The sequence below is a fragment of the Sciurus carolinensis genome, chromosome 10 (assembly GCF_902686445.1).
Source record: "Sciurus carolinensis chromosome 10, mSciCar1.2, whole genome shotgun sequence".
NCBI lineage: Eukaryota > Metazoa > Chordata > Mammalia > Rodentia > Sciuridae > Sciurus > Sciurus carolinensis.
In genome coordinates, this window is record NC_062222.1 from 46,630,253 (window position 1) to 46,774,431 (window position 144,179).

At 37.4% G+C, this 144,179-nt stretch overlaps 5 protein-coding genes, 1 non-coding gene and 2 pseudogenes across 8 annotated transcripts; 4 read left to right on the forward strand and 4 right to left on the reverse strand.

Moving 5' to 3' along the window:
* Positions 1-7,109: 7,109 nt before the first annotated feature.
* Lrit3 (leucine rich repeat, Ig-like and transmembrane domains 3) lies at positions 7,110-30,921 on the reverse strand. Its single transcript, XM_047565993.1, has 4 exons — positions 30,806-30,921; positions 26,329-26,801; positions 9,976-10,281; positions 7,110-8,266 (listed from the first exon to the last, which is right to left on the reverse strand). Exons 1-4 carry the CDS (start codon positions 30,919-30,921, stop codon positions 7,110-7,112), a joined length of 2,052 nt encoding a protein of 683 aa, XP_047421949.1.
* On the forward strand, positions 11,205-12,259 carry LOC124994742 (protein tyrosine phosphatase type IVA 1-like; annotated as a pseudogene).
* Positions 30,922-34,676: 3,755 nt separating the features above from the next.
* Positions 34,677-52,825, reverse strand: Rrh (retinal pigment epithelium-derived rhodopsin homolog). The gene is made up of 7 exons (XM_047566839.1): positions 50,488-52,825; positions 45,274-45,464; positions 43,499-43,598; positions 42,813-42,966; positions 41,609-41,777; positions 37,256-37,434; positions 34,677-35,491 (listed from the first exon to the last, which is right to left on the reverse strand). The coding sequence occupies exons 1-7, from the start codon at positions 50,588-50,590 to the stop codon at positions 35,377-35,379; spliced, it is 1,011 nt and encodes a 336-aa protein (XP_047422795.1). The 5' UTR covers positions 50,591-52,825; the 3' UTR covers positions 34,677-35,376.
* On the reverse strand, positions 36,974-37,049 carry Trnak-cuu (transfer RNA lysine (anticodon CUU)). The gene has a single exon. It is a non-coding gene; the product is annotated as a tRNA-Lys (tRNA).
* A 74-nt stretch (positions 52,826-52,899) lies between the features above and the next one.
* Positions 52,900-62,016, reverse strand: Gar1 (GAR1 ribonucleoprotein). Of its 2 annotated transcripts, none has more exons than XM_047566432.1 (7): positions 61,734-62,016; positions 61,205-61,417; positions 59,852-60,006; positions 59,122-59,181; positions 55,729-55,873; positions 53,926-53,991; positions 52,900-53,556 (listed from the first exon to the last, which is right to left on the reverse strand). In XM_047566432.1, the coding sequence occupies exons 2-7, from the start codon at positions 61,407-61,409 to the stop codon at positions 53,543-53,545; spliced, it is 645 nt and encodes a 214-aa protein (XP_047422388.1). In that variant the 5' UTR covers positions 61,410-61,417; positions 61,734-62,016; the 3' UTR covers positions 52,900-53,542. The 2 variants fall into 2 exon arrangements, with proteins under 2 accessions (XP_047422388.1, XP_047422387.1); XM_047566431.1 differs by having other exon boundaries at positions 52,902-53,556; positions 61,205-61,421; positions 61,734-62,014.
* Positions 62,017-62,194: 178 nt separating this feature from the next.
* Positions 62,195-114,551, forward strand: Cfi (complement factor I). 2 transcript variants are annotated; one of them, XM_047566429.1, is made up of 15 exons: positions 62,195-62,317; positions 72,189-72,326; positions 82,075-82,101; positions 83,081-83,360; positions 85,384-85,537; positions 87,915-88,096; positions 90,255-90,368; positions 90,710-90,820; positions 95,477-95,500; positions 98,164-98,199; positions 99,788-99,891; positions 100,056-100,159; positions 109,770-110,050; positions 112,864-112,968; positions 114,126-114,551. In XM_047566429.1, the coding sequence occupies exons 1-15, from the start codon at positions 62,210-62,212 to the stop codon at positions 114,341-114,343; spliced, it is 1,986 nt and encodes a 661-aa protein (XP_047422385.1). In that variant the 5' UTR covers positions 62,195-62,209; the 3' UTR covers positions 114,344-114,551. The 2 variants fall into 2 exon arrangements, with proteins under 2 accessions (XP_047422385.1, XP_047422386.1); XM_047566430.1 differs by lacking the exon at positions 82,075-82,101.
* Positions 114,552-114,878: 327 nt separating this feature from the next.
* LOC124994183 (COMM domain-containing protein 8-like) lies at positions 114,879-116,405 on the forward strand (annotated as a pseudogene).
* A 6,945-nt stretch (positions 116,406-123,350) lies between these two features.
* Pla2g12a (phospholipase A2 group XIIA) lies at positions 123,351-141,046 on the forward strand. Its single transcript, XM_047567509.1, has 4 exons — positions 123,351-123,737; positions 136,031-136,107; positions 137,054-137,219; positions 140,028-141,046. The coding sequence occupies exons 1-4, from the start codon at positions 123,533-123,535 to the stop codon at positions 140,144-140,146; spliced, it is 567 nt and encodes a 188-aa protein (XP_047423465.1). The 5' UTR covers positions 123,351-123,532; the 3' UTR covers positions 140,147-141,046.
* Positions 141,047-144,179: the final 3,133 nt, after the last annotated feature.

Sequence of the window (144,179 nt, forward strand, 5' to 3'; positions counted from 1 at the left end):
GGATTTCCTCTTTCACCATTTCTATTCAATCTAGTCCTTGAAACTCTAGCCAGAACAATTATTCAGAAAAAAAGAAATTAAAGGGATACAAATAGGAAAAGAAGAACTCAAACTATCCCTAGTTGCTAATGACATGTTCTATATTTAGAAGACCCAAAAAACTCCAGAAGAAAACTTCTGGAACTCATAATTGAATTCAGTAAAGTATCAGGATGTAAAATTAACACCCATAAATCAATTGTGTTCCTATACATCAGTGACAGATCAACTTAAAGAGAAATTAGGGATACTATCCTCTTTATAGTAGCCTCAAAAAAATAAAATATTTGGGAATCATTCTAACAAAAGAATTGAAAGTCCTCTACTATGAAAACTACAGAACACTAAAGAAAGAAATGGAAGAATACCTTAGAAGATGGAAAGATCTCCCATATTCTTGGATAGGCAGAATAAATATGGTCAAAATGGCCATACTTCCAAAAGCGCTATATGGATTAACTGCAATTTCTATTAAAATTCCAATGACATTCTTCATACAAATAGAAAAAGCAGTCATAATAAAATTCATTTGGAAAAATAAGAGGCCCAGAATATCCAAAGCAATCCTCAATGAGAAAAGTAAAGCAGGAAACATCACAACATCAGATCTTAAGTTATACTACAGAGCTATAGTAACAAAAACAGCATGGTATTGGCACCAAAATAGACATGTAGACCAATGGTACAGAATAGAAGACAAAGAGACCCACACAAATACATTTACCTCATACTAGACGAAAGTGCCAAAAACATACAATGGAGAAAAGACAGTCTCTTCAAAAATGGTGCTGGGAAAACTGGAAATTCATATGTAGCAAAATGAAATTAGATCCCTATTTTGCACCCTGCACAAAATTCAACTCAAAGTGGATCAAGAACCTAGGGCAGAGACCCTGCACCTACTAGAAGAAAAAGTAGGCTCAAGTCTCCATCATGTTGGCTTAGGAACCAAATTACTCAACAAGACTCCTACAGCACAAGAAGTAAAATCAAGAATCAATAAATGGGATGGTATCAAACTAAAAAGCTTCTTCTCAGCAAAGGAAGCAATTGAGAACATAAAGAGAGAGCCTACAGAATGGGAGAAAATCTTTGCCACCTGTACTTCAGGTAGAGCATTAATCTCCAGAATATATAAAGAACTCAAAAAATTTAACACCAAAAAAAAATAAATAACCAAATCAATTAATGGACAAAGGAATTGAATAGGCACTTCACAGAAGAACACATATGATTGGTCAACAAATATATGAAAAAATGTCCAAGGCTCTAGCAATTAGAGAAAAGCAAATTAAAACTACACTGAGAGTTCATCTCACTGCAGTCAGAATGGCAATGATCATGAATACAAGTAACAATAAATGTTGGCAAGGATTTGGCAGAAAAGGTATACTCATACATTGCTGGTGGGACTGCAAATTGGTGCAACCATTCTGGAAAGCAGTATGGAGATTCCTTAGAAAACTTGGAATGGAACCACCATTTGACCCATAAGTCCTCGGCATATACCCAAAAGACTTAAAAGTAGCACACTATAGTGACTTAGACAAATCAGTGTCTATAGCAGCTCTATTCACAACAGCTAAGCTATGAATCCAACCTACGTGTCCTTCAATAGATGAATGGACAAAGAAAATGTAGTATATATAAATAATGGAATATTACTCAGGTATAAAGAAGAATGGAATTATGGCATTTGCCAGTAAGTGGGTGGAACTAGAGAATATAATGCTAAATGAAATAAGCCAATCCCAAAAAACCAAAGGCTGAATGTTCTCTCTGATATGCAGATGCTAACATACAATGAGTGGGGGTGGGGGTAGACTTTTGTGGATTTAGACAAAAGGGAATGAAGGGAAGGGAAGGGCAGATGGGAATAGGCAAGGTAATAGAATGAATTGGACATAACTTTCCTATGTTCATATATGAATACACAAACAGTGTAACTCCGCGTCATGTACAACCACAAGAGTGGGAAGTTGTAATCCATGTATGTATGTATGATATTGAAAACACATTCTAATGTCACACATAACTAAAAAGAACAACAACCAAAAAAAAAGAATGAAAAAAAATTGGGGCACCCTTCCATGTTGAGGTTCAAAAGTGTGTAACATTCTCCCCAGTCACAGCAATATCCAATATGGTAGTATTTTAGCAGTTCATTTATATGAACCTTTTAAATACATGGTAATTAAACTGCATGAAATTAATAGCACAGTAAAGAATATAATTTCATTGCTTAATTTTAAATTGAGCTAACATAAGTTGAAGCAAAACACAAAATTATCTACAAAAAGTATTTTTTAAATCCTAACAATAAATATGGGACTAAGAACTGTGAGATCATTGGACAATGCACTCAGGGATGAAATCACCAACAACACAGAACATACAGGAAAGATAGCCAAGGAAATTATACTGAAGGGAAACTGGGGATCTGAGCAGGCCATCCATCCACACTGGTCTCCTGGTACTCAGGTTATGCCTAAACCAAAATTCTTCTTTTTCAATTAAGAGCCATTTCTAATGAACAATTGTTCATTCTCTAGCTGCTTATATTATAATTTCCAGAATGTTGTTCATTAAAGTCAACACATATCTTACACAAAATGTATTTTCTTAAAACTGGCTTCTCAGAATATTTAAGACTCCTGACACAGCTGTAGAATCTATTTTATACCCCCGAATCTTCCATGTGAAGGACTATATACTCTAGTACAATGGCTGCCCCAACTGTCCCCACTGTAGGGACAGAACATTGGCAGGATTTCCATCCATACCAGAATACAGGAAAGGAATCCAAGAAAAGGGTGGATGAGAATGCAGGATGGGGTAGAGTCCACCAGAACAGGACCCTCATGCCCCCTTGGAGGCAGTCAGGTGAGTAACCCAGCCAGTCAGTCTAGCCACCCTGATCATTATGAGTGTGTCCCATAGAAAGGCGTAGTATCATGGTGAGACAGGAATTGGTGGTATCCTCAGAACAATCTGCTGGAACTGAACTGCACTTGCAGAGAGGGTGAGGTCCCGTGTCCAGCAGAGTAATTAGGGGAGATAACGAGAGTGGGGCTCTGCTATGGATCTGGGGCAGTCTCCCCAATAACAATGGAAAACAGTTGACTTGACCGTAAGGACTAGACAAGTAGCCAAAGGTTGGTGAGGGCACAGCTAGCAAGGGTGAAGTGGGCTACTCAGGGTAGAGCTTGTCGGTGACCTCAGTGCCGAGTCATCAGTGAATAGTCTGGAGAAGTCACAACTGGATGTGTGATGTCAGGCCACCTAAAACAACGAAAGGCAGTGAGCATGCTGGGGCTAGGAAAATGGTCACCAGGGGACGTGAAAGGTGGTAGCAGGTGTGGTGTTGCTCGTTTGCAGAGCAATATCCAGCCAGAATGGGACAGGAGGGCCTGGAGAACTCAGAACAAGCAGTGAGGTCTGGGGATACTATGTGCACTGGAGATGATGTTGTAGACACGTGAGCCTGAGCTTGAAGTTGGTTCAAATAAGCTTAAGTTCCAAACCTCTTCCATTCCAGATGGCTGCCGAGAACGGCTGAGGCCTCCAGTGTTTCCAGGAGGTACAGACCATAGACATGGAGGTGGAAGTGGCTACTGGGTACACACACTAGTAAAAACCTTACCAGGTAGAGATGTAGTCAGTTGGTGGGAGTCCGTGAGGCCATCCCCGGCACAGGACAGCAACAGTGTTAACAGTGAAGGCATCTTCCAGAAGATGGAAAGGTCTGTTTTGAACCTGGAAGGATGTGAAGCGGTCGCCACACACATGATAGGGCAGCAGCCCTCATGACACTGATAAGAGGTGCACAGGAGGCAACTGGGCCCAAAGTGTGTCTGTAAGGTGAAGCCATACTGCCTCTTCTGCATGAAGCGGATCCTTGCAGACTGGAAAGACTTGAGCTGGGGTCAAGGGTTAAATGATTGTCCCAAAAGTCATACCTTTTTGGGGACCTCCCTGTGGTGCCCCTGTCCTGTGGGGGTTATAATTATATAAACCCACTACAGTTGCCTCAGTGTCTCAGTTGCCCTCTCCTTTCCTCAGGTGTACATAGCCATTTTCAGTCATTGATATAGGAGGCTCATGCTGGGGTGTGCTATTCCTCAGGCCATGAGCTGCCATTGCAGCAGTGTATAGGAACAGCTATGTCTACCAGCTCTGTGCCCAGAGCTCCATCTGATTGTGCTTCCTGGATAAGCTTCACAGGATCTCTAGGGAACCGATCAAACCATCTTTGGAGTTAGCTGCCAGCTATTGTCTTTCTTGGCCTGTGAGCTGTAGAAGACTTTATGCCAGGTATATACCATACAGTCAGGTAACACCTCTCTTCTTGGGCCTCTGTGGACTTTGACATTTCCATCTAGATCAAGAAGCCCAGGTCTTTGTGGGCTTCCAGGCTGTCTGAGGTGTGTTCTTTCTTATCCAAGCCCATTGTGCAGGTGGCAGCTGCATTCTTAACCGTGGACCAGGTGGTGACTGGCAAGGCCTGTGGCCTGGAAAGCAGTATCCCAGCAAACTCAGATTGTCATTCCACAGCCCTTGAACTTCTGGATCCACCAGGCAGAGTGGGCATGTGGCTCCAGCAGGCATCCTAGGGGTTGGTACACACCTTGAGAGGTCACACTGTCTCATCAAGAGAGTTTAGGGGGACTGGAGTGATGAATTTCTTATTTTACTTCACTAGCACTATTAGCCCAGGGGTGAATGGGGGATACTCCTCTAATTCTCCCACTGAAGGACAATAACAGACAAACTTTCTGCAGATGAGCTTTACCTTAGCCTTCTTGGTCTGAGGCATCATGGTGCCATGATCCATCTAAATGGGGAGCTGGAACAGGAGGCAAACCAGCTGGCCACCAGCTCTTCAAGTGGGATGTCTTCCTGTACCACCTTTCTCCTAGAAGTCTGTCCCCCTCCCTGGTGCAGGGGGACAGAACAGTCTCAATAATAATTTTTTGGTTTTATCTGGTGACAACTCGGGCACAGACCAAATGCATATAGGAGACAGCAACAGGCAAAAAGCAGAACAAAATCCCTCAGGCCCTCTGCAGAGCATTCCTCAGGATAGTACCCAGTTTCTTGACCAGAGCCAGTCCCCAGTCACTGTCTCCCAATTTTCCCAGAGAAGTGGCTGTCATTATTCAATCACCTCCTCGAACCCCATCCTCATTGCGTTTTCATGTTTGAGGGTCTTAGGTTATCCTAGTTAGTCAGCTTTCCAAGTGGTGGCTTTTTCCCTCAGATCAACCCACGTCAAAGATGAGTCTCAGGCACAGTCTGTTGCTCAAGCAATTTATTCCAGGAGGACTCCACAAGATGGACAGCAAGAGCAGGCTGGTAGCATGAACCTGATACAGTCACGGGGTCAGATGACAGACTGACTGTGAAGGTTTCTATTCAGAGACGATACTCAGGGTGTGGGGGATCCTTTCCACTTTCTTATACCTGTATTCACTTGGAACCAATTACCAGGGATTTCTTGCATAAAGGGAATTTCAGCTACTCTTTTAAGGGTCACCTATGTGCTAAGATTCATGAAAGTTGCAAGTGTGCTGAAATGGCCTTGTCTCCTGAACATCCCCAGAGCAGAGGACATCTTACTGCTAGGTGACACATAGTGTCATCCCTGTGAGGTGCCTGAGTGGGCTTTATGCTTTGTTATAAAAAAAACTTCTTAAAAGAAAAAAACTAAATAAGCAGCTACAGTGGAGCACATCCATGATCTCAGACATTTAGGAGGCTGAGGATTGTGACAAAACAAGGCGCTAAGCAACTCAGTGAGGCCCCGTCTCTAAATAAAATACAAAATAGGGCTGGGGATGTGACTCAGTGGTCAAGTGTCCCTGAGTTCAATATCCAATACCCATAAATAAATAAATAAATAAATAAATAGGGCTGAGAATGTGGCTCAGTGACAGAGCACCCCTGAGTTCAATCCCCTGTATAACAAAAAAAAAAAAAACTTTAAATCTTATTAATGAAGCCTCTTTCCTAAGTATTCATTGACCTACTCCAATTTCCCTGATATTTTTAAGCTAGAAAAATGTTTGAACAAATGAATCCACTGAAGCTTCTTTTTCAAAATCCCAAACTATCCTTTTGGTATCTAAAAACGAATTTCAAAAGATGGTTAATAATTTCAAAGGCCTTCCCTTTGTCCAGAGAATCAGAATAAAATGTTGCAAAAGATAAACAGCCTATGGTACTCAGCCCATCTGGACATCTTCTGACAAAGCAGAAGTTAAAAAAAAAAAAGGAAGGAAAGAAGAAAGAAAGGAAGGGGGAAAAGACAAAAAGCAAAGAAGAGCAAATGTTCAAATATTAAAGAGATTGTTTTAAACTTAGCACATTATTTTAGAACACCTATACGAACTATCAACAGATGTGTTAAAGTGAAACAGTTAACATTTTTTAGAAACAGCTTATTGGTCATGATCCTCTTTTCCATTTGTTTTTGCTGATACTAATATTTCTAAGGATAAGAGGGAAATTTTTTTCACATGAAATATGGACACACCTGTACAGTATTACAGTGCATAATGATACCAACAGAAAGAGCCCTCTCTCTCTATTAAGGTGAATTTAAACCTTAGTGAGCATGAAATTCTTTATGATTCCATGCTCACACACTGACTGGGCCGTGACATCAAATGCCCACAGCAAATGCCACAAAGCACTTTGAACATGAATAAGTATCAAGGCATAGGTGGTTATACTAATCATTTTTCATTGCTCAAAAATCTTTTTAAGATGTAGATTCACTTGTTATCACTATTTTCATGTGAATTTAAGAACTAAAACATTACCCTAAAATCATTATTAAGCACCACCCTAAATATGATTTCTGTGAACATTCTCTACACAACAGAAGTCAATATTATTTGTCTTTTCAGTTTAGAAGTCTCATAATATTTTTTAAAAACACACTGGAAAGCACTCCATTTGGGATTTTTATGTAGTATATAAAAGTCTGTCCAAAAGTCCCAAATAGAGGGTTAACTAAACCGTTGGATACTTATTTTGTAGCTCACACATACCTGAGCTGCAAAATCTTAATAATAATATTCTGGTTTAAAATCGTCACTTTTAGAAGTCATCTGAGATTCCACACTTGACCTAGAACAAAGCAGCAACTTTTCTGAATCGTCTCTGTGCCTTCGTGTCCAGAGCTCCCCTAAACTTTGAGACATGGGCGACAGGGTCTCAAATTGGATATAAGTCTCTTTTGCAAAATCATCTTCCCAGAAAGATTCTGACTGACATTGCAGTTTGCAAACTTTGTATAATAAAAAACAAATTAAGGGCAAGACGACAACACAGGCAGTACCTGTCATCACAATGAGGAAAGACCATTGTGAATCACCTTCCTGGACTCCATCAGTAGAAAAGGTGATGCACTGGTCTTTCTGGGGAGGCACTCCTTTTGGACAGACACATGCCACGTACTGCCTTCCAGGCTCCAAGCCATCTAGGGTTACTTGGTTCTTGCCGGGGTCTGTATTCAACAGCAGCAGATCCTTCTCACCATACTTGGAATATAGCACCGTCAGCCCAGAGTTATGTGTGGTGTTAACAGTGTTCCAGGTCAAAGTCACACTCTCTTTAGTCTCGCTGACCACCCTGAGGTCTTCTATTGTAGCATTTGTCTCCAGAGGCATTGCTTGATCCAACAATGCCAGCTCTTCTTTCTTACTGGCACTGGCAAGAGGAAGCTTATTCCCCCCCTTCTCCACTTTTACTCTTCTTTTTCCATCTGGTCGAATCTGGAGCGACTGCCGGCTGGTCCTGGTGGTACTTGCTGAAATGCCAGTTTTTAGAGGTGTGGTTGAAACAATGGAGAAGACGGGAGATAAAGAGGAGGAAGCACTGGAGGGAGGAGACAAAGTAGAAGTAGAGAAAGAAGAGGAAGAGGCAGGAAAGGAAGAGGAGGAAGAGAGAGACCAGGGAGATGACAGTGAAGAAGGTATGGATGTCAATCTTCCAAATTCCATCTGCATGTCCCCCTCAGGTTGATCTCCAGTTCTTCTTTCAAAAGTGTCCGATGCTATGGTGGTTGTGACAATGCCAACCACTGTCACGGTAACCACAGCTTCTGACATCCCAGCCAAATTTTTGGCCTTACATTTGTAATCCCCAGCATCCTTGTAAGAAATGCCAGTCAAGCTTATTATGGACCATCTGACTCCTTCCTCTGGAGACTCCTGAATTACTGGAAGAAAACAAACATACACTGTAAGAAAAAAAAAAGAAAAAGGAAAAACTTGAGCAGTCATGCCAGCTAAGAAGGAAACAACTACCTGTTTTATATCCATCCTCCTCCTACAAGCCAAGGGGTAAATGTCACCTTGCAAGCCTCTGATGATGGGTGATGGCTCTGCAGATTGTTTTTATGAACTCTAGGACCTGCCAGGTACTGCAAGACCTGTATGCAGAATGATATTTTTTTTATTTTTTTAAATCTAATTTAATTTTTTTTTTTTTTTTTTTTTTTTTTTTTTTTGGTACTGGAGATTGAACCCAAGGCTTTCAGCTGCCAAGGCAAGAACGCTACCACTGAGCTCTCTTTCCATTGTGAATGGTATTTTAAAAGGGCATGGGGATGGAAATCAGGAAATTCGAATTTTAGTAAACTTTTGTTCACTAAATAATATGGAATTTTAGACAAGTCAGTTAGCATCTTTAGACCTCTGTTTCTGCATTTGTGAAAAATGGGATAAGTCGGTGATCTTAAAGCTTCCTTCCCATTTTAAATGTGATTCTATAAAACGTTTATCAAAAGACCTCATTTAAATATTTCTCAAGATGTTTTTTCATTGTAATAAAATGCATTTATCCACATAACCAGAAGTTACAGTCTACCATTTACTGGCATGGAAGAGTTGTCATTTGTATTCTAAATTCTTCATTGTATTTCTAACTTAGGCAAACTAGTAAGCTACAGATTCTTTGACTTGCAGAATAATATATAGTTTTTACAAAATTAGAATTTTGCTTTCCTAAACATTAAAATCTAAACATATTTCTATTCTGTCTTGATTTTTGAAGTTTTATGAAATATGCCAATATCTGAAAAGTTAGGTCAGTAGTTTAAACTGTTGGTTGCTTACCAGTTAATTGAGGAATACTATGCCTTAACTTTTTTGGGTTCATTATTAAGACCTCAATTATAATTTATTTTGAAGAATTTCAAAAATACATCCCTTTAATCATTAGAATATCATTGACTAGCCAGGTGCAGTGGTATGCCTGTAATCCCTGTGGTTCAGGAGGCTGATGCAGGAGGATCACAAGTTCAAAGTCAGTCTCAGCAAACTTAGTGAGGCCCTAAGCAACTCAATAAGACCCTGTCTCTAAATAAAATACAAAATAGGGTTGGGGATGTGGCTCAGTGGTAGAGTGCCCCTGAGTTCAATCCATGGTACACACCCCTCCCCCCCCAAAAAAAGAATATCACTAAGTCACTAAACTTTGGGATTGGATGGATCTGAAAAGTCTATGTAATCGGCATTTCTAAAATTTATGCATTGCCTCATATTAAGGTTTCCACATAATTTATTATTTAAATAATCATGCAAAATGATATACTTGTTTTAAAAAATGTTTTGATTGTTTTACATTTTTATGTGAGCTATATTATAGGTGATAGAGCTATCTATATTATAGATGATAGGTCCTCATGCCCATTCACTGAATTGTGTTAATTTCTATCTAAGAAAAAAAGATTAGATTGTCTAACTTTATCTAGATAATCTGAGAAATATATTAATCAATAAAATGTACCTTTCAAATCTCTTGCATCCAACAATCCTGGTATGTGTTTTTAGAATTCATCAGCCAATTAAAAATCACACAGAAACATGAGATTAAATTCAGACTTTTGCAAACTCCTTGTTTCATAGGGCTAAATGAAGAAAATACCTGTATAATTAACTGGTGAGCTGTCAGATCTGGTCCACGAGAGCTGTGGGGTGGGGTAGCCAGTGGCATCACACCGCAGCAGAACATTACTTCCCAGAGCTGACATGATTTTGGTGGCCGAAGTCATCACTGATGGCTTCAGACACTGCTCCAGCTCAGCCTTCTGAAACAAAATCCCTGTGAGGTGCTCAGGTTCAAAACACACCATCAGTGGATCGAGAAGCACAAAGGTTGGGTCAGCCACCTTTGACAACTCAATCATTTTGGAAATGTGACAATCACAGAACCAAGGGTTGTCCTGCAGACCTAAAACACAAGGAGAGAAAGGAGAATAAAGGTAATTCCGACAAATTCAGATTATATCACAGCCTCTAGAGAAAGGAGGTGTCTACATATCTCTAATAACAGAAGTGCTTTGAGAGACCAAATACAGTCAACTGTATGTCAGTTTTGCCCTACAATCCAGCAACCTCAAAGAGCACATCTTGTCCATTAGTTCAGACCATTAATAAACAGCTAATATTTACTGAGCTTGTACTCTGTGCTAGGTTCTGCTCTAAATACTTACCTGCATCATCTCATTTAATCCCAATAATCCTGACCAAGATAGTATTTTAAAGATGAAGAAGCTGAGTCACAAAGCATCCATAACATGGTGGTTGAGATCATCCTACGTGAGCGGTGATGAAGTGAAGGAAGATGCAGGCCACAAACCTTGACCAAGATCACATAGCTAATTGGTGTTAGAGTCAAGATTTGAATCCAAGTATCAGAGAATGCTACTAATACAATGATAGAGATATTCCTAGGGTACTGTGGAAGCACTTATAGCATCATATCATAGGTTGCTGAGAGTCCCCTGTTTCAGCCTGGAATATGTCGTGGTTTGAAGTGATTTGAAGACATGTTGAGGTAATGCAAGCTTTGTGTAGCAAAACCTTAGTGTGAGGTGCAGCCAGTGGTAGGAGATGAGACTGGAAAGGCTGGTAAAGGCAAACCCGTGACATGGTATGAACGTCATACGGGGAGACCATGAGGTGTTTGCTTAAATCTCTCTCCAAGAATCACCTGCAAGGAGTGCAGCTCGCTGACCGTTTCCAGTTGCAAACACCGGGTCTGGTGCCCCCGCCGCCGCCTGCATAGCCGCGGCTGCCGCCCCGCGACGACCACCCCCTGCTCTGCAGCCGCCGCCACCGCCGCCGCCTGTATCGCCGCCGCCTGGGGACCGGCTGTATGATTAGGCCACAATCTTCAATGAGTAAACATATTCCTCAGTTTTGTGGTGTTCTTGGTTACACATTTATGGAGTTTCTGAAGGGCAGTGGAGATTACTGCCAGGCACAGCACGACCTCTATGCAGACTAGTGAACTGTAGAAATCATTACTACTCCACCAAGAAGCCCCCATAAGAGTGGTTAACCAGGACACAGAAGTATTGAATTGAAAATCCACGGAGCATTTTACAAGAGTTCTGACCAGGATGGGGTAAACCTCAGTGCACTTCCTTTCTGTTGCCTCAGTATTACTGGATTGAAGAATTGCTGCTTCTTGTTAGGAGGTTCATTTCATTTCCCATTACTCCCAACTTCATACTCAAAGCACTGAGAATATCAAGTGGAGTGTATTGAAGTAGACTTCAGTTACTTTGCATCATTTCTGTATTCAGTTTTTTAAATCCTTTCTTAACCCTATTGAGTGTTTTTTAACTAAATTAACATGGCTCGAATGAACCGCCCTGGTCCTGTGGAAGTCACATATAAGAACATGAGATTTCGATAAGAAATTGTGTGTAATAAACACACAATCCAACCAATGCAACCTTAAACAAATTTATAGAGGAACTTAAGAATATGGTGTTACCACAATAGTAAGAGTATGTGAGGCAACCTATGACACTACTCTTGTGGAAAAGGAAGGCATCCATGTTCTTGATTGGCCTTTTGATGATGGTGCACCACCGTCCAACCAAATTGTCGATGACTGGTTAAGTCTTGTAAAAATTAAGTTTCATGAAGAACCTGGTTGTTGTATTGCTGTTCATTGTGTTGCAGGCCTTGGGAGAGCTCCAGTGCTTGTTGCCCTGGCATTGATTGAAGGCGGAATGAAATACGAAGATGCAGTACAATTCATAAGACAAAAGCGGCATGGAGCTTTTAACAGCAAGCAACTTTTGTATTTGGAGAAGTATCGTCCTAAAATGCAGCTGCACTTCAAAGACTTCAATGGTCATAGAAACAACTGTTGCATTCAATAAAACTCGGGCACCTGATGCTATTGCCTTGGAAGTAGAACTTAAGACAGAACCTAATTTGTCGTACATATTAGCCAACATGTTGGCATGGTGAATAAGTCTGATGAAGCTTCCATAGGAGTATTGGAAAGCAGTTTTACCAGGCCACAAGCTTGACAGAATTTCCAGTTGCAAACACCTTCAGGATCTGCTTCAGCCTTCATAACTATTAGCAGAATTCTTTTGGCTTTCCACAGCTTGCCAGTGAGAGCTTAAAGGAAGTGAGGAAAAAGTTACTGGAAACTAGAGGAAAGTGGATCCTTGCTTTGGAGTGGCAGAACGTTCAGCAACACTTTCAGCACTGTGGTAAGCATGGAAAGCAGAGGACACGTTCATGAGATGAGTGGTGTACCAAAGGATGTGTCCACAAAAAGTGCTGAAACTGCTGCCTGGTAGCTTCTTGCTGGTAAAATGTCAAGGAAAAACAACAGCTGAACAACTGTTAATGTGCAGGAACGAAAACTGTTCTCCATCCAGCCTCTCCAAAGTCCTCAAGTTAAGAGACGACTTCAGAGCAAAAACCAAATCCAGGGTCAAAGTACAAAATTATTTACTGAAATCTCAGAAGGATCTAAGATGTGTTTCAGAGCATTATGGCAGACCAGTGTCTCTCTGAGGGTCTCAAGGGTGATATCCTGGAAGACCCTCACAGAAAGCCCAAAACAGAAAAGGCTGCATTGCAGAGATTAGTGGTTATGACTTTTTACTGATGGAGTGGAACATAAACAAGAAGGCAAAACAAACTATAATTTAAAAAAATTCTAATCATGGTGGAAATTTAACTGCTAATTTGTACAGTCTCTATTTCATCTTATGCCTTTTTGTACTATAATAGCAGTTCATGACTAGATTATTTTTCCACCAGGATTGGTAAAAGTTTACTTTTTTCAAACTTTTGTTTTAAAAGTTTGCTTTTCTCCTATGAGTGTATAACCTTGAACTTTTCCTTCTTACATTGAGTCCTGTGAATCTGTGACTAGTTCTCTAATTAATATTAATTTGAATTCTGTTCTCTTAAGTGTTGCTCTTTCACCCAATTTCATGCCACATGCAGACTTTCTAGTTTATTTTTATATTGAATGACTCAGTGTGGTTCTGAAACCTAATATCTAGACTGAAATCACAATTGTAGGAAGTTCCACAATAGTGGAAGGTATTTAAAAACCTCTCTCATTCTCATCTGTAACATATATATATATATATATATATATATATATATATATGTAGTAATTCTTTCTTAGAGATGCATGAAATTTTAATTAAATAATTCACATAGGTTATGTCAAACAATAGTTGATTCATGATAAAAATCTCTGTAAACTTTAACCAATTTTGCTAAACAATACTTAAAGCTTTGTGTTAATATAAAGTTTCAAGCTTTAGATAAGCAGCAAATTTCACACAGAGGAAAACATATTCCTTACATCTAGTCCACATTTTCTGGCTGATAACAAAGAGACCCAACTTATGCAACTCACACCTCTATTAAAAATAAATTGAATACCTCAGTCATGGTGGTGATGTGACCTGACAGATACTGAAGCACTAGAATAATGAAGTCAGTTAACAGATATTCAAAAACCCACTTCACATTATAAAACACTGAGAAAAAAATTGAAAAAGAACTTAGAAGATGGAAAAACCTCCCATGTTCTTGGATATGCAGAATTAATATTGTCAAAATGGTCATACTACCAAAAACAATATATAGATTCAAAACAATCTTCATCAAAATACCAATGACATTCTTCACAGAACTAAAAAAAAAAAAAAAATTTAAATTCATTTAGAAGAATAAGAGAACCAAAATAGCCAAAGCAATTCTGAGCAAGAAGAGTGATGTAGGAGGCATCACAATATGTGATCTTAAATTACACTACCGAGCAGTAATTACAAAAACAGCATGGTATGGAGGCAGGAAGCTAGACCACACATAGGCAGATAGGATAAGGGCCTCAGAGAAGGGAAAGAGGGAAGGAGACCATGCCATCCTGGAAGGAGACATTGGACCTAGAGAATATCTTGTTACTGCCCCTGACACCTTTAACCACCATGGCTCCTCCTTCTTAGCTAGAACATCTGTTACTGTTTCTTACAGCTTCAACCACAATGTCTCTTCTTTATCTACCCATACTTCTAGCCCTAGCAATGGCCAACCACAGAATCTATCCTTACCTTAAGTGCATCCTTTTTTCAACAGACGTGCCCAACCACAAGGTTGGACCCATCCTCTTAATTATGTAAGTGAGGGATTGAACTTATGCACTTCTGGTTGGCTTATTAAACTCAGATCTTGAAGAGCTTGACTGGCCCAACCTAACATCCCTCATTAACATGGTCCCTACCAATCACCTATGCTGGGCTAGAAGCCCCCAGGCAAAGAGCAGCCAGTGATACCCTTTCTTGGGATTCCTCTCCTATTGCAGGAACCTTTTACTGCTTTACATAAATCTTATTATTCTATCTTCTGCTTGTCTATGGATTTCATTCTTTGAATTCAAGAGACAAAGAACCCATCTGACATCTCCACGTAAGAGTATTGACATTAAAATAGATGTGAAGAACAATGAAAAGTAAGTAGTCAAACCTACTTACTTACAGCCATCTGATACTTTACAAAGGTATCTCAAAAACATATGTTGAAAAATGTTCATCATCTCTTGCAATTAGAGAAATGCAAATCAAAACTAAGATTTCATCTCACTCCAGTCAGAATGGTAATTATCAAGAACACAAACAATAATAAGTGTTGGCGAGGATGTGGGGATAAAGGTACGCTCATATATTGTTGGTGGGACTGCAGATTGGTGCAATCACTTTGGAAAGCAGTATAGAGATTCCTCAGAAAACTTCAAATGGAACCACCATTTGACCCAGCTATCCCACTCCTCAGTTTATACCTGAAGGACGTAAAATCAGTATACTACAGTAAAGCAGCCACATCAATGTTTATAGCAGCTCAATTCACAATAGGTAAGCTATGGAACCAACCTAGCTGCCCTTCAACAGATGAATGAATAAAGAAAAAGTGGCATATATACACAATGGAATATTACTCAGCCTTAAGGAAGAATGAAATTATGGCATTTGCAGGTAAATGAATGGAACTGGAGAATATCACGCTAAGTGAAATAAGTCAATACCAAAAACCTAAAGGTCAAATGCTTTCTCTGATAAGTAGATGCTGACCCATAGCAGGGGGTGGATAGGGAAAAATGAAGGAGCTTTAGATTATGCAGAGGGATGTGAGGGGAGGGGTGGGGAACTGGGAATGGGAAGATGGTAGAATGAGATAGACATTATTATGCTATATACATGTATGAAAAAAATTTTTAATAAAAAATAAATATAAAAAAGAATTTAAAATAGTATAGCCACTGTGGAAAACAGTTTGGTAGTTTTTTAAAAACAAAAATTTTATTTGATGTATCGAATATATCTCTGAGAATTTATGCAGAGCAATGAAAAAATCAATAATCAAACCTCTCAAAAATACCCTTATATTCAATCTTTTCTAGCTGTTTTATTTGTAAGAGCCAAAAACTGGAATCAACTCAAATGTACACCCAAACTACATTCATAACATGGAAAACTACTCAGCAATAAGGAGGAATGAAAACAGATACATGCAATGACCTGCATGAATATAAAGAAAATTATCCTGAATGAATAAAAGCAACAATCACAAAATAAAAAAATTTAAAAAAATAAAAAAAAAACATATGTTGGAGAAAAGACAGCCTTTTTAACAAATGGTGCTGGGAAAACTGGATATCAGTGTGTAAGAATGAAATTAGATCCCTATCTCTCACCCTGCACAAAAGTCAAATCAAAACTGATCAAAAACTTAGGAATTAGACCACAAATCTTGCAACTACTAGAAAAAAATATAGGGCCAACACTCCATCAAATAGGTGAAGGAATCAACTTTCTCAACAAGACCCCTAAAGCTCAAGAAATAAAACCAAGAATCAGTAAGTGGGATGCCATTAAATGTTAAAAAAAATTTTGCACAGCAAAGAATTGATTAGGAACATGAAGAGAGACCTGCAGAGTGGGAGAAATCTTTGCCAACTGCTCCTCTGGCAGGGGATAAATATCCAAAATATATATTTTTTAAAAAACTCAAAAAACTTAACCCCCCCCCCAAAAAAAAAAAAACCAAATAGCCCAACCAATAAATGGGCAAAAGAACTAAACAGAAATTTCTTGATAGAAGAAAAAAAATGGTCAATAAATATACGAAAAAAAATGTTAAATATGTCTAGCAATCAGGGAAATGCAAATTTTAAAAAACTACACTAAGGTTTTATCTCATTCCAGTCAGAATGGAATTATCAAGAATACAAGTAATTTTTGGGTGCTGTGGTGCATGCCTATGATCCCAGCAACTCAGGAGGCTGAGGCAGGAGGATTGCAAGTTCAAAGCCAGTCTCAGCAATGTAGTGAGGCCATAAACAACTTAGGGAGAAACTGCCTCAAAATAAAATTTTTTTTAATTTAAAAATGGGCCAGGGATGTGGTTCAGTGGTTAAGTGCCATGGGGTTCATGGGGTTCAATCCCTGGTACAAAAAAAAAAAAAAAAAAGAAGAATACAAATGATAATAAATCTTGGTGAGGATGTGGGGGAAAAGGTATACTCATACATTATTTTGTGGATTGCAGAGTAATACAACCACTATGGAAAGCAGTACAGAGAGTCCTCAAAAAACTAGGAATGGAACCACCATATGACGCAGCTATCCCACTCACTGGTATTTATCCAAAAGAACTAAAATCAGCATACTACAGCAATACAACCCCCTCAATGTTCATAACAGCACAATTTACAATAGCCAAATTATGGAATCAACCCAGATACCTTTCAATAGATGAATGGATTAAGAAAATGTGATCTGTATACACAATGGAGTTCTACTCAGCCATAAAGAAGAATAGAATTATGGCATTTGCTGGTAAATGGATGGATATGAAGAACATCATGCTAAGTGAAATAAGCCAGACTCAGAAAATAAGGGTTGAATGTTTTCTTTCAAATGTGGAAGTTAAAGCAAAATAAGGGAAAGAAGGACAAGGAGTTCAGATATCACAAAGATACAGGGATATAGGGAAGATCGGTGGAGTAGGAGGAGATGGAGAGGGAAGGAGGAACAGGAAAGGGAAGAAAATATGAATGAATTTAACAAAATCATGTTATATGCATGTATGACTGCACCACAGGGAATTTCACCTTTATGTATATGTACAAAGTACCAATCAAAAATAAGTAAATAAATGAATGAAAGGAAGATTAGTAGAATAGAGAAGAGAGAATAGTGGGAATGATAGGGCAGAATGGAGATTTAAATCAAATTCCATGCGTGTATGTTTTTGACAAAATGAACCCAACTACTATGCATAATTATAATGCTCTAATTAAAAAGAAAAAGGAAAAAAAGAAAAAATTTTCACCTCTAAACAACACATTAGACATTCATTTATTACTGTAAATATTAGTTGACCCAATATACTAAGGTCATATTTAAATACAGTAGGAAAGAGAAGTAAAATAGGAAAAAAACATCATCATAGAACCCAGTAACCTTGGTGCTGTGCTTTCTGAACCTCATCTCATTTACAGATGAGAGAGTGGTCTCTCATCTGTAAAATGACAGAGTTGACCAGATAAACTTAAGAGCTCTCTCCAGCCATAATGTTCCATCAGTCTACAAAATAAAAACAATGGACATTAGAAGAAACCAAAGGTGGAATAGCAAATGAACACTGAAATCCATTATCACTGAGTGAAGAGCAGAAGAATGTGTTGGAATGCCTAATTTGCAACATTATTAATCTATTGATTGATGTGTTAAAGGTAATCAGTGGATCTAGACTTTTGTAATAATGCCTGTTTTATTTTTCTTTCTTTGTAGTACTGGAGATTGAACCTAGGGGCACTTTACCACCAAACTCTATCCCCAGTCCCTCTTTCTTAAAGGGTCTCACTAAGTTTCCCAGGCTGGCCTTGAACATGAACTTCAACCTGCTTCAGCCTCTCATGTCACTGGATTATAGGCATGTGTTCCCAGCTAATAATGCCTCTTTTTTAAAGTAAAATCTTTCAAATTCGTGACTTTTCTATGTCTCTTCTACATTGATATACAGTTTAAATATGATTTCCATACAACATGAAACCAGTTGAGTGTGAGGGAGAAAGGCTATTGTTTTAACTCTTTGAAAGGCTGAAATCCTTTCCATAGTTTTCCTTTACCTTATATATTTTTTTATATTTACCAGTTTTACTTTATGTATGTTTTTAAAGTATTATTATAAACAATTTGATTTGGAATTTTTTTCAATCTGATTCAAATAAATTAATCAGGTCAGTTGGTATATAAAGTGCCAGGAACCTCTACAAAAGTTTCAAAAGGTTACAATGAGTTTGAGTTGAGTTTTCCATCAATTGGTATTATCAGAATTATGATGTAATTAGTAAGAAATCAATGAAATGATATATGGCTCCCCTCTCACAACTGACTAGCTCTCAAAGCAAAGATCCAGTCATGTAGGTATGCACTGATTCAGAAGAGATAACACTAGTGACAAGAAGAGCACAGGGTACAAAATGGCAAGTGCCTTAAAGCAAAGATATGTTATCCTTACACCTAAGAGGAGGAAAAGAAATATTTTAAGTTAGATAAAAACAAATCAAAGGGCTGGGATTGTGGCTTAGTGGTAGAGCACTTGTCTTGCATGTGTGAGGCGCTGAGTTCAATTCTCAGCCCCACATACAAATAAATAAATAAAGGTTCATCAACAACTAATAAAAATATTTAAAAAGAAAAACATCAAGATTTCAGAATAAAACATGTATACACCCTCCTTAATATAGTAAAAATTCAGAAGTACAAAAATAAAAGGTGAATTAAATTTTATATTTATAAATTTTTATCAATCTTCAATATATAAAATCTATGCTCATCATAGCTATTTCATTATTTGACTTTAGGATTAGTTTCTAAAGGTTGGGTATGGTGGCGCATGCCTGTAATCCCAGCGGCTTGGGAGGCTGAGGGAGGAGGATCCCAAGTTCAAAACTAGCCTCAGCAAAAGCAAGGTGCTAAGCAACTCAGTGAGACCCTGTCTCTAAATCAAATACAAAATAGGGCTGGGGATGTGGCTCAGTGGTCAAGTGCCCCTCAGTTCAATCCCTCGTCCCACCCGCCACTGCCCCAAAAAAGATAGTTTAGAAATCTGCCAATGAACACATCAAATTTATCCATTCAAATAATAATATATGTAGAATGCCTTATACTTTCAAGACACCTGGACTTATTAAGATAGAATTTTTTTCTTTGATAATACTAACAAGAAGTCAAAAATATGGAAATATGGAAATATGGAAAATATGGCGCTTGACAAGAACTGTAAAGGCTCTGGGAGATTACTCAGCTTTAGGGCACCCAAACCCATACCAGTTTGTCTAAGACTTTCCTGGATTAGCACAAGAGAATCACATTGTGGGAAGCCTCTCACAGAAGACAAAGGCTCTCAGCCAGAGTTCATAGATCATTACAGTACTGGAGGAAGCCATTATCTTTATCACACTGGGTAGTAAGCCTGCTCACCCTTTGCTCTGGTGGGAGACAGCTCTATTTTCCAAAGATGTTCTCTAACAAAAATCCTTGTAAAAATAGTGCAGAATAAAAGGCAGCGTTAGTGCCTACCTCTACTCACAACCGTCTAGAGAGACATGGAAAATTATCTCACAACAGCACTAAACATCTAAAGAAGGGTCTAACTCAGTCCTTCCAATAGCATGAGGTTAGTAATATTATCATCCTCATTGTAAAGATGAGAAAACCAGGGTTCAGGAAGGTTAAGTGATCTGTCCAAGGTCACACAATGGACAACCAGGATTTGAACTTAAGTATCTTGATTTTAAAGCACCTGCCACACTACCTTGCTATGTTTTATGCCACCGTGTGGTTTTGTAGCAACTCAGGGAGCCAGTGTTATTCTTTCAATTTTATGCCAGAGGAAACTGAAGAACAAAGAGATTACGACTTTGACTTTATAAATGGATTAAAGTCCTGAATAATTCCCAGATTCTTTTAGCCTCCTAATCTAATTCTTCTTTTGCCATAATTCATCTCTGTCACCTAAAAACATGGGTGGTAGCTCTGAGTGCTATGATCTTCAAATAAAAAATATCAAAGCAACAGCACCTGTAGTATAAATGTCTACACAGAAGAGGATTCAAGAGCTATAACATTAATAGCTTCATTCATACTTTGGAATGAATATGAAAATGCTTTAACAGGGCTTGTGATGTAGCTCAACGGTAGAGCACTTGCCTAGCATACATGAGGGCCTACATTCAATTCCTGAGCACAGCAAAAAATAAAAATAACAAGTATGTTAACTTTGAAATGAAGTTCTTTAAAAAAATGAATCCAACTGGTCACATCTTAAAGTATGTCAGCTGGGGATAAGTTTTTCTTAATATTTTCCAGTATATAATATGCATGTGACTATTTATTCCAGTTTAAAAACATCTAAAGATGTTTACAATTTTAAAAGCCTGAATAAAAAGTGACCTGGGAACTGAACACATTCATCAATGTTTTTTCTTCTGGGGCCAAAGATACAGGAACTCTCTAAGGTTAAATTGTTACTTGCACTGCATTCCTTCAAGGTAGTACACCAGCCACAATCACAATAATTTGAATTAATTAATTTATTTTATATAACTGTTCTTGGATAGGGCAAGTGAGCTTTGCTTTATTCTCTTTCTAAAAGAGTAATATAATATTTTCTTGGATCAGAGTAGTTGGATTAAATGTAGTGTGTGTGTGCATGTGTGTGTGTGTGTGTGTGTGTGTGTGAAAAGTCAGAAATAAATTCTTGTACAGATATAAGCCCTTGAAGGTGAAGATAATGCCTTATCAACTTTGTGGACACAGTTGTGTTTAGCAACTGAATGGGAAAGGAAAATCTTTTTAGCAGATGGTACTGGAACAACTGAATATCTGTTTGTAAAAAATAAATAAATAAACTTCACCCCAACCTCCCACTAGCCTCAAAATCTATTTTGAGATAGATATAGTTGTAAGTATGTTATAAAAACTGATTATTTATGTAAATGTACAGGTTAAAAACTGAATATAAAAACTAAAACTACAAAGAAAATAAGATATCTCTGTGATCTTGAGTTAAGCAAATATTTCTTAGATGGTACACAGAAAGCACTAACTGTAAAAGATAAAACTAATAAATCAGTTGTCACCAAAACTTAAAACTTTCTTACCAAATTCTTCATGAAAAAAAAATGAATAAACAAACCAAACTTGGAGAAAATAGTTATATTTCCTAAAACTGAGAAAAGACTTATTCAATAGTAAAGAAAGACAAATAACTCTAAAAAATTAGGCAAAATACATGAACAGGTATTTCATAAAAGAATATATACAAATAAGCTGGGCACAGTGGTGCACACCTGTAATCCCATCAACTCAGGAGACTGAGGCAGGAGGATTGCAAGTTAAAGGCCAGCCTCAGAAACTGTCACAAAATTAAAAATAAAAAAGGGCTGGGATTGTAGCTCAGTGGTAAAACACTCCTGGGTTCAATCCCTAGAACCCTAAACACACACATACACATTCAAATGATCAATAAGTAAATGAAAACCTGGTCAACACCAGTTTTCAGGGAAATGCAAACTAAAATCATAACACAATACTGCTTCCTGAGCAACTTGCTCAGGAATTAGTTGTTAGAATAACTAATATGAAAAAGATAACATGAAGTATTCAGGACAATATGGATCAACCAGGCTTTCCTAAGTACTAATGGGATTGTACAAAGTTATATAACCACTTTGGAAAACCGGCAGTTCCTTAAAAGCTTGTATCTATAACTGTTCTATAACCCAGAAATTTCAATCTTAGGAATTTATCCAAGAGAAATGAAAACATGCCACAAAAAGCTTTGCACAAGCATGTTAACAGAAGCCTAATTCATAATAACTCCAAACTAGAAACGGCTCATGTGTCCAACAGGGAGGAAGGCTGAACAATGGATTCATTCACACAACTGAATACAATTCTGCAGTAAGGAACAACTGATATGTGCAACAACGCAGATGAATCTCAGAAACCTGCTGCTGGGAGAAAAGAAACCTGGCTCTGGAGTACATGCTGTATGATTCCATTTCTATGGCATTCTAGAGCAGTCGAAATTAACCCGTGCTGATGGAAATCAAAATAGCAATTGGAGTGTGGGAGATTGACAGGGAAGGGGCACAGGGGAAATTTCTAAAGGGATAAAAATATTCTGGATCATAAGGGTGTGGGTTACATGGGGTAAACATTTACCAGAATTCACCAAATTGTACACTTTGGATCTTGCATTTCACTACATACAAAGTGTATTTCAACCTCTTAATTTAAAAAAATTAGTTTAGAAAATAAGAGCAATGTCTCTGGAGAGGGACTGTGAATTTAGAAGTTGATTCTATGTCCTTGCCAGCTGTAAAAAAGAGGGTGTTGATAATTACAGACCCACCTCTTGGAGCTCTTATGAGGGCTGAGTATGAGTAGAGAGCACCCAGGAAGGCAGAGGCTTAACTGTTTGGATTTGTCTTCTGAAGTTCTAGCAAAAATCCTAGCAAAGAACCGGCCATATGGACAGAGATGGATAAGTGCTGCCTGAAGTAAATTAGTGCCATCTTAAAAATTTCTGTGGGAATATTCAGGCTGCCACTACCCTTTAGGCAAATTCTATTTTGAGTAGAAGAACCCATATTTACTACAGACAATTTTGGGTACCAGTGAAAAACACCCAATAAAGTATTTATACCTTCTCTTAGTGTGGGCTTTTTCCTTCAAGATAAACGGTAGCAGACCTTACAGAATAGGCATATGTAAATATTGGTTTCATCTTAAGGAAGAGGCCATGGCAATTTACCTGTATTACAAATCAAAAATCAAGTGTCATGGTTAATTTAAATGTTTACTCGTGGGACACTAGTTTATGGTTTTGTGGAACCATTAAAGAACAATTTTACTAAGTTGGTATTTTTACTCACATAGAAGAGAGTAACTGAAAAGCATGTCCCTGAAGTTTTTTATTTGCTTTGTTTTTTAATTAAGTAAATACATGATTTAATGAGGTCCATTAAATGATGCATTTAAGAGGACCAAATTATTATTATTACATATCTTGCATTACAGAGGAATGGGGAAGGGGGTAGTCTCTGGGACAGGCTGTGTTCACACCCCAGCTTTCCCACCACGTGGTGAGTGAACTTGGCCAAGTGGCTTACCATGTACCTCCGGTCTTTATCTACAAAAGGAGGAAATGGTACATCCCACAGTGTTAACAAGGCCAGAAAAACCTACTTATAAAACTAGGCCTGCCCTGAGTAACTCCATCAAGACTAGCTATTACTACTATTATTACAAATAGAACTCCATCTACTAACAATAATAAGCACAGGGTAATAAAAAATAGAAGCAGAATGTATCCCACTGGAAATTCCACAGGGTACCTGCAAAGATGTAATTGATACATCAAACAATGAATTCTAGAAAATCTAGAACCAGTTCTTACCACTATATTTCAGCAATGCAACTGGAAGATTCAAATATTGTGGGAATGACAAAAAAGCTAAAAAAAATCTCTTTAAAAGACACTCCAACCTCAGTCTCTGCTGCATAAATGCTGATCTACAAGCATAAATAAGCTCAGAGGCTGGTGCACTCTATCTTCCAAAGAATTGTCACATAAAATATCTCATTTCTTTCTCATTACAGTCCTGTGAGCAAAATGGAGTAAGGGTGAAATCCCTATTTCCCATGTAAAAAAAGATTATTTTTTTTTGTGTAATTTCATACACATCAATTAGTCTTCTCTTGAGAGGTGGCACTTCTATTCCCTGTTGTAACAGCAAGCTTGGCTCAGCATGTTTCGCACTATCTTGCTATTTATTATCATGATTATTTATTATCATTATAAAAGTAATGCACAGTCATTGCCAGAAATATCATAAATTAGAAAAAAAAGTCATCTCCATGAATGAGGACATTAAGCCAATTAGTGTTTTTCATTTTTTCTTTGCACATTTTTAATAGTTAATGGTTGTAAATAGTTGTGTATGCTTTACAAACAATTATATATGCAGCTTTTTAAAATTTATTGTTATACCAAAAGTAGTTTCACATTACTGCTTTTATAACATCTGGACCCTAGATAAAGCTGCGTGGGTAATTCTCCATGGACACTGAAATTTCAAAGCCCTTCCTGTGTGATACCTGAGTTCTCATTCAGATTTAATTCATAAAAGAAAAACATTAACATTCTGAAATTGCTTCTTCACAGTTATATTGGTAACTATTAGAAAACTGTTAATAACAATTTATAATTGAATTTTATTTTTTACTATTTATCTCCACTGGATGGTTCTATTAGAACCAAGAATTGCTCTCTAAGAAACCTAAAATCTATGTAGGAAAACAGAATCTCAATGTTTGAATTAAAATAATTTGTAGCTATTAGCCTCACTCATGAGAATCAAATCAGTAGCTAAAATAAGAAAATACCACAGTATACCCCAGCAGGGTGCTTGTCCGTGTACACAATAGGGACTCTACAAATATCTATTAAATTAAACTAAGTATTTTTCTTTCCTCTCACCCATCCTACAATAATTCTCTAGCCAGAAATGCTTGAAGGACTAGAAGAGTATTGAGCAGTGCATGAAACGATCACAGAAGAAAAGCTTATGTGAATTTTCTTCTTTCTGTCTAGTTCTTCTTACACCTATTTTTAGTCTCATAATCACCAAACACATCAATCAAATGGGAGTGCCATAGTACTTTCTTTTCATATTAAAACCTTCAAATGTATCTTTTACTTCAACAAATACAGGAGCATGTGTTAACGGTTAGCAAGGCTGCATGGCACATATTTCACATCTTTGTTGACAAGACATTTCACTGGTCAATGACCCAAAAGTTCTTTCATCCTCCTGAAAAATACAACCTCTTCTGCTGTTATGAAGACATAAGCTTGGAATTGACAACCTATTGGGTGAAAAGTATAACAAAATTTTGGCAAATCAAATTGCTTGATCAAGGCCTCAGACTTATGTCTCAAACAAAAATATAGAAGACTTTACTGCCAAAAAATAGCCCTGAGAATGGTCTTTGTTCATTCCTTTCAATCAGGCATTCACCACTCCAATGAAACAATCTTTTTTGATTAAGGAAATTTGGAAACTGTTCTCCATAACTAATTTAAGTACGTGCTCTCTCACACTCCTGAGGAACTGGAGAAGGGTTGAAAAGTGAACAGAGCAGAAGGTTGATTGTGACCGGTTATGAAGATCAGTGCGCTCACAAGAGTCAGGGCAGGTTGTGGATTCTGCCTCTCAACTTGAAGACTTCTCTGTTTTTGAGGCTCATTCTCCCCACCACTCCACACCCACATACACACACACATGCACATACACCCCTAATACACCTTACAGAGGAGAAACAGCTAGATCTAGATTAGCTGATAGGGAATTGTTCTATTAAAAATGTGGAACAGGATGGGAATGAAACTGATTTAACTTTCCTATGAGCATATGTGAATATACCACAGTGAATCTCACCATCATGTACGTCCACAAGACATTAATTTTAATAATAAGTAAATAGCAGAAAGATCAGTAGAGTAGAGGGAAGGAAAAGGGATAGGAGGAAAGGAGGGAAAGGGGAAATACCAGGGACTGAATTAGAACAAATTATATTCCATGCTCTGAAAAGTTCTGCATACTTATGCCATAGTATATTCTATTGTCATGTGTAACTAAAAAGAACCAATTTTTTTAAAGTGCAACTAAGAGCTGGGATGTATCTCAGTGGTAGAACAAGTGTTTAGCATGTATGAGGCCCTAAGGTTCAATCCCCAGTACAACACACACAAATGCAAATACAGACAAAGAAACCAAATCCAGTGGCTTTTAAAAGACTGGACCACAAAAGGAATGCATACCAAGGTATCTATATATGAAAAGCCCAGAGGCTTATGAGCTCACCAAGAATGATTCTTCTTGGTGAAAGATCTGGGCTTCTAGAAGGTGTTGTGGCTAAGTGAGACCAGCTCTCCAGGAAATCTGGTGGCAGTGTGGTTAGTCTATTGCTTGATAAATCCAAGTAGGTGAGGTTCTTCAGATACCTGATCGCCTCATTTGGCACACTGGTGATTCTGTTATTGTGTAAATCCAGGGTCCTCAGATTGGGCATGTCCAGCAGAGATGCCCACGGGAAGTTGGCCAGAGAATTCCCGTCCAAGCGCAACTCATGCAGCTGCTTTAGGTTGTAAAAGCTGCTGGGGTCAATGCTGGTCACGGAATTGTAAGCCAGCCAGAGGTACTGGAGCTCCACCAGGTAGTAGAAGGCCTCAGCTGGAATTGTGCGGATGACAGTTTTCTCTATGCGAAGCTTTGAGGTGTCCACAGGGAAGTTCATAGGGACTTGGTTCATATCCAGGTCATTACATAGCACCAACCTAGTGTCAAAGAGCAATGCAAGATTAAATCAAAAATGTTGTCCATGTTGTTCCTGTTTTGTAATTTAGATATGGTTTGGGGCAATATGAGGTTGTTTATTATCATTATTCCATGGATAATAGAGATGAAAAGATACTTTGTCTTTTCAGTATGTGGTATTTGATTTACACTAATTAGATTTACTTAACTGAATCTGTTTTCTATATTACTGTATCAATTATATTATCTATGTCTGTGATGATCAGTTTTTCATAGTTCTGACCAAAATGCCTGACAAGATCAACTTAGAGGAGGCAAAGTTTATTTTGGTTCACACTTTCAGAGATTTAGTCCGTGGTGGGCCAACACCATGCTCTGGGCCCAAGGTGAGACAGAACATCATGGTGGAAGGATGTGGTGGAGGAGTGCTGCTCTTCTCATGACTGGCTAGGAAGCAGAGAGAGAAAAGGAAAGGGCCCCAAGGAAAGATGAACCACTTCCAGGGAACGCCCCAGTGACCCACCTTCTCCAGCCACACCCCACCTGCTTGCAATTACCACCCAGTCAGTCCACTCAAACTAGGATGGGACTGATTGGGTTACAGCTCTCATAATCTAATCATTTCAACTCTGAATATTTCTGCATCAACACAGGAGTTTTAGGGGGATACCTCATATCCAAACCATAACAATGTTTATTTTCAGATTATTTTCTTAAATTCAGTCTCAGTTTTTTCTACATCTTCCATCATATTTCTATTGTTTTTCTATTTTTCCTGTAGAGTCCCTGTATTTTGACTTTATGAATATTGATGCTATGATAATTGGTGCTTAATCATAAATATTAAATATTTGCTATTAACTTAAAAAAAAAAGAGTAACACAAAGAGACCACTTTTCAAGACCCATTTGAGAAAATAATCCCTACTTCAAACATATTGATTTTTCATTCCCTTCTTGGTTTCCACAAAATACATGCACCTTCTGGCTAACCCGTTCATTAATAATAACCCGTTATTATAATAATAATAATATTATGTTATAATATTATATTATAATAATAATAACCCGTTCTTCCTCTTCATCATTATGACAGCAGCAACTATTATGTTACACCCTATGAAATGGTTATTTTTGTAGTAAAAAAAAATCATCAAATATCAGCAATTTCATGTGGTCTGACCTAATTTTTAATGGAGTTATGTCCATGCCAGGCCTTGCAGCTCTATTTAATCATCACAACCACCTTATGACGTAGATATTGGGTAATAGGTAAAAGCACCAGCTCTGGGCTAATCTTGGTCAGTTCTGAGCTCTACCATCTCCTCTGTGGCCAAGGAAATCACTTCACCGAACCCACAGTCTCATTTCCTATATGGCACAGTTACAATGATTAATTTAAAGAGATGTAAAGGGGCTAAGGGTATAGTTCAGTGGTAGAGCACTTGCCTAGCATTTACAAAGCCTTGGGTTTCAGCCCCAGCACTGCAAAAATAAATAAATAAATAAATAAATAAATAAATAAAAGATAAAATAAAATTCTACATCTTCCTAGCATATAATAAACACTCAGTAGGTATTTCTTTTCTGTTCTTTTCTTGATAGGGTCTCACTTAGTTGCTGAGACTGGTCTTAAAATTGCTATCCTCCTGCCTCAACCTCCTGAGTTGCTGGGATAACAGGTGTGCACCACCGTGCCTGTGAAGTCTGTGCTCTTAACCACAGTCTCTACTACCTGTCAGCAGCATCTCCAGCCTTGAGGCACAGAGCCCCACTCAGCTCACACTTTCTTCCTTGTTCTTTGAGCTCCCTCAGTAGGTGTTTTCTGCTACTAACAATCCAGTTTTACATCTAAAATAACTGAGGCCCACCAATAGTAGTTGACTTCCCAAGGTCACCCAGCTAGTGGGTTAGAGTGTCACCTTTCATACCCACTCTGACCAACTCAAAGTGCACGTCTTTAGGAAATACTCCATGTTAAAAAAAAAAAAAAAAAACCCTGTTAAAAAAATAAATTGACCCTTCTTGAAAGGATTACTTTATAGAGGGAGCAAGTGTTCACACTAAATGTTTAACATTGAGCTATGTTTTAAGAACATAACCTGTGAGTGGCTGTCTACCTAAGGAAGAAACCAGAAACTGAATTCATTCCTTTTGGCACTCTCTAACCTAAGTGACCTTGAGGAAGTCACATTGTGGTCTTGTTTACTGGCACAAGTAAAACAGGCATAGAAAAACAAGCCTGTGTGAGTTTAAAGTATGAGGATTTTAAGAACCTAGATTCATTTAAGCCTGGAAAAAAAAAAAAAAAAAAAGGCCATTTTTCTTCTCTCATATACTCATCTGAATAGCTGAAAGTGAAAAATAAATAGCTTTGCAAAATGTCATCTAAATTTTGATATGCTTTATATTTAGTAAGTCAACAATTAAATGACCATTCAGTAAAACACATCACATTAAATCATTGGAATTCTCTGGGGATGCCTCTTACTCATCTCTAGTTTAATTTATCACAAATTCCAGTGCTGTTTTATTCCATGATAATAGCAATCCTACCCAATAAGTATTTCAGCATGCCCTAATAGAAAAAAGTCAAGACAGGAAACTACAAGACTTAGCATCTTAATCAACCTGTCACTATATCAACATAACCCTGTGACCTAGGACAGGTTGTTTCATCTCTATCAGTTTAATTTCTTCACTTATACAATGACAGGGCATCCTAATTAGAATAAGTTAGACTCCATATATATACAAAATGTCAAAATACACTCTGTGGTCATGTATATAGAAAAAGAACAAATAAAATAACAAAATGACAGGGATTGAACTACATTACTTGTAAAGATCTTGCCAAGCATTACATTCTGTGCTTTTGGTCAAAGTCATTAGTAATGGGGCCACCTTGGGGAAGGAAATATTCCTGTGAAAGTTTTCTAGACAGTACTCTGGCCTGATCATTAACTACTGCATATCCCTGGGCAAATAGGTCTTCAACTTGTGTTCAGTTCATTGTCTTTAACCACTAAGTGAATATCCCAAAAATATACCACAAATTAGTTAAGTAAGGCTAATACATTAATCACGCAAACTACTCACAAATATATATATATTTTTTTATTTTATTTTATTTTATTTTTTTGCAGTGCTGGGGATTGAACCCAGGGCCTTGTGCTTGCAAGGCAAGCACTTTACCAACTGAGCTATCTCCCCAGTCCTCACAAATATATTTTAATTATTATTATTCTTTGGTTAAAGTGGTGCTGTTTTTCTAACAGATTACTTTAAGAGGTTCACTGTTTACTCCAACCAATCAAATCACAACTTATCTGATTTTATTATTAAATACCATTTCAAAAAAAATCTACTTCATTTAGCTAATAAAAGTTCCGTTTTGCATTTAACTTATATCTGAAAGGGCTCCTTATCCATAAACTTCTCTTCTTACTATACAGGTAGATATTAAAGCAACCTAGAGATTAAATAACTTCATGAAGTCTATACTATCTGCAACAGACAGTATTTCTCAAATGTCATTACTTCGTAAATTCCATTAATTAAAATGAAAATTTCTAATTCTGAACCTCTCTGACTTCACATTTGTGATTATCATTTCTTTTATGCAGTTGTTGGCATAAAGAATCCTCAGAAATGGCAGCCATGACCCCTCCCAGTCTAGCCCTCTTAGACTTTCTAGAATCAAGACCTGAGCTCTCTGTACACACTTAAATGTCTCAACTTCCCAAAAGGAACATTTTATGAATATGAGTGTAACGAATATTTTTGTAACGCAGTGTGTCTGGGAATTCCAAATCATTTGTGAGGTTTTAGAGAGTTAGGCTGCTCAAAGTGGAAATAAGAAATCAGTGGGTGCTGAGTATTAACACAATTAAACTAAAGTGTATATAAATTAAACCTTCTCTGATTTCTGAAAATCAAACAATTTACTTTCAAAATAAAACTGACTTGTTTGGATGTTTCTCCTGGCATAATTAGAACTTTGAGTAGCAAGGAGAGGAGCATACCTTGAACCTGAGTCGTCATTTCTGCCATGAATATCACAGATGCACTGAGAAGGACACGAACAGCTCACTCCTTCCAAAAAGCTGAGTGCAATGCACAGATTTGCCAAGAGAAGCATGGCTTCTTCCATAGGTAATTTGAACAGAAGGTAAAAACCAAATCCTAAGCATTCAGAAACTGGTGTTCCAGTAATGCGAGCAGTCATCTAGTAACAGCAGATTACACAGGATTAGCTGAGATCTATAGTTACTTAACCTTCAAGTGTATCTTGCAGGGGATCAATCGACCCAGGCTTTGAATATGGTTCCAGCAAAGCTACACATTCTATAGAGAATGAAAATCAAACTTCCCAGGACAATTTCAATAGTTGCCCACATCTAAATTTGCAAGGAAACACACAGTAAGTACCTTTCCTATCGATTCAATTGTCAAAACAATTTAACACCATTAATGTTGAAAAGAATTCAGTGTTGGGTTGAGGGTATAGCTCAGTGGTACAGTGCTTGCCTAACACGTGCAATGCCCTGAGTTCCATCCCAGCACTATTAATAATAGTAAAATAATAATTCAATGTCTTAGCAAAAGCTAGAAAATTCTGTAGCTTATTTACATGTGCATTATAATATGTTTTTGCATTTGCTTTTTACCATCATGTATAACATTGTTTTGCAAAATTTAGTTTTCAAGACAGAAGCATGTGGCATAAAATTGATTTAGAATAGATTTATCAATGTTGCCACATACTTGTTACCTCTAAAAACAAAGTTTAAAATACAAAGTATACCAAATCTTGGCCACAGATTTTTTGGAGGGTAAAGCTCTTCAATCCACCGTGATGTGTCAGGACAGTGATTCCAGGGAAAGCGTGTCCTAAGATTCTTCCATATCATCTCAGTGAGCATAAGGTTTATCCCAGCATGTTTATTTTTAATGGAAGCAATGATCTCTGTTCAAAAATGTATTTTAATTCCAAGCTAGTTTCTGAAGTTTGGGGCATCAAAACCATATTTGAATATCACTTCTCACGTCTTTTAGCAATATTAAACTCTAGCAGAAACTAAAAATTTCATTTAATTTAAAAACTTCCTCCACACACACACAAAATGAATCTATGGGGGCAATCAAGGATTTAATCTTCATATCACATGATTCTGCCCATCATCTTTAAAGCAAAAACTTGGAAAAAAATCAGTTTCACAAAAAAAAATTATAGGAAACATTACTGAAAACTTAATTTTCCTATGTATATATATGAATATACCACAGTAACCTCACCATCAAGTACATCCACAAGAAATTTTTTAAAAATCATGGGAAAATGGCAAATACAGAGAAGGGAAGAGGGAGTGGGAGGAGAAAAGGGGAAGAAAAGAACTGAGGACTGAATTAGAACAAGATATATTCCATGCTTCTATAATTATGTCAAAATGGCTTCAACTCTCATGTGTAACTAAAAAGAACCAATTAAAAAAAAAAAGTATTCATATAGAAACAGTAGGGTCTGAAAAACTTTGCCAAATTAAAATAAAACACTGATTTTCAGATTCTGCATAATTCATTTGTTCATCAAAAATGACTGAGCACTTCTTTATACTAAACTAAACTAAATTCTAGGTGGCACGAAGAGTAAGCATGGTCACTATACATGAAGAACTCACATGATTGAGAGGCACAGTAACAAAGAAGCACAAGAGATCACCAAACCCAGCCTTGGCAGGTCAAGCAAGACTTCCTATGGTGGGTGGCACCTGAGCTGCCCTTAAAGGATGCACATTGAGGTATTATGAGAAAATCAGAAAAGAGGCATCACAAGCAGAGGTAACAGCAGGAACAAAATGGGGGGACAAGAAACAGTACGGTGTCCTCGGAAAACTGCAAGCACTTTCTGTGACTCAGGCCCATGATTCTGAGTTCAGAAGTTAAAAATGAGGGAGAAAGACAAAGCTGGAGAGATAAGGTGGGACCAGATTATAGAAGAAAGGCCTAAGATTCCCTTACACTCAACTTATACTCAGCCCGTAGGCAACAAAAGCAAAAGGTGAGGCTTGGTGTGGCACATCAGATCATCATTTTAGGTAGAATTGTATGGCCACTGAGTAGAGGAAAGGTGTTGACAGCAAATGAGAAGGGAGAAGGAGGCTTCAGGTGGACGACTGTGGTCATGTCCAGGTGAGCAACTAGGAGGCTGCGGCTTTGACTGCCTGGCCAGTAGTGGGATAAAGCAGCATCAGGAAACCTCAGGGAAGGGGAAATGATTAGATATGGGGATGAAGAAGAGGAAGGGGTTTAGTGAAACCCATGGTGTCCCAGTGCTGGAGACACAGTAATAAGGAGTGGCTCAAGTTGAGTTTCTGAGCATAAAGGAAGAAGAAATGGTGGTAGGTAGAGCACTAATCACCAAGTGACCAGGTGACTTGAGTCATTAATTTCAAGGATGTTATGACCTACATGGAAGCAAAACATGCCCAACTGAGAATAGAAAATCTGTTTAAATATAAAATATCAAATTAGTAAACTAAGAGCCTAGAGGAGCTGTGGAATCAAACCCAGATCTTCATCTTATATAAGAAAATTAATTGATTGATGTAGTAGTAAAGTATTAACACATTGTTGAAGTCCTTTATGCTTAAGGCACCATTGCCCTTTGCTTATTGCTGAAAATGGATCCAAGGTTTTTCAAATTGGAACTTGGAATCAATTTTCTAAACAATATAACAAATGCCGTCTCAGCCACTTAATGACTCTGTAACTGTGGACACAGAACCTCACTATTCTTTCTCTGTAAATGGCTCAGCTATAGGAAGCAAGATAAGGAAAGACCTACTGGCACAAAGCATTCTGATCTCTCTAGGAACATTGGACATTTTAATTTGACTGTTGGAGAAAGAAAGCTACAAAGTCCCTTTGGGGACATGTTGAAGAGGGTCTGGAAAATTTAGCTGAGGGATTTAGACTTACATGGCAGGCAATTGAAAATGTTTAAGCTGAAGATTTGAGGGATGGAAATTTTTCTTTTGAAAAGATTAGTAATGAAGTTACTCTACTGATTACAATAGGGAAGGGTAAGAAGTAGGGAGATAAACTAGGAGGTTGTTATGGTCTTTACTATGCTGGGGACTGAACGCAGGGCTTCACTTGCTAGGCTTCACTCTACCATTGAACTACATCCCCAGCCCTTTTCTAAAATTTTATTTTGAGCCAGAATCTCACTAAATTGTCCTGCCTCAGCCTCTCAAGTAGCTGAGATTATAGTGTGTGCTACCACACCTGGCTAATCTAGAAGATTATCAAAGAAGTTTACCATTCCATGTACATATAGAATTGTATATATAAAACTAATATTCAAATTTTCCTTAGTATGCAACCAAGGGTCTTAGACAATTTACCAAATGAAAAAATATCAAGACAAGAAAATACAATAGGCAAAGCTACGCAGCCTCGCTAGCACTTAAAGAAAGGTGAAATAAGATTAATTTAAGTTATAGTAGATAACCCATAGTTTAAAAATAAAACATTAGAGCACCATCAGCAGTTGGTGAAAAATGTAGTTACACACTGCCAAGGCAGTGTAAATTAATTCTCTTTCCAGACAGCAAGCTAGCCACAGTAATATTATTTATGTTTGCATCCAATAATTCTAGTTTAGAGAAACACTCAAATAAAATAATCTCTCTCAAAGAAAAAAAAGACATTTGTAATAAAATGTTCCCAATAATGCATCCATGAAAGTAAAAACTGGAAGCAATTTAGAAACCCATTATTTAAACAATGGCATATGGTGTTATTATTAATATTCATTTAAAATGACAAATTTATGAGTCTACAAATTCATTCAGGAGTCAACGATATTTATTGAGTGCCTACTATGTACCAAACAGAATGGGTCTACATGCTAAGGATACATCGAAGAACAAATATACAAAAATTCCCACTCAGATTGAATTTAATTCTAGCAGCAAACATGGAAATACATATGCAAGAAAATGATAATAAAAATTGCAAAATACATAACAAAATGAACAAATATCACATTGCTAGGTAAAGTATATATGTGCATTGACCAACATGATTTGAATACAAGAGCTTAATGTTTATTTGATTAGTTTTGTTAAACAATGTTGTCAATAATTGATTCTGTTTTTAAGTTTTGAAATGATAAAAAGTTTCTGTTCTAGATTTGAAAATCCAACCATTCATTTCAGTAATAATTTATTAAAGATTGTAAATTATTATTAACTTATAATATGAAAATAGTGGCTAATGGAGAACTCAGGCAAGATGCAAGTCATCAGTCTGGTGTAATGAATGCCATGATGAGAAGAAAGAAAAGCGACAGGACCTTAATCTCATGTGTCTAGATTCATCAAAGGAGCTGAGCAATGAGTTCATACACAAAGAAATAGAGACATATGCACAACAGCCACCAAGGCACAAACAGAAGGATGAGCCCGTCTAACAGGACAATTATCTATGCCTGCACTTGATCTAAATGGGCTCATATTTAAAATAAAATTAAAGTATTTTTAAAAACCCACAAATACAATGTTTTGCTGGTGTGTGATTTTCTCTTATTTCAGATTCTTCCAGAAGCCAGTTGTCTTTGAGATACATCCATTGGTAAAACACTTGTCACAGGCATTGCTTGGTGAGTCTGACATTTGAACATGGCAAACATTGCCCTCCGAAACCTACAATAAGAAGGGAAAAATCTGGCTTTATCCTATAAGGACATGGAACTATTGAAGTATTTTCAAATATGACTAAGGTGCCACTACTGTCACAATTGACAATAAATTCCAAATAAATTGCTGCCTCCAACTTTAGCAACTTTACTGTTGAGAACCTTTAAAAATGCGCAGGGTATATGGTACAATTAAAGATCATTTTTGCACCACTGATTATAAACATTGAAAACATTTAATAAAACCAATAATTATGTATGTTTAAAATGACACTTTCAAATGTCAAGTGCAAAGAGTTATTTATTTGAACTAAAGGTGTGTTTCATATTCTTGAGCAAAGGCCAGCTGACTTGAGGCAGGAGGTATTGAGTCAGGGGCTTGAGTTCCAAAAGAACTACCAGCAGCCTCTGAATTTAAATGCGCTCTTTATTCTTTTGATGTGTTCTGTTTGGTCTTAACTTTTGTATGTTCTTTCACATTCCTGCTGCTCTCCCTAGCATATGCATTAATACATGTGTTTAACAGAAGCAGCATTGTCATTCCAGGATCCAATTACCTGACCTCTACTGAGGTTTTCTGGCCAAATATTTAAGCATTGTAGATTGGTCCATCTTCCAGCAGTAATGGGAAATGAAATAATCAAAACTTCACTGAGGAGTCAGGAAAGGAACTCTTTGCTGAAAGTTCCAAAAAAGGGAGGAAGGAAGAGAATTCACTATTACCCTGAATGACTACCCACTCCTGAAGTCCTTTATGTTAGCACTGGATATTTCTCTTGCATTTGAAAATATTTTCTGTCTGGTAAATATCAAACTATGCGACCTACTTTTTAAAAGGCCAACACTGCCTGGTCTATTTTCTGTAGAACCATCTTTCCTTTGGAAGCCACTATTGCATATATTTGGGTAGGTTAACCACAGCAAACCAAGCTGACCAATGACCAACAAGGGACTTTTCTGCCAGAAAGCTCTCTGGGATGAAGCTTGACTTTGGGGATACCTAGCTGTAGAACTTGAGTCTTGCATTGGCAAGATCATCTCTGCCACCAAGTGAGAAGATTCTGTCACAAAATTGGAACTCTAGGCATTTAAGTTCACAGATGCTGCTCTGGTTGCATAAGTCAAATAAGCTTACACTAGGTTTTGTCAACTCTTGAAAAGTCTTACACTAGGGCTGGAGTTGTGGCTCAGTGGTAGAGCATTTGCCTAACATGTATGAGGCACTGGGTTCAATTCTCAGCATCACATTTAAGAAATAAGTAAATAAAGATATTGTGTCCATCTATAGCTAAAAATATATTTTTTAAAAGTCTTAGACTATTATGCACTGCCTTCCCCTGCCCCCCGCCCACCCCCCCCACTCCCCCACTCCCCACCACCACCCCACCACCCCACTTCCCACCACCACCCCACCCCGTACTAGAGATTGAATCTAGGGAAACAGTATCACTGAGTTACAACTTCTGCCTCTTTTTTTTTTTTTTTTTTTTCCCGGTGCTGGGGATTGAACCCAGGGCCTTGTGCTTAAGAGGCAAGCACTCTACCAACTGAGCTACATCCCCAGCCCTTTCTGCCTCTTTTTAAAATTTTATTTTGAGACAGGATCTCTCTAGGTTTCATAGGCTGGCCTTGAACTTGAATCTTCTAGCCTGAGCTTCCTGAGTATCTGGAATTACAGATGTGGCCACCATGCCTGGCTTCCCCACTACCTTTTTAACATTCTTTTTGTGTTAATTTTCTTTTGTTCAGAAGCAATTTAGACATAACTTACCTTTTATTAGCAACCACATAAATACAAGGGTTGTAGAATGTAGAAGATTTTGCAAACAGTGGAGCTATGATGGCCATTGGAGGAGGAATCTTCTTTGGGTCACCAAAAGAAGCCCATAAGCACACAATGGAGTAAGGGGACCATGCCACCAGAAACATCAATATCATTATCACAGACATCTGAAAAAGAAATAGATATTTGCTAAATCCAACACCTAAAATATTTAAATAGTTACTACATCTACAATAGCATAAAAATCTACCTGGATTGGAATTTTAAAAGTTTGTGTTGTTGATGACATAAAGGAAATAGCTGAGTATTTGTCTTCACTGTTCTTAACAAAGGTCTGAAGTCATCTATGATTACTAGAGCCTGGCAAATGGGTATGTTCATCAATATATGACACTGTTTTTAAGAATGGTACATACATGTAAAGAATACCTCTTTCTTCTGGTGTAATGGGAGAGTACAAAAGATGAAAGATGAAAACCCACTCCCCACTTCAGGTGATTGTGCTAACTCCTGACATTACTTTTTTTTCTTTTCTATCTCGGTCTTTTTTTTTTTTTTTTTTTTTCCTTTTTTCTCTCTCTCCTTACTTCCTTCCCTCACTGCTATTAGTTTGGATCTGGAATGTCCCTAAAGACTTATGTGTTGAAGGCTTGGTTACCAGCTGGTAGCACTACTGTGAGGTGGTAGAAACTTCAGGAGATAGGGCCTAGTGTGTCACTGGGGTGTGCCCTTGAAGGGTACACTTTGTCCCTGGACCCTTCCTTCTCTCTGATTTGCTTTCTGGCCACTGAGAGGTGAACAGTTCTACTCACCACATGTTCCCTTCCATGATGTTCTGCGTCACCACAAACCCACAGCAATGGGGCCAAGTGACTATGGACTGAAACCCTGGAAATTGTAAGCCAAAGCAAATCTTTCCTTCCTTTATGTTGATTTTTTTAGACATTTTGTCATAGCACCAGAAAACTAATGAACATACTTCCTCACTGTGCTTATCAAAAAAAAAAAAAAAAAAAAAAAGGAAGAAAAGGAAGAAAGAAAAAGAAAAAAGAAACTTTCTAAACTAAATCTGGAAATAAAGTCCTATCTTAACCTCAGTGAATTTTACCACAGACCATTTGAGTTGAATATATTTTATATACAGTGCAGATAATTTTGTAAAAAAGTTCCTTTGCATTTTGTTTCAATGAAAAAAAATATAATTTTTATGTTGCTCCCTCCTGATTGCTTGCTATAATGAAGAAATAGGTCTTAAAAGACATAAACCTGTAAGGACACAGAATCAGAGATTAGATAATTGTTTGTTTGTCTGTTTGTCTATTTGTTTTTGATGGAAACAATTACTGTTTGATAAATGGCAAATTACTTACCAGACATGAGAATGATTAAAAAATAAGCAAGAAAATGTTTTTCTAAAATAAAAGCAATGAAAGAAGCCCAAATACAGACTAATCCATTCTATGGAACTATATAAAGTCTAGTATTCTAAGGTACCAGATAACTCTGAACATGGGGGTGCACATGGAACTCAAAAACGGGAGAACTGGTTGAAATTTGCAAAAAGAAGCAGTCAGACTCCCAAATCTCCTCTGCAGGTCCACTCAGTAACTGTCTCTTCACCCTGCCAGAATTCCAGGGGCTCAGCATAAAAATGACTGAAGCAGGAAAGCTCAGGACTCAGGGATCCCAGGCTCAGCTGAGCACAGCAGTACTACACTAAGAAGAGGTTATTTGCATGCTGCCCTCTTCCAGCACTGGGCTTGAGAATACTGATAGACATGGACCTCCTACTCAGGGACACAAAAGAATCATCTCCTTGGAAACTGACCAGCCCAGGATGAAAAACCTGAAGGTACAGTCAGAAATCCTCTCTAATGAGCTCCTCTGAGCTTACCGTCAGATTTTTAGTGCACCACTCTTACATATGAGGGGATAGTACTGACCACCAGACAATGAGAAACTCTCACACAGGCAGAGATAAAAACAGTACAGGAATGCAATACACCACCAGAATATGTAGTGACTAGAAGAAAAATGTAAATATATACTGAATATACCACAGAATAAGACATATACAAGTGGAGGTTATTAAAATAGAGGATAGTATATAAAATAATTATTTTATCTAGAAAAAAGTTTTATGCTATCTATAAAAGTGAGGGTAGAAACTTAAAAAATGTCATAGAAAGGCTGAATGATATTACCAGGATAGGATTAGGGAGAGGTGGGAGAAGTGAGTTCTGTAAGTGTAGGGTCAGATATTTATTTAAAATGTTACATTTTGTTCAACATGGGTTTTTTTGTGTGTGGGGGGGGGCTTCATCTTTTCCAGTTCTAGAATTTTGTTTTTTCAATTTTTTTTTCATTTTGTTTTATTCTTTCCACATTATATTGGTGTGTTATAGTTGGCATAATGGTGGTATTTGTTGATACATATTCATATATGCATACAATATAACAATGTAATTGGGTCAATATTACTCCCACAACTCCCCCCTCCCTCTGTATCCCCCACTCCCAGGATCTTTTTCCTCTACTGTCTCCCTTTGATTTTCATGAGATTCTCCTCCAAGACTTTCTTTTCCTTTTTCCTCTCTAGCTTCCAAACATACAACCATTTTTGCCTTATTTCATTTAACATAATGGTCTTGGTCTCTAGTTCCATTAAAAACATAATTTTGTTTTTCTTTATGGCTGAATAAAACTCCATCGTGTATATATATACCACATTTTCTTTGTTCATTCATTTGTTGATGGACACCTAGGCTGATTCCATAGTTTGACTATTATGAATTATTTGATATAATTTTTATACTAACTTTGATTTTTCAATTATTGTATTATATTATTTTATTTATTTATTTATTTATTTATTTATTTATTTATTTATTTATTTATTTGATGGGTATTAAACCCAGGGAACTCTACCATTGAGCTACCTCCCTAGCCCTTTTTATTTTTTCTTTTGAGACAGGGTCTCACTAAGTTGCTGAGGCTGGTCTCAAACTTGTAATTTTCTTTCCTCAGCTTCTTGACTTGCTGTGATTATAGGCATGAGTCACCACACTCAGCACAAACTTTTATTATTATTGAGTTTTTGGTACACCTTTAAATTTTTCACTCAAACTTGGGCTTCATTATCCTCACCCTCATCAAAATATCTGGATATGGTTGAGGAAATCTAGAAACTAGAAATAGAAAAATACAAACAATAGCTATAAACCAAACAAAAACAGAGACAACCTAGCAGAAAAAATTTAAGAAAATCAGAAGATAATTCCAGAAAATTAAATATCTGAATAAACAGATTTCCAAGAAAGAGAATAGAGAAAAGAGGGAGGCAGGAATCAACTGGAAAAATAATAGAAGAAATCTCCCAGTAGAGGCAGACTCAGGTCTACACATAAAAGTACTCATTAGGTACTTAGTACTGCATGAGTAAAGATCACACCAAGGCACATCAGTATGAAATTTAGAAAATAAGATTCAAAGAGAAGATCCTATTTGCGTCCAGAGAGAACTCACAGATCACTACAAAGAATCAGTCACCAGTAAGCCAAGGGCCTTTGCAATGGCAACACAGAAAGCTAGGAGACTCCATAGAGCAATACCTTCGAAATTCTTTCAATGTTATTTTTGCACATACAATTCTAGACCAAGCAAACATAGTAAAATACAATAATAGAATTAAGACATTTTCAGTTGTGCAAAGTCTTTTAAAAAATTCACCTTGCTCTAAACCTCAGGAATCTACTGGAGAATGTGCTCCACCAAAATGAACATCACCACAAAGGCAAGCAATCCAGAAAATGGGTCAATGGCCCTGGAAAGGAGCAAAAGGCCATCACAGCTGGTGAAAAAGGGAGAGCTGAGGATGAAGGCTTTCTGAGCAGCAGTCTTGGAGAGCAACCACCCCAGAGAACATCGAGGGGCTCAGGGGAACCAAGAAGGATGCCTCTGGGAAAGGGAAGTGAATGTAGTCGTAATGTATTTGGACTGCTGAGAGGAGGGAGAAAGGCTTTTAACCTCACCAAGCATTGCTAACATACAGACAGATAAGGAAAGAGAAAGGTGTAGAGGAGGTGTGGGGCAGGTTGGTGGCATAAGAGAAATAAATCCTCTTCATCCATATAGGAAGTCCAGTAATGATAACAAACAGAAATATCCAAATAACCAATAAGCATATCATTTGGGAATATGGAAGAAAACACCACAAAAAAGATTGGGAAATGAAAATGGGGGTGGGTAAGGAGGCTGGAGCAGGTCATGGGACTCAATTTCAACTATGTATTTGTAAAAGTTTGATTACAAAACAACTTTTAAAGGATTTTAACTTCTTACCTTTGTTACGTCTATCTGGTCTGACCAGTCTCTGTTTAGGTACGCAGTGCAGTTACTAGCAGCATGGTGTTTAATGGATCGGGTGACATGGTAGTAGCAGTAAAACATCACTGTCAAGGGCACAATAAAATTTACTGCAATCACTGCCATTGTGTAAGACACAAAAGATCTGGAAATAGGAAAAGACAATGACAACTCATTTAATGTCCCAAATGAGAGAAGGGGAAAAGAGATAACTTAGAAATAATAGTGAGATTCATCTTATTGTTAAAAAGTTTAGGAAGTATATTTGGCTTTCAGTTCACTTAGACGAGGGGTTGGCAAGTTATGGTCTGTGGGTCATGCCAGCTGCTCAACTATGTTTGTACATAAAGTTTTACTGGATCACAGCCATGTAATTCATTTACATACTGTCTATGACTGCTTTCACAGTGTGATGACAGTTGAATGGTTATAACAGAAACCATCTGGCCTATGAAACTGAAATAATTGTTTTTTGACTCTTTTCAGAAAAAGTTTTAGAATGAGATTTAGAAATTTTCTATTTGTTTTTCAGAGTCATCTCTCATTTCCCTTAATGAGTTAAATTATCCTTGTTACCCTGGAAAATATGGAGGAACATCAGTGACTCTTAGGCAAACCCTTGTAGTGACTGTGCTTTTGCTGTAAAGCTCTCAGAATGTGCCTGAACATCAGATCAACTTGGAAAGACAGAAGAGGCAGTCGGGACTTTCGCCAGAGTTACCTGCTCCAGAGCTTCATTAACACTTTGCTCACAACCTGAACATTCGCTTACAAAGTTCACAATCTGAACATTGGCAGGGTGATTGGTGTCCCTGTGGCTGCCTTAGGAAAGGACAGAAGAAGGGAGAAAGGACAGATTGAGGGGGCAAAGGGAACTAGGTAAACTCTACTTGCAAAGGAACATAATTCACCCTTCTGTTTTGACTCCTGATTGGATCACATCATCATTACCAAAGAAGCACTTTGCCACACTCTGTGTGAGAAAAGTGATTTGACCTTAAATCTGGAATTTATTTATTTTTTTTTGCAGTGGTAGGGCTCAAACCCAACACCTCCTTCATGCTAGCCAAACACTTTCCCACTGAGCCACATTCGTAGCCCAGGATGAGCTTAAATTTGAAGGGTCAGAAAATGTGTACAGTCAAAGCATTTGGTTACAAAGTGTAGACACGTCTCTTACGTATCATTTTTCCTCCAATTTACGGTACAGGTAGCTCCAGTAGGATCTGGGGCATAACTAGCCCACCCTGTGATGGGCATCATAGCCCAGAACAGGCCATTGATCCAGGCCCCCAGAATCATGCTGACGTAAGTATTGGTGGTCATTCTTCTTCCTATCAACAAACACAAGAAATGTTAGTATAATGTACAATAATGGGACTCACTTTGTTTTCACTGAAGATTCAAAATTTATCAAGATTTTTTACAGAGCACTTTAGTTCACTCAAAGCCTGTTCACATGAATTCACATTCTGAAAAACATCACAGATCAGCCAAAACCTGAACAATAAAAAGGATCAGTCAGATGATAAGCAAGAAGAGCTTTTCAGGCCAAAGAAAACAGCAAATACAAAGACCTCAGAGAGGGCAAGGGCCTAGCCAGTACCCCAGAGTGAGAGTGGCCCTGGCCACAGCTGGAAAGGTCACTGGGCCAGACCCTGCAGGGCCTCACAGGCTGTCTTAGAAATTCGGCTTTTACTTTAAATTTAATAAGAAGACATTGAAACTTGAATAAGGATTGCCAGAGAGATAAGAATGATCCTGATTACAAACCACTATGTTTATATTTTAAAGGGAGCTTATGTTGAGTGGACATTAGGTAATAAATGACTTCGTTGAGATAGCTGAGAAAAGGCGGGGCCATACCTACGTCAGGGCGGCAGATGGTCAGGTATCTGTCCACGGCCACCACTGTGAGCAATCCAATGCTTGCCATTCCAAAAAAGATATTCAATCCAGCATAAATCTGAAAATCAAAATTTGGGAAAGAATCCACCATTCTAACACCCTCCCAAGAAACATTTAAATTTTTGTCGTGTTCTTAGAAAATATTTTAAATGTTAAAGCTTTTTCATTTACTCTTTTAAAGTACATCTTCTGTTGCCAAATTGTAACTGCTTTAAAGTGTTTGAGATTTCAATTAGTTCTTTTTCAATTAAGACTTAAAGTGAAATATTTATACAACATATTCTATAAACAAAGTGAAAAGCAAGCCATTAATTAGGGTAAAATGCATATAAATGCTTAGCAATCAAAACAGGTAGTTCAAAAGGGATGAAAGGTAAACTCAATGGAAAAATGGCCAAATCATGAAGTGGGCTACTCTTACAAGTTCATTTACATTTGAATGTTGATGATATAAGACATAGAACTACAGTTAAATATGCAAAGAAATACAAATTATGAGTTCACATTCACAAAAATGATGGAAATTTAAAAGTCTAACAATCCCAAGTATTGAGGAGAATGTGGAGTAAGAGAACTTCTCATGATTGGAATGACCATTTTTCAGAGCAATCTGGCCACATCTGATAAAATTGAAGATTTTCAACCCAACTCTTCTTCCCCTGGGCAGGGTGTCGAGAGGCCCTCTCACATGTGGCAGATGGAAACATGTATAAGAATGTTTTTTGAAGTTCTGTTTGTGAAAGAAAAACATTGGGAACAAATGCTTATAGCAGAAAAATGAGAAAGCACATTGGGCTATGTTCACATGATGGAATACTATAGAGCAGGTAAAATAAGTGACCTACAGACACATCCATCAACATGGATAAATCTCAAAAACAAAAGCAATTAAAGAAAATTGCATAATGCCAGCAATATATCATTTATATAAAATTTAAACCATTTGGACAGTTTCTGGTTTATGTATACAAAAATATACAGTAATAAAAATGTTCATAGGAGGGAGAGGAATAAGATTGGGGATGGTATGCAGCAGCCTTCAACAGTATCTCTGAAGTTATATATTATCAAAAAGAATAACAACTGGAACCACAGATTGAAAAATATTAAGATTTGACAAAATTGGTTGGTACACTTGTAGTCATCAAGTATTCTCTATTATTCTCATTGTATTCTGTGTAATTTTTTGACTTGCAGTAGTAAAACTGCTTAAAAAAATGGAACATGTCATATTTTCCTACTATCCTAATGCAAATTAATGTTAGTTCATTTCCTTGTCAGTAAAAATAACAGTACATATATTCAATAACAATTCTCGTAGAGGACTTTCTATAGGAGAAATATCAACAACATGATACTGTAACTACTTCTTGGATTGTCACCAAATATTTTGTTTCAAATGAAAGTAGGATATTTCCTTTTGAATTTGCAATGTGTAAATTTTATTTGACTATGCAGAATATCACTCCTTATCCAGTTGAATGCTAATTGTTTTGTTAGCTTATTTTTCCTTTTGAGTTGGAAGAATTTTTAATACATAATGGTGATGAGTGATTTCATTTCTCAAAGAATATATGCTCAGTCATTTCTGAGACTGTTTTCCATAAAAGCACCATACCTATTATCCTGCAATTGCTTATTTGATTTAAATTCTTGGGATTTTCAAAAGACATTTAAATTTACATCTCTTTGATCTACTTTATTTTGCTTTTATTCCAAAGATCTCCAAATACCTGACAGCCTGCATATCCAAATTTCCAACTTCCATACAGATCTGAAGCAGCAGACATGGGGTAGCCAATGCTACTGACCCCTATATCAGTAAAAGCCAGGTTAATAATGATTGCATTTGTAGGTGTCCGAAGTTCCTTGTACTTAATGAAGATGCCCAGAACTATTATGTTGCTGAGAATACTTATCACACCTGAGAACACAAAAATGTCAGGCACTTTTTAATTTTAATGTTTAAAATAAAATCAATATTAAATATGTAAGCCTTTCCAAAAATAGAGTAAATCCATTTTAGTCATTGATTTGAGGAGTTCTTGCTATTCTTAAAACTGTCACATCTTCATAGCCCTCCTGAGAAATAGAAGAAAGTGAAAACACAGAATCTGCTGATTGCATAAGCCAGCACTAAAGGTTGGATTTGTTGTTGTTGTTGTCGTTTTGTTTTTTTCTTTTTGTATCAGGGATTGAACCCAAGGGCACTCAACCACTGAGCCACATTCCCAGCCTTTTTTTTTTTTTTTTTTTTTTGTATTTTATTTACAGACAGGTCCCAATGAGTTGCTTAGCGCCTCACTAAATTGCAGAGGCTGGCTTTGGACTCGAGATACTGTGCCTCAGCTTCCTGAGTGGCTGAGATTACAGGCATGCACCACTGGGCCTGGCGGAAGTTTGGGTTAATGTCACCACTATTGATCACTGTCCTTGAAACTCCCCCTTGGCTTTCCCGATGCCACCCTCCTGCTTTTTAGGATGCAGATAGACTCACCCTCCCACCCTTGCTTTTAGCATCTTAACTTCCACCCCTTTCCTGAAGCCTGGAGTTCTTCTTTCAGAAGCCTCAACTATCATTCTATCCTAACAGCACTTTTGTCACTATTTTCAGCCCTGACACATGCTCCTGTTTCACATTTTCTCTTTTTATTTAACTCACAGACATTAAACACTTACTAAGCAACTTCCATGTGTAAGTCAGGAGACTTTTCCAAATTTCTTGAAACTCAACATGTCCAAATCTGAATTCTTCATCTAACACACACAAGCACACACATATATACACCTATAGAACAATGCACACTGCAAGAGTTGACTATTTGGACAGCAAGTAGAGTCAACTTTCTGATCCATTGGGATCACAGGTGATATCACTTTAGCCAGATTTCCACAATCGATGATCTGAGTCTCAGCCTTGCAGTCTAGAACACAATGTTTTCAATGACCAGAATCAACTGAACTGAGGTAAATTGATGATCAAACTTATTGATCAGAGAGCTGATGCATTCTACAATGAGATATTGTTGGATAGACTGGATATACATGTTAACCTGATCAGCAAAACCCATATGCTGCAAGGGATGGTTGAGTTTTCCATAAGCCACAAGTAGACTCCACTGGGATTTAAGGATGGAGGTGGAGCAGGAGCAGATTTCAACGGAGAGAAGCTAGAACCATTACCCAATTCTTGGCAAGTAAAGGATTATGCAACCAACAGCAATAGAGTTGTTTCCCATGAAGGAAATTACTTGGTAAGCAATCCCCCAGCTATTGTTGAAGAGAGAGGGAAGGTTTCAAGCACCAACACACAAAAGGATCAGCTAAGTAGGAATTTCTAGTGATCCTGGCACTATGGTCAAAACTTCCATCTTCATCTTCAGTATTATATTCATATTCCAGATTCCTATTTTTTTTCCTGTCAGAATACACTTGCTACAATATAGAATCTTGGCTCTCCCCCTCCCCAAAACTTCCAATAATTCCCACTGCCTGTGAGATAAAAATTAACTCCCCAACCTGCTATGAGAGACTCTTTGCCAAGATGTTGTTATTATCTCTTAAATTCCACTCTTGTCAAACAAGCCCTCTGTTTTAATTATTCATCAAATACTTCATGTTTATTGTAAATTCTGACTCAGACCTTCCCCACGTGAAACATCCTGCTCCTTTCCTTCAGTATTGAGATGCTGTTATCCTTCAAGTTTCAGATCAAGTTCAATTCTGCCTCAGAGCTGCTTTCTACCCACAGTACTTTGTACGTGCTCCTGCCTAAATTCCCAAAGTATTTATTCTTAATCCCAATGTTACATTATCTCTTATGTATTCCTTGTCTTCTCAGGTAGATATCAGGCCCTTTATGAATTCTATATTCTTTGATTATATGACATAGAGCAAAGTTATTTAATAAATGACCACAACTAATTTAAGTTTAATTTCTATTATTCCTTTAATTAAGCTTAATTTCTATTATTCCTTCAAGCATAACTAACAGTGATAGTAAATTTGATGTCTGTGGCCTCATTTTTGGCATCTACTATTGTAGCATGCATACAAGAAATATTGAAAAAAAAACTTAATGGAGAATTTTTCAGAGCTAGCTACAAATCCAACGATTTTAAAAGTCAAATAAAAACTAGTGTAGTAAATGCTGCCTAACAAGTATACAATCAAAATAAAGTACCTATATTTTGGGTGGAGTCTTAGATCTAATGGGACTATTACATAAACAATCTGGCCCTTCTATCAGTTCTCTCTGTAGCTGTCTTAAGCACTACTTTTTATTTGTGGATGTTTTCTAGTGAGTAGGCAGCAGATCACTTCAGTTAAGTCTTAGGGCCCATTGCTCAGTCTACACTGTAAGCAGCACTTTTACATTCTTACATTCTTGATCATTCTTCCCTCTGGAAACATCCCCCTTGGTTTCTGTGGCTTCCCTCCAGTCTCACTGGTAGAGCCTTCTTAATCTACTCCCTCTTTCTTCAACTCTACTTTATTAAATATGTGTGTATTGTCCAACTTTCTGTCCTAAACCCCTTTCTTTTCTCATTCAACACATTCTGAGTGATTTCTTTCTATCCAATATCAGTCTCATGAAATTCAAACTTTGAACTGGATATCTCTCTAACTGAACTCAGATGTTTCCTTGTGCCCCAAACCTGATCTTCCCCAGGCATAGTCCCATCTGCTGAATAGTGCCACCATCTACTCAGTAGTCCCCTGAAACCTAGAAGTCATCTCGGATGCTCCTGCTCCTTCTCTCCCAACCCCCACATCCAATCAATTCCATCTTGAATAAGTCTACTTCCTTCTATTTCCAATGCCATTACTCCTTCCTCAGAATCATGACAGTGATCTCCTACATCTCTTAGCTACCATTGTGGCACAATCCTGAAACAGAAATCAGATCACATAATTCCTAGTTCAAACCCTTTAGTGGCACCTTGTGTCCTTACAGTTTACATCGTTCTTCATTGCTCAGTACTCAGTCATTTTCTTCAGCCTCTCACCTTTCATTTTACAAATCACCCATGAGTAATTTCAGATCCTTAAATTCACTACAACCTTAATTGCAAGTGAGCGTTCAAGTAAATTAACAGAACATCAGTAGCAATGGAAGTTGGTAAATTTGTAGGACCTAAAATCTACATGAAAGATTAAAGTTAAATCTTAATTTTAAACAAAACCTTGGCTCTTGGTTAAAATAACAAACGCTTTGCACCATTTTCCTCATAGTTTTGATTTTGATCTGGGAGTTTAAGTGAGCTTTGTTAAAGGAAGAAAACCAAGGGATCTAAAGAACAAAAAATGCTTGATATAGGGGCAGAACAAAAATCTATTCATAGACATTAAATGTGCTCCCTTCAATTCATCTACCAAAAACTTAAAAAATACATACTCAAGGTAGTCCTTAATAAAAATGACCCTTGTAGTTATATAAAGGAGGGCTCAGGAACCAAAACACCAAGTGTAGCTACTTCGTAGATGTCCGTTTTGGGCAAGTTTCTTAAATTCTTCATCTGTATAATCAGCAGAAATGAAACTAAAAAATGACTTACTGAATTACTATAAGGATTAATTATTCTGCTCATAGAAAACGAGAACAACACTAGGTAAATAATAAGTATTCAAACAATAACACTAGTAGTAGAAAGATTACTATTATATGTTATAGGGATAAGAACCAGATAGAGCATTTTAGGAAATTTCTTTTGCATGCTACTCCTGTAAACAGATCAATTTTGTATAGTTTTTCTTGGTCATCTACAAAAAAATTAAACCAAAAGCTTGTACACCAAGTATTTCATGTAATTCCAATAATGAGATTGTCTTGTTTTTGCAACAATGAAAACAATTTAAAAGAAAATAGAATTTTTCGAAGACTTAACATACTAAAATATCCAAATTAATGAGTTAATATCCCTGAAATTACTAAAAGCAACTAAAGAACTCACAATTTCTAGCACAAGAAGTTGTAACTTTAATTGTGAATTATGAAGGAAGAACTAAACAATTATAAAGAATAAACCAGATGGGCTGATTTGTGATGTTTTTCATTCTACTTTGGAACATGTTTGAAAATTTTCATAAGTCAATTCGAAAAATCATGAACTCAATATAAGTTACTTCTAAAACTTGCCATTATGAAGTTGGAAATTGGTCGATACGTGACACCACAAGGAAGCCAATATATAAAAGATTATCAAAGAATTTCCACTGTTATTTTCCCCAACCCTGTCTGCAAACGAGCCATTATATTTATTCAGTATTTGTATCAATGAGTGTGTTCGTGGAAATTATCCTGAGAATATGTGTCATTTAGGTACATTTATGTTTCATTTAATTTTACTCTTCATAATCACGATAGGTAGTTTATTCTTATCTTCACTTTACAGATAAGAAAATGGGAGAGCAAAAGGTGAAGGAACACACTCTCGGTTTCAAAAATACTAAAAGATAAATCCAAAGCTTAAGTTTTCCAGTACAGCATTCAGGAAGGAGCTGAATATACTCAATGACAATATTACTCTCTATTCTCTTTTCAGGACTTTTTCTTCCAGAACCTTTATATCGTTAGCTAGATTACACTCCCAAGAAAACCATAAAAATTATAGTAAATAATATAAAAATACATTTTTGTCACAGCCCACACTCTCCCCGCAAAAGCTTAATTTGACAATGCAATAAAAAAATTAAACGCTTGACTTTCATTTCAAAACTATTTTACAGAAAATTTTTCATAGCTGCACTTCACTGTCTCACATTATCATAATATCTTGGGGCATTCACTTATATCCTTTTCTTTGATCCTTACAACCCAGAAATAGAGGATAATCCTCCTCATCTACCTCATAAGCAAGCCAGTTCTATCGCTTCCTTTTGAAATTTCTGCTTTGCTTCTACCCATTGAAAGCAAGGTATCTTTTAAAGGAGAAAAACATCCATACCTGCCAGAATCAAGTAACTTGCAACAATGTTGTGTTCAGTCTGTGAAAAGACAGAGCCATCTTCATTTTTTGAGTCTGAACTGTTATCTATATTCCTTAGCATTTTTGGAGGGAAAATATTGAGATAGCCTTCATAATAAGCCTTCAATAATTATGAACTGTTTCAAAGGCCCACAAGGAAAGATTTTTCAGGACAAATCATTTCCACTGAGAGACCTCAAAGAAGGACCTTTTCATAGAGGTCTTCCCTTAACAAGTATAATTGGGCTAAAGAGGAAAGGGTTTTAATTCCCAGAGGGGAAAAGCTTATTAGCAAAACAAAGAAATACCAAGTACAACAGATTTTAACCAAACTGGGCATCAGACTTATATTTAAGCAGATTAGCAAGCACACACATCCTATTTAAATAATAAACTTAGAAAATCAGTGTAGCAGCTGACTTAACTGATTTTTGTCTAAAATCTAGAAGCCAGCTTTAGTCCTCTGTAACTGCTCAGATTAAGGACCATTTTCTTGTTGACCTTTTTGAGTTTTTCCATTTCAGTTCCCCTTCTTTTCTTAACAATTTAAATAATTAGGGATAAAGAATAATCTCCATACTTCCAAATCTCACTCCCTAAATTTAGGTAACAATATTGTTTGGTGTACATTCTTTCTTAAGCTTTTCTTTGCTTATACAAACATGTTTACACAAGAGTCTGAGGTTTCTCCCACTTTTTTCTCCTTTTAAACAAAAATGAGATGTGTATACAAATAAACATTGTGTGTGCACACGTATACAAACACCATATATATAAGCATTATGTTAACTTGTTTTCTCATAAGTGCCATATCATAAATTCTAGACCAATAAACCTAACTTATTAATAGATAGAAATTTCATAGCAAGGATCTAAACCACCATCTACCTCTGTTAATTTACCCATTTTATTACGCACATTGAGTAATTAATAGTATCTGCTGACAGTAATAACATCAGCAAAGTTTCTGGATTCAATCATTCATCTTGTAAAGGTCAATTCTAATATTCTGGATTATCATGTTATAATCTGAAAAATGAGCTGTAAGCTAATATGAACATAGTAAGAAAGACAAGGTATCATTACTTTTTTTCATGTTCCTTATGCCACTGCAACATTAAAATCTGATTCTTCTCAATAATGAACTTGAATCAATAAAACTTCAGAGAAAAACTTAGATGCACCAAAATTAGTAGTGTAAGCATGTAACAGAACCACTAGAGGGCTATATTTGCCCATTTTCTTAAATTCTACGAAAGGCATAGGAGGGACCCAAGATAATCTTACCTCAGTTCTCTGACATGAATATAAACTGAAGAACAGGTTTATTGATCTGTTCCTAAACTTTTGGCTACTAGAACTTAAATTTTTATAAATGTAAAGTAATACTCTGAAGAGTACCTATACTAGGAAGACAAATTATCATCAGTATTCCAAAATACTGATATTTATTTTCAAGTAACTAAAACAGTAAATAATACCTATGAAGAACTCTCTTAAAAGCCTATGGGTGGTCAGATTTTAAGGGTTGTTTCCTTGCTTAGGAAAAGTACTAAAAATAAAAGTTTAAAAATGGTCACAAGATGTACCTAAGGTAAAAGATGAAATCTCTTTAAGTGGTTTGTCTACTGCTAAATAAATTACTACCATGTTACATACATTTACTTCCATTATTGCCATTTTAGGTTTCAATACTAAAAGCAAAAAAAGAAAAACAACTCTTGGTACTGTAACACTATTACTTGTCCTCTGGACAATCCCATTGTCCCTCTAGTGCTAACACCATTTACACATCAAGAGTAAAAATTGTCCTTAATACTCATAATCTCATCCCAAGGATTTTCAAAGAGCCATCTTTCCTGAGCTGTTATGCACCACCTCTTCCCATGAAAGAGAAATTTTCAACATATTTATTCATCATATACATTTATGGCCTATATGTTTATTAATCCTGTGGTAATTCCATTAAAAAGGATAAAACCCAAAAGACATAAGCAATATTACATGCTACTCAAATGAGCATTAATCACTCATGCTAGAAAATTTAACAATATAAATATTTCTTTGAGAAAAAGCAAGTGAGGGGGAAAAAAAACCTCAATTGATAGTTGGTAAATGGTTCCACATCATGGTACTCTAACTTACTTATCATGGTTATCTCTTGATACTATTACACTAACAATGGTGACTAAAACCAGTTTCATTTGTAACATCCTTACCCAAGAATATGAACATGTGGTAGGCAATTAAATAATTTATGGTGAATAAATCTTAAACCTTTACAGTCCTTTAAAAAAAGGAAAACTAAGAACATTTACAACTTTCAATAACATATCTAAGTTCAATGAGAAAAGTTCAATGAGAAATTTCTTTAGAGATTTGACTAGTTCTCACTTGAACAGAGCTACTCATATTTTAAGATTCATAAGATTTTAAAATTATTGGCTGCAATTAGAGAAACTGCTTTACTCTAAGTACTAACACACAAAAAAAGGGAAATAAAATATGCTAATGTTCTCATATACAAAAGGCAAACATTGTGAAAGAGGTATTCATTTATAAATAATCTTAAAGTACTATTCCAATAGCCTCTTTCTTTAGAGTATCAGTAATTTATATAAACAAATCCTCTTTTGTTTTGGTTTTTTCTATCTGTAATTGACTGGGTTTAAGCTCTAGTTGTTCCTTCAAATTTCAAAAACTAGGTTTGGTTCAATAAACACACTAATTTAAAGGAATAAAACATTTTATTAAAAAATTCATATATGCTTCAAATGAAAACTCCTGTCCATTTATTAAGCACCCACAGAGTACCAGGCACTATACAAAATAGTAAGATTTGTTTATGCTCTTTCAGAGCAAAATTGATCGTTCTGCCACACTCATTTTTGCATGACACTGACACACCGCTTCCACTGTCATAAGATGAACACATCTTCCAGACTTGCTCAAGACACCAGTTTCCAAACCAGAGTAGAAGCAGATGGTGCAGTTAAAGCAGAAGTCAACTGATGAAGTCTGTCAGATGCTCCATCTAATGTCCTCGCCCTGATAAAGAGAAAAATAAAGTGTTAACTGAAAAGGGATTTTTAGTAATAGTATTAATCAAACCTCAAAATTTAAAATCAGCCTTAGTCTTACAATGTTTAGTAAATATACCTTACCAAATATAACTGTCATTCATACTATACCTATCTTTGATTTTTCAAATTAAAAATACAGCAAGTTAGAAACACATGAAAAAATTTAAAAAGAGAAAAGAGAAGATATACAATGAAGCAAAAAATTAGTCTAAAGCAAAGAACATCACAATGTTCTATTTACTTGTTAGCAGAGAGATATAAAGTTAAAGAAGAAAATCGCAGACAATATCAATCCTAAAAATTCAGTCATTAAAGACATTTTTCTCATACTCACCTCGGAAACCACCACCCCCTCTTCCTCCTCTGAAGCCTCCACCTCCTCTTCCACCTCTAAATCCACCTACAAGGGAAGTATTTATTAAATAACTGTAGCTTCTCACTTTCTGATAAGGCATCAAAGATACAATTCCTATAATTAGAAAGAACAAATGCAGATGTACCTATTTTATCTTACATAAACTTTTTAAAGATAAAAATGAGAAATTATAGCAGTTTCCCAATCAGGCAGGAGGGCAAACCCCAGATTACCACCTTTAGATAAGGACTCCACTTTTATGAATCAAAAAACTTGTTAAAGTATGATTTAGCTCTATTGTTAAATGTATGATTATCTTAGCTCTTGCTTATAGTAAATACATGTAATTGAACTAACAGTTTGCTTAAAACTATTTATTCTAAAAACAAATGGTGGCAGATATGGGTTGTTTTGCTCTGGGGATATAATAGTAAATACCATATGGAAGGTTAACCAAGCTGTACTACAGCTGATTCTCATGTGCTAATAAACCATGAAATTTAACAGATACTCTAGAGTACTGTGTTGCTAAGCAATGATGTTTGGTAAGCTAGGTATACTAAGTGGGTTTTTAACTTAGGAAATCCTGATTTAGGCTGGGTTTATGGAGATATAACCCATCACAAGTCAAAGAGCACTTAAATTGCAAATAGTTCCTGGTATGACATAAAAAGTCATTTTTTTAAAATATGTTTTTAGATGTTGATAGACCTTTATTTTATTCATTTCTTATTTTTATGTGGTGCTGAGAATGGAACCCAGTGCCTCACACATGCTAGGCAAGCACTCTACCACTGAGCCACAACACCAGCCCTGCCATGGGTTTTAATTCTGGGTCTGCCAATTGATTACAGCAAACGAACTGAGACTCCATTTCCTCATACATAAAATCAGAACACACCTACCTCAAAAATCTTTGCTAAGTATTAAAAGACTATACGTGGATATTAAAAGAGTAAGACCAGCTCTCAGCATACAGTCAATATGCAATGACAGTTAACTAAGAAGCTAAAATTCAGTTAGGATAATCTTATACAATTATACAGTGCACAATGACATCTTGATCAACAAAGATCCACATATAGGACAGTGATCCCATAAAATTACAATGGAGCTAGAAAATTCCTATTGCTCAGTGACACTGTAAAGCGATGCATTCACGTATATGATGGTATAAACAAACCCACAGTGCTGCTAGTCATAGAACCTACAATTAAGTATATACTTGATAATGATTATGAACTGTCACTAGCTTATGTGTTTACTATACTTTTTATTGTAATCTTATAGTATACTCCTACTTATAAAAAAAGCTTACTGTGAAACAATGCCATCTGACACCAGCCCTAGCATCATACATCTCATGTTTACCATCTCTCAACAGCATCAAGAAGCCATGTTGACTGACTGACCTGTATTATCTAGATTTGCGTAAGCACACTCAAACATTCACACAACAATGAAACTGCCTAAGAAGGCACTTCTCAGAATGTATCTGCCATTAAGTAACAAATGACTGTACTGTATGAAACTCCCTAAGAAAACCAAGAGATAAAATAATCTCAGAGTTAAAAATCACTCAAAAGTGTACTGTTAAGATTTTTTTCTTTTTAAGTTGCTGAAATAAAGCATTATTACTAGGGGCAATCTGCCAATACTTGAAGGCAATTTTACTGCAATAGATACAAGGGAAGTTTACCTACATACAAAATTAAATCGTATTACATGAATCACCTGTAGCTATGAAATCTCATTAGAAATTTTCCCCCATAAGTAACTTACCACCTCTACCACCACCTCTGCCACCTCCTCCTCCTCTTCCTCCTCCTCGGCCTCCCCGGCCACCACCTCTTGGAGGTCCTTTCTCACCCGGAGGTCGAGGTAAAAACCTCTGCAGTGGCAGCAGCTTAAATGGGTCTATATAAAACTGGAAATTTAATACAAACAATTCGTGAGATATCTTGGGGAACAGTACAATATAATCAAAACTGCTCAGGTTCAAATCCTAATCCTACCACTCATTACTGTGCAGCTCTAAGTAGGGACTTACTTTTCTAGTACCTTGGTTTTCAATTAATGTAGAAAATAAGGTATCTATAGACATAATTGTGAGGATCAAGAAGTAATGTACATAAAGCACATAATAAGCATTACACACATAAAATGTAGCATAAAATTTAAAGCATTGGCATACCAGCTATTTCAAGACTTTAATAAGGAATCAAATCAATATTTCTTGAACATATTAAGTAGTGAATGACATACAGAAACTAAATCCATCCTGTATTTGGAGTTAAGAAGGACATTTTGTAGCTTATGAAATGTTAAGGAGTGGGGCTGGGGTTGTGGTTCAGTGGTAGAGCATTTGCCTGACATGTGTGAGGCACTGGGTTCAATCCTCAGCACCATATAATAATTTTAAAAAGTTATTATGTTCACCTTCAACTAAAAATAATAATTAAAGAAAAAACAAGAAAAGAAATGTTAAGGAGGCATGTTCTCTCCCAGGTCTTCTATCTTCTACAGAGGCTTCAAAATCGCTATATATTAGTTATAATAATCTCTGTAGCCCTCTCTACACGTCCCCTTTGTTACTCTTCTCTTTGTGGCCCGTCATCTCAAACACATTGTCTAGACCCTGTGGATAAAATATTGTCCAGTCTGACAGCCACGTATGGTTATTTAAGGATTAACTGTAAGACTAAAAATTATGTTCATGAGTCATGTGAGTCACACTTCAGGTGCTCAATGGCTATGTTGTAGCCAATGGCTACTGTACTGAGCAGGAACTTCCATCATCACAGAAAGCTTAACTTGGTGGCACTGGTTTTCAGACTTTATCCCAAGTTGGATAAAGAAGTCCTGAACTTAAAACATACACAGCACTGGATCTGGAAAGCAAAACAAATAAAATGTGCCCAACTTCGTATCTGTGATTAAGGGGGAAAAAAAAAAAAAAAAAAAACATGAACTGGTAAATCCTCAAATAAATAATACTGTAAGAAACAGCAGAGATCTGAATAAATTCAAGTGACCGTAACAGGTACTTTTTTCCCCCAGGTTGCTAGATAAGAAGCCCATCTTAGCAGTTTCTTTCTAGGCTCTTCAGCTCCAGGGACAGGGTTCTACAACCAGTAGACATAGGCTAGCAACAGGGCATCATTTCCATCTCATTTCCAATTCCCATCTGGTTTATGGGTTCCACTGGCTCCTTGACTTCCATGTTGCTAAATCCAAAGACTTGACAGTATTTTGCCAGAACTGAGCACTCCCTCTTGTAAAACTTAATTCTCCTGTGATATTACTTTTAAAAACACACTTGTGATTTGCCTCCCTTTCTGGAGGCAATTATAGTTCTTAATCTCCACTCAGTCATTCACATTTGCAAAGTACCCTAAAGCTCTTCATAGGTGCTTTTTCCTTCTCATTCTTCTTGTACTGTTTCATAAACTGCCTATACCCTGACAACTTCCAAGTTTTATCTCTAGTCCACACTCTTCCTTTGAATTCCTGATCATTTGATTATCTTACAAATACCTTAAACTCATTATGCCCAAAGCCAAATTCATTACCTCCCCTTAACTCTCCCTTTTTCAGAGTTGCCCATTTCAGTAAATGGTAGCACCATCTACAAACATGCTGAAATCAACATCTGAAAGATGGTGATTTTTTTTTTTAACTTTTTCAACCTCAATAGCTAGTCAGTTACCAAGTCCTGTTGATATTATGTCCTACAGTTCTCATAAATCCACCTACTCTTCTCCATTTCAACTATCTTTACCCTAGCCAAAAATATCATCTAAGACTATTACAACAGTCTACCAGGCCCCTTCACACAAAGTACTAACCCTTTTCCAGTATGCTTTTCTACTTTTCCATGGTGCCTTTTTTAAGCACAAATTTAAGTGTTATTGTCCCATAATTTAAAAGAAAAAAAAAATTTAAATTAACTTTGTTATTATCCTATAATTTAAAAGGAAAAAAAAAAAGAATCTGAACTCTTTGATGACTTAAAGCCTTAAGTAATCAAGCTCCTTCCCATCTCATCAATTTTAATTCACATCATTCCCCAACCCTCCTACAGGTTCTATGCCCATGCCATACCTCTGCCTTTTTTTGAATGCTCACATTGGTTGCTGACATTTTACAGTTTACTCAAACTGCACTTCTTTCTCTTTGACTGCCCAGTGGTACCTAAGTGAATGCCTAATTACATCAAAATTATCCTGGAGTTTGGATCTGAGCCCTACTAAGAGCAACTGGGTCAAATTTCTAGGAATGGAACCTATAAGGCCATCTTAAAATCTCTTCCTTAGATACCTCTGAAGTGCCATCAGTACTGAGAATCATCCCCAGTCATGAAACTTTCAGATCTCAACTTTGAGACCAGTTCCTCAGGTAAGCCTGCAGACTAAATCTGGTCCCACTATAAAAATTCTCAAAGGAACCTACATATTTCCTTCACAACATGCTATGAAAATACTTGTGAAATCCTTTAATATCCATCTTTTCCCAGATGTTTTACAATGCAACATTTTACTTAGAATGTTTGCTCATGCAAGCTTTTTTATTGGGGGAGAGCTGGGGATCAACCCTGGGCCTCACCCATGACAGGCAAGTGTTCTACCACTGAGCTGCACCCCCAGTTCTCAAACTTTTTAATAAGTTAAAAAAAAAAAAAATCCACTGGAGTTACAGATTTTGCTAATATGAGCAAGGAATATAATCTGAAAGGATCAGTAAGCTCAACATTCATAATTTAGAATATTTCAGTTTAACCTGTTTTGTCCCATTGTCCCAGATGGGGAATAACTATAAAAACTTAAAAAACAGAAGCTGGGTTTGTAGCTCAGTAGTAGAGTGCTTGCCTAGCATGTGTGAAGCACTGGGTTTGATCCTCAGAATCACAAAAAAATAAATAAATAAAATAAAGGTATTATGCTCATCTATGACTAAAAAAAAATTAAAAACAACTTAAATACACCACTGATGGTAACTTCAAAGTAATATTCAAACATTTCTTATGTTTGCATAATTGAAAACTTTGGACTTAACAGGTTAAGAGCTTCACCAGTAATATAATGAGGAAAACTGAAGTACACCAAGAGAGACTATCCTAAGGTATGTCATTCACTTATAAAACCAAGAATCTTAAGTATTATAAGCTTGACTCACCTTCTGTAGTTTTTTAAAGGAAGCTGCCTTCATGTTTTCTGACAATTTAACTGAAAAATACTATTGATTTTATTAAGGAACAAATAAGAAATTAAGATGAAAGAAGATACTAAACCTTCTGAATTCATGTATCATTTTATAAACAAGGTTACCAGGTGCAAGCATATATAGAAAAGAGAAGAAATGGATTCCCAACAGGAAATGAAGTTTTCTTTAAAAAACAAAACATACATACCATTCCAGCAGCACCATTATACCCAATGTAACCAATTTAATCCTGTGGCACTTACCTAAATGGCCACAATTTCTATAATTTTCCAAAAAGAAAGTCATTTTTCTAGGGCTATATTTCAGTATATATGAATGCTTTCTCCCCTCTTCATTCTCCTTATGATTCAACCTGTAGTAATACTGATTTATTTACTTATTTATGTATGTATTTTATTTCGGGGATTGAACAAGGGGTGCTCTGCCACTGAGCTATATCCGTAGTCCCTTTTTAAAAAAAAATTTTTGAGATAGGTTCTCACTAAATTACCCAGGCTGACCTCGAACGTGGTATCCTCCTGCCTCAGTCTTCCAAGTAGCCAGGATCACAGGCATGTACCAACACACCTGGCAATGCTGTCTTAATTAACAAGTTAACTTTAATGACTTTAATTGTGGGGGGAGGATAAATAATAAATTCTAGGTTAGCAAAATTACCATGCCATCCAATTAAAAAGGATACAAAATCTCTAAGTTGTCCAAATATTTCATCCACTTTTCCAATTTGTTCTTTATTTTCTAAATAAACAGGAGCATTGAAATAAGGCACCTTATTTTCATCTGTGGTACATTTACAAACTATGTCATCTTCACAGGGATGCAGGAACTCTCCTAATACTGAAATAGGACAAGAAAATATTAATATATGAAACAATTTATATATTCAGAAACAATGTCTCTGGAAGCTTTCTTAACTGCCTGAAATTTCACTAAACCTGTTCTCTTCTAAGACAGAAGAGCACAGTCATTAACAGTGTGGACTTCCTGAGCTGACATGCCAGCTCCACAAGTCACTACCTATGTGACCTAAGGGAAGGTCTTCATCTTCCCTCTGTTTCAGTGTCTTCTTCAATAGCATATAAGCTATACCTTTTTCAACACATGATTAAGTGGAATAACAAATGTCAAGGGTTTAGAACAGTGCTTGGCACACTGAGACCATTCAACTGTAAGTTATCTTATTATAACTATTGCAATTTCATCAAACACCATGCTTCATTTCCCTGATTTCTCTTTTCCCCAACTCTTAAACATGAATCAGTCTCCATTCTTGTCTTTTCCTCCCTCCTTTCTTAGAACCCATTCCCACTACCACCTCTTTACCAATGATTCTTAATCATTTTCAGGGAAGTGTACAGCCCCAAAATAACTAATTCTATTTCTAACTATTACCCCAAACTAAAACACTCAGCACAAGCCTGCAAAATTAACTCTCCTTCCCTAAACAAGCTCCAAACCTAAAATCTTTCATTTCCAACATTAGTCAAGTTCTCCTTTTTTCCTTTGAAATCTCTCCTACCTAACCCTTCCATTTTTTTCTCCCTGTTGTCCTTCTAAATCAGGACCTCAATGCCTCATGTATGGATTGTTGTAACAGCCTGTGGGCTAGGACCTTTGACTTGAGCCACTGCCACCTTTAAACCATCCTGCACACTGATCCATCCATTCTTAATCAGTCCCTGTTTATTCATAACCCTAGCAAAGAAACTTAACTCTGAATTAACTTTCCCATCTGTAAAAATGGGGTAAGGACTCGCTACTGCCTAGTTAATCTCACCCTTTCAGCACAAGTTCTAGTTCCATAGTACATTCTCCATATCTTTCAACTTTATCTCCTTAAACACTACAGTACCATTGTAAGTCTGTTTTCAGCACCTTCCATAACAGATTCAATTCCCACACCAAGCCGCAAACTCCCTTTGCGAGTTGCTGGATCTACCCTTCAGCACCTAACTACCACTCAAACTTGCTGATAACATAAACCCACAACTAAACACCACTTCTCCAAACGGGCTAAACTTTGAAGACGACCTACAGACTACACGTTCTGGAGGTCCTTGGTCTTGGCCTTTGTTAAAGCCTCCGCGGCCACCCCCTCGTCCAAATCCTCCTCTGCCGCCGCCTCTGAAGTTGCCTCCTCCTCCACCTCGAAAGTGGTTGTTGCTATTGCCGCCACGGTTGAAGCCGCCACCGCCGCCACCTCGGTTAAAGCCTCCACGACCTCCGCCTCGAAAAGACATGATCTTTCCTACCTGGTGGAAAAAACAATAAGTACCTTCTGAACTTTGTGGTCTCTGAATACACACCTGTGCCTCGCTCAGAACACCACAAAAAGGGACATTAAAACAGCATCCCTGACACTTCGCTCACACCATCAGTGTTATCTTCCCATGGCCCTGTGATCGCCGCTGGACCACACACCAGCCTCGCCGCCCGGAATTAGTACCTGCTCCCCAAACAGGAGGCAAGGTCTTCACGCTGCACTCCCTTTCTTCCTCCCTCCCTCCCGCGGCTGCGTTGTGCTTCCCACATTCTCAGATCCTCCTGCTTCCGTGACCACTCACCGCCGCCACGTGCACCTTTGGCCCGGGCCTTTGCGTTCACACCCACCCGCAGGATTCTTCCGCCGCGCAGGAACCTCCTCGGCCACCGTACGGCATAGAGGTTTTTTGTTTTTTGTTTTAAATACAAACTCGAATAACTGGTTGCAAAAAAAGTCAGTCACGGAGAGATGCCGCGCCACTGGCGACTGTCTAAATCGGTCTTCAGAGCCGGAAAAGAAACAACGATATCTAATCCCAACCAGTCGTTTACGACAGTGAGATCAACCTGCGTAGCGAGAGACAGCGGAAGTGAAGTTGTAACGGCGTCCATTACGCCATGACGTTTCCGGAAGCATTGCTGTGGTGTTGCCTTGGAGATAGCCGGTATTCGGGAGCTGCTTCCTCTTCCCAGAGGCTGGGCGTTTAGGTGTTAGGCGCGCAAGGGCTCCTTCAGTCTGTGCCCTCTGGCGGGGTTCTCATCCCCCTCTTGCTGGAAAATGTTTCCTAACGCCAGTCATCCGTTTGTCGCCTGCTCTAGAAGAGTGGCCGCACTCTGCCCAGAGGTGGATCTGGCCATAACAGAACCTGTCACAGCTGGCGGAAAGGTTTGTGTTCTTTGGAGGCCCTTGTTTGTTGCAGATCTTTTGAAATATACGCCCTTGTGAGCTGAACTGTGCCTGTCCATCTGTCCTCTGGTTTCATTAAAGAAAGGAGAGTGTGTGTTTTTAAAGAAATTGTTAACTGAAAGGAAGCCAAATCCACCTTTTAATCTTTTGTACAGTGTAGTTTATTCATTCGTCTACTACGCTTTGAGCACGAATAAGCCGTCCACCCGTCTGTAATAGAAGATTCTCCTTTTTCCGTAAACGTTTGATTCTGACGTCATCCCTCCATTGTCTAAAACTTCTCTTACTAATAAAGTTAGTGACCTCTATTAAATTTGGTTAAGCTCTTTTGTATTTAAAACCTCTGAGACCTTTCCTTGATATTTGACAGTCTGCCACCCCTTCTTTGAAAGAAACTTTATTATGGAAATATTAGGAGTCCCAGTATGTCTAGAATAAAATATAATGGACACTTAGTAGCCCTGTATATAAAAGGAACTTGTTGAGTGTGTTTTAATTCAAATTCTGTACATTGTACAGTGTAGAATTATTCATAACTGCCCTGCTATATTTTGTATTGTGCCATTTAACTTTAAGTTCTGTGTTTCTATCTCCATTTGGTATCCCACTGTTATCTCCAACTCAGTAGGCTAAAAACCATTAAACTTGTGTAAGACCTTCAAGATCACCTGTTGCCTAACTACTTTCTAAGTACCTGGCATTCAGAGAAGTGAAATAACTTAACCAAACTAGAACTTTGGTTCTCACAATCCTCAGTCCTTTATTTTCTGTCCCTCCTACCTCCACCCTATCCTCCTCCCAGATTGTTCATTTTTCCCATTCCCCATCTGTCCTCATAGTAGCATGGTACTCTTGGTTTCTAATCTCTAAACTTAGACTTTGAGTACTCCTCCTTCCCTACCACCACTATCATCATCCCCACCCCAGCCTTGGTTGCAGTCTCTTTTATTCCAAAACTATCAATTTATTTTCATCTCTTTTAAGTAGTTTTGTATTTGTCACCAACTGATTATAGGTCTCTTGACACTGTCATTCTTCCTTGTCTTATTCCTGCCCAGAATCATCCAATATAATTCTACAAGAATTCAAATATTTGGAAATAATAACAGTGAGTTATGGCACCTTCTCACACCATGAGCATCTTTGTTATCTCAAATTAAATGCTATCAGGCTTAACTTCTTCCTCCCATCTGTACTGCTTTTGATAACATACTGAACTTACCAGTAGTTTCTTTATGCCAGTCCCATGGTAGTTCCCTTTTCCTTTAGCAACATGTCTTTCCATCAGTTAACCTTCTTTGTAATTAACTTTATTTCCCTCCTGTGCTGTACACCATCCTTCTGTTCCATCAGGCCAGCATTGCCACCTTGCTTCTCTTTCTCTGCCTTTGTCAGTCACTTCCTTTTGCTTGGATAAGCTCCATTTCCCATCCACTAGACCAGTCTCTTTCTATTTTTAACCCTGGAGGAACTCCTTAAGTAATTTTCCTGACTCCAGAGCCCCTTCAGAAAAACTAAACACACACACACACACACACACACACACACACAAATGCACATTCGCACAAAATAGCATGATGAGCAAGTCAGAAACAATGATCAGATAATAATTGTCAATGCTCTTGATTTAACTGTGACAAAATACACATAAAATTTACCATCCTTATCATTTTAAAATGCATAGTTCAGTAATATTAAGTACATTGACTTTCGTATATCTCTGCTCTTTTAAATATGGAATGATGTTTTTCTGTGAATCTGTTCATTTTGCCCATTTTATTTGCCTACTCTATAGGGCTAATAAGAATATTAACTCACAAAGAATGTTAACTAATACAAATTGAGAGAAGAAACTTTAGCTTTTTTCTTTTAGTGAAAGCTGCAATTTGATTTTAATGAATGTTAATTTGTTTTTATAGGCCTGGATATGCCTAAGTCATATTTTAAAATAAAAATAATGAAATATATTTATTCAGTGTGAAATCTTTTCTTGTCTTTTGCTGTATTTACACTCAATTATGAGTTGAACTTGAAATTGGCACATAGGTTTCATTTTCAACTGAAACGAGATAGCTTTTGTCTTTATTCATAATTCTCATTCGATAACAACAAAAAAGCTTTCTCATACAAATAAAAAGTTGAAAATGATCATGCCTTTCATAATGAACGACAGAATGCTTTTCTTTCACAGAAAACCAGAGCTTAGAGAAGGGCAAATCAGTACATTTTATCCATTTACAGTCATAAACTTATAAAGTTCTTCTCCTTCTGTCAAAGTCAGGTGCTCAGAATAATAAGACTCAAGGAAAGGGGCACTCATCCAGTCAGTATGTCAAAGGAAAAGGAATATACTGTTTAACCTGGTTAGTTTTGTTCTGCAATCCCTCCCAAGTGATCTTCAGTAAGACTTGAGACTCCCTCACTCTCAAGTCCAAGCAGCAGTGGTATTGTTTCAGGATTTCTTTTTGCAATGTGATTTTTCCAATGATTCGATTTCCATTTAAACCCAGGAATCCACATATTTTCTCTAGGTCTTTGAAAATACTTGTTTAACTAGTTCATGCAATGAAAACTGTGTGCTAAGTGGCTAGTTTCTGTACCCATTCTTCATCTTCCAAGCATTTGACCAAATCTGGCCTACTATTTTCTGAAAAGTACTTCTACTGTTCATTTTTCAGTTCAAGCATCCTGTTAAGAACCAAAATTTGTATTAGTACCTTTTCTGTATGATAAATTACCCCAACAATTAATGGCTTAAAACAACAAACATTACCTTGCACAATTTCTGTAGGTCAGAAATTCAGGCCAGGTGAGGTGGCTTACATCTGTATTTCCAGCATCGCTGGACACTAAGGCAGGAGGATCACAAGTTTGAGGCCAACTTGGGCAACTTAGCAGAACCCTGTCTCAGAATTAAAAAATAGCTCAGTGGTAGTGCTTGGGTAGCATGAGGATCTGAGTTCAATTGCCTGTACTGGGGAGGGTGGGGGGATTTCATATCCCTGGGGGTTTTATTGTTTTGTTTTAATGCGATGCTGGGGACTGAACTCAGGGCCTCTTGTGTGCTAAGCATCGGCTCTACTTCTGAGCTACATCTCCAGCAAAAAAGGAAAGAAATTCAGGAGTGTTTTAGTAGATGGGTAGTTTTAGCTCAGGGTCTCTCCTGAAATTGCAGTCAAGACAGTAACAAGGACTTCAGTCATCTAAAGGCTTGATTAGGGCTGGATGATCATTTTCAGAGGGGTTTACTTAAATGCCTAGCAACTTGATATTGCCTACTGGCAGGAAGCCTCAGTTGCTTTCTACATGGTTCTCTTTACTGGGTGCCTGAATGTTTACAAGATGGCAGGTGGCTTCCCCAGAACAAATGATCTGCTAAGCCATAAGATTTATGCTTACAGCAGATTTGTATGACTTTTGTCTAGATGTTTCTACAGTTTATTTTAAAAAAACATTCTTGAGTGAACTGGCTTGTGTTTGATGAGTTTAGCCATTTTTATAGCATCATTCAAAACTTTTTCATTTTAACTCCAAAAGCTGCTGACATCAGCAATTCTCTGGCAAGAGAGCAGTTTGTATTTACATTAGGATTTTTTTTTTTTTTTTTCCTTTTACAAGAAGTGAAAAAGTCATCTTTTACGAGAAGGAAATTAGTCAGTGCTGGGGCACCATTAGTATAGATACCAACATGGTTCCTCCAAGATGTACTCTATTTCCAATATGAAGACAGCATTAAATATATCTTCACCTTTGATTGGGGCAGCATTTTATAGCAGAAAATCTTTTTTTTAGTTTCTCCATAATTTATAAATCTTACAAAGGCTACAGGTGTTCAAGTCCGATGATTCATCACCCTGGACAAGAATTCATTAGGGTTTTGGGTACTATTCAGCATCATGTGTCATGTCATCAACCACATCAATATATCAAACTCTGAAAGTGAAGTCGTTTAAGTTTCTCATATTACATCACGTCCTAGTATTTTACTCTAATTTTGTATGCTAGAATGGCAAAGGTTTCAACCAACTGTGGGACTTTTTCCTTTTCTGGTCAAAAAAAATTCTGCTTCTAAATAACTTGTGTTCTGGCCTTTATACTGAAGGTTGAAGGCCATGCATTGACAGATTTCATCTCTCAGAACGAATGTTTTCCAGATGCTGATTGCAGGCAAAGAGGATGTTTAATCATCCTCAAAAGAAAACAGTCTCTAGGAGGCGTTATCTCCTCCAAAGCAAAATCCTTTCTGGCATTGTCCCCAGACCTTGACCGAAAGGCTCACATTCCTGACTAAGCAAAACCAACATATGTTCACTAAACCACCCCTAAAAATAACCTATATAAACCCAGTCCCTTTCTTTGTTCAGTGGCTCATTTTCTACCAAGAGAGTGGGTCCACAGGCACCATTTCATCCCCCTGAATAAAGAGCTGAGATGACCTGTGAGATTTGCATCCTGCCTGGTCTTTTCGTGCTAACAAAGGTGACTTTTAAAATTTTTTTCTTTCCTCTAGGTTTCCAAAGCCTTTTTTTTTTTTTTTTTTTTTTTTTTCCTGGTGCTTGGGACTAAACTCAGGGTCTTGTATGCTAAGCATGTACCCTACCTCTGAGCTACACCTTAAGCAAAAAAGGAAAGAAATTCAGGAATGATTATTAGCTGGATAGTATTTGTCTCTTCTTTACTATTATTTGTGCTCTTTCAGTTTCACTGGAGCTTTGCCGCATTTATAAATTGGGGGTTCTTCATTACAATTCTTTGTTCTTTATCAGAATTACTGAGGCTTAGAATTCTCTCCTGCTTCATCTCCAAAATTAACCACATTGGATTATAAGTTATGTTTGTAAAACACAGGGGATAATCAAGTATTGTGAGCCTATAAGGCAAGTCAAGGCATACTGAACATGAAAACAGTTTATTTAAGACAATATAAAGATGATCTCTGGTAGTAATGAATTATAACCACATAGAATTAGCATTTTCCCAAATAATGTCATGTGGGGGATATTGGTTTAAGTACAAAGAAGGAGGTTACTAATTTTTTCTTTAATTATTATTTTTTATTTTTTAGACTGCATTTTGATTCATTGTACACAAATGGGGTACATCATTTCATTTCTGTGGTTGTACACGATGTAGATTCACACCATTCATGTAATCATACATGCACATAGGGTAATGATGCCTGTCTCATTCCACCATTTTTCATACCCTCCCCCCCTCATTTTCTTCTACAGAATCTAAAGTTCCTCCATCTCTCACTCCCCATCCCCCTCAACCCCCATTATATATCATCATCCACTTATCAGGGAAAACATTTGGCCTTTGGTTTTTTGGGATTGGCTTATTTCGCTTAGCATATTCTCCAACTCCATCCGTTTACTTGAAAATGCCATAATATTATTATTCTTTATGGTTGAATAATATTCCATCGTGTATGTATACCACAGTTTCTTTATCCATTCATCTATTGAAGGGCATCTAAGTTGGTTCCACAATCTGGCTATTGTGAATTGAGCTGCTATAAACATTGATGTGGCTGCCTTACTGCAGTATGATGATTTTAAGTCCTTTGGGTATAAACCGAGGAGTGGGATAGCTGGGTCAAAAGGTGAGTCCATTCCAAGTTTTCTGAGGATTCTCCACACTGCTTTCCAGAGTGGCTGCACCAATTTGCAACTCCACCAGCAATGTGAAAGTGTGCCTTTTTCCCCACATAGAAAGAGGTTACTATCGGCATCAGACCTACCATTTTGCTGCAGCCATTATTCTCCCTCCCCCACACCATTTTACAACCTACATTGTTAGCCCCCTCTAACATCCTAGTCAAGTCATTGGTCCAGATTGTTCGCCTGCGAACCTCCTCATCAGTCATTGGTCGGCTGTTATTAGCCTGTGAAATTCCACTACTTAAGAACAGTTCTCTCACTCGCTCTCACTCTCTCTCTCCTCCTCACTCTCACTTGCTTTCTCTCTCACTCCCCCTCTCATCTTCTCTCTCTCTCTCTCTCTTACCCTTCAGGCAGACACTCTGCCTGTCTGCATAATAAAATCTCTTGCATGAGTTCCTGCCATCCAGAGTGATTTCTGGGTACTTTCAGTTACAGGTAACCAGTTATTAAGACTTCTTTTGTTGACCAGAATAGCTCAGGACTTTGGTTGTTGTTCTTGGTAAGAATTGCAATAAGAAGGAGAAGAGTTTTACTAAGGTTGTTTATTATCTGTATGAGGTCAGAAAGTTTGCAGAAACCTAGGATTAGAAATTCTGGAACAAGTCCATACCATCTGCAGCAGAGAATTATACTCCATTTGAGAAACAATTTGTGCACTTCTGGTCCCTGATAAATGCCCATGCCCCTCCTTCAGCTCACAGAAACTTAGCTTTAGGGAGAATCTAATATAACCAGCTGAGGGAGGAATAAAGGGACCATGGGACACTATGTCACCATGTGGCCAGAACTGCCTTCTGTCCACTGAATACTTGGGTCCTCACAGATTTACAAAGCATAAGGTCAAGCAGATGATGCAACAATGTATCTTTTATTTTGATGTTTTGCCTGCTGGGGCTGAAACCTGGGGGCCTGGTACATGCTAGATACATGCTGTATCAGTGAGCTACATATGCAGCTGCAAAAATGTATTGTTACATCCACAACCAAACACAAGACCGAGGCCACAAGCAAGGTACATTAGCAGGTATCGCAGACCTATTTGGGGTCATCCAAATGGACGGACCCATGCCCCTCTCTTAGAGCTCACACATATGACTTTAATGGGGAATGTGATATAATCAACTGAAGGAGGAGGGAAAAACTTTCACTTGGTTTACAGGTGGGTTTGCTCAGTATGTAGATACAAGTAAAAAATAAGCAGCATCTGTATACAGTCATGGGTGCTTTTGAAAGACAGTGGTGAGAAACCTGATCATCCACTCCACCTGCAAAGAAAAGTGAACTGGGGTCAGACTATGTATGGAAACTTAGGCATGTATAGTGATTGCCTGATGATCTTTGTTTTATAGAATGAAAAATATTTGAAGATCAAGAACAAAAAGCTCTGGGATTGGAATATGGATGTATCCATGGCAATTGGCATGAAGTATAAAAATCTTTGTATCACATGCTGACACATCTGCCAGAGAAAAATTAGTAAATAATTTTTAAGATACCAGTTTGATATTAACCAGTCTCAGTCTTCAGTCACCCCAGTGCTAGCATGATGGGCACAAGAATGAAGTGACCATGGAATCAGGGATGGAGGTGACCCATGAAACCTATACATGAACCTCCATGGATTATCTAGAACTGCCATCAACAAATGCTCCACCCAATAGCAAGAACCCAGTGCTGACAAAATGGCACACAATATTATCAAGGAGACCAACTAGCCACTTGGTGGCAAACTGACTACCTCTGATCCTTTCAATATTAGAATGGCCAGTGGTATGTTCTCACAAAAATAGACACATTTGAGATAGTGAGAGCAGGGGCTAGAAACATGAGAGGCAGACAGAGCAAGGACCTCCATTGCAACAATTCCGTGTACAAAGTATCTGATGGGCCAGGCTGCCAACAAGCTAGTGAACAACCTGATCCATGATTAACATCCTGATTGGACAGGGGGCACATGGTCACAGAGTGTCTTGGATGAAGAAACTCCCTGAAAGTCATCAGCCAATAGCTTTAAACGTCCCCTTGAGCAATACCATATAAACCCCTAGACAGCAGCAACTCAGAGGCCACCCCTTTGGGACCCTGCCTTTATGGGAGCTGCACATCCTCTCTGTTTAAAGAAATATCATTTCTGTCACTTTATCCTTCATTGTCCATGGGTCTCAGCCAAAGAACTTCTACCTCGTTGCTGTGCATCTCAATGTAGGGTTCTTCCTGCAAGGGTTCAGTTAGTACCATGAAGACAGAGTGCTTGATCTTCCAACAGGGGATACCAGATAACACCCTGCATAACAAGAGTGCACACTTGACAGCAAAGGAGATGCAAGAATTGGTGTGTGACCATCCAAACCACTAGTCATATCACATAACACACTACCCTAAGTTGGGATAGAATTTGGAGTAGCCTGCAGAATGCAGAGCTGAGGTACTACTTTAAGACAGTATCCTATAAGAGCAGGGTGCTGTCCTATGGGGCATTATGTATATTTAATCAGACTTATATATAGCATTGTATTCCCAATAGGAAGGATACGTGGGTCTAGGAACACCTGAGGGATAGAGGTGGAAATGACCATCCTTACCATCACGCCCAAAGACCAACTGGGGGCTTTGTGCTTCCTGTCCTCAACACTGTAGATGCTGCAGGGTTAGAAGTCTTTATCCCCAAAGACCCCTACTTTCACCAGGACCACAGTAAGAATCCTGTTGAACAAATACAACCTAAAGCTGCTGCCTGGTGCACATTGGGGTCCTTGTGTCTAGAGACTAGCAGGAAAGAAAAGGAGTCACTATATTGACAGGGGTAATTGACCCTGATCATTCAGAGGAAGCACGGCTACTGTAATTACAATTGGGACAAAGAAGAATATGTGTGAAATCTACCTGATCTGCCAGGCTGCCTCTTGTCACAGTAAAGGAATAGAAACAGCAACTTCGGCCTGAGAAAAGAATGCTAACCAGGACCTCAGATGAATCCTAGAAGAGGTTGTGGATTATGCCATCAGGTAAGCCACTGAGACCAGCAAAAGTGGAAACTCAGGGTGAAGGGACTCTGGAATGGATAGGGAGGAGACAGAGGATGAGTATCATCTGTAACCCCAAGATCAACTGCAAGGGCAGTTCCTTTCAGGAAGAGAGGGCCACAGGAATTTTGAAAGAGCCTATCTTGGAATATATATGAAAAGTAGATTGAAAAGGTACAAGAAGGCTGGGGAGATAGCTCAGTTGGTAGAGTGCTTGCCTTGCAAGCACAATGCCCTGGGTTCGATCCCCAGCACCAAAAAAAAAAAAAAAAAAAAAAAAAAAGTACAAGATTCTCAAAGACACAGGAATGAGTTTCCAGATCTCTCTTCAAGGAAAATCTTGCTACCTAGCTGTGAAGAGTGTGGTGGGAATACACCTCCTCCTACGGATGGGGGTATGACTTAGTGGTCAAGCACCTACTTGGCAAGCTGAAGGCCCTAATTTCAATCCTGACAGTAAACAATGATCACATCTCTCAGGGTCTGCCTCAGCTACAGAGAACTGCCTCATCTCAGAGTAGGCCCTTCTTGTTCCCATATCAGGTTACCATTATACTCCAAGCAAATCAAGGTACAATTCTACAAGAAATTTGCTCTACCCGCAGGCCAAAGCTCTTCTGAACCTGCACACACATTCTTCCTCTGCTCTCTCTTGCTTCCTACCCCACCATTCCTTCCACAGATGTTGATCCCTAATAATATTCTTGTACCCCAAGCTCTGTCTTAAAAGGTTTTGTGTGCTCAGAGAATATAATTTGGTCACACCACAATGAACACATAATAAAGGAGCTGTGTTTTTGAGAATTTTGCTTATATGTTGCTTAATTTTCAATGTGATATACTTTTATTCTTACCATATCTGTCCTCAACCTTAAGGAAAAGGAATTACAACTTTATTTTACCAAAAACCAAGAAATTTTCTTCCAGTGTAATCTCTGCCTCCCCAGAAAACAGAATTAAGGCATTGTTCTTTACCAAGGTGGGACAATCAATCCCTTCTGGAGGAGGAAGTTTCTATTGGTCACCTCCCTCAACTATTTACCAGGAAGGCCATTTTTGGTATCAGTTACGGTAAAACTCTTTGGATTTTAGCCAAATTCTTTAAGAGTTCAAAAGTACAAATCTCTTTAGGAGGATTGCTCTTTTTAAATATTTTTTCAGGGGTTAAAAATTAAATTTCAAAAGACTTTCTGGGATGGACAAGAGTCTTCAGCAGAGACACAGACCCTGGACATCTCCAACATGAAGTTTATTCATGTTGTCTTATTACTTTTGTGCTTCCACTTAAGTTTTTTCAAGGTAAGTAATTTGATATTTAACAAACTATTTTAAAGATTATAAAGACATAGGGAAAATCTTAAAATATCTGATATGGACTTAACTATTACGTAGTTTGGTTACTAAGAATGCTAGTATATAGTAAGTAACAAGTATTTTATGCTAATACTTGATAAAAGTTTTAAGAAAATAATCCTTTTATATGCTTGTATAAGCACAGAGCCAGTGAATTGAGCACTGGCTCAATTTTACTAATGCAAGGCTATAGTTTACTGTAATTATATTAAATCAATAAATATATATCACACTCCTATATATAAGGCATAGTGCTAAAAAAATAGTAAGACTAATCTCTCTTCAATAGCCTTTTAGCGAAGTTATAGAAAGATGTAAATATGTCAACATGAGAATAATAAGCAACATTAAATTATATTTGAAAATTCAAAAGAAGGAAATATCACAAGATGGAATATCCTAAATAAAATACTCTTTACTTATAATGAAGTTAAATCCTGATAAACCCATCATAAATTGAAAATATAAGTAAAAAATGCATTTAATACAACTGAACACTATAGTGTAACCCAACATACCTTATATGTGCTGGAAACACTTTAGCTTGTAGTTGGGCAAAACCATCTAATAAAAAGCCAATTTTATAGTAAAGCATTGAATATTTCATGTAATTTACTGAGTACTGTGCTGAAATGATGGACATTTTGTAGACATGATGAGAAGCCAAAGCACAATACCCAAAAAACACTGGCAATACAGTACACTATAGAGCATTGTGTGCCTTGTGGTTGCATGGCTGGTTGGGAGCTGCAGCTCACTGTCCATACCCAGAACTGCACTTATCCAGAACTTATCCCAGAACTTATCCAAGGAAAAGGACTGATTTCTCCTGAATGTATATGACTTTTACACCATCATAAAGCCAAAAATTCATAAATTGAACCATTTGTATATGTTTTATTGCCAAAAATGACATAAATCTCACATGACAAAGGACTTTAATGAGAAGACAAATCACAAATGCTAAAGGTGAGGAAGAGATTATGGATCAAGTGGGATTTGAGTTGAACCTATAATTCTAGATTAGATTTGATTTTTGATGAGAAAAAGTAATGCTTTCCAGCCCTTACAACAGGAAAAAGCAGCAGATACAACTGTAGGAAAGTAACAAAGTACCCATCTGATCAGAGGGAAGGCTTTGTGGTCTGCGCATTGTGTCAAGGTTGGAGAGTTGTCTGTTAAGGTTAAAAATGTTGACAATATTTTAAATATCAATTGGTGATTGCCAACTTTTGTGATCAAGGCACTTTGAGATAATATTCCAAAAATATTTTTTCTTAATACCAGCATGTAGAAGCAACTATTTAAAGAAAACTAGTTAAGAAATCAGAATTATATACTTCACATTTGTTGTAACTTCCAAAATGTGTTATTATCATTACAGTGTTTCACAGAATGAAGAGAAATACTTTTTGATAGAAATTGATTAAATAATTGTACATCCATGAATGAATTATTATGTGGCCATTGAAATGATACAGTTACATATTTATTAAAATAAAAAACCCCACTACAGTCTTTCTTATTAAAGAAAAATGCATATACATACATATGCATAGATATGTAGAAATACATGCATGAGCACATACTTATAACTGCTTATATATATGACAATTAAAAAGTTATTGTGATGTATTATAAAATAGTTAACTGTATCTCTGGTAACAGAACTGTTGGTGATTTTATCTTCTATTCTTTATATTTCTAAATTTCAGAATTCAGAAATTTTTATTCATCTTTTTAAAATAAATGTATTTATAATTAGAAAATTTATTTTTGAAAATAAGAACTATTTCAGGTTCCTTTTTGATTCCTGGAACAAAAACAAGTTAAAAAATAAAAAATAAATGTAATGATATTCCACTTAAAGAAAAAGTCTTCCAAAAATGAATCCTTTAAGAAGTAACAGTTCAAGAAAGATTAATATAAAATTTGTGAAATTTTCAGAAGTTCTTAAAATATTAATTTATGAAAGGAAGTAAAATTTTTTAGCCACCTCTGGTAAGTAAACATTTTTAAAAGGAGTTTGTTTAGAGACAACCTAAATGTGTTCAAATAGTTTAAAGATATACCTATGTTTTCAAAATGAAATAAAATATATACATTGGGGAGAAATTTTTATTATTCTAAGAGTTAAAGGCAAGTTTCTTACTTGAGGATTAAAAACACACCCCTCCCCTTTTTAAAAATCAAAACACCCTGTTAGAGATGGATTACATCAATGAGTGGGGTGAACTGGCAGTGAGATAGAATTAAATTGCTTTCAATATTGAAGTAAGAATGTTAGCTCACCAGATCCATTTTGCCCATTGTGCAGTTTGACTCCCAATCAAATCCCCAGCCATTGTTTCTTTATAAATCCTTAGGGAAATACTGCAGATGATATTTGGTCAAATCCACACCAACAATCAGGGACATTATTCAGAACCCAGGCCTGGCCACTAGCTCCATAGCCCAATTTGCACAATTATTTACTTGAATTGCTAGTCTGGTTTCTAATGTCATGGACAAAGGATAAGATAATTCTTTTCACTTCAGCATAGTTTCCAAATAAATCAGTCTTTTTTCGCATGTTCACTTTCTTTTCTCCTGTGGTTAGCAGTTCTCTGACTTTCCAAAGGCTCTGTGGAGCTGAGGGTGTAGTTGAAAGGTGGAGCATGTGCTTAGCATTCTGGTAGTCCTGGGTTCAATCCCCAGAACCACATCACCAGCAACAATAACAAAAAAAATGGCTTTGAGGGTATTGGCCACTGAAAACACATATTTGGTACTTTTTTGTCCTTACATAAGTGGTAACTTGTACATGTTTAATACACATAAATTTGATGAGTTTGAAAATTAAGTATATATCACGATAACACTAGAACAATATACACCATAAGCATAGCCATCATCTCCAAAATTTTCTCTCACTCTTTCTATTTATTAGTGTGTGTGTGTGTGTGTGTGTGCGGGTGAGAGAGAGGGTGGAGAGAGGCAGAGGCAGAGAAACTCTTGACAAAAGATCTCCCTCGTAGCAAGTTTTCAAGTGAACAATACAGTATTATTAAGGTACCATGCTGTACAACCGATGTCTAAGAATTATTCATCATGCATAACTAAAACTATCTACTCTTTGACTAGTACTACCTGTTTCCTCTCCCAACCTTTGGAAACCACAATGCTCTGCTTCCATGTGTTTGACTATTTTAGATTCCTAATGTAAGTGGTATCAGACCTTCTTTGGCTGGCTTATAAATTCCTCCAGATTCATCTATGTTGTCGCAAATGGCAAGATTTCCTTCTTTTTCAAGGTCAACTAATTTCCCATTGTATGTATCATATTTTCTTGATTCCTTTAATGATGGACATTGAGGATGCTTCCATGTCTTGGCTATCAGGAATAAAGCCACAGTAGACATGGCTGTGCATTTTTAAGAACCTGCTTTCGATTCCTTTGGATATGCCCAGAAGCAGAATCATGAAATCTTATGGTAGTTCTATTTTTAATTTTTTGAGGAACTTCCATGCTGTTTTTTTAATGGCTGTACAATGTACATTCCTACAAGTGTACAAGAGTTATGAGTCTCCATGTCTTCATCACTATTTGTGATGTTTGATTGTTTTGATAATAGCCATCCTACCCGGTATGCGGTTTTGATTTTCATGTACTTGATAATAATGACTGGAGAGCACTTATATCTGTTGAGTACATCTTTTTTGTCTATTTTGGAGAAATGTCTGTTTAGCTCATTATCTATTTTTAAAATTAGTTATTTGCTTTTTTTTCTATTGAGCTATATAAATTTCCTATATATTTTGGGTATTAATCCCTTATCAGATGTATGGTTTACAAATATTTTCTCTCACTCAAAGGAGGTAGTTTTGTTGTTGTTTATGTTTTGTTTCTATTGTTTAGATCTGTTCTTACTGTACTGGGGATTGAACCCAGGGGTGTCCTACCACTGAGCTACATACACCCAGCCCTTTTTAGTTTTTATTTTGAGACAGGGGCTCTCTAAATTGCTGAGGCTGGTATCAAACTTGGACTCCTCCAGCCTCAACATCCTGACCACTGCACCCAGCTTCTCATCTTGTATGCTGTCTTCATTTTGTTGATTGTATCATTTGCCGTGCAGTAGATTTTTAGTTCTATGCAGTCCCACTTCTCTATTTTGTCTTTCATTGACTTTGCTTTTTGTTGTCATATTCAAGAAATCGATGCCAAGACCACAGTATTTCTGTATTTTTTTCTGGATAGTTTGTATTGATATGGCTTTAAATCGTCTGATCTTGTATTCTGCAATGTTGAATCTGTTGTTAGGTCCCTCCTGTGTATCATTTTAATCTCAGATATTGTAGTTTTCATCCCTAGAAATTCAATTTGGATCTTTCATATCTCCCATGTCTCTATTTAAATTTTTGAACATATAGAACACAGTCATAATAATATCATTGCCAGGTAAATGTAAAATCTGTGTTAGAATCCTGGGTACATTTTAATTTATTGATTTTTCTCATTCATAGGCCATATTTTACAGTTTCTTTGCATTTTCAGTACTTTTAATTAGATGTAAGATAGAAATTTTACTTTTTTGGGTACTGCATTTGTTTTTTTCCTATAAATACACTAAGCTTCATTCTGGGATGCAGTTTAGTTACTTGGAAACAGATTGATCCCTTCCCAATCTTGCTTTTCAGCATTTGTAGGTAGCATCAAAACGGTGCTTAGTCTAGAGCTAATTATTTCATACTCCTAAGATAAGACCCCTCTGTGTACTCCTCCTGCCAGTCCACGAGGCACAAGTTTTCTGTTCAATAGTGAGAACAAGAACAGCTCCCAGTCCTGTTTGAGCATGAACAGAGTTACCTCAGATTCTTTTCCCCTCAACTTCTAGTAATAACTTCATAAAGGTGCTGACGAATACTCAGCCAAATACTCTCAGGGGCTCCCTCGATAGAGAGGCAGAGTTCCCTTTCTGTACAGCTGGCTTCTTTCCAGGGCTTTATTCTGTGAGCTCTAGCTGCTTAAATCTTGTTGGGCTCTTAGCTCTGTCCCCCCAACTCAGGGAGTCCCTTGGGCTCAGCCTACACTACCCCCTGCACCTCAGCTTAAACTCTCAAGGTAATAAAATGAAACAATTGCCAGACTTGCCTCTTTAGTTTCTCAGTGTCAGGGATTCATTGCTGATATCCTGTACCATTTAAATCAATTTTTCTTTATTTTGTTAATTTTTTGTTTGTTTTAGGCTGAAGGTGATTGTGGTCTCTATTACTCTGTTTTGACTGGAAACAGAATTCCTATTTAATTTACTTTTAATTAATTTGAATTTAACTTCCCACATTTTGTTAATAACTATTATATATTGCATAGGGCAGTTAACAGTTGCTGGGGTTAGTGCTGAGTTTTGAATATACAAATGTAATCTTCAAATGAGCACTTTTAAAAATTTACTTATCCTTTCATAAACACTGTATTATAAATGGAAGTTAATTCAGTTAACTATCAGTTCAACTTGACTTAAGTGTATTCATACATTTTGTATTGGAATTGTTCAAGCTTGCTTTAGGTACAGTTCCTGTCTTTGAATTCATGTTATTACATTTTTCTCAGTTTAAGTACAGATTCAAAATTTTAAATGTTACAATGATTATAAAGATGAAGAAACAAAAGTTGAGTTACTCAATTTTGTCATTCCAATGACCATCTGGAGTTTGCTTTTTAAAACATAAAATACTAAAACAGTACAGAGTGAGATGTGCAATACTTTGGTTTACTGAGTGCAAACTTGTTCACACAGAAAATATTTTTCCAAATTCTTATAAGATCTTCAAACTAAATTTTCTTCTTTTTAATTATTTTTATTGATGCTTTAATTGTTGTTAAACTGCAAAAACGTTATTCTTAGCTGCAACAAACCTATATATAGGTATAATTTTTCCATTTTTCATTAAATATATTAATATAATTTTAACTATTAATCTTTTTTCTTGTAATATGTATTTTACATTTAAAATGTTTATAGCATGATTATATATATGTGAATGTCAATAAAAGAAAAAGGTGTACTATTTGCCTTTTCTGCATAGCTCATTAATTCTTTCATTTTATTTTTACTAAAAAGAATTTTGCTGTATGAAGAAGTATTTAAAAAGTAACTGCTCTGAACTGGGTGTTGGAGCACATGCCTGTAATCCCAGCAACTTGGGAGACTGAGGCAGGAAGATCCCAAATTCAAGGTCAGCCTCAACAACTTAGTGAGACCCTGTTTCAAAAAATATAAAAGTCTGGGAATGTAGCTCAGTAGTAGAGTACCCCTGGGTTCACAGTACATACAAACAGAAAGCATCCGTTGTATGTGACAAATATACTAGGCTTACTGTTTGTCAATAGACAATTTGAACAACTCACATTCCAGACAAAGTGATGGTTTCCTTAATATATAAAGAGGTTCTACCAACCCCCCCCAGAAATCCAATTTATATCAACACATATAACTAATATGTGGAGAAATAAATAAAAATCTCTTTTTGAGCATTTTCATAGGGAAAAATGTAAATAGAAGTATACTCTAATTATATTTTTACATATCAAATTGGCAAAGATAAAAAAGTATAATAAGGTATACTCTCTGTAGTTAATAGCATGGGGAGTAAGCTCTCTTATATATATTGATGCTGGGAATGTAGATTAAAACAATCTCTGTAGCCAGAGATTACATGCCTGTAATCCCAGCTGCTTGGGAGGCTGAGGCAAGAGGATCCTGAGGCAGGAGGATTACAAGTTCCAGACCAGCCTGGGCAACTTAGCAAGACTTTGTCTTAAAATAAAATGTTTTAAAAGGACTGTGGATGTAGCTCAGTACAGTACTTCCTAGCGTATGCAAGGCCTTGGGTTTAATCTCCAATACCACAAAAACAAACATAAAACACCTCTGTAGAGAGAAATTAGGGAATACCTTTCAGTATTAAAATTGTTCATTCCTTTGCTTCAGTAATTTTACTCCCAGTTGAGTATCTGACAGATATACTTAACATATGTGGGAAATGATATGTTTCTATAAGGAAATTCATTACAGCATCATTTATAATTGCAAAACATTGAAGACAATCTAAATGCCCTTTAGTAGGCTGGTTGCACATTGCATCGGTATTAGTGGATGGGATTGGAGAGTAAAATAAGAACTCACCTATACATTGATGATTTCTGGACAGACATGAGGAACTGGTAAGTGGTTGCCTCTGGTGGGACCTGATGGATCAGAGGATAAGGGAAGAAAGAAAATACAACTTTTCCAGGAAACTTTTTAAACCTGTCAGAACATTCTCTACATTTATTATTTTTAAAAATCAATTAAATATTACTACAAATAAATAAAATTTCAGACATCTCATAGTTATTATGAAAAAAAAGGCCAAGAACTAGGTCAATGATTTCCCAAAACAATATTTCCAATTTTTACAGAGACTAGAGATCAGTGTGCAAAAGCCCATCCTACCTGCCAGCATGTGTGTCTGTTCTCCCACAATTTCCAACACCATTTGGTTCCTGGGAAAAGAGGGATATTTATTTCATCATTCTAACTTAATAGTTTTCAAAAGGGACTCTCCTTTTCACATGTGTGCCTTTCTGAATCTACATTTCTATATTTTGCACTATCATTTCTCTTATAATTTCCATAGTGTTTATCTTACCACTCATTGTTTTACCTTGTGTCTCATCTGTGTTCAGTCATTGGCTGTATGTTAAGAACATATATTAAATGCATAGCTGAGAAATAATGTTGGTGGATTAAATATAATGTATTTTTTATTCCCTAAAAAAACTCACTGAGATAAAAATAAAAGGATTTTTTTTAATGTGGAAACATATACCAACAAATATAATGGAGCATAGAGACAACCACAAGTATATTTTAGAGGATGGAAAACATACAGATAGATAGAATCTTATTTAACAATCTGGAAAATTGAATCCCTAATCTGTGACAGAAAGGCCAAGAAACAATCTAATTAATACTGAAGAATATCCCTTAAAAATTAAAAATTTGTAGTGCCAGTCTTCTGTTGGAAGTAAAAGCAAGGTAGACTAAAAGAGGATAATTAGTTGAAAACTTTGAGTAACAGTTACACACTACTTAGCAGGTATAAAATAAAATATTGATAACTTGTTGACAAGGGTATATACATTGTATATAAAATGATATGCACACTTTGAAAAAAACCGATGGGTTCTTAGGAGTGCAAGCATATACCTAGGCAAGAGAAATGGATGTACCTGTCCATACACAAATTTATACATGAATATTCATGACTTAACTGACAATATCCAGAAACTAGAAAGAGCTTAAGTGTCCATCAATAGTAAAATTGATAAAATAAAGGTGGTACATTTGAATAATGGAATACTACTCAGGAATAAAAGTAAAAAATTGCTATAAATACAACAACTTGGATGAATTTCAAAATCATCAAGGTGTAAGAAGCAAAGGACAAAAGATTACAAACTGCATCCTATTTAGATGCATTGCAAAATTACCTGTGGTCACTGTCTGGGGTAAGGACTGAAGGAAGAAGTGACTGAAAGGGACCTCTGGAATTTGGTGGGTGGCAGATGTATTGTTTATCTGTGGAGATTTGGTCATAGGTGACTGCAACTGTCAAAATTCACTAGATCTTGTCCTTTAAATGTGGTTATTGTATATGAAAAAGAACAATAAAAATAATTTAAAAACTTTTCAAATTTCTTATGTGAATTGGAATAATGTATTATTAGGATTGAAAGAGAAGCATTGTCAAATTTTCCATTTGAATGGTTAAGAAGTTGTGGCAGGGCTGGGATTGTGGCTCAGTGGTAGATTGCTTGCCTGGTATGTGTGAGACCCTGGGTTAGATCTTCAGCACCACATATGAATACATAAATAGAAAATAAAGGTTCATTGACAACTAAAAAAATATTTTAAAAAAAGAAGTTCTGGGAGTGTCGGGGCATGGCTTTATATCAGAAGCAGGACTGCCACACCTGTAATCCCAGCAGATCGGAAGGCCAAGGCAGGAGGATTACAAGTCCAAAGCCAGGCTCAGCAATTTAGCAAGACCCTGTCTCAAAATAAAAAATAAAAATAAAAAGAGCTAAGGATACGTTTCAGTGACTGAGTACCTCTGGGTTCAATCACTGCTACAAAAAAAAAAAAAAAAAAAAAAAGGAGGATAGAGAAATGTTGGGGCTACATGCAATCTACCACAATCACCATCATATAGAATTTAAATAGAATCTTAAATGTCTGCTTTCTCATTTATTTTGACATTTGATCCTCACAGTAATTCTCTGAGAACATTATCTGTATTTTCCATGTTTTGTAAGAGAGAAAACAGGAATCCCATCAATGGGCCCACCCAGAGAGGCTGAGCCTGGAGGATTACAAATTTGAGACCAGCTTGGGCAACTTAGCAAGACCCTGTTTCAAAATAAAATTAAAAGGGCTGGGGATGTGGAGTTGTAGCTCAGGGGTAGAGCACTGCCTTGGATGTTCTGTTTCAATCTCTGATACCGAAAAAAAGAAAGTAAGAGGCTCAGAAAGGAAAAGTCAATTATCCAAAATCACAGCCAGCTAGCAGTATTTTTAATAATGTCCTCCCAAAAGGGAAAAAGTCCATCAGGACTTTTTCTCACTTTGGTCATCATAGTTGATCATCTTTTTTCCTTTGTTTGTAGGTTAAAGGTGAACAAAGAAAAAAAAAGGTGAGGAAGGAAACGGAGGTAAAGCTAAATAGCTGCACACTGGAGTTGATAAGATCTGGAACAGGAGATTGTTTTGTTTCTTGTTTGTTTTCTAATGACTATGTGAAATGATTTCATTGTACTTCTGCCTCGAGAGAAAAAAAAAGTTCACACCCAGAAAAAGCTACTTCATTGCAAATACCAAAAAAAGGATTTAAAAAAAAAAAGCCCACATATGTAAAGCAACAGCAGCTAAAGGAGATGGAACCAGATGACTAGGCTATAATACTAATTGCTAGAAATTTTTGATCATGTACGCCCAAAATATGTGAATATATTTATTTCTAAATAATAAATGCACTGTTGTACAAATAAATATGCCTGAAAGAACAAAATTTTAAACACATTAATATTTTAATAATTTGACTCTTCATCTTTCATGGGATAATATTTTTCATCACACTTTATTATTTTTGAAATTTTCCATTTGATTTTAATGGCATGGAAACAATACCACCACAAAGAACATCATGCAGATTTATGGGAAGATACTCATCATTAAGGATATCAGTTGTAAATCTAGATTTCTCATAGTCTTTTTAATACTGCTGATTGGAGGGCAAAGCTGACCTAGCCTCATGTATTCAGTCAGCATCACAACCCAGGCCCTACCTACAACCCCTACATGGAGCAGATTGTAGAATCCTATTGCTCAATGAATTTTCTGGACTACGGTACACATGTTATTTCTAATTCTTACAATAACCTTGCAAAATTGGAAATATTACCCTTATTTTACAAAGGAGGAAATTCATGTTTACAAGGGTAACTTGCCCGTAGCTACATAATTGTAAGCACTCTAAACTGGGGCTAGAAATTAGGTTGGTTCCATCCTCATCTGTACAGTGAGGTGATCTGTTTTGTTTTTTCTTCACTTCTTCATCTTCAAACAGAAGCCTTTAGTCAGTTGCTTAGTTAATGTTTATTCTGTGTTTTATAGCTCACTGCAACCTCAGATGCATCTCAAGAGGATCTGGTGGAGGAAAAGTGCTTACTGAAAAAGTACACCTATCGCTCCTGCAATAAAGTTTTCTGCCAACCATGGCAGAAGTGCATTGATGGGACCTGTGTTTGCAAACTCCCTTATCAATGCCCCAAGAATGGCACCTCAGTGTGTTCGACTAATGGGAAAAGCTACCCGACTTATTGTCATCAAAAGAGTTTTGAATGTCTTCATCCAAAGGCAAAGTTTTCAAATAAGGAAACATGCAGAGCTGAAGGTTGGAAAAACCTACTTGTCAAGCCATTCTGTGTTATGAAGGCAATTGTATACCCTCCTTTTTATTAGAAAACACTTTCCTATGAAATAGTATGATGACAACTCAAAATTCTCTAGACATTCCACAGTAATTAATTCAATAGTAGCTGAACTGTGCAGCCCTTTGAGACATCCCCGTTCTCGCTTCTGCTTGGTTAAAGGGATTACTCCCAGGGCCACCCAGTTGGTTCAGAACCCAGTGTAAAACTGACATGTAGGCTCGTCAGTCCTCATCTCCTCCTTTGGACCTTCAGTCTCAAGGCGGGTGGGGCAGCCTTCTAGTATCTACCCCACCCCCCGACCCCATCCAGAATCCAATTGGCCCTGATTTTCCAAGGGAAGCTTGAAACATGACTGACCTAGGGACATACTCCAACTTAGCAAACTTGACAGGTCAGACCAAGGAGCTTATCTACACTCCATCAGAGGCCTAGTGTAATGAGGAGCCTGGACCCTCCCCACCCCAATACACCTGGAAGAGTGTTTAAGATTAGGGATCTCAAAGCAGGTGCTAGCAGTTCATGCTGTGTCCCAGTTACGGGAGTCTGAGGCAAGAGGATCGTTAAATTTGAGACCAGCCTCAGCAACTTAACAAGACCCTGTTTCAAAATAAAAATGAAAAGGGCTGAGGATGCAGCTTAGTAGTAGAACATCCCTGGGTTAAATCCCCAGTACTAGAAGAAAAAAAAAAAGTTTTAAAAAAGAAAAAGGATTAGGGATCTCCCTGTCAATCAAACTGACTTTTGAATTCCTCTAAACCCCACTTTAGTTATTGACAAACTGTATAATCTCTTTGTACACCAGTTCCCTTGTCTATAATTGAATAATGAAACTTCCTAAGTCACAAGACTTGTGGAAATTAAATAAAATGATGCATGTAAAAAGCTCTTCACACAGTGCTTGGTACAGAAAGTGCTCATCAAATTTTAGCTATGACAACGAAACTCAGGCTCATTCCCTTCTGATATCAAGTTATCGCAGATACTTCTGAACTTACAAAGGAATGTTTAAAATGTTCTTTTTTTTTTTTTTTTTAAGAGACAGGGTTTTCTTTTTTAAACCGTTTTTTGTTTTTGTTTTTTTTTTTTTTCCACTATATTGCACGGGAACTCTGGGGCTCAAGCAATCCTCCAGCCTCAGTTCCCAAGTAGGTGATGACAGGTACATGCCACTGCTCTGGGCAAAACATTCTTTTCAAAGGTCCTAAGACATACAGCAGCTTACAGTGGCCTATATAATTTTGTGGTGCTGAGTTAAGATAGTGAGGTACTAAAATGCTCCCTGCTTGAGCCCATTTCTATTACCCATCAGAGAGGAAAATGGCGATAGTTGACCATATTTTGTCAGTGTCAGATTTTCTTCTCTTGAGGCATTAAATGCTTTAAATATTTGAGAATACATAAACCTTTTCTTTATTTTCATTAATTTGTCTTAACTTCTAAGAGTGTGGATTTTGGAGTAAGAAGAATAGAGCAATTTCTGTGGATCAGTCAGTAGCTTAATTACACTTAGATTTAGGTTTCTCACATAGAAAATGGGGGATAAATATGGGCTTAACTGTGTGTGTGTGTGTGTGTGTGTGTGTAGATACTAGGATACTAGGGATTGAACCCAGAGTCACTTACCACTAAGCTACATTCACAGCCCTTTTTTATTTTGTCACAGGGTCTTGCTAAGCTGTCCAACCTGGCTTCAAACTTATAATCCTCCCACCGCAGTCTCCAGAGTAGCAGGCTAGCTGGGCTAGCCTGGCTAGGCTTCATCTTTATAGGGCGATGATTTAATGAACTTCTATGTAACTGGGTAGTACAAATACTGACACATAATAAGCACTCATAAAATCATTGCTTATTATTTATTAAAATCTTCATGGTGTCTAAAGTTATCTTGAAATTAGGTATTTTAATATTGTAAAGGCATTTTCATTGAAAGGGAAAAAAGTAGATGCCTAAATATCGCTCATCTTTTTTGTTTATTTACTGTAGGAAAATTTAATGTTTCCTTAAATTATGGAAATTCAAATTCAGAGGGAATTGTTGAAGTAAAGCTTGTAGACCAAGATAAGAAAATGTTCCTATGTAAAAGCAGCTGGGGCATAACAGAAGCCAATGTGGCCTGCCTTGACCTTGGATTTCAACAGTGAGTATTAGTGGATTTTTCTCAGGGTTGATTTGATTGTTCCAACTATTTGCTTTTTGACCTAATCTTTCTGTGCCTTAATTTCCTTATGTGTAACCTGTCCACCTCATGGCATTGTGATGAGGATTAAATGTGTTCATGTTTGCCTAGCACTTGGCACCCTGCTGAGCACAGAGCACCTATAGACTTAAGTATCTGGATTGAATCCTGTGGTGACTTTCACATAGTCATTACTGTCTAATGTCTACTCATCTAGAATTATGTCCACTTTTTCCCACCCAATATTGTTTATTATGTCTTTTCTCTATCTTCTTTAATCAACTTTGCAGAGGTTTCTGTTTGATTGGTCCTTTTGTAAATGGTCTTTCATTTCCTTATTGCCAACTTCATTAATCTTTGCTGTTATCTTTGACATTTGTCCCCCCTTATACTTTTTCTAATTTCTTTTGAGCTGAATGCTTAACTCGATTATTGCTTAACTTGCTTTCCTAATATAAACAGTTAAGGTACAAATTTACCTCTTAGGTAATATTTTTATCTGTATTCCATAAATGTTCATAAGTGATATCTTATTTATTATTCAGTTCAAAATAAGTTCTAATTTTCAATATATTTTCCTTTTTGACCCATATTCCATTTAGAAGTTTCTCCTTTTTTTAACTTTCCAAATATTCATATTAATTTGCTTTTGGTTAACTTTTTGTTATTCATTTCCTATTAAATTGCATTGTGGTCAGAGAATGTCCCTGTATGATGATAAAATGATGACAAAGTTTTTTTTTTTTAATCTTCTGCCTTTCCTCCTGTATTTGGTTTGTAAATTACACATTCTATATCCGTTCTTTAGTGGTTAGCTTTGAATTTATACCTTGACTTAGGAATTCCTTACATTCTTGGGAATAATGGGAGAAATGTCATTACCCCATCAAGTTGCCAATATTAATTCCACCTTATTTTTATATGCATCTGAAGTTAATCACCATTATTATATACTGTTGTTTAGTCGATGCTCAGTCAGGTTTACTTCCTGTTTATACCAATTTCTTAGTTTATTCCTTCTTACATCTCACACTTCATTCTGGACTCAATTTTTTTTCCCCTAAACTACACTTGCTAGTTCATTGGTGAGAGTCTCTTATTATAAATTGAACCATGGGATATTGCAGATTTGCAGCAGTTTATATCTGTGGCTCAACCTAATGGTAAACTCTCTCTGCTTTGATTTCTCAGTATTTTGTTCTTATCCTATTTTGTATAAGTTTGTGGACAGATTTCTCTGATTATTAGCCAAGGGGGATTTCTCATACTTCCTTAAGAACTCACTGAGAGTCTTTATTATATTTTTGTAGTATTTTTAGACATTTTTAGGTTGTGAGATTTTTCAGGTTTTTCAGTTTATTTGCCTATCAAACTGCTCCAAATGGCTCTTGTCATGGAGCAATTTCATGACTACTATTATCATTAGGGATCTGAAATAATTAAAATTACCCTCCTTGTTCTCTATGCCTTTCACTCTAATTAGTCTGATGTTTAAAATTGCCATTTCTATTTTATTTTTTATTCCATTTGTCTGCTGTATCTTTGCTCAACTTGTAAATTTGAACCTACTTTCCTCGTTCATTTCTAAAGAGAAGCAAGGTACAATTGAATGTCCTGGAAGATTTCACTGTAAATCATCTCTAGGATGTTGGTTAACTGAGGAGGCTTCTTCTTTGCCTAAATTCTGAACAAATTGTGATGTCCAAGCACTTGTATATAGATGACAGAGTACCACCATAGTACTCTTGAGACTGAATTGAGGATGCAGCATAGTGTAAAAGCAAATAGATCTACTAGAATTAAACCAACTTAATTTCTAAATCTTGAGCAGTGATGGAAACAACCAGGTAAGCTTTGCACCATGCAGCAGGCAAAGAGACTCCCAAAAGGAAAAGGTGAAAAACTGAGCTAACCAGGCCTGATTGTATTTCTAAAATCCTTTGATCAAAGTAATCTGCTCTCTTTCCCACAGAGAAAAACAAAACAAAAGAGAGAGTCCAGGAACAGTGCATCACAGATTAAAAGAAATCACAGGAGTATTTTCTTCCTTAATAGAAACAGGGAAGTGGAGGCCAATCTTTGCTTGAGTGTTTGGCATGTTTTGAACCCTGGCTAGTCAGCTTACATTGATAGTTTGGTTAATCTTTATAAAACTCGCTGAGGTAGTCTTATTCCCTTTCACAGGTAGATATTGAGGCTCAGAGAATTTAAGTATCTTGCCCAATCTGTAACTCATATGTAAAAAATGAGAGGAAATTAGACCCTTACTTCCTAGTGTAAGACTATATATGAATGCTCTAATTGTTCTACCATCATGTTTTATTTATTCTCTTTGCAGGGGTGCTTTAAGTACTCAAGGAAGGTTTCGTATTCCTGAAAATTTCCACATAAACTCCACTGAATGTCTGCATGTCCATTGTCAGGGATTAGAGACCAGTTTGGCTGAATGCACTTTTACCAAAAGGAGGACTAAGAGTTCCCCAGGTCTAGCTGGCGTGGTGTGTTACAGACAGAATTCAGGTTGGTGGAGTACTTGCCTGATACTTTTCCTTCCTTCAAGATTGTTCAAACCATGCCTACATAAACAAACTAATGATGGATATACCCAGCTGTCAGTCATGGAGGCAAATGATATATGGGACCTATCATGTTTTGGGTTTTAAAGCCTAAATTGGTGCTTTCCCCCTATCATTCCTTATTGCCATTCAAACATTACTTGCATCCACTTTCCTATATGGGAAGAAAATTGCCCGACACCTCTTTTCTTCCTTGAACATGTAGATTAAAGTTACCATCACAACAAAGTTCAGTCAAGCATGAGAAAAATATTTTAGCATCTCCTTCAAGAATTCCATCCTAGGGCTGGGGTGTGGCTCAGTGGTAAACCACTTGCCTCGCACATATGAGGCACTGGGTTCAATTCTCAACACCACATAAAAATAAATAAATAAAGTAAAGGTATTGTGACTATCTACAACTAAAAACATCTTTAAAAAAGATTTCCAGCCCACTCACCATTATGTACAGCTAAATGTACCCAATAAAAAATATGGAAAGAGGGAAAAAAAGAATTCCAGCCTATACACATTCCTTTAAGATGTTTAAGTGACCACATCACTGCCTGGGTTTCCAGGCAGTCACTGATGCTTTGCTCCTCCATCCTGATTGGAATACTTTGGCCATGTGTATGGTATTAAAGACCAAAACTGTACACTTTCCCTTTTCAGTGCTAAGAAAAAAAAAAGTATCATCAAAATGCAAATGGCACTTCCTCAAGAGGACTCTTAAAGTTCAGGGAATAATATCAAGAATTAATATGGGATGGCATCAAATTAAAAAGCTTCTTCACAGCAAAGGAAACAATTAATAACATGGAGAGCCTACAGAATGGGAGAATACTACTACAGAATGTCAGCTAGCCCTCTGACAGGAGAATAGAATAGTTAGAATAGAATAGTTAGAATACATGAAGAACTCAAAAACTTACAACCAAGAAATTGATAAATGGGCAAATGAAGCAGACATTTCTCAAAAGGAGAAATACAAATGACCAATAAATATGTGAAAAAATGTTCTACATCTTTAGCAATTGGGGAAATTCAAATTAAAACTACACTAAGATTTCATGTCACTCCAGTTAAAATACAAGGGTGTGGGAGAAAATACTTTCACAATGTTAGTGGGGTTGTGAATTAGCATTACCACTATGGAAGTTAGTATGGAGATTCCTCAAAAGACTGGGAATGGAACCATCATATGTCCCAGATACAAAACTCCTCAGCATTTATCCAAAAGAATTAAAGTCATCATACTAGTCATTATACTACAGTGATACATGCATACCCATGTTTATAGCAGCTCATTTCACAATAGCCAAACTATGGAACCAGCCTGTGTGTCTGGCGGCAGATCAATGGATAAATAAAATGTGATGTATATACACAATGGAGTTTTATTCAGCCATTAGGAAGAATGAAATTATGTCATTTGCAGAAAATTGATGCAACTTGATAGCATCACGTTAAGTGAAGTAATCCAGAATCAAAAAACCAAAGATTGTACGTTTTCCCATATGTGAAAACTCAAGAGGAAAAAGAAAAGAAAGGTGGGGGTCCAGAATCTCAAGAAAATAGAAGAAAGGTCAGTAGAGTAGAAGAAGAGGACTGGGGAAGGAGGAGGGATGGGAAATGGGAGGTACTGAGGAATTAAATTGACCCCAAATTATGTTAGGTACATGTACAAATATGTAACAATGAAGTCCAAAATCATGTACAATCTTAAGGCACCAATAAAAAAATGATCTAAAAAACGTAAATGGCACTGCCCATGTGTCCTGGGAGTCGGGGTGGGGTTAGTGTAGCAGCGGGAGAAGAATGGGGAGCACCAGTGCTTGCCATTTCAGCTAGTGCTCCTGTTCCTGAACTCCCCCATCTCAAGACTACAGACTTCTACCAACAACACTGGTTTTCAGAAATAATGAAAGGGCCACCATAAGCCGGCTTTGGCATTTATTTTCTTTATCAGCCATATATTACTAAGTTGATACTACTAATATATTTTATATCTTTTTTTTTGAGATCTGATTTTATCTTAATGTCCCCATTATCCCAAAAAGGTCACAAGGATTTTACGCCACAACTCCATAACTAAATTTCACAAAAATGATTCCTCTTTACAGATTCTCCAACAAATGAGTTCTTCCAGTGTGTGAATGGGAAATACATCCTTCAGCAGAAAGCCTGCGATGGGATAAATGACTGTGGTGATCAAAGTGATGAGCTGTGCTGTAAAGGTAGACATAAATCTAGCTTTTATATCCTCCAATTCATTCTTCTGACTAAAAAGGTAAAAACAATTTTATTCTTGAATTGAAGAGTCTTCCTCATTCATTTTATTTTTTCGTTTTTCTTCATTTGTACTAGGGATTGAAACCAGGGGCGCTTTGCCACTGAGCTACACCCCCAGCCCTTTTTATTTTGTATTTTGAGACAGGTTATCACTGAGTTGCTGAGGCTGGCCTCCAACTTGCAATCCTCCTGCCTCAGCCTCCCAAGTTGCTGAGATTATACAAGCATGCACCACCTCATCCAATTTTAAGAAATGAAGGAACCTCTCCAACTTGTGTTTGTACAGGGTGCCGGGGTGACAGTTTCCTTTGTAAGTCAGGTGTTTGCATTCCAAGCAAGTATAAATGCAACGGTGAGTTGGACTGCATTACAGGAGAAGATGAAGTCGGTTGTGAAGGTAAATTAGTTTTGTGATAACTTTTTTTTCATTATTAAATCCACAGATTCTGAAACTTTTTTTTTTTTTAGTAACGTGTTACCTTAAATGACCACAGGTAAGTGGAGCAATAAGAACATTACTGAATGGGCATTTGAAGAACTACGGAATAGATACCTCATAGTTTCACCTAGTAAATATCTTGTTATTTCAGAACTTTCTGTTATTTAAAAAAACTCACATACACAATAAAGACAGACTTAAAATGGCTCCCTATGGTCCCATCTTTCAGCTGCAACACTTACTGATAGTTTGAAGTCTTTCTCATCTCTCTTCCAGCTTCTTTGTTTATTGGAGTATTTTAAACTAAATTTCAGATATCATGTCTCACCTGTTTGCATATCTAATAATGAAAACATTACATATATTAAACCATTCTCTCATTAGTGTACCTAGAAATAATGGTTCCCTATCATCATTAATAATCCCATGATTCCTTATCATTACTTAATAACCACCACATTCAAATTTTCCTACCTCAAAAAATGTCTTTTTCAAGTTAACATGTTCAAATTAGGATCCAAAAGAACATGAATGTTGCATTTGTTTTTCACCTTATTAAGGTATGTTTTATTATTTTTTTCAATATATATTTTTTAGTTGTCAATGGATCTTTTATTTTATTTATTTGTTTATTTACATGCAGTTCTGAGGATCAAACCCGGACCTTACATATGCCAGGAAAGTGCTCTACCACTGAACCACAACCCTAGCCCCAAGTCTGTTTTATTCTTTAAGCCACCTATCCTTTCTCCTCACCCGATTTTTTTATACCATTGATTATTTTTTTTTTTTTTAAGAAAAGCTGGGTCTTATGGAATGTTCCTTATTCTGAACTTACAGAGACTTGGTTAGATGCAAGATTTAATATTTCAGGCAAGAATTCTTGATGTTTTTTGTCTTCTGATCTGTCTCACTTCTAGTCATGTTAAGATCGATCCCTGGATAAGTTTGATGCCTCCATTAAAATGCTCCATCATAATCTTTCACCTAATGATTTTAGCAGCCTTTGTAATTGTTACCTACATCCACCTTATCAGTAAGGGCTATAGAAGGTCAATTTCTAATTCTATCATTCTTTCTATATTTATTAACTGAAATTATACTGGAAAAAATTTTCCTCCATCACTGATTTTATTTCCATAAAATGTAACTCATAGAAAAAAAGCAGGATAATTTTTTAAATTCTTTTTTCCCCACATTTTTTATTGGTCCATTAAAGTTGTACATAATGATGGGATCTGTTGTTACAGATTCATACATGTAACAAGATAACAATTTAATTTGGCCAATATCACGTCGCTCCCTCCCTCCCTCCACCCCTTGGTCCCTTTCCTCTACTGATCTCCCTTTGAGTTTGATGAGATCAGCCCCCACCTTTCTTTTCCTTGTTTCTCTTTAGCTTCTCCCTACATCTGAGAGAAAACATGCACCCTTGACCTTCTGAGTTTGACTTATTTTGCTTAACATAATGTTCTCTAGTTCCAACTATTTAAAAAAGCAGGATATTTTTTTTCATTTTTTATTTGTTCTAATTAGTTATATGTGACAGTAGAATGTATTTTGATACATCATATATAAATGGAGTATAGCTTCTCATTTTTCTGCTTGTACATGATGTAGAGTTACACTGGTTGTGTAATCATATATGCACGTAGGGTAACAATGTCAGATTTATTCTACTATCTTTCCTCCTCCCATGCCCCCTCCCCTCCCTTCACTCCTCTCTGTCTAATCCAAAGTACCTCTGTTCTTCCCTAACTAGTCTCCCTTATTGTGAATTAGCATCCCTCAGAAAAAATATTTGGCTTTGGTTCTTGGGCTTAATTTATTTCAAAAAGCAGGGTGATTCTTAATCCTCCCCCTTTCCTTACCAATGAGTTTGCACTGAGGACAACCTCCAATGGTAAAAATATCATATATTGTGGCTGGGGTTGTGGCTCGGGGGCAGAGCACTTGCCTAGCATGCGTGAGGCCCTGGGTTTGATCCTCAGCACCACATTAAAAAAAAAAAAAAAAAGGTCTCGTGTCCACTTACAACTAAAAAACATGTGTGTGTGTGTGTGTGTGTGTGTGTGTACACATATATATATATTATATACTTGTTCTGCATAACACAGAATGAATTCGACTGACTTTTGCTTTTTGGAGGAAAAAAATCACTTTAAGTGATTCTATTCATTCACTTACTCAATGATTATTAAGTTCCTACTATGTGTACCAGACCCTGTTCTGGGTTCTAGGGTTACAATAGTGAACGACATTTTGAAAATCCCTGCCCCTTTATGGATCTTACCTTCCAGTGCGTGAAGCAAGACCATACAAAAGAGAGTAAGTAAAATAAAAGGTACTAAGAAGAAAAATAAAGTAAGGAAGGAGGATAGAAAATACTGTGGGTAAGTTTTGAAATTTTAGGTAAGGTAGCCTGGGAAGCACTCACTGAGGTTACTGTTAGAAAACCACGTAGAGGAAATGCAGCCAGCCCCTCAGGTGTCTGCAGGAGGATGTTCCAGGCACAGCAACATGCATACAGTGTTTCCCCATGTGAACTTACCCCGTGTGCTTGAGGGACAAGCGGTAAGGTGGCGAGTGTGAGAGGTGGTACAGGTGATAGTATTGAGACAGCAAGAGAGAAGCTCCAGGAGAGGTAGAGTAGAAGGTGTTGGGCAATCAACTAAGGCCTGTTAGAGAGTAAAACAAGGACTTGGGGCAGAGTGAAATGATCTGACTGACATGTTAAATCAGGATTACTCTGGCTGCTGGCCATAGAAGGAAAGGGAAGAAATGAGGACCCAGTTAGGAAATCATTGCAGGGACGAGATGAAAGTGACCAGGACAAGAGGGTAGGAACAAAAATAATGAGAAGCAGTCAGATTCTGGATATATTTTGAAGGTTGAGCCTGTAAGATGTGCCAGTTGATTGGATGGGGGTTCAAGGTAAATGTGCAGTCGAGGGTGGTTGTACCCCATTTATGGAACTTATCCCATGCTGTGAATGTATAACGACTACTTTAGAGAGGAAGAGGGAAGCTTTTGTTTCCCATTCAGTGGTAGAGTGCCTCATTTAATATAGCTTTTGTCATTTTCTGTGGTATAATTATTCCACCAAGGGGGATCTCAAGCTGTTGATATACACGTCTTTGAACTTGAGCTGGGAAGCCCTGGATACAGGAGCTCTTCAGACTGGCCCAAAACAGAGCCAGTACACCACAGAATTGCTTTCCACTGTTTTTGTAGTTCTTGGTACTCCTCTTTCCTTTCCTTCTTAACAGTATACATCTTGAAAATAGAATCTGTTTTTATATTGCAAATATCCCAGAACAAGCGTCTTACCCATAAAAATTAAGTAAATGTTGAAGATATGTGCAAATAAATGAATTGATATTGATTATATTTCAGCATTACTTGTATGGCAATATGAGACTTACTGAGATTTTCTTCAGTTTTCCATTGAGATCAGCTTTTAAATGAAAGAATATCCACTGGACATGGTGGCACACACCTGTAATCCCAGCAACTGGGGAGGCTGAAGCAGGAGGATCACAAGTTTGAGACCAGTCTTGGCAATTTAGCGAGATCCCGTCTCAAAATAAAAAATAAGAAAAAAAAATATATATACAAATACATAAGGATTGGGGATGTAGCTCAGTGGTGGAGAGCCTAGGTTCAATCCCCAGTATTACAAGAAAAGAAATGTCCTTTTTAGAATTTCAAATCATTATATTTCCTTTCAAAGGGTATATAAGCATTTGGGCAAAAGTGCCTTCAGGTGTTTAATCCTTAGTAGAGAGAGGAAGAAAGAAAAGGTTTTCGGGTAGGACAGTGAACCATAAGGCTCTATAGCGTCATCTCCTTTCTTCAGTGTGAGAGTAGTTTGGGCTTCTTCCTTCTCCTCTTCTTTCCCCTCCCCCTCCTTCAATTTAAAACTCTAAAGTTTAAGATCAAGGGACAAAATTTGCTTATGGGGGGCGGGGAATTCTCCTGCAAGGAAGTCACTACAATATAAAATTTATTTTCATATAAATTTCTTAACTCAATATCAAAACTCCACTTAGTCAACTGTCGTTATTAGTCCTTCAGTTTCCCCTTTAGGATGAGCTGTGCCTTTTGTAGTTGGACAGGGGTTATACTATTCCCCTCTAAGAAAGAGAAGTGAGAGCAGAGATGCAAAATTAACATATTCATTGACTTCCACTTCAAGTGGCCAGGTCATAACCACTAAATCAAGGGAGGTTTGAATTTTGTCTCGGTTGCATTTGTCTTTTATAAGCCCTTCTTTTATTAATATGTTAAAATAGTTACAAATTTTATATCATTGAATGGTAAGTTTGCTGTTGAATGGGTGTTCAATGGATCTCAAATACTAATCTTTTTTTAAAATTCAAGTTAAAATGAATTTTTCCTGGATGAAATTGGTGTGTGTTTAAATGCAAGATGAAAAGTTTGTTATTTGGTATTAAAATTCAAAGTAAAATGGCATACTGACTTTTTTTCTTAACCTTTTCATAACTATGAATTTTCATTTGTTGTACTGTTCCTGAAATAATGATTTGGGTATATTTTATTCAAACGAAACTGATCTCTTTGCTATATTGAGTTTTTTTATTTTGCTTATAGGAGCGGAACATCCTTCAATTCAAGGTAAATCTATTTTTATAATAGAATAATTATATTACAGGTGAAAAATAAGTTTTTCCTTATATATGTTATAATATATAGAGAGATAGTTATACAATAATATGGTGTGGGGTTTTTTCTCAATTAAAAATTATCCTTCACTGTGATAAATATTATTTTGATTTTGCTTTTTGTTTTTCTTCAAGCCTTGCACCCAGGGCTCAAGTTAAAACTTTATTAAAATTTTGGGATACCAAAACATTGAAATAAAACTAAGAATCTATTGTTTTCTTGTATTTTAATATAACTATTAACTGAGCATAATGTGACCACGTGTCATTAGTAATCCAGCTTTAACATTAGGCTAGCACAGAGGTTTTGTTCATTTAGTGGGGTAAACTTTCTGTCTCATGGCCTGCTCACCAGAAAACCATTCACAGTGGACCTTCCCTGCACATTTTTCCTTTGACAAACATCTTTCTCCTCTTACTTTAATTTTTTCTCAAAACCAAGGCAGGTCCTGAAGAAACTGACACTAGAGAAAATATAATATGTTTACTTCCATAAGTAGATATCCCCAAGCCCGCCAGCTCTTTGGGGCCACCCTTTGCTTAGTTATTCAGATTAAATGACTCAAGGCCCCAGCCAAAAGTTCATGTTCCTCCTCAGGATTTCTTAGGATTCCTTGGAGACAAAGTAGCTCAAGATCACCCCTTTCCCTGAATGTCTATTCTCAATTAGTTCCTTCTGTTACTTCTCACTTGTCATTTACCCGCTGTTCTTTATTTTCTCCCCGATTCATTCCTTTCCTTCTTCCTTCCTGCCCTCCTTTCTTTCCCACTTCCCTCTCTAGTTTTGAACCTTAGTGGCAAAGGAATGAGTTGATGACACTCCTCAGTTCATTGAACATGATCATCATTCATGACAGCCAGGCCCCTTTCTGGCTTTATCCCTGCACCCTACTTCCATTCTCCTCCCCATATAGTTGAACATTTTAATGCGACTTAAAGTCTATGTCATTTCGTTTGTATGCATTCTTCTCTAATGTGCATTCTTATTTCATGAGCATACATTTTTTTCTTTTTCTTTTTTTCCCCACTTTTTTTTTTTAAATTGGTTCGTTATAGTTGCAGGTAATAATGGAATTTGCTGTTGCATATTTATATGTGCACACAATATAACAATATAATTTGGTGTGAGCATACATTTTTTAACTCACATAGTATTGTATTGTGGATCTCTTGTCTTCTTTCTTCCTTTCTTTCTCTTTCTTTCTTCCTTTCTTTTTTCTTGAAAGAATTACATTTTAGAGATCTTTCCATGTTGTTATTTGTTAATCTAATCTCTTGCTCCTAAATCACCACATAGAATACTCTGCCATGACATCAGTTTGCAAATTCATTTCTCATTTGTAAAATGTATATAATGTTAGTAGGTGTTTTCTGCAAGGAACAATTGAGTTACCTCCTGTAAAATACTTCTCATGGTATATGGAATATGAATTTTTTAATTTGTTCAATTTGGGGCAAGAACATACTTAGATATGTAATAAGAATTGTCAAAATAAAGTAACTGAAAAAAATACTCTGACACATTCACCTTTTATACTCTATTACCCATTTATCTATTAACTCAATTGCCAGTGAGATTTGTTGACTAGAAACCCTTGACTTTTATGTTTCTGAAGATATGTTTTTCTTACATTTCTACTTCTGAAGTTTTATGCTGCTTTTCTAATACCCAGTATACCTCAGCTCCACTGGACTTTCCCTACCTTCCTTTTGAGTCTTCTATGATTCATAAGGGTGCTTTAATGAATGCTCCTGAGTTGAGCCTCTCTTGCCCCAGAAAACAACTTAGTTGTGTGACATAACAGATACATGTATGCCTGACCCAAAAAGAATGTGGGAAAACTAGGGAAAAGACCTAGGATTGCTGCAGGAAAGTAACATTGCTTTCCTGGGCTATGCTGTCACGTCCTCATCCAAAGAGGAGTAATATGTTAGAGGGAATCTGCTTTCTGATCCTCAGGCCAAAGAAATCATAATCCTATGCATGGAAATGGTCTAGGATGACAGAGTAAAGAGGGGAAAATCCTGTATAACTTCAAACAAAAGTCTAAGGAAGAAAAGGATTTTTTTTCCTTTCAACTTCCGCATTCCAGATGTCTAATGCTAGCAATACCTAGCACTGAAACCAAAGAGATATATTTGTGTGCATTACCCCTGTAAGAAGTGCCTTATTGCCAGGTGTGGTGGCACATGCCTATAATCCCAGTGGCTTGGGAGGCTGAGGAAGGAGGATAGTGGATTCAAAGCCAGCCTCAGCAATTTAGTGAGGCCCTAAACAACTCAGAAAGACTATGTTTCTAAATAAAATATTTAAAAGGACAGGGCTGTCCATAAGTAGATGTCCCCAAGCCCTCCAGCTCTTTGGGGCCACCCTTTGCTTAGCCACTGAGGTGGCTCAGTGATTGAGCAACTCTGGGTTCAAACCCTGTTACAAAAAAAAAAAAAAAAAAAAAAGTACCTTATTATGTATAAAAGAGAGGAATCTTTTTATACAGTCCTTTTTAAGGGAGGACAAATTTTAAGACAAAATTATTATAAGAGTTTAGATGATTTTAATTGATCTAATTTTATCTATAAAAATAATTTCAAACATTGAAACTTTTTGTTTTATTATAGATGAAATAGAAATTTTGTCTGCAGATATGAATGCAGGTATGTTAACATTATACTTTTTTTTTACTAGTGATTCACTGGTTTAAGCTTGTATTTTAATGCCAGTTATTAGCTAGATAATCTTAGGTGAGATACTGAACCTCAAACACAATATTGAATAATAAAATAGTTCCCTGTTTTATGGAGATTTAAAAATGAAATTCATGTAAGACTCAACTTTGAATTGCCAGGTCCCAAAATTAATGAAAAAAATTTTTAATTAACCAATGAGTGAAAGATTTAAATCTCAAAAGTAACAGATATCAATTCAGAGGGATTTTCAATAAAAGCTCTTTATTGTCTATACATCATAACTTTAATTTTCAGATATTCCCCAACCTCACTTCACAGTTCTTAATGGATGAGATCTCTCTTCTTTCAAAAATACAAGCGAAAACTTAAGATTCACCATCACACTCTACCCCCGACCCATTTTTTAGGATCAGTGAGACCAGGTCTAGCCTGTGGTTCAGTGGTAGAACACTTGCCTAGCATGTGCAGGGTCCTAGGTTTGAGCTCCAGTTCTGTGAAAAAGAAAAGAAAAAAAGGTAGGTAAGAGCAACAACAACAACAACAAAATGTATCCACATTCATTTACAATTTCACTTGATTGGGGTCCTATCTCCTATTGGTACGCCCAAAATAATTAAGAGTCAGGGGCTCTGTTTGTGGCTCAGTGGTAGAGTCTCGCCTAGCACTAGGTTCAATCCTTAGCATCACATAAAAATAAAATAAAGGTATTATGTTCACCTACAACTAAAAATAGTTTCCCTTCTCATTTGGGGCTAAGAAACAAGTTTACAAAAATTTCACAACATGGTAAGTAGAATAAAGAGAGCATCTTTTACTTTCTTCCTTTGTGGTGAATTCTCTTGCAAGTTCATGTCTTAAGCCTTACTCTACCATGTTTCCTCAGTGACAAATGTACCATGTCTAATTGCTCACAGACAGAATAGGGAAACTTTTTCCAATGCCAGATGTGGCCTGCTATCCAGGGTTCCCCTGGCATATTGCCTTTTAGGATAAATATGATGATTCAATGAGACAAACTATATACAAAGTGCTCAGTATGGGACCTGGCACCTACAAAGTATTCAGAAGTAATATCACAATGATAAAATTAATATTATTGAAAAGAGTTCCATATCAACATCCTCTAGACACCAAAAGCCATGAGAGAATAAAGATGCAGTTCTCCATGTTGTCACCTTATTCTGATAATTTCAGAACATGACCCCCCTCCCAAGCTATCACTCTAGTAATGCCAGAATATGTGGCATCTCTCATCTGCAAGATCCTGGAGAATGTTTAACACCTTGACCGGCTTCTTTCTGCCTCAACTCAACCTTTGGGCAGAACTTCAGAAAACCAAGTCAATCTTAATATTAAGCCACAATTTCAAAACAAGGTGAATAGTACAGTTTACTCTCCAAAATATTTTGCTAATGAATCTGGACTGTTTTTTATTAGATGTATAAATAGATCTTGCTATTTTTTATGGCAGAGAGAGAATAAAGATATTGTCATTCAATATGTCCACAAGGTAATGGGTTCAAAATCATGATGATAATCTCTTCCTTTCTTAAAGAAAGAAAACGGATTAAGTCATTATTACCTAAACTATCCTGTGGAGTCAAAAGAAACACGCACACTCGAAGGAAACGAGTGGTTGGAGGAAGGCTGGCACACATGGTAAATCTTCGTGGAGAGTTTACTTCCCAGGAACAGGCTCAGGGGAGGGATGGCAAATGATGTCATTACAAAGGACTGGGAATCCTACAGTGGAAATCTAGTAGGGCCACCTGTTTGCACCACTGTCTGGTAGAATGGCGTTGACCACAAAATGTCTTTTACAGGGAGACTTCCCATGGCAGGTGGCAATTAAAGAAGACAAGAAAATCAACTGTGGGGGGATTTATATCGGTGGCTGTTGGATTCTGACCGCTGCACATTGTGTCAGGTAAAACAAAACCTTCAGTATGTTTTAGATTTCCTATAACAAGGAAAATGAGTAATAGAGGTTGTGGTAGTTAATAAATAAAAGCACATCAGAGGAATCATTGTTTCCATTAACTGCTGAATGCCTTCTGGTATTTGTGATCAGTACCTCAGAGGCCAGTCCCTCAGAACTTACTGTGTTCTCTCAGACCAAACTGCTGATCCTACTGGCAAAGGCAGATCAAGCTCATAGGTACAAAAGTACTTTCACTTGGCTCATTTGCATGGTGCTAGGACCAAATCTTTTGGAAGAGTTTATGACTGAGAGTTTATAAAGGGATAATACTAACCAGATGTCTTCTCTGGTTTCACTTCGACAAAGATGTTGTTTAAAGAACTGACTTGACTCCTCGCAACACACAACATTTGTGAATCCATGTATCCTTAAATATATTTGATGTGAGTTCCTGGCAATAAAGGAACTCTTCAGAGTTCAGTGCTAATTATCTCACATACTGCTTCAGCACCAGCTGGCCTGCTTTGTGAGTCTGGATCAATTGCTTACAGGGGTCCTTGACTCAAAGCTATTTTGGAGGAAGGTCACTGCACTGCTCCATATAGGGGGCACCACTCACACTGGGCTGCAGCAGATGGATTCTGAGTCACTCAAGACCAGAGGGGTTGGAGGAGACTTGCTTTCTGAAGAATAAGTCATATTATTTCTCCCTTTGACAGGACTTTGAAATTCTCAGGTCAGAGAAGTGGGGTGGGCATTATGTTCAGAACTGGCATGTGGCAATATGTCTCATAATTGCCTGCAAATAGGAAATACCAGTTGATGTAGGTCCAAGAAAGCAAGTTATTAACAGCAAGTTTGCTAGTGCTGCCATAACAAAATAATAAAAAGTACGTATCTTAACAGAGATTTCTTTTTCTTTTTAATTGTAAACAAATAGGGTACAACTTGTTTCTCTGGTTGTACATGAAGTAGAGGCATACTGTTTGTGTAATCATACATTTACATAGGGTAATGATGTTTGATTCATTCTGTTGTTTTTCCTTCCGCCCACCCCTCCCACCCCTCTTTTTCCTCTATGTAGTCCATCCTTTCTCCATTCTTGTCTCCCTCCCACCCCCCATTATGTATAATCGTCCACTTATCAGCGAGATCATTCATCTTTTGGTTTTGGGGGATTGGCTTATCTCACTTAGTATGATATTCTTCAACTTCATCCATTTGCCTGCAAATGCCATAATTTTATTCTTCTTCTTATTTTTTATATGTCAAATCTTTTTTTTTTAATTATTGTATACAAATGGGATACATGTTGTTTCTCTATTTGTACATGGAGTCAAGGCATACCATTTGTGTAATCATACATTTACATAGGGCAATGATGTTTGATTCATTATTTTTTTCCCTTCCCCCCCACCCCTCCCACCCCTCTTTTCCCTCTATACAGTCCTTCTTTCCTTCAATCTTACCACACTCCTTATCCCTAACCCTAAACCTAACCCTAACCCTAATGCTACCCCCTCCCACCCGCCATTATATGTCCTCATCCGCTTATCAGCAAGATCATTCGTCCTTTAGTTTTTTGAGATTGGCTTATTTCGCTTAGCATGATATTCTCCAATTTCATCCATTTGCCTGCAAATGCCATAATTTTATCATTCTTCATTGCAGAGTAATATTCCATTGTATATATATGCCACAGTTTCTTTATCCATTCATCAACTGAAGGGCATCTAGGTTGGTTCCACAATCTGGCTATGGTGAATTGAGCAGCAATGAACATTGATGTGGCTGTATCTCTGTAGTATGCTGATTTTAAGTTCTTTGGGTATAGAACAAGGAGTGGGATACCTGGGTCAAATGGTGGTTCCATTCCAAGCTTTCTGAGGAATCTCCATACTGCTTTCCAGAGTGGCTGCACTAATTTGCAGTCCCACCAGCAATGTATGAGGGTTCCTTTTTCACCACATCCTCACCAACACCTATTGTTGCTTGTGTTCTTGATAATCGCCATTCTAATTGGGGTGAGATGAAATCTTAGGGTAGTTTTGATTTGCATTTCCCTTATTACTAGAGATGTTGAACATTTTTTCATATATCTGTTGATTGCTTGTACATCTTCTTCTGTGAAGTGTCTGTTCATTTCCTTAGCCCATTTGTTGATTGGATTATTTGTATTCTTCGTGTAGAGTTTTTTGAGTTCTTTATAGAGTCTGGAAATTAGTGCTCTATCTGAAGTATGAGTGTCAAAGATATTCTCCCACTCTGTAGGCTCTCTCTTCACATTGCTGATAGTTTCCTTTGCTGAGAGAAAGCTTTTTAGTTTGAATCTATCCCAGTTATTGATTCTTGCTTTTATTTCTTGTGCTATGGGAGTCCTGTTAAGGAAGTCTGATGAACCCTCTGGTGTTGAGAAACAGTGTGAAAGCTGAATAAATTCTTTCCCATATTCTGTACATTTATAGGGCCTCTCAGCAGTATGAATCTTCTGGTGTTGAGTAAGGTTCGACATATATTTAAAATCTCTTCCACATTCCTTACATTTGTATGGTCTCTCATCACTATGAACCCTCTGGTGCTCAGTAAGTTTTGAGATGTAAATAAATGCTTTTCCATATTCATTACAAGTATAGGGCTTCTCTCCAGCATGATTCTTCTGTTTACTAAGGGCTGACTTGTTATTAAAGGCTTTACCACAATTTTCACTTCTGTAGGGTTTATCACTACTGTGATAAAGGGTTGAGAAATCCTTAAATGCTTCAATGCATTTCTTCAACTTGAAGGGCATTCTTCTCATATAATTTTTCTTGCACTGAATAATGCTTGGGACTTTGTTTAAGCCTGTTGCACATTCTTTAAATTTTGAGCACTGATGAAATACTTGTTTGCACTTATTACCTTTGTAAAGCTTGTTTGTAAAATGAGCACAGTGATATTTTCTTTTGGAATGAACATTTTATTCCCTTCTCTGATGAAATTTCTTGGGTTTGATGAAAATACATAACCAGAAAGACCAGGTTTCTGTAGTTCTCCAACATCACATCTCTGTACATTTTCTACTGAGCCAGGCCCAGGCATTCCCATTCCTCTTGAGACAAATCAATGGCCACATCCCGGAATGTCAATGGTTTCATTTCCTGCTCTTCACTCTGCCCCGCATTCTCCCTCTGAGTCTCTCCTTCCCTATGTCACACAGAAACTTGGGGCTCCTGAGCACAAGAGGAAAAGCCAGAAGTGGATCCGGAGAATGGCGGCTTTGAGACCAAGGCCCAATTTTTTCGTTGTTTTTTTTTTCCCCCCTCTCATTTTCCCGGCAGGGGATTTGAACCGCGGTCCTTCGGCATGCTAGGCGAGTGCTCTCCAAAAGGACCCATTTCTTCAGCTCCTTATTCTTCTTTATGACTGAGTAATACTCCAGTGTGTGTGTGTGTGTGTGTGTGTGTGTGTGTGTGTGTGTGTCTCACAGTTTCTTTATCCATTCATCTATTGAAGGGCATATACGTTGGTTCCGCAATCTGACTATTGTGAATTGAGCAGCTATGAACATTGATGTGGCTGTATCTCTGTAGTATGCTGATTTTAAGTCCTTTGGGTATAGGCCAAGGAGTGGGATAGCTGGGTCAAATGGTGGTTCCATTCCAAGTTTTCTAAGGAATCTCCACACTGCTTTCCAGAGTGACCGCACTAATTTGCAGTCCCACCAGCAATGTATGAGGGTAACTTTTTTCCCACATCCTTGCCAACACCTATTGTTGCTTGCATTCTTGATAATCACCATTCTAATTGGGGTGAGATGGAATCTTAGGGTAGTTTTGATTTGCATTTCCCTTATTACTAGAGATGTTGAACATTTTTTCATGTTTGTTGATTGCTTGTAGAGCTTCTTCTGTGAAGTGTCTGTTCATTTCCTTAGCCCATTTGTTGATTGAGTTATTTGTATTCTTGGTGTAAAGTTTTTTGAGTTCTTTATAGAGTCTGGAAATTAGTGCTCTATCTGAAGTATGATTGGCAAAGATTTTCTCCCACTCTGTAGGCTCTCTCTTCACATTGCTGATAGTTTCCTTTGCTGAGAGAAAGCTTTTTAGTTTGAATCTATCCCAGTTGTTGATTCTTGCTTTTATTTCTTGTGCTTTGGGAGTCATGTTAAGGAAGTCTGATCCTAAGCTGACATGATGAAGATTTGGACCTACCTTTTCTTCTATAAGGTGCAGGGTCTCTGGTCTGATTCCGAGGTCCTTAATCCATTTTGAGTTGAGTTTTGCAGGGTGAGAGATAGGAGTTTAGTTTCATTCTGCTGCATATGGATTTCCAGTTTTCCTAGCACCATTGGTTGAAGAGGCTATCTTTTCTCCATTGCATATTTTTGGCCCCTTTGTCTAGTATGAGAAAATTGTATTTATTTGGGTTTGTCTCTGTGTCCTCTATTCTGTACCATTGATCTACCTGTCTATTTTGGTGCCAATACCATGCCGTGTTTGTTACTATTGCTTTGTAGTATAGTTGAAGTTCTGGTATTGCGATACCCCCTGCTTCACTCTTCTTGCTAAGGATTGCTTTAGCTATTCTGGGTTTCTTATTCTTCCAGATGAATTTCATGATTGCTTGCTCTAATTCTGTGAGGTATGTCATTGGGATTTTAATTGGAATTGCATTGAATCTGTATAGCACTTTTGGTAGTATGGCCATTTTGACAATATTAATTCTGCCTATCCAAGAACATGGGAGATCTTTCCATCTTCTAAGGTTTTCTTTAATTTCTTTCATTAGTGTTCTGTAGTTCCCATTGTAGAGGTCTTTCGCCTCTTTTGTTAGATTGACTCCCAAGTTTTTTTTGTTTTTTTTTTTAGGCTATTGTGAATGGGGTAGTTTTCCTAAATTCTCTTTCTGAGGATTCATCACTTATGAATAAAAATGCATTAGATTTATGAGCATTGATTTTACATCCTGCTACTTTACCAAATTCGTTTATGAGTTCTAGAAGTTTTCTGGTGGAATTTCCCAGCTCCTCTAAATATAGAATCATGTCATCAGCAAATAGGGACAGTTTGAGTTCTTCTTTTCCTATTCATATCCCTTTAATTTCTTTGGTCTGTCTAATTGCTCTGGCTAGAGTTTCAAGGACAATGTTGAAAAAAGTTGTGAAAGAAGGCATCCCTGCCTTGTTCCAGTTTTTAGGGGGAATGCTTTCAGTTTTTCTCCATTTAGAATGATATTGGCCATGGGCTTAGCATAGATAGCCTTTACAATGTTGAGGAATTTTCCTATTATCCCTATTTTTTCTAGTGTTTTGAGCATGAAGGGGTGCTGTATTTTATTGAATGCTTTTTCTGCATCTATTGAAACAATCATGTGATTCTTAACTTTAAGTCTGTTGATATGGTGAATGACATTTATTGATTTCTGGATGTTGAACCAACCTTGCATCCCTGGGATAAAACCCACTTGATTGTGGTGCACTATCTTTTTAATATGTTTTTCTATGCGATTTGCTAAAATTTTGTTGAGAATTTTTGCATCAATGTTCATTAGGGATATTGGTCTGAAATTTTCTTTCCTCGATGTGTCTCTGTCTGGTTTAGGTATCAGGGTGATATTGGCTTCATAGAATGAGTTTGGGAGGGTTCCCTCCTCTTCTATTTCATGGAATACTTTGAGGAGTATTGGAATGAGCTCTTCTTTAAAGGTTTTGTAGAACTTAGCTGAGAATCCTTCTAGTCCCGGACTTTTCTTTGTTGGTAGGCTTTTGATGACTTCTTCTATTTCATTACTTGAAATTGATTTATTTAAATTGTGTATGTCCTCCTGATTCAGTTTGGGTGAATCATATGTCTCTAGAAACCTGCTGATGTCTTCAAGATTTTCTATTTTGTTGGAGTATAGATTTTCAAAATAGCTTCTAATTATGTTTTGTATTTCAATAGTGTCTGTTTTGATAGAAACACAGATTTCTTTCCTCACAGTTCTGGGGACTGGAAGTCCAAAATCAAGGTGCCATCAGGGCTGATATCTCCTGAGGCCTCTGTCCTTGTTTGCAGGTGCCCTCTTCTCATTGTGTCCGTATGTGGTCTTTCCTTTGTGCATTTGCATCCCCAGTGTTTCCCTCTTTTTTAAAGATGCCAGTCTTATTGGATTAAGACCCCAGCCTTATGACTTCATTTAACTTAACTTACCTCTTCAAAGACCTTATCTCCAAATAGCAGTCATGAGGGCTTAGGGCCTCAACATGTGAGACAGACATAGTTTAGTCTATAATAATGACTGGATTGCAATACCCATTGTCAACTTGGAGAAGGGCAGAGCTCAGGATTCTTGCCTCAGTTCTGACAGAATGAATAAAATGTTATTTATTGAGTATGATCGCCCACCGCCCGCGGGGACAATCACAACACGTACGCTCTTGATCACAGGAACCAAAAAAGCCGTTTATTCCACAAGTCTCAGACTTATATTGAGAACATCAGCCTATCAGAGAGTAGACTACCAGGAAAGTCAGCCTATCAAGGAACAGTCTCCAGGCAGATACCAGGATCGCCTCACGTACAACAGCCAACCAGAGTTACTTCCTAAAACTTGTACATGAGTGCAGCTATGTCTGGCAAGCTGCCAGGCGCCATCTTAGAGATCAGGCCACGGTGTGGCTCTGGGGCCCTCAGAGCCCGCCCCTGACAATTGAGTACCTCTTACAGACCGGGTACTAAGCCAGGTCCTTTCATATATTTATATTCTTTAGTATTCTCAACAGTCCCCAAAAGTAAATATTATTCTTCACATTTTGTTGATAAGTGAACCAAGATTGAGAAGTTGCCAAAAGTGTGACTAGTCAATTAGCAGAGCCAGGATAATATCAAGTTCAACATAGTTGATGGTAATTTAGATGAATGCCTGTTTAGCAAATCTGCAGGTGACCTGAAGGTGGGAGGGATAACATACATGTTGAATGATTAAACATGTTCAAGGACCTCATAAAAATCTTCATGGATTGAAGATTTCTATCTTCCTTCTTAAAGACCCTTTCCTCTTGGCTTCTAGGACACAGCACTTTCCTAGTTTTTTTTTTTTTTTAATTTTAATTTATTTTTATTGTAAACAAATGGGATACATGTTGTTTCTGTTTGTACATGAAGTTTTCCTAGGTTTTTACCAGCTTCTCTGACTACACTTTTCTCTGCTTCTTTGGGGATTGCTCCTTCTGTGCTTAAGCATCATTACTCAACTAAATCATTGAAGTTTCATTTAACCTGACTTTCTTTTTTCTTCTTACTTCTTTCCTAAAGTTATCTATGATTTAAAATACCACTCTAGCCAGGTTCTGTGATGCATACCTGTAATCCCAGTAATTCAGGAGGCTGAGGCAGAAGGATTGCAAGTTTGAGGCCAGCCTGGGCAACATAGAGCAATCCTGTCTCAAACAAATAAACAAACAAACAAACAAACAAATAAATAAATAAATACCGCTCTACACAGACTAAATGATAGCCACAGATTGGGCTCTCTTCCAACCACTGACCCTGTAGTCACCTGCCTCTCCACAATTCTTAGCTACATCAAAAGTACATTAAATTCAAAATGTCCAAGACTAGGCACATGATATGCCATTTCCCTAAGTATGATCTTAGAAGTCCTAGTGTTTCTGTCTCAGCAAATAGCACCATTCATCTGGCTACACAGGCAGACATCTAAGAATTAAATTATTTTACTCCCTTAGCTATACACAGCTTGAGCACTGTTTCACCAACTCTAGATGGCATTTTTAATTTTTAAGTATTTAATTCTCAAAATTTCATTCCTTCTCGACCATTATCCTGCTTTCACCTCTCATCTAGATTATAGTTGCCTCCTAATTGTCTTTCACTCTGTCCACCTACCATCCCCACCTATCTGTTCTCTATTGTGCAGCAAGGGTAATGTTCTCATACCAGGGTTCAGTCACCCGCCACTTAAATTCAATGACTTTGGTTTCCTCTTGGGATAAAAATCTAAACAAATGACAACATGGCCCATTAGACCCCCTGCGATTTGGCCCCTTTGTGCCTTCGCCAATCTCATCTTGTCTCGCAGCACTACCTCCTGCTCTCTGGTCTACCTGCGCTGGACTTTGAGCTAGCTATTCAAGAGCACTTGCTCCCTCCTACAAAGGAATCTTCACTATATTGTTGTCCTGATTTTCCTTGCTCTTTTTACCCAGTTAGTGCTAGTTTTTACTCAGATCTCAAGTCAACCTTTACTGCCTTGGAGAAACTTCCTTGACTCCCTTCTTCTTGGAAGTTCCTAAAAACCCATGTACTGTCCACTTCTCTCACTTTTCACAGAATTCCTACCTTCATCAGTGTGATTATCCATTTAATGTTGCACCTTTCCCTAGATGCTAAGCTCAATCAAAATAGAAATGATTCTGATTTTGCCCATTTCTATATTCCAGTGCTCTGCACAATGATGTGTATATAGTAGATACACACTAAGTATTTGTTGAGTACATTGAATGAATAGAGAGAGTTAGCCTTTAAGCAACATTCAGTACCTCTTATCCTGTAATACAAACAAAATTAACATTGAGGATAGTCTTTTCAGAACGCTAATTATAAATAAAGGTTTCCAGGCATGCCATTGTATCCTAGGACACCACTGCTTAACTGTAAGGGGATTACCTGAATCATCATTATGGAAGGATAAATTCTCCTCTATTCATCCTGTTTGAGAAAGCAGAAGACATTTTTAGAAGATTTTCATTAAAATAAAGTTTTGTTGCTTATGGGAAATCTATTTTATGAACTACTTCATTGTTGGGAAACATTAGACTATGAGGTCATTATTCAGCATCTTATTTTTTAAAAAAATATACCTAAGCTATAATATTTTGCCAAGTGCTCTGTACTCTTCCCTGAGAAAATAATGGTATGGGACCAATTTGCTTAACTCATGCATGATTTGAAATTTGATAATGAAAACAGAGTGAGGCATAAAAACAATAACTAGTCATAATTAACTCATTTATTATTGCAGTAGGATTTTTTAAAAAGCTACCATGTTCCAGGTACAATAATAGCCCCCAGGGCTACAGGTCATCTCTGATTTCAAGCAGCACAGTGTTTCAGGAAGAAAGGTGGGTGAACAGATGAATACAATGCAATACGAGGATGAAGTCTGTTTGAAGGGTGAGGATGGAAACTGCTGTGGTGGTGCTCTCCCTGAGGACCTCTGGGTTGGCAGAGTAATAAGAACCTGGGTCCAGTTTTCCAGTACCTCAACCACACTTCTGACAAGATGCTGTCTAGTCTCTGTTGAAACATGTGTAGTGATGGGGCTCCGACTCCAGTAGCAGAAACTCAAGTTGTTAGTGAGCTATCAGATTGAGCAGTTGGATGCATCAGTCTGCTCTTTGTTTATCATCAACCAATTCTATTTTATGAACTACCTCATTGTTGGGAAACATTAGACTATGAGGTCATTATTCAGCATCTTATTTTTTAAAAAAAATTAATCACAATGCTTCATAACAACAAGGATGAGAGAGAGAGAATATGAGTCAAAAAGGTCCTTAAAAGGGAGAATGTAAAGTGTCAAAATTCCATATTTACATATTTTTTTCAATTTATTTCCCTTTTCCTTTCTGTTATAGAGCCAGTAAAGCTCATCATTACCAAATATGGACATCATTACTAAACTGGATAAGACCTAACTACACTGAGTTAGAGGTTGAAAAGGTGGATAAAATTATTATCCATGAGAAATACAATGGATCCACCTTCCAAAATGACATAGCTTTGATTAAAGTGAAAAAACATGATGACCAAAAAGAATGTGAGCTGTCTCGTTCCATCCCTGCCTGTGTTCCCTGGTCTCCATATCTATTCCAACCTAAAGATAGATGCATCATTTCTGGCTGGGGTCGAGAAAAAGGTATATATTTTATAATTAATTAATCAGCATCCAGGGGTTGGCAATGAATGAGAATAGAAATGCAAAGGAGCTAATTTCCTGGTACTCAGAAAGAAACAGTATCATGAGCAGAAAAGTGAGCATCCAGCCAGAGCCGGCTGCATGTGCTTGCCACCTGGGCAACTGCCCAACATCCTGCGCTCAGAAGATCCCCATGTATGATTTACTGCTCTGCTGTCACTGCTGTGAAATTCTTAATAATTTTTGAAGGGTCTCAGGAGATCGAGGCAAGAAAATTGCAATTTCAAAGTCACCCTGGGCAATTTAACAGGACCCTGTCTCAAAATAAACATTTTTGAATGTTGCTGGGGGTGTAACTCAGTGGTAGAGTGCTTACCTAGTATGTGCAAGGCCTTGGATTCAAGCCCCAGTACTGCAGAATAATAATGATAATGATAATTTTTGAAGGGGTCCCATCTCATATTTTCATTTTTCACTGGATCCTGAAAATTGTGTAACTAGTCCTTCTCCGATCTTTCAAAAATATATATATATAATCTGTGATCCTGATGTTTACATTGAGGGGTGAATATTCAAGAAGAAAATATAGAGACAGGGACTTTTTTGGTTTGTTGAAGAGATGTGGGTAGAAGATAAAAAGGTTTGCAAAATTGGAATGAAATAGTGGTCCACAGAGACTGGGAAAGGCAGGGAGGAGGAAGGAGTACCAAATTCCCAACACATAAAAATGGTAAGTATTTGAAGAGATGGCAATGCTTATTACCTGGGTTTGATTATTACACATCGTATACATATATTGAATTACCATAATGTACCCCATAAGATGTATAAATATTATGTCTTAAAAAAATTAAAAAGTAGCCAGACATAGGGCACACATCTGTAATCTCAGCTACTTAGGAGGCTGAAGCAAAGAGGATCACAAGTTCAAGGTCACCCTGAGCAATTTACAATTAGCAAATCCTTGTCTCAAAATGAAAAATAAAAAAGATCAGGTAGGTAGCTCCGTGCTTTCTTAGCATCTGTGAGGCCCTGGGTTCAATATAATACTGTGAGGAAGAATAAAAGGTAGCCCATAGACATAGGAAAACAAACAAATGAGCAAAGATTTGCAAAGAGACAGTCTCTGTATGTTTTGAATCACTCACAGTTCACTACATTCCTCTCGTCTCCTTCCGGTTCCCTGTACTCCACTCCTTCAGAAGAGAAAGAACAGGAGAAATTCATTCTTTGAGCTTCTAAGACTTTTGGTGAATACCTCCTATGAATAGGAGATGTGGACACTTGAAAAGTAAATATTAGAAAGAACTGCTGAATTAGAGGTTAGATGAGATGAGAATTAAACTACCTGTTTCCCATCTCTTGAAGCTTTAACCTTAAAATTTATCTTCCCTTTCACCTTTTAATTCTCTTTGTTGGCAGAAATTCTAAAAAACTTCATAGCATCGATTTTATTGACTCATATTCTAACACATTCTTTAAATAATTGCCACATTGAAAATTGTAAAATATATGTATAAATTAAACTGGATTTGTAGTATGTGTGAATACATAAGACTTATAAAATATTAAATTTTATTAAGGAACTAATTCATCCAGAAGATATTATATCCTTATATTTGTTCTATTTTTAAACACCCCACTTATTATATACATTTAAAAATATACACACAAGAAATGGGATTGTGGCTCAGTGGTAGCGTTCGCCTAGCATGTGTGAGCCACTGGGTTGGACCCTTAGCACTACCTAAAAATAAATAAATAAAATAAAGGTACTGTGTCTATCTACAACTTAAAAAATATTTTAAAATATACCCATAAGTAGAAAGAAAAATATAATACATCCTTATTATTCATCACTCAGTTTCCACAGTTATCAACATTCTGCCATTCTTGGTTTTTTGTTTCTTTGTTTGTTTGTTTGTTTTTGTTCTAGGGATTGAACCCTGGGGCACTTCATCACTGAGCTACATCCCCAGTCCTCTCGTTTTTTTAATTTTGGAACAAGGTCTTACTAAGTTGCTGAGGCTGGCTTTCAACTTGTGATCCTCTTGCCTCAGCCTCACAAGTCACTGGCATGTATCACTGTGCCCAGTTGTTTCATCTCCCAGGATCCATCAGGGTAATGGGCAAAGATTCACTCCTCACCATTGAAATATATAAGCCTGAGTTCATATGTTTTTCTGACCTTTCCTAGACTATCAGTCAACAGTACCTGGCCCTTCTCCTTCCACAGACCTAAGATGTTCAAGTCTGAAAATTTTTATGTAAATATAAAGGAAATTCAAAATCCTAAGTGATTGAAAGGCTGATTGCTTCAATCATTTAGGAGATGGATTTCCTCACAGACACACAAAAATGCAAATACATTAACAACTTCATGTGTATTTTCTTTATTCTAAGTTCTTAAATAGTTACTCCAACAAACACTGTAAAGGAAATAAGAAACTATGAGAAGGAGTTGTTTATGTGCGAAGACACCACACTAATTCCTATCCAATTCCCCTACTGAACTCTGCAACCAAAGGGGAACAAGTTTCTCATTCATTTCTGGGTTGTCAGTTTTGTATTAGATGAGTGGGACTTCAGGCTGTATGTTCAATAATCCCCTCCAAGTATAGAAAGAAAAGTATAGAGACTAGGGATATAAGGAGGAGTATGATAAAATATGCTAGAGAATTGTCTTCAAAAGTTTATATATGTATTAAAGAACATCTGTAATCTCTAGTATTCTTAATGGTTTACTAAGTTGTAAGAGTATATATTTAGACTTTTCATTTGTGACATCTATTTTTTTTTCTGGCTTTGTTTAGATAACCAAAAGGTCTATTCACTCAGGTGGGGTGAAGTTCACCTAATAGGCAACTGCTCTAGATTTTACCCAAATCGCTTCTATGAAAAAGAAATGGAATGTGCAGGTAAGTGCCAAGTGCGTTTTTCTGAGATACATATTGTTTTAGTCCTTTTTTTTTTTATTACTTAATGAAATACCTGAGGCTGGTTTCTTATAAAGGAAAAGGGTGTATTTAACTCATAGTTTTGAAGGCTCAGGACATGATGTTGACATTAGCTCTGTTCTGGTGGGGACTTCATGGAGGAGTGGGCACCACAATGGTGGGGGCATGCTCTGAAGTGACAGGAGGGAGAGAGAAATCAGGAAGCCAAAGAGAGGGGGAGAGCTGGACTTGCTCCTTCCATAACAACCCTCCCTGGAGAACTAACTCCAGGGTCCTAGGAGAAACCCTTAATCCCTTTCTGAGGACACCCCCTTCCACCCACTGACTTAGGGACTTCCCATGGGTCCCACCTCTTAGCACCACCTCATTGAGAACCAAACTCCCAGCACATGAACCCTTGGGGGACAAACTCAAAACAGTGATTTTAAAATGCTAGAAATTCACAAGAGTAAGAAGAAAGTGCACTCCCATCTTGAAATGGGGTTCAGGATTAGAGTGGACAAATGGATGAGTAACACAAAATCTGCCAGTCAACAAACCAGAGATGAATAGTTACAAGTTTGAAAGACAAAGGCCAAATCTCAACGGGCTTAGCATACTGAGGAGTCATCAGACATAAGGTAGGTGTCATGGTTAAAAAGACAAGCTCTGGCTGCCTCAAAGTCCAGGCTCTACCACTTGTCACTTTGGACAAGATAGTGACCTCTTTATTTTGTCTTTGTTTCATTGTAAAATGGAGGAAATAATGATAGGACTGTGGTGAGGATTAAAACAATGAAGGACTAATATCTATTAAGCACTCAATAAGAACTAAGTGTTCCTATTATTTTCCCACCCAATGTTTGATGCAACTTTTAGGTTGTAATCCTAGTGTATAGTTGAATAGAGAACAGGAGCAGGAAGAACACACTAACTTAGGGAATGAATGGAAGGCTTCCCAATCTGCCTCTCTCCACTCTGCAAGTCTTACAGGGACCTGAAGGTAGGGAGCATCCCTCTTATTGCCTTTTAGGAAAGCACAAGAAAATTAATCATTCCATTCATTGGTGGAGGAAGCAGGGAAATCAGCATAGTGACCTTGACAAACAGATGGAAATATGTGCTTTTCTCTTTCTCAGGTACACATGATGGTTCCATTGATGCCTGTAAAGGAGACTCTGGAGGCCCCTTAGTCTGTATGGATGTCAATAATGTGACTTATGTTTGGGGCATCGTGAGTTGGGGTGAAAACTGTGGAAAACCAGAGTTCCCAGGAGTTTATACCAAAGTGGCCAATTATTTTGACTGGATTAGCTATCATGTGGGAAGGTCTTTTATTTCTCAATACAATGTCTGAAATTGTGATCTCCTGCTCTTATTGTGATCCTTCTCCCCTTATTCTCTTGGGAGTTCCATTTTAATTGAAATGAAACTATATAATTAATACTACTGTAAGGGAACATGAAGGAAATGTTATTGGATATTTTTAAAGGTCTCTTTTCAAAGTTTATAATATCTTGGAATTTTGCTGTATAATTCTCAAATAAATATTTTGGACACACATACAAGATTTGGTTGTTCTTTGTTTTGGGGAATGAACACAGGAATTTGTGTGTGTTCAGCACCACTGAGCTACACCCTCAACCTACAAGTTTTATTTTATCAGCAAATGTAATTAAATTATCCTTTATGCAGTAGTGATATACTGACTGTAAGAAGTTTAGGTAATTGAATGACATTGAAGTCATTCACATTAGCCTGGGTTCAAACCCTGTTTCTACCACGTGCTAAGTTTGATCCTGGGCAATTTATTACCTTTTTGTATCTCATTTTCCATCTATAACATGGAATTGTATGAAAATGAAAATACATACTTATGTACAATTTTTGGCATGCATGGCACCTGTCATAGGGTAATAACTGACCTCATAGATCTTGACCCATTTCTCTGCTTCTTTTTTTGTTTCGTTGTTTTGATTTTGCAGTGCAGGGGACGGAATCCAGGGCCTTGCACATGCTAGGCAAGTGCTCAGCCACTGAAGTACATCCCCATTCCTTTTCTTTTTAAGTATTAAAATTTTTCAAAAAATAATTGTCTTTGATCCCCCATTTTGCAAGTTTCCCTTAACCCTTTCTCTAGAGCTTTCCACAGATACTACTACACAACCATCAATCTCCATTGTGTCAACCTGGTACCCCTCCCTAATTTTTTACTGCCTAGGGGACCTAGGAGAATTTTTACCTGGCCCTACTCTTGCTTATCTTTGAGGACAGGATGCTTGAAGTCCAGAAGTTCCTCCTCCACGGGGCTGGCTGAAAACAGCTGGATCTCAGATGGCTGCCAGGCAACCTCTAATTTCATTGTAGTTTCATCTTCATGTTAAATGACACACCCCCAGCACCAGGACAGTTGACGATTGCCATGACAACCAGAAAGAACCATAAAAGGAGCAAGGATGTGGCACCCAAGTTCCTGGAAATTCCCCACCCCATTCCCAGAACATACATGAATATTCCTCCCCTTTAACCAGCCTATCCCTCCTCTTCATTTCTTTTACCCCATATCTATAACCTCCCCAACCCAAGGTGGGGTTGACTTTCAAGTCTATCTCTTCCTTTTCCGGGCCAAGAATTAAGTTTCCTGCATTGCTCAATCAGTGTTCCATCTTGTTATTGATTCCGCATTTCGGAGAAGGAAAAAGGACTGAGCCTTTGGGTTCAAAAATTGGTAATAGAAACTCATAGTCACTTAAGTGTCCTCATCTCAGCAGTATTAGACTACTGTTCTCAACCTCCTTCCCAGTCCCTTCCTTATGGTGCCCTTTCCCTGGTATTCTCATCTAGACTCCATTGTAAATCCCAAACCTAGAACTTTGCATGGGATGCTTTTGAAGCAGTTGCAGAAGCTGTGCTCCCTGCCCCCAAGTTGTGTGTACAACTTCTTCACAAAATAATTGATGGCATCTATTTATCCTCCCTACCAGGATTATCACAGTGTTTGGGATTCAACAGAATGGATGCATGTTTTAAAAGATATTATTATTTTTTTAAAAGCCACAATTGGTAAAAAATTTCCTGATGAAAAGGCACTTCAACAATGGAATCCATTGAGTTCATTTCATCAAGAAGCTATTGTGAAATTCTTGAAAAGTAGGAAAGATAAAATAAAGCAGACTCTGGTAGGAGAAATAATTGATATTTCCTCTGTCCAGCTATTTTGATTGTCAGTTAAACCTTGCACTTTCTAGTGATTAGTTTGCTAATTTACAAATGCCACGTTAACCCTTCATCTAAATGTAAAAGAAAATTGTGACATAAAATCATATTCTGTTGAAATGAATGAAGAACAGCTGCAGATTCTAATGAATTCCTTGGAAGCAGCTAAGAAGGTGGTCCTGAAGTTGAAAAAACAGAAATGATGAATACCAATGCTACCAGATTCCACTGCACAACTGATATGGCAGAGTGAATACCAAATGTTCAGAAACCCTGCAATGTATTGAGGCTACACTAGGCTGAGAGAGCAGCAGTGTTGAGATACCAAAGATGAAAATCTATCAACCTCCCTAAGGAACAGGAAATCACAATTTTATTTTAATAGGAATTGCATTAAATCTGTATAACATGCTTTTGGTAGTATGGCCATTTTGACAATATTAATTCTGCCTATCCAAGAACATGAGAAATCTTTCCATCTTCTAAGGACTTCAATTCTTTCTTTGGTGTTCTGAAGTTTTCATTGTAGAGGTCTTTCACCTCTTTTGTTAGATTGACTCCCAAGTATTTCATTTTTTAGAAGCTATTGTGAATGCAGTAGTTTTCCTAATTTCTTTTTCAGAGGATTCATCACTGATGTATAGAAATGCATTTGAATTATGGGTGTTGATTTTATATCCTGCTATTTTACTGAATTAATTTATTAGCTCTAAAAGTTTTCTGGTAGAATTTTTTGGATCTTCTACATACAGAATCATGTTGTCAGCAAATAGTGATAGTTTGAGTTCTTCTTTTCCTATTCATATCCCTTTAATTTCTTTCATCTGTCTAATTGTTCTGGCTAGAGTTTCCAGGATTATGTTGAATAGATGTGGAGGGAGAAAACATACCTGCCTTGTTCCAGTTTTTCGCTTGAATGCTTTCAATTTTTCTCCATTTAGAATGATGTTGTCCTTGGACTTAGCTTTCACAATGCTGAGGTATGTTCCTACTAGCCCTAGTTTTTTTTTTTTTTAATATAATAATCTTGGTTTTTTTTTTTCTTTTCTTTTTTTTTTTTTTTAGTTATAGGTGGACATAATACCTTTATTCCATTTTTATGTGGTACTGAGGATCGAACGCAGGGTCCCACACATGCTAGGCGAGCGCTCCACCACTGAGCCACAACCCAGCCCCTATCCCTAGTTTTTCTAGGGTTTTGAACATGAAGAGGTGCTGTATTTTATCAAATGCTTTTTCTGCGTCTGTTGAAATGGTCATGATTCTTATCTTTAAGTCTACTGATGTGATGAATTATTTTATTGATTTACATATGTTGAATCAACCTTGCATCCATGGGATGAACCCCACTTGATCATGGTGCACTATCTTTTAATATGTTTTGTATGCGATTTGCCAGAATTTTATTGACAATTTTTGCATCTATGTTCATCAGTGATATTGGTCTGAAGTTTTCTTTCCTTGATGTGTCTTTGTCTGGTTTTGGTATCAGGGTGATACTAGCCTCATAGAATGAGTTTGGAAGGGTTCTTTCCTTTTCTATTTCATGGAATAATTTGAGGAATATTGGTCTTAGTTCTTCTTGGAAGGTCTTACAGAACTCGGCTGAGAATCCATCTGGTCCTGGACTTTTCTTGGTTGGTAGGCTTTTGATGGTGTCTTCTATTTCATTGCTTGAAACTAATCTGTTTAAATTATTTATGTCCTCCTGATTCAGTTTGGGTAGATCATATGTCTCTAGAAATTTGATGTCTTCTTTGAGATTTTCTATTTTACTGAAGTATAGATTTTCAAAATAGTTTCTAATTTTCTGTATTTCAGTAGTGTCTGTTGTGATATTTCCTTTTTCATCATGAATTTTAGTAATTTGAGTTTTCTGTCTGTTAGCTAGGAAACTCAAAATGAACGGTGAAACAACTAGAGTAGTGTTTATATTTTCACAATGATTGTTTTGTTTCATTTATTAAGTACTTGAGAAATCTTTGTAAATTTTTCTGAAAGTTAAACATAGATTCTAAAGTAATGCAAACATACAAAGCACAAACATGCTTGAATATTGCTTAAAAATTATGTGAATTGGAAGGACATGTACTATGGATATATAATTAATTTGTGATATTTAAAAATAACTCTTAAAAATGTATAAGCTGCATATATAGCTCAGGAGATTCCTTATCGTTCCCATATTTCAAAGAAAACATTAGAAAAGATTATAAAAAATTTCTTAAAGGAAAGCTCTTTATCAGACATGAACAATGCAAAAAAACTCTAAATTTGTGTGAACATTTGAGTTCATGAATTGCAGAAACTAAAATCTAGAACACACAAAATTAGAACTAACATTGTTATTCTGCATTTGCATGTCTGATTGGGATACTATATCCTGATAAGATGTCATTGTATAGTGTATTAATTGTTATTCAACTATGAGGTAAGATTATGTATAGGTCTGTTTTTGTTATAAATTCTTAATCATGAATTTAACACTTTTGAATGTTAAATTCATTGGAAAACAAATAATTTTAAAACTCAGCTAATTTTAAAAATAATTATTATGAATAAGTAAAAGTGTCATGTTTTAAAATATAAAAAGTAAATCCCACCCATAGGTCAATGACTCATAAATCCATATATCTGTCCATATAGCTTCCCTAGAACTCCAGACTACTTACTATATGCCACGAAACACTTAACACCTCCCTGTGAATATCTAGGGTCATTCCAAAAGAAATGTGGCCAACCCAAGTTCATAATTGCTCCTCCCTAAACCTTGCTCCTCCCCACATCAGTTAATAACACTACATCCTTTGAGGGCCACAGTAAGTACCCAGTCACTATCACATCACCCTGCTTTAACCTCAGTATAGCACTTTTTTCATTCCCCCAAATATTCCATTTTTATTGGTTTTCCTAACTCTTCCCCACACTCCTGCCCCAACAACCTGTAAAACACTTGAAAGGAAGCCCTCATCTACCTTCCTCCTGGCTGCAGCTGTGGTGCTTGGTCCACAGGGTGTTCAATGAATAAGCATCGGTTGTTTTATTCTTTGGTTTTAAAGCACATCTATCATCATCTTGAGGACAGAGGTGTATTTCTCACATAAAACCTTTAATATGACATTGGGCTCCAGTCTTGGATAAAGCCCAAATGTTTTAATAATAGAAATCCTCATTTCTACATATATTCCAAAATTGGCTGCTGCCCAGATTTTTTTCCATTTATGAAATTGTGGTAAAAAAAAGATATAACATCAAATAAACCATTTTAATCATTTTTAAGTGTAGAGTTCAGTGGCACTAAGTATACTCAAATGGTTGTGTAATGATCACCACCGGCCACCTATAGAAATTTTTCCTCTTCCCAAACTGAAACTTCATACCCATTAAACAATAACTTCCCATCCCACCTCTCCACTGCTGCTCAGATTTTAAATTCCTTTGTCATCGAATGCAGGAGAGTATTTGGTCATCTATTACCATGTAAGGAGGTCCCTCCAAATGGTGGCTTAAATAATAATTGTTTATTATTTTGCTCATGAATCTAGGGGTTGTCTGGACAGTTTCCCTTCCAATTCTCATGCACTTGCAGTCAGACAAGGCCAGAGCGGTTATCCCAAGGGTTTCTTCATCCACATGTCTGTTGTCTGGGAGAACTGAGTCAGTTGGGGCTCCTCAGATATCTTTATGTGGTCTCTCCACATGGAGTCCAAAATGGAGTCCAACTCAGGGATGCCAGACTTCTTACATAGAAGCTGATAAATGTCCCAGGGAAAGTGCAGAACCTGTATAGCTTTTTCTAACCTATTCTTGGAAGGCATTTCCATCATTTCTACCACAAAGATCTAGGTTCAAGATTCCCAAGTTCAAAGGAAGGGGACACAATCCATCTCTTGATGGGAGGGGTGTCAAAGTATGTGGTTTAGATATTAGGGGTCCTCCAAATGTTCATGTGTGAGATAATGCAAGAAAGTTTAGAGGTAAAAGATTGAGTTATGAGAGTCTTAACCTAATCAGTACATTAGTCCACCGATAGGGATTAACTGGGTGATAACTCTAGACAGTAGGGTGTGACTGGAGGAGGTGAGTCCCTGAGGATGTGTCTCTGGGGTTTATAATTTATCCCTGATGAGCTGAGCTTAGTCTCTCTCTGCTTCCTGATAGTCATATCCTGATCTGCTTTCCTCCACCACTCCCTTCCACCTCATCTTGGACCCAGAACAGTGGGACTACCGACTACAAACTGAGACTTCTGAAACCCTGAGCCCCAAATAAGCTTTTCTCCTCTAAAATTGTTCTTGTCAGGTCTTTTGGTCACAGCAGTGACACAACTGACCAAAACACAAAGAATTTGTGGACTTGTTTTAAAACCATCCTGTCCTGACCCAACAGTTCTGGCACCTTAGAAGATGTCTGTGTATGAGATAATTAAAAAGTACTAAAGGCTGCAGACTGAGAAAGCATTGGTATCTTGGCCCCTCAACTGACCAAGTCAGTCTACATAGGAACCCAGAACTGGGGGATTCAAAACAGAGTTGATCAAGGTGAGGTTCTAAAGGACAGCTCTCCAAAGTGGCTCCATGTGGCAGGTATCAGGTATAGCAGTACTGGGATGACCTGACTTTAGGATTTTCCCAGGTTAGGGATCTGATTCAGGGCTCCTTTAATTGCAGACTACAGAAGTCAATCTAATTGGTTTAGTAAATAATAATAATAATATTTATTAAAAGATACCATGTAATTCACAAAATCTCCTAGAGAGTCACAGAATTGGAGTCTATTTATCTAGGAATCATGTTCAAAGACCACAGGAGGTTGCTCCATCAGAGACTTCTACTGCTGCTGAAAGGTCTAGTATCCTTGTATGGTAGAGGCTGGGACTGAAGGATGTTGCTATATACCCTCAGCTACTGCTGCATCTCTGAATTAACTTGGACTTCACTTAAGGTACTCAGAGAGCAGAGCTTTCTGGGTGTGGAGTTCTGTCATCATATTATAGTTAACCCTGGTCTTTGAGCTCACCATCTTAGGAAGCAGACAAGAAAATAAATTATGAAGCTGTACTTTGCCAGAAATAATAGCAAGAAAAACTCAAGAGAAATCTGCCCGAAGTGTCAAAGAGAGACTCCAAGTGTAATCTGAATTATGGAAGAATTTTCCAGGCAGATGCAAATTCAAAGGTTTTGCAGCTTAAGGAGTCAATCACACACAGGAATGGAGAGCAGGTCAGTGTTTCTACAGCTGAGGATGAAGGTAGAAACTGAAGTAGGAATAGAGGATGGCAGATTCTAGATGTTAAGAAGTGAAAAGATCATATCTAGGGACAAAGTAGATAGGGGATTTGAATCTAGGGTAGTCACTAGATTTTCTCTTAGAGGATGAGGTGATTGGTACTGCCATTGATTGCAGAAATAAAGGGAATAGGGGAAGGGAAGAAGGTGCATTTTAAATTTGTGGTGCCTCCAGGAGCTCAATGAGAAGATGGAGTTTGTAGTAGAAGAGAAACAGTGTGTAGTTGCATCAGTCAGAGAAACTGGTGTTTGAGAATTTAATCCCTAAAGAAAATTAAGGCATAGAAGACTGTGTCCTCACAACAGAGGCTACTCATAAGATATAAGGAATTAGATCACCAAGGAATAACTGTGTTGAGATGAAAGCACCAATGTTCCAGAAAGCAAGGGAAACAATCTCTTGCTACCTTTTCTAAATGTGTTGAAAGGTGCTGTCAAAAAAAAAAATTTTTTTTTTTGGCGTATTGGGAGGTCTTGGTTGACTGGATGGATAGTCACGTGACTTCACTTCACCTGGGCTTTTTCACTGTCAAAAAAAAAAAAAAAAAAAGGTAATACCTCCCTGAGCACATTCTTTCCCTTTGTGAAGTATGGTGTGAGCTGGTCACAGATCAAAGTACCTGGCTGAGGAGCTGGTGGGAAAAATGCCTGGTTAATTTCCACTAACCCTACACTAATTCTTAGTTTAGGCTACATCCCTCTGTGGGGAAGGACCCCTTTCTCTGTTTCTAACTGGTCAGACTGCATCCTACAAAGCAGGGCTCTAAATATGAGAGATTATGTATGTGAAATGCCCTAAAGCCCGAAACAGAAGAAGCACTCAACAAAGGCATGTAATTCTTATGAACTCTGCACATTGAATATAAGCTTGGAGAGAAAGAACACACCTATTCTAACAATTGCAACATTGCCCTGGATCTTACTATAAAGTTCTTGGAAACTGCTGAGATAATAAGAGAATCAGATATTTATAGCTCCGGTGTGACCACACGGTAAAAAGTACTGCAATCGTTATTTATGGATCCTGCACAGTGCCTGGGAAAAATAGAGAAATGTCACTAGAACTATAAAATTACAAAATACTTTGTTTAGGAAAACCATGGTTTCTTTAAGTTTTATTTTGCTTTACTGCACTCAAAAGTAGGCTATTGATCCTTCCTCACTTGGCCAAAAACAAAACGAAACAAAACAACAAAAACTTGTGGCTTTTACTGTCGAGTCATTTTCTTCTTCCAGAAAATCCAAACCAGCATTTAGCTCATCCTGGTTACATTCGTACCCCTGTGGACTTGGACTGACATTTCTAACTCGATTCAGCTCCTCCAGCTGCAGGCACGGCGGTCAGGAGGTCGGGATGAGGACCTAGGGAGGCAAAGCCAGGCTTTGCCAGGTGACAACCGCACTCCTCGAAACTAAACTGGACCCTGGCAGCACTCTCTGCAAGAGGGCACGGAATTTCATTTCTCCCAAGTTGTTCGCACCCTGAAAATTTTGTCTTATGGGGAGGCGGAGCAAAATCCCGAGAGTCCAGGCTAGTCTGTGGGGGTCATTCCCCACAGCGACCACACGGTGTGACCACACGGTACATCCAACCTGGAGGACTTCTTAAAAAAGAAGTAATGTCCGTTGCTATCCCAGACCAGTGTAATTTGACTACTTTCTGGGGAGAGGCCCGGGCACAAGTATTTAAGGCCCACTCAGGTAGTTCTCACACCAGCCCAGGCGGGAGCTTCGGGAGCGCGCCGGGGCGACCACGTGGGCGCGGAGGCCGCCGCCGCGCGCTCTTGCGCCTCTGACGCGCCACGCTCCGGCGCAGACGCGCACGTGAGGCCTCGGCCCCGAGCTGGCGAGCGGAGCTGCGTGTCTACGCGGCCGCGCCGCCTCCTCGCGGCAGCTGTGCAAAGGCGGCAGGAGCCAGCCAGCCGCGAGGGAGGCGTGGGCATGAAGCCCGCCGCCGCCGAGCCCGGAGCCCGCGCCGCTGCCTAGGGCTCCCGCCGGGCTCCGCGGACTGGTGGGGCTGGACGCGGCCCTGCACTGCGCGGATGGCCTTGCTCTCGCGGTCCGCGCTTGTCTTCCTGCTCCTTCTGGCTGCCGCTGTCAGGTGCCAGGAGCAGGATCAGACCACCGACTGGAGGGCCACCCTGAAGACCATCCGGAACGGCATTCACAAGATAGACACGTACCTGAACGCCGCCCTGGACCTCCTGGGAGGCGAGGACGGGCTCTGCCAGTACAAGTGCAGTGACGGTGAGAGGGTCCCCATGGCCAGCGAGGCGCGTGCTTCCAGGGGAATTGGGGTGAGCGAGGTCGTGGAAGTGCGAGAGTGACAGATACATGGCAGACCTTGACGGAGTCCTTTGGCTGTGGAAAAAATTAACCACTGCTAGGATCTTGCCATTTTTGTAACTGAGTAACCTGAATACAAATTCTCACCACTATTGTTAGAATAGAAAATAGGTCGTGGGAGTGCGTCCTGTTCCTGTGTACTCTGTTCCTTCATTGACATTTTTTTTTCCTTTCCCGGCTATTGCACAAAATTGCCTAAGAACTTACTGACGTATGAATCCTGGGAACTGGGTGGGACAGACTGATTTTAGCTCTATATTTTTGCGCTGATAAACATGAATCAGTCGAACAGGCAAAGCTAACCAAGAATTTTTAAAATCATACCATATTCACTTTTTTGAGAGTTGGTATTAAATAATTTCTATTTTTTTCTGCAAAGCTGCAGAAAATAAATGTGACCTTTGAACAGATTTCTGGTGTATTCAGTTGTCAAGAGAGAGTTCTGATAACTTCTAGAAAATAGTTTAGTAAAACTTTGGCAGCTCTCTTTCTTTGGATATCAGTGATCCCTCCTAAGTGTTGGTCAATATTAGTATAATTTTTCGCTTATTTCATTTAAAAAAATTAATTCTGTTTGAAGCAGGACTTTTTTGTGGCAATGTGGATAATTATAAATTCATTTCAGTCTGAGTTTTTTTTATTTTCATCACTTTCTTGAATGTTTAAATATTTTAGTAGTTCATGTAAGTACTGGGGCTTCTTTTTAAAAATATTTTTAATTGTCAATGGATCTCTATTTTATTTTATTTTTACTTATTTATATGTGGTGCTCAGTATTGAACCCAGGACCTCACACATGCTAGGCAAGTGCTATACCACTGAGCTACAACTCCAGCTGCAGTACTGGGACTTCTGTACCGAAATTCAGAATATCAAGATAGCACAAGGTTGTGGGTCTAGTTAATGCTGTTATCTGAAAATAATAGGAAACTCCATGACTTTAATGGTGAAACCAGATTGTATATATAGATGAACTTAAAGAAAATCTGCGATGCCATGTGCTGCCTGTAATTCTTCAAATAATTTCTAGGTTTATGTTAATAAAGATAAAGAATGAACTGTATCTTATATGTGTTAAAGTACTAAACAGATACTGAGACATGTTTTATTGATTGTATGCCTAAATGTATGCATCAGGAAGGGTGTTTTTGTTCTTGTAGAGCTTATTGGAATGAGTAAGGGAATTTGAAGATTAAATGATAGCCTTTCCTGAGGCAAAAGTTATAATTTTACGTAGTCATTTCTACTCAGTACACAAATAGAGTCCCAACTATATTAATTGGAAATTGAGCAGTGAACAAAACAGACAAGCTCCCTGTCTATAGAGGGGAGAGACCATCAGAAAACTGACAAGTGAAATGAGCCAAATATGGACTGTGCAGGCCTGTATTATGCCAGTATTTTGAGAACAGTAAGTCTCAGAAGATAGCAGGGGCAAAGTTGAGAGCAGTTCACTTTTAACAGGATGTTCAGGAAAGATCTCACTGATGAGAGAATATTTTAGAAGAATTAGGAAAGTGTACATGGTGACATTGTGATAATCTGAAGAAAGAGCATTCCAGGCAGAGGGAACAGCAAGTGCAAAGGACCCCAGAAAGACCAGTTGCAGATAACTCTGAAGGTTTTGGCTCCAGCCAAAGGAAGTACGCAGTTGCCATTTACAGAGATAGGGAAGACTTGAAAGGGTAGTCTTCATAAACTTAGCAAGCAGTACAGAGTAGTAGAATTTAGTTACATTTAAAATATCTCTGAAGTGGAATGGATACTATTCCTATTTAAAAAAATTGTCTTACTCTCCCTTTTTTCTTCACTGTTTTCATCTTCCACCAGCCTCACAAAATTTGCCATGTGGAGTTTAGAGTAAGGTCTTTTTTTTTTTTTTTAATTTTTGTATTTGTTCTAATTAGTTGTACGTGACAACAGAGTACATTTTGATTCATTGTACACAAATGGAGCACAACTTTTCATTTCTCTGGTTGTACATGATGCAGTCACACCATTTGTGCATTCATACCAGTATATGGGGTAATAATGCTCATATCATTTCACCATCTTTCCCATTCCTATACTTTCTCCCCCGCCCCACTCCCCTCTGCCCAATCCAGAGTTCCTTCATTCTTCTCTTGACCCCACCCCCATTATGGTTCAGCATCCACTTATCGGAGAAAACATTTGGCTTTTGGTTTTGACTTACTTCGCTTAGCATTATATTCTCCAGTTCCATCCATTTACGTGCAAATGCCATAATTTTATTCTTCAAGGTTGAGTAATATTTCATTGTATGTATTTACCACAGTTTCTTTGTCTATTCATCTATTGAAGGGCATATACGTTGGTTCCACAATCTGACTATTGTGCATTGAGCAGCTATGAACATTGATGTTGCTGTGTCACTGTAGTATGCTGATTTTAAGTCCTTTGGGTATAGGCCAAGGAGTGGGATAGCTGAATCAAATGGTGGTTCCATTCCAAGTTTTCTGAGGAATCTCCAAATTGCTTTCCGTAGTAGTTGCACCAATTTACATTCCCACCAGCAATGAATGAGTATACCATTTTCCCCACATTCTTACCAACAGTTATTGTTGCTTGTATTCTTGATAATTGTCATTCTGACTGGAGTGAGATGAAATCTTAGAGTAGTTTTGATTTGTGTTTCTCTAATTGCTAGAGATGTTGAACATTTTTTCATATATTTGTTGATCAATTGTCTATCTTCTGTGAAGTGTCTGTTCAGTTCCTTAGCCCATTATTGACTAGGTTATTTGTTGTTTTTTTTTGTTTTGTTTTTTGTTTTGGTGTTAAGTTTTTTAAGTTCTTTATATATCCTGGAGATTAGTGCTCTATCTAATGTGTGTGTGGTAAAGATTTTCTCAGAGCTGTAGTAACAAAAACGACATGGTACTGGCACCAAAATAGACATGTAGACCAAAGGTATAGAATAGAGGACACAGAGACAAACCCACATGAATACTGCTATCTTGTACTAGACAAAGGCACCAAAAACATACATTGGAGAAAAGATAGCCTCTTCAACAAATGGTGCTGGGAAAACTGGAAATCCATATGTAGCAAAATGAAATTAAATCCCTATCTCTCACCCTCCACAAAACAACTCAAAGTGGATCGAGGATCTTGGAATTAGACCAGAGATGCTGTGCCTAATAGAAGAAAAAGCAGGCTCAAATCTTCATCATGTTGGCTTAGGACCTGACTTCCTTACCAAGAGTTCTAAAATGCAAGAAATAAAATCAAGAATCAATAAATGCCATCATTCAAACTAAAAAACTTCTTCTCAGCAAAAGAAACAATATAGAGATTAAGGTCCTTTTGTCTGTTAGTAAGTAATGTCTTTTCAGTGTACTGATAATTCCAACTTAATGAAAATTCTTCTTTTAGTTGCTGTTACTTGAGAGATTCTTCCTGGAACAATGATTCAACCTTTCCTAGTTTGTCACATGACCAAATCAGAACCAAACAAAGACAAATCCCAAAGCTAGGGATGGTTTTCAGTTGAAATAAAGTGATCAAGGAAGCTTTAAGGAATAAAAGCAGGATGAAGGGAGTTAACAGCAGGGGGATGGTAGTCAGATTAAAGTGCACAGATTTGTTGCATTCAGTAGTGTTTGCTTTACCTGAGGGAGTGGCATTATGGAGACTTGCACCATTACTTTTGGCCATCCACCTTTGGGGTGAGAAAAAGACTTTATTGAGAGTTAAGTGAAGTTAGGGGCACAAATTTGATAGCTAGCATCCTTTCTTAATTTTTTCTCCCTGATACCTGAGAAGATTTGAGGAAGAAAAAATTTCAGTTTCCCTTGGAAAATAGAAAACAAAATTGTTTTATAAAAAGCTTTTTAAATACGAATAAGTCATTTTTTCATTAAGTGAGACACACACACACACACACACACACACACACACACACTTTTTGCAATACAGAGGATTGAAGTCAGGGGTCTTGAATCACTCAGTTTCTACCACTGAGCTGCATCCCCCATCCACTTTTTTTTTTTTTTTTTTTTTTTTTTTGTGCTTTGTTTTGTTTTGTTGTTGTTTGTTTCTTGAGACAAGGTCTCAGTAGGTTGTCCAGGCTGGCCTTGAACTTGGATCCTTCTGCCTCAGCCTCCCCAGGTGCTGGGATTATAGGCAGGTATATTTTTTGTTCGTTTCATTTTACCCTCCCCTAAGGAATTATTTTCATTTTTTTTATGGATGTAATTTTTATTGGTGCATTATAATTACATATAATAGTGGAATTCATTATGCCATATTTGTATATACACATACTTTGATCAGTCTCATTCCATAGTACCTTCCCTTTCCTTCTCCTCCTTCCTCCTTCCGTGATCTGCTTGCTCTACTTTTTTTCCATCTCAATTTTTTTATTAGAGCATTATAATTATACATAGTGTTTGGGTTCATTTTGACAAAATTACACATCCAAGGAATTTGATTTCAAATCCCATCCCCACTCTTACCTCCCACTTTCGCCTTCCTCTCCTCTCAGGTGTGTACTTTTTAACAGGATCCATCTGGCTACTTTATTGAAAATTAAAAGGGTCAAGAGGGGTGGGGAGCCAAAGAGAAACTGGATAATGCTTGCAGGAATCTAGATAAAAGGTGGGGTGGTTTTGTCTATGTTGGTAGCAATAGAGGCAATGAGGAGCGGTTGGATTTTGTACATATTTTCAAGGTAGAATTCGCTGACAGCTTGGAAGTAGGGTGTGAGTAGGGTAGAAAAAAAAAAGATAACAAAATTTTGGGCCCGATCAACTAGGACAGAGTTGCCATTAGCTGAAATGAAAAGAATAGTTTGGGCTGAAGGAAAGATATTAGAGTATTTGTGTGCTTTTGAGAATGATTGAGTAGAAAGTAAAACACTGTTGAAAGAGAGAGAATTATTGCAGTCTGTTCTTGGGTAAGTGAGAGGTATGGGTTCTAGTTCATAGAGGGGTGGGCCAAGAACAGATGGCAGATCCCGGTTAATAGGAATGAAGGTGGAAGGTGTGGGCGCAGATGTCAGGTGGGTAGATGTTCAAGGTCATCAGCTGATATGATGGGAACAAAGATGTTGGAGATTTGAGAAAAATAGAGAAGTGAATGGACTAGAAAAATAAGGAGGTATACTGACCCTATGGAGATTAATGATCATGAATTTAAAGTCTCCAGTGTTTGGGAATGCAGGTTGGGATTCTGCCATTATGCTTCCTACAAAACACAGTGGCAAGATGTTTATGTGACCCTGCTGCCTTCCCCTTGTGCTTCTGATCTGCTTCATATCCTTTCAGGTGAAAAAAGTTGATCTGTTTGTAGGTATTTATGTTAAATTTAGGAAAAAGTATATAGAAAAGAACTAATATTGTCTCAGACCCTGTAAATATTTAATTTCAACTGTTTATATGCATGATAAAACATTGAGAAAAGAAGCTACTGCATAAGTCAAAAGTGAAATTAATGAAGTCTTCCCCATGCAGTTGTACCAATAGCTTTGGTTTGTGTCTTTTTAATTCCTCCTCCTATCTCCCTTTTTCCTTAGCTTTATGTATCTTCTTATAAAGCTTAGGGGATAGTGGTTCTGGTACATTGTGGTGTTAGTTTGGTTCTAATTTCCTTTCTTCTGTTATTTTTTGTGTAAAGCTGGCATCAGTAGAAATGCTAAATTTTTAAGTGTTCAGCAGTTTATAACACCACTTACAGCAACATTTAAAATTAAATTAATATATTTATAATTTTGTTGTCTGAATCAACTTAATCTTTAACACATAATATAAACTTGTTCAGAAATAATTGTTTCAACATGAAGGTGAATTTAGAACTTTAACTCAAAACAATTGAAAATGTTTCAGGAAACTAGAAATTTTGTTTTTTGCTATGGATAAAGAATATTTTAATTTCAGCAAGAATATTTCTCATTTTTTAATTAAGTGATTTCTTAGGTGCTCATTATATGCTGGGCATTTTCTAGGTGAGCAAGACAAAAGTTCCTGTCCTCATAGAAACTGTTATGTTAATTTGGTTGATAAATGCCTGAAAGAAAAATAAAGCCAACCCCTGTATGTAAAGTGGATATGAAAGGGAGGGGATGTTATTTTAAATGGGGTGAGCTCTGGAAGGCCTCGCTGAGGAAGTGAAATTAGCGGGATGCTTCCAAAGAAAGCTCAAACCACACATGCCCTTTTTGCTGCTTGTACTAGGGAACCACTTTTACCATCATTTATTTTATAGTGTTAGTGTTATTCAGCTTTTTGTCACTGTGACCAAAATCCTTGACAAGAACAACTTAGAAGAGGAAAAGTGTATTTTGATTTCAGAGGTTTAGTCCATAGTTTGCTGGCTCCCTTGCTCTGAGCCCAAGTGAGGCAGAAGGTCTTGGTGGAAGTTTGTGGTGGAAGAAAGCTGCTCTACTCTTAGCAACCAGGAAGAAGAGAGAGCAAATAAGATGCCAGGGACAAAAGGTAACTCCCAAAGGCATGTCCCTAGGGACTTACCTCCTCCAGCCACACCCAGCTTGCCTATAGTTACCATCCAGTAAAGTGCCTTTTCAAAATATTAGTCCATCGGAAGGATTGACCCACTATCAGTTCACAGCCCTCGTAATCTATTCATTTCACCTCTGAACATTCCTGCATTCTTATACATGAACGTTTGGGTAACACTCATGTCCAAACCACAACAGTGTTACTATCTAATGTTGCAAATCAGTAGGTATTAAACCTTTATTACCCAGTTTTATCTTTTTTCCTCAGAACAATTATAAACACTCCCGTCTGAGTTAACAACCTCCTAAACTCTCAGCTTCCATATTTGTTTTCACCTGTTGATACTCTGTATATCTCTGTCACTTTTCCTTTAGAGTGGGTGTGTTAGTTTGCTTGTTTTTCCTGACTTTCATTTGATTCTGATCATTCTCATACTTAAAATGAGAACTATGTATACAAAATGAGACCATGTCTATATGTGTTAATACAGCATATATCATTACTATCATTACACCTCATCAAAATGTGAACTGTTTTTATAGAATTGAAATAGAAGAAAAGCGTATGGCTTTAGATAAAATACAAGGGGAAGAAAATGTAGAAGTACTACTATTGGTGAACATTGAGGGAAATACCTTCCTGGTTTAAAAAAAAAAAAAAAGTGTTGGGGGGAAGTAGGCACTTGAGAGTGCCTTCAAAAAACTTTAGGCTAGTATGGTTTTCTGAGGATAATAATCTTCATCTCACAGAAAGGGAGAGGTGCCAGAAATCTGTAAAGTGGTAGGTGGAGGGGTAACTTACAAGGTGTCTAAAAAGTTAAACACATAGGCAAAGCAGGATCACTTTTATTCAATAAGCTCAATACATTTTTTTCCCCTCAGCCTCCAGACACCTTTTTAGGTAAATAGTTCTAAATTTGAAGCATTAAGTTTAATTTTGAACCTGAGAAATATAAATAGTAAACATCTTATTTTTTTCTATTTCCAAACTTTCTGAACATGCTAGGTGTTTATTGTACTCCTCAGATTCACAGTGACCCATTGCTTAATGTGTGTCTTTAGAAAAGTTTAAATATTTTAGATAGTTGATTGTTAAAACCCCTGACAAGAGAGAGCTTTCCTGCTAATGTTTGAGGAACTTGAAATTGTTCACTAAGAATATGACAGCCTCTCCCTATTATGATTTGAATATGGTTTGTCACCTCCAAAACTCATGTTGAAATTTATTTCCCATTATGAGATGCAGTATTAAAAGTTGGAACCTTTAAGAGATGATTAGGGCTCTGCCCTTGTGAATGGATCAGTCTATTTTTGCAATTAATGGATTAATGGACTAATGGGCTATCTTGTATTTAGACTCAGAAGTTAAATTGCTAAAGGACTGAGTGTCTAGCAATAGATTTTAAAAAGTTAATTTTAGAAAGAATTAGTTTTTTTGTTCCTACTCTTCTGATGCATGTTAGTTCTGAAGCACAGCTGAAATATATGTTGTCTTGCTGTATTAAGCTGTATTGATATGAGTTTTTTTTTTTTAAATTGGGTCAAAAGGGTACTAGGAACTGGGTGTGTGGCGTATGCTTACAATCCCAGAGACTTTAGAGGCTGAGGCAAGAGGATGACAAGTTTAAGGCCAACCTGGGCAATTTAGTTTCAAAAAAAGGGGAAAGAGATGCTGGGGATGTAGCTCACTAATAGAGCACCTGCAGAGTACCCTGGGTTTAATCCCCAGAAATGCAAAATAAATAAATAAAAAGCCGGGGGATGTGATAGGCCCATCATACCTAATGATGTTTAGTTTAGGGTGCCACAGTTTTTGGGGATGGTTACCAGGGATTGAACTCAGGGGCACTCGACCACTGAGCCATATCCCCAGCCCTATTTTGTATTTAGAGACAAGTCTCACTGAGTTGCTTAGCACCTCACTTTTGCTGATCCTGGTTTTGAACTCCCTATCCTCCTGCCTCAGCCTCCTGAGCTGCTGGGAGTTTTCAGGCATGAGCCACTGTGTCCTGCTGGGATGCCACATTTTAAAAAGATGTGACAAGCTAGAAGTAGACAGTCATGAAGGCCAATGAATGCTCAACAAACTCAAAAGATACAGATACTGAAGGGTAAACAGCAGCACCAGTTTTTTCATTCTAATGTGTATTATAATTGCCCATGGGAATTAGTCTTCCAAGTTTGCTTATTATTCATTCACCAACAATATGAGAACCTAGTCATATGCCAGTTGCTGGCCAGGCAATGGACATACAAAACAAGAAGAAAAAAAAAAATCCTACCATCAAGGAGTTTTCATTTTACTATGGGGAAACACATAATAAATGAAGCAAGTAGATGAGGTCATCTGTGTTACAAATAATATGGTCAGGAAAGGCGTTGCAGAGAATGTAAATGTCTTAGTGTGTTTGGGCTACTGTAAGAAAGTGCCATCAGATATGTGTCTTATGAACAACAGAAACATGTTCCTCACAGTTCTGGATGTTGGAAAGTATAACACCAAGATACTAACAGATTCAATGTCTTGTGAGGGACATCTCTTCCTGATTTATAGAGTGGAATCTTCTTGCCGTGTCCTGACATGGGGGAAGGAGCAAGGCAGTTCTTGGGCCTCTTAAAATAGGACTAATTCCATTCATGAGTTACTCATCTTCTAGTGATCCCGCTTCCTAATACCTTCACATTGGTGATTAGGTTTCGACATATATGAGTTTAGCAGGGGTACTACCATTGGAGACTGTAGCAATGAAAGAGCGGTTGCCAGTATTAGGAAGAAGAGTATTCATATAGGGAATAGCAGGTTCAAATGTCTAGAGGCAGGAGTGTCTATGAAACAGCAAAGGATCAAATGTGATAGAATGGAAAGAGAGAAGTAAGGAGATGTGGTCAAAAGTTATAGAAGGCCATATTAAATAGAGTCTTTAAGGTTTTATAGGCTTTGGTTTTCATTCTAAATAGGATGAGAAGCCACTGGAGGGATTTTAAGTAGAAGAAAGACTTGACCTAATGTATAATTTAGTGGGATGACTCGGATTCAGTGCTAAGATTGGAACATGGATGGTGTTAGGGTTTGTAGGTGAAAACTACAAACATGTGAGACAATGCAGGAAGGTTTAGAGGAGAAATGATTGGGTTCTAAGAGTCTTAATCTAATCAGTGAATTAATCTCTGATGGGATTAATTGAAGTGGTAGGTTATGGCTGGAGGAGATTGGGGTGTGGCTATGGGGTATATATTTTGTATCTGGAGAGTGGAGTCTCTATCTCTGCTTCCTGATGATGCGAGCTGCTTCCCTCTGCCATGCTCTTCTGCCATGATGTTCTGCCTCACCTGGAACCCCAAGGAATGGAGCCGGCCTTCTGTGGAATAAGACCTCTGAAACAGTGAGCTCTCAAACCTTTCCTCCTCTTTAATTGTGCTGGTGACATCATTTAGTCATAGCAGTGAAAAAGCTGGCTAAAACAGATGGACATAGTTATGGGGTGGGGGGATCAAAGTCACAAGATTATGGCAATAATATATGGTGGCCTGGAACAGGATGGCATTGGTGAAGTTGATGAGAAGTAGTTAGATCCAACTGAAGGTACAGCCAACAGAGTATGTTGAATGTGGGGTAAAAGAAAATAGAATCAAGAATGGCTAAGATTTTTGCTGTAAACATCTGGAAGTATGGAGTTGCTCTTAACTGAGAAGAGGGAACTAGATGGAATAGTTTTGTGGTGAATGTCAGGGGGACATCTTTAGAGGCCCATCAGACATCCAAGTGATTAGTATATCCCCTTATGTAAGCCCTTGTGAGTGGGAAGCCAAATCATGAATAGTTTTCTTAGGAATGAAGGATAAACTCAGGAAATAAGAGTTGAAGGATCATGACTCATCTGTGATAGCTTTCATCTTCTTAGGGTCCAGAAACAACCCCTTCTTGGATGGGGCTGGAAAAACAAGACCCCAGTTCCATCATCAGCCTCCCTTTTCTAGACTTATCTTAAATCATTCCCTTTTGTACACATTGTTCCTTCAAAATGGGTGGGACAGGCTGTAGCTATGTTTCTTCATGAGGTTGTACTCTCTTTAGGCTTCTTAGTCATCTCAACTGAGCATGAAACTTCTTAGCAACCAAACCATTTTCAATCATTACTTTGAGTGAGTTACTTATTTTGATGGCTAATTATTGAAAAAGTTGCTGCATCCCTCCTTGCTTTACTTTTAGAGGGTAATCTTCTCTTTATTTAAGTTTCCTAGCAATGAATGCTATTTGAAATAAAGTTAGTTAGAATACTTTATGAGTCTCCTAAGTATACAACTTTGAAGTATGTTGTGCTTTGGATATGAGGTTTCCCCTGAAAAGGTAATGTTTTAGGCAGTACAGGGATATTCAGAGGTGATATGATTATATTATGACAGCTAGAACCTGAAAAATGGATTAATCATATAAATGGAGAATTGGTGGAATATGGCTGGAGGAAGCAGGTCAATGGGGGTGTGCCCTTGGGGATTATAACCTGTTCCTGTCTCCTCTCTCTCATGTGTCGCCCCCTCTCCTCTCCCCTTCCTCCCTCCTTCCTTCCTTCCTTCCTTCCTTCCTTCCTTCCTGGCCACCATGCTGAGAAGCTTTCCTCTGCTGCACCCTTCTGCCATGATGTTCTGTCTCACCTTGGGCCTAGAGCAATGGAGTCAGCTGACCATTAAAACCCTAAGCCCCAAATAAACTTTTCTTCCTCTAACTTGTTCTTGTTGGATACTGTGGTCACAGTGATGAAAAGCTAACACACAGTGATATTTGGAAACTGCACCGTGTCTTACTTCTGAAATAACTGGGTGTATTTCATTTTTACAATGAAGATTAATATTAGCCCCAGTTGTTTGAAAGATTGTCACTGTGACCAAAATTCCCAATAAGAACAACTTAGAGGAGGGAAAGTTTAATTTGAGGCTCATGATTTCAGAGATCTCAGTCCATAGACTGACTCCATTGCTCTGGGTGCAAGATGAGGCAGCACATCATGGCAGAAAGCAGGGTGGAGGAGCATTGCTCCATTCATGGAAGCAAGGAAACAGAGAAGGGATGAGGGGAAAGGGGCTGCAGAGAAGATGAACTCTTCCAGGGCACACCCCTGAGTGATCTGTCTCCTCCAGACATGCCCCACCTGCTTACAGTTACCATTCAGTCCCTTCAACTAAGGTGGCCTGATCCGGTTACAGCTCTCATACTCCTCATTTTACCTCTGAATAGTCCTGAATTAACACAGGAACTTTTGGAGGACACCTCATGTGCAAACCATAGTAATTATCATTGTTATTTTGTTTCTCTAAATAATTCAAGTGTTGAAATGCATAGGAAAATAGACTGACTTTATCTTTTATACATACAGACCCAACCTGGCATGTACCTTTGAAATCTCCAGAAGTCCAGGATAAGTTTTTGTGTGTTTTGTACAGCATGAGTTTATAAATAGTAATTGCTTTTTATGAACTGCTTTGTATGTGTCTATGTATATATGTGCACCTTTGTATATGTTCCACATTCTTCACCACAGGAAATATAACAGTAAATTAGTATTCTTAGTGTTATCAAAATCAAGACATAATCACTTATGTCAGCATCCAATTAAATATTAAATATTTCCAAGACTAAGTACATTGCAGACCTTTTCAAGTATATATTTTATTTCTGTTATATTTGAAAATTAATTATGATTCCATTTATATTTTATAGGATCTAAGCCTTTTCCACGCTATGGTTATAAACCCTCCCCTCCAAATGGATGTGGCTCTCCGCTGTTTGGTGTTCATGTAAGTATTGTTTTTATATTTGGTAACTTTTATGTCTGGTAGTTTTTGTAATACTTTTGATAAGACTTTGTGTATTCTCAGGCTCACAAATAATTTTGCCTGTTGTAATAGTGATTAGGTTTATTATGCTCTTTTGGCAAAACATATTTAACTCCTAGGAAAACTAAATGGGGTACAATTATCTTATTTACATTATTATCATTCAAATTATATTTCCTAATGTTACAAACATGATTTTAAAGTTTAAAGTACAAAAGTAATACAGGGGGAAAATATAAATAAAGCATGCGTTCTATATAAAAACAAGACTAAGTTGCAGTTGTTGGGGAGAATGGACCTGAGCCCATAATTATGGGAAAAAATGTTTATGAGAATGATTCCTATTCATAAAAGTTTTGTGAATTATTTAAAATAAAAAGAATTGTAAATTCAAAGTAGTGGTATTTGAAGGAAATGGATAAATACCTAAATCTTAGGAAACAACCAAAAAAAAAATATTTGAGTTGTAGGCATTTAAAATTTTCTGTGACATTTCACAAAAAGCCCATTTTATTTGTCAGAAAGAAGAAAACACTCAAAATTCAAACTTACCTAGCTCCTGTAGTAATCCTTTAACATCTTTGATCTTATCTTTTTCTTTCAAAATTATGCTTTATGTTATGGACAGTAAGAAGTTGTGTTTGTTGCTGGTGGGTAACTTAGTATTCTAACATTGAAGAATAGGGAGCAGCGAGACATAGCTGAGACATAGTCTCGCAGGTGGGTCTGGGTAAGAGTAATGGGCAGGTTTGTTACACGGGACACACTGGTAAGCAGAAATGGATTTGGGGGTTATGTACACAGCAGTCATTGTCATTTACTTCTTCTGATAAGCCTATTTGAATGTGGTACTTCAGGGGAGGAAATGCATTTTGTTAACAGTAATCCATCTCAATGTCTCTTGCAGCTTAACATTGGCATCCCTTCCCTGACAAAGTGCTGTAACCATCACGACAGGTGCTATGAGACCTGTGGCAAGAGCAAGAATGATTGTGATGAGGAATTCCAGTATTGTCTCTCCAAGATCTGTCGAGATGTGCAAAAAACACTAGGACTAACTCAGCACGTTCAGGGTAAGGATGTTCTGGTGGGTTGGGGATGAGCGTAATATAATACAGAAGTAAAAAGTGCTAGGAAAACTTGGAGGAGGGTGTCTGAGACAGAAAGAGAGAAGAATTTGTCTACCTTGTACCCTGGAATATGCCCTCTGAATGATCAGAGCCTAAACTGAAACCCTGAATCAAGTTGTCCTGCAGTCCATTGAGGCTGCTATAACAAACTACAGTAGACCCAGTAGTTTACAAACAATAGAGATTCATATTTCATAGTTCAGGAGGCTGAGAAGTACAAGATCAAGGCACTGGCAGATTCGTTTTCTGGTGAGGGCCCAGTCCCTCGTTCCTAGAGGGCACCTTCTAACAGTGTCATCACATAGTGAAAAGGATTAGGCAGCTCTCTGGGACCTCTTTTTTAAGGGGATTAGGCCATTTGTAGGGGCTCCACCCTCATGACGTATTAATCTACCAAAGGCCTCATCACCTAATTCATCATCTTGGAGATTAGAATTTCAACATAAACATTTTTAGAGGAACACAAACATTCAGATGATAGCACTAGTGAATTCAAGAGCACAGGACACTGATTTTGGAGTAGGACATTCTAGAAGATTTGAGTCTTACCTGTGTCTTCTTCTGTATCTCTGTTGGGAGGATCCCCCAAACCACCCCTAGGTTCAGGGATATGCCAGGAGGACTCACAGGATCCCTCACTTGGTCATATCACCACTGTGATTTATTATGGTGAAGGCCTGCAAAGGAAAATCAGCAAAGGGGAAAGGTGCTTTGGTGTCCTCATTTATGAAATAAAGAGAATGAGAATACACACCTACCTCATAGAGTTGTCATAATGGCAACCTCAAATATTTGTGGAAATGTAAATCACCGTTCAAGTAATAGTAGTAGGTACGAGATTTCTCTCCTGTCAAGCCAAAGAATGTGCTATACACTGAAATCAGAAGAGAAAGGGCAATGAGATGGGGCAGGAAAGGAATCTAATATTTTTAATCACTTACCTTAAGATACTGTGCTGGATACTTCACTCATGTTTCCATTTGATATAAAATCCAAATAAGGAGGTGGTGTTATCTCTATTTTTCAAGGAAGAGAACTGAAGTTCAGAAAGAAGTAGGTTATCCCAAGTTAGACTTTTAGAAAAAAAGACTGAGACTTGTTTTCTGTCTATTAGAGTATTCCCTAAATCTTAATAACTGTACAGTATGTAATTTCTGTTCTAGGGGAAGCTTGAATTCACCATTTCTGTCCCCTTGCATGCTTTGGGCTCAGGTAAACTAATGCACAGATGAGGCATAGCCAGATGCATTTCCTGTTCTCTCAGAAGAACATAGGAATGTGGCTAAATGATGAAATCAGTTTTCTCAGTCTCCTTAATAGTCTAGCCTTTATAGTTTCTGGGTTGATTGTGCTCCTTAGTTACACAATCTTTTGAAGAACTTTAAAAATAAAGTGTTAAGATTTTAATAAAAAAAAATTCTTCCTTACCATGAATATTTGAAACTGAAAGTATTCGAACACCAAAGCCATTTTGTGCCACATCTCAACAAATGTACCATGTTGAAATGCTCTCATTTGGATGTTTCAAGTTTCTTAAATAAGAAAAGTAAATCAATCACCTCTTTTTTTTTTTTTTTGCTGGTGGTGGTACTGAGGTACTGAGGATTGAATCTAGGGGCATTCTATCACTGAGCTACACCCCCATCCCATTTAGTTTCTTTTTGTTGTTGTTGTTGTTTTTTTTTTTTTTTGAGATAGAATCTTGCTAAGATGCCCAGGCTGGCCATTATTTTTGTGATCATCCTGCCTCAGTTCCTGAGATTATAGGAATATGCCCACAGTGCCTGACTTCCATTACCTTTTATATATATATATATATATATATATATATATATATATATATATATATATTTTAACCTTAAAGAAATTAAAAAATCCTAAGGCAGAAACATTTTTGATTCCTGTGTCCACTGACCACTAGGCTAAATTTGGTATTAGTAAAAGTATATGGGTTCCATATACTTTAAACATCTTTTGTTTTGTTATTATTTTGATACTGGGGATTGAATCCAGGAGTACTCTACCACCAAGCTACACCCCTGGCCCTTTTTAGTTTTTTATTTTGAGACAGGGTTTTGCTAAATTGTCCAGGCTGCCCTCGAACTCATAATCCTCCTGTCTCAACTTCCTGAGACTGGGATTACAGGTGTACTTTAGCTTCTTCAGTGATGTGTGATCATTTTTTAGAAGCCACTGGTCATAATGACATGTTTTGAAGTTTCCATTTTTAAATTTTATTTCTTCTGCACCTAATATATCTTTCTAGGGCTGGGGTAGTTCGGAGGTAGAGTGTGTGCTTAGCATGGGTGCACACCCTGAGTTTGATCCCCAGCACTAAAATTAAAAAAAAAAAAAAAATCTTTTCCTTGAAAAGCAAATTTAGGAGCTATCACACATCTCTATTAGTGATTATATTTCTCAGATAAAAAGGAATTTACCCTTGATTAACTGATCAGTGTTTTAGTGAAGTTCAAGTTCATTACCTGTCTAGTATAAAAAAATCAGTTTGAACAGTTAAATGCCAAAAAAAAAAAAAAAAAAAAAAAGAAGGAGAAGAAGAAGAAGAAAGAAAGAAAAAGACATGGAAAAGAGACTAAAACTGAAGTCTGCTAGTACAGTGTGAGAGGGTCAAGGTGACCTTCCCCTAAGTTGTTTGGAGTGTGCACTAGGAATGTGCTTTTAACAGGTAACAGATGAAAAGAGCGATGCTTTGCAATTGCCTGACAGTAATCCCAATTTCCTCCTTTGCAGCATGTGAAACAACAGTGGAGCTCTTGTTTGACAGTGTTATCCATCTAGGCTGTAAACCATACCTCGACAGCCAACGAGCTGCATGTTGGTGTCGTTATGAAGAAAAAACTGATCTTTAAAGAAGATTCTGACATTTGGTGGCAAACAAGGATGGAAGAATATAACCTTTGCCAAAAAAATCTAATGTTTTCACAGCATAAGCTGCCTTATTTTTGTGAAAGGGTCAGTTTAAGACCTTACAAGACTATATTTTAACGTTAAAACCTCAGTTAAAAAAAGTGGGGGAGGTGGAACAGAAGGTGTGCCTGTCTTCTCAGCTGTCTTCCTGGACATTGCTGCCTTGGGCCTTGGTGGACAAACTCTCGCTCAATCTCAAAAACAGGTATGTGTTAAGGGAAAAGTTTTGAAATGAAGAGTATGTAACTCAATTTTCACAACTACATTTACAAAAAAAGAGAGATCAAATGTAAAATTAATTATAAGATCTATTAAACATTATCTTATTTGGAAATATGGGGAAATCTTCATTTAAAGGATTGTTTATCGTGCCATTTTAAGTATACATTTATTCCTGGAAGGAACTGACCTTATTCTTTCTCTATTTTAATGACACATAATATCAATGAGTCAAGCCAGTTACAAGCAGAGTATTTCCCCATTTCTCTTATAAAATTAGAACTATCAGCTGGTAACCTCTTAGGAAGAAACCCAGAATATCTAAGTATTCCTTAATGCCCAGAAGGTAATGTGAGCAAGGTTCAGAAGCACAGCCATTCCCATTTAATCAACCACTCTTACAACAAATGTCATCATTTACTGTAACCCTTGCCGGAACTGGAGAAAAGATGGATTTAATGAAACAAATGAAAAGTTGTTTAGCATAATACACCAGAGCACTATATGCTGTTATGTTTCAGTGTTTATTACCTACTTCTTTTTCCTCATAGTAGACTCTGGAATATTTTTAAAAGACTATAACTTCTACAAACTGTGGTCTTAATAAAAAATTATTCTCCATATTGTTTTTTTCTTTAATTCTTTAATTGTGGAGTCAAAAGGAATAGAAAAGGCAAGATGCAAAGAACTGCCTTTTATAGATCTCCTATTTACATGGAAAATTAAGAGACATTTAAAAGCAAATCTTAGAAAACCTCAGCTGCTTCTAAAAATGTCCCGGAATGTTTTTTGTTTTTATTTTGAGACAGGGTCTAGCTGAATTGCTAAGGCTCATCTGAAACTTGTATTCCTCCAGCCTCAGGCTCCCAAGTTGCTGGGATTACATGTGTGGGTCACCATGTCTGGCTACGTCTGTGTTGAGAACTTTTTGACTCCATGGAATGCTCCGCTGTGTTCGGATACTGGCCTTTGCTTACCACTGCCTGTTGACTTTCCCTAGCCCAGGACCCCAAGCTGTGTATATTCTTTGGGTAACTTGTGGCCAAATTTGCTAAAATAAATTGCTTAGGAAGTCAGAAAAGGATAGCACAGAGATGTTCCCTTAAAGTCATTGTAGACAGAACTTCTTGGGCAGAAGGAAAATTATGTTTTGGAGAAAGGCCACATTCCTAACTTTGAATATGTGTTATTGCTGGAAACCTAATATCTTCCCAAACTTGAGATGGCGGCATTCTGCTAAAAGACGTGTTCTCTATTAAATAAGGCAGGTGTACGCCCTGTGGCTAAATGAGCAAACTGGGCTTCAATTTGAGTGTTTGGAACCCTTGGTTGATACTTTATTTCAAAGTTTTGTGGAAGGGACAGTTTTGCCAGCCGTGATCACTTTTTAACTTTTTTTTCCCCCTTAAGTACTGGGGATTGAACCCAACACTTCACATATGCTAGGCAAATGCTCTGTCACTGAGCTCTGTCCCCAGCTCCTTTGTGTAGTTGTTTGTTTGTTTGAGACAGGGTCTTGCTAAATTGCCCAGGCTGACCTCAAGCTCATGATCATCCTGCTTCAGCCTCCCAAATAGCAGGGAATACAGGTGTGCACCACCATGCCCAGCTTTTTCTTTTTAATATTTATCAGTATTTGTTATTGAAGTAGTTGAACAAGTAGCTTTAAGCTTTTAATGAATTAGTGAATTTTCTTAGCAACACTGACTTTCTCAAAAGAATCAATTCAAAGTATCTATAAGCTATTTAGTTCATGGTCATAAAATACACAAAAAATAATAGAAACAGCTTTGTATGTACAGATTTTTAAAAAAATAAATGTATCTTGAATAATTTTAGATTTAAAGAAAAGTTGCAAAGATAATTTAAGAGTTCCTCTATAGCCCTCCCTGGGTTCTTCCTATTGTTAACATTTTCTGTAACCAAACATTTGTCAAAGGCCAAGCAACACTGGTAATTACTATTAACTTTATTCTTCAGATTGCATTTTCCTATTAATGTAATTTTTCTTTTACAGGTCCAATCTAGAATACCACATTACATTAGGCATGAGTCATTATGCCAAATTAGCCTCTGGTCTGTGATGGTTTCTCAGTCTTTTCTTGTTTTGCATAACCTTGACAGATTTAAGGAGTACTGGTCAGGTGTGTTGTGGTGCACCCTTCCCTTTGAGTTTATATGGTATTTTCCTCATGTTTAGCCTGGGGCTATGGATTTTTAGGAAGAATACCACAGAGGTGAAGTGTCCTTCACATTGCACCCTATCAGGAGTTACATGCTACCAACTTTTTGTATTAACTTGGGACATTTAGGTAAGGTCTTAGGTAAGTGTCTTTTGGGTTTCTCCACTGTTATGTTACTGATACTTTTGTTCCTTGGGAGTCAGTCACTAAGTCCAGTCCTTTGGGCAAGTCCCATAGGGGGTGGGCAGGATTATGTTCAGTCACCTAGAATGGGGAGCATCTGAATGTAGTATTTGGAATTCTATAGGAAAGATTTGTCTCCTTTTTCAGTTTGTTTACTTACTCAATTATGTGTATCAGTATGGACTCATGTATTTATTCTATACTTTGGGTGATATTTTGTTGCTCAGTTGTTCCACCTTGGTTATTGGGAATTGTGTTAGGTTGACTGTTGTGTCCTTTTGACAGACCTAGCCATTTTTTAGCACTGCCTTACTTTCTGGCACTACAAGATGCGCTGGCTCATCTTGTATATTCCTGCCCTAGCCCTAGAATCAGCCCTTCTCTAAGGAACCTCATTGCTTTTGTTAGTATTTCAAAACCAAGATCTGGGCCTACGGCTGTACCATACTGAATGTGCCCCATCTTGCTAGCTAAGCAGAATTGGATATGGTTAGTACTGGATGGAAGAAGTCAAGATCTGGGCACTGGATGTGCTTGTTGCTATTAGCGCATCACTGCCTCTTGACATCCCAGTAGACAAAGCTGGAAAAATGTATATATATTAATCTATGTATATGTACATATCTGTAATTATTTTTGTGTATTTGTGTGTGTGTATGTGTATTAAGCTAAAAATAAGTTTCTCCTGTTTTCAACTTAAATCTTGTATCCAGGGCATATATTTATATTTCAGGGTTGCTATATTTCCCATTCACAGACTAAATTCATAAAAAGGCAATCAAAAAAAAACCAACCAACTTTGAGCAACTCTGTAAAAAAAAAATAATATTGATATGTTTAATTAAATATATTGCCTCCAAATAATGTTTATCACTTTAAAATATTTATATATACCTTTCCCAGGGACAAATAAAACTATTAGTTTCATAGATGGAGAAAACTGAGCATAGAGAAGCTGCAGTGAAGACAGAATTAATGTATAAGGGCAAGAACAAATTAAACACATACGCAGCAATTTTTTTTTTTTTTTTTTTTTTTGCCTAAGTCTGAGCCATGTTCCCAGCCTTTTAAAAATATTTTATTTGGAGACAGGGTCTCACTGAGTTGCTTAGAGCCTCACTAAATTACTGAGGCTGGCTTTGAACTTGCAATCTTCCTGCCCCAGCCTCCCAAAGTGCTGGGATTACAGGTGTGTGCCACTGTGCCTGGCTATCAGTCATCCTTTAAAGAAGGATTTGTCTGGACTAGTTATACTAATAAAAATTATTTGTTTTGTTAACTTATAACAAATTATCTCTAAATCGAAAAGTGGCTATTTCTGCTCTTATTTATTGAAATATAAGATTATCAGGAGGTGTCATGCACAATGGTAATTTTATCCTGTTACAAA

Coding starts and splice junctions, on each gene's coding strand:
- Lrit3 (XM_047565993.1), bottom strand. CDS start 30,921: ATGCTTCTCTTGGCAAATCTGTGCATTGCACTCAGCTTTTTGGAAGGA. Junction 10,282..26,328: donor ACCAAGAAGAATCATTCTTG/GTGAGCTCATAA, acceptor CTTGTGTTTTAG/GTCTGCAGGACAACCCTTGG. Junction 8,267..9,975: donor CTCACCAGTTAATTATACAG/GTATTTTCTTCA, acceptor GTTTTCTTCCAG/TAATTCAGGAGTCTCCAGAG.
- Rrh (XM_047566839.1), bottom strand. CDS start 50,590: ATGCTAAGGAATATAGATAACAGTTCAGACTCAAAAAATGAAGATGGC. Junction 45,465..50,487: donor AAGTTACTTGATTCTGGCAG/GTATGGATGTTT, acceptor TTGTGTTCTCAG/GTGTGATAAGTATTCTCAGC. Junction 35,492..37,255: donor TATGTGGTTGCTAATAAAAG/GTAAGTTATGTC, acceptor TTCTTATTGTAG/GTTTCGGAGGGCAATGTTTG.
- Gar1 (XM_047566432.1), bottom strand. CDS start 61,409: ATGTCTTTTCGAGGCGGAGGTCGTGGAGGCTTTAACCGAGGTGGCGGC. Junction 59,182..59,851: donor TTGGACAACTTAGAGATTTT/GTATCCTTTTTA, acceptor TAAAATCAATAG/TATTTTTCAGTTAAATTGTC. Junction 55,874..59,121: donor CCTTTAAAAAACTACAGAAG/GTGAGTCAAGCT, acceptor TTAAATTTCCAG/TTTTATATAGACCCATTTAA.
- Cfi (XM_047566429.1), top strand. CDS start 62,210: ATGTTTCCTAACGCCAGTCATCCGTTTGTCGCCTGCTCTAGAAGAGTG. Junction 88,097..90,254: donor GTGTTACAGACAGAATTCAG/GTTGGTGGAGTA, acceptor TCCTCTTTACAG/ATTCTCCAACAAATGAGTTC. Junction 90,369..90,709: donor TGATGAGCTGTGCTGTAAAG/GTAGACATAAAT, acceptor GTGTTTGTACAG/GGTGCCGGGGTGACAGTTTC.
- Pla2g12a (XM_047567509.1), top strand. CDS start 123,533: ATGGCCTTGCTCTCGCGGTCCGCGCTTGTCTTCCTGCTCCTTCTGGCT. Junction 123,738..136,030: donor CCAGTACAAGTGCAGTGACG/GTGAGAGGGTCC, acceptor TATATTTTATAG/GATCTAAGCCTTTTCCACGC. Junction 136,108..137,053: donor CTCCGCTGTTTGGTGTTCAT/GTAAGTATTGTT, acceptor TGTCTCTTGCAG/CTTAACATTGGCATCCCTTC.